General features: G+C 31.2%; 2 protein-coding genes across 2 annotated transcripts in view; both read right to left on the bottom strand.

The window, feature by feature from the left end:
* Nucleotides 1-79, bottom strand: part of LOC129914618 (putative nuclease HARBI1) — a 1,800-nt gene extending 1,721 nt beyond the window's left edge. Inside the window, exon 1 of the mRNA XM_055993952.1 lies at nt 1-79. This exon is cut by the window's left edge and continues 245 nt beyond it. The gene's annotated coding sequence lies outside the window, so the exon portion shown is untranslated.
* Nucleotides 80-39,624: 39,545 nt separating this feature from the next.
* On the bottom strand, nt 39,625-138,682 carry LOC129914890 (uncharacterized). Its single transcript, XM_055994338.1, has 5 exons — nt 138,341-138,682; nt 136,978-138,276; nt 43,366-44,064; nt 41,470-41,892; nt 39,625-39,722 (listed from the first exon to the last, which is right to left on the bottom strand). Exons 1-5 carry the CDS (start codon nt 138,666-138,668, stop codon nt 39,625-39,627), a joined length of 2,847 nt encoding a protein of 948 aa, XP_055850313.1. The 5' UTR covers nt 138,669-138,682.
* Nucleotides 138,683-144,179: the final 5,497 nt, after the last annotated feature.

Genomic DNA, 144,179 nt, shown 5'->3' with positions numbered 1-144,179 from the left:
TGACAATCACCTTACGCAGACCAATCTTTTGTAAAATGACTGTCAACAATCAAAAATCACCTTAGCCGATTCCACCCCAGGATTTTTTCCTGAATTTAAAGATTTAGTTTATTATAATGATATTTATTTCATTTTCTTTTTTATTTTTTCTTATTATTTTAAGTATTTTCTCTCTTACTTCTTCAAAATGAAACAAAACATTTCTGAGAGTGATTATACTCATCATCTCTTTTATTTATTTTTTTTTTTTTCACAAACAATGTGAAGTGAAATCTTATTGCCGTTCAAATTTTGTCAGTCATTAATACATTTTACTTCGAAAAAACACAAAGCGCCTTAAAAATGGAGCAAATTCAGATTTTTTATTTTTTATCAGAAAAAAGATTACCTACCAAATGCATATTTCTGAACCAAAATTGTTTTATATACATAGGTTCTTTTTCAATTAACGATAACCCTAAATCCAGGCACAAAAAAAATTCTTTTCTTTTTAAAATGGCTTCCATTTTCGTTTACGTTTTAAATACATTTTGAAAAAATTTGATTTTCTTGTATTATAAAAAAAAAATAAGACGCGTATTTAATTTCAATTCTTAGCCAGATAAAGTTATAATTTAGGTGCAAAAGAATTAGTTTTTAATTCAAATTTTTCTTATATTTCAATACTTTTCATTGTATTTTAATGTTTTGTATTTAAAAATAATACATTTCAATTTTTTGCATTTAAAATTAACAAAATAAATTATTAAAAAACTGTGTAATAAAATCGCGATATTAAAAACTAATAATAATTTTTGTTTTAAAAAATGCCTTATTTTAAAGGTTGTATTAAAAACTACGACAGAATTTTTAACCGTGTATGTGAACAAAAACATTTTATTTATTTATTTTTTTTTTTTTTCAATAATTTTGTTCCAAAATGGAATTAGTGGACAATAATTGAGCACCTTGTAGCTCGATTTTTTGAATATAGGCGAATTCAAACTTTAAAAAATCGCAAGTTTGTATCTAACTTGATTTTTTCATGTTTTTACAATCAAGTTTTTGGTTAAATAAGAAATATTAGTAATTACTGCTAATATTACCGACTTCCAAAAAGGAGGAGGTATTCAATTCGTCTATATTTTTTTGTGTTTTTTACCTCATAACTTTGGACGGAGTGAACCAATTTCCATAATTCTTTTTGTATTGAAAAGCTGGTGGCTGCAATGTGGTCCCATTTCAGTTATGGCCATAGGAACTATTAGAAAAACCATTAAACCCTGTTTTGATAAATGGAAGTCGGTTTTGTTTTTTTGATAAAAATGATTATTTCAATTTTAATCCTGAATTTAAAAAAATGGAGTGTCTTTCCTTTTGATGGAAGGACCTCAATTATCCATCCTTTAAGCGGTAGCAGCAAATTTCTGAAAATGGATGTTAATGTAAAAAAAAACAATAATGTTTGAATTTAGGCTTCAAACTTCAAAGGGATTTTAATATGTCAATAAAAAATAGTTTAATTGAAAGATTTACTTGCTACCTAAAGCAAATGAATACTAACTAATTGATATGTAGAGTATCCTAAGAAAATAAGAAAACTAGGCCTACTCTAAAATACGATTATCCTCCTTTTTTGAAGTTTATTAAATTTAAATTAAAAAAATTGGGACATAATCAGTTGTCGAGAGAAAGTATTCTCGGTGAAACACGTATTTCGATCGTTGAACCTTTTCAGTTTAAATTATCCCCAAAGAGAGTATTTTTCTTTCATTTCATTCGTTTTACAGGAATGAAGAAAAAAAACTTCAACCCCATTATTTTTTTTTTTTTTTTTTGAAAAGAAAACACACGACCTTTTAACTTTTTGAAGAAGCAAACTCTTGTTGAAAAATTCAATCTCACCATTCCCTTTACTACTGGCCATTGGCAAAATGCAATGCATAGTAGTTCCCTCTTTCAGGGGGAATTTGTGAAATTTTAAGTCCGTTCATCTCTACCCTATGGTTAACATATTTCTGAATTTTATGTTTAAGAGGAAAAAAAACTCTCCCTCACCCTCGATTTTAAAATAAAATAAAAAAAAAATAAAGCAAAAAAAAAACTCTTACACTGGCTTTATGCACAAAGTTACTTCATTCCGTTTGAAATTCGGAATTTATTTTGCCAAAGGACATCAAAGGGATACCAAATTAAAAGATTTTGATAATTCATAGTGCCAAACCCAGAAGGAATCCCTCCTCCTCTTAGTCTCTCGTTATGAAATGATTCTTCTTTCTTTTTATTCAAAGTGCACTGCACGAAAATACTTCCAACCATAGTTTTGTTTTTTTTTTTTGCTTTGGAAATAAAATGTTAACGCCCTTCATGTTGCACCCTCTTCTTTTTGGTTATCTTGGTAGTTGAATCAAAAGGGATGGCAGCAAAAGAAGGTAACCACTAAAAAACTTTTTTAAATGCAATGTTTTTTTTTCTGGTCTTCAAATGCGTAGGTACCGCGGGCAATAGTTCATCTTAAACAGTTTGACTTTCCTGAGAGCTTTATTGATAAAGAGATAAGAATATGGTTCAAGAAGATAAGTAGCAGAGACATTATCAAGGTGAGAAATAATACAAAAGTACGTACCTACATAAATTTGAAGAATTTTTCAAGATGAAATTCGCCATGAAAATTTGCAAATAAATTATAAGAAATAAAAAAGCAATAAAATAAAGTTATCAAGAAAGTTTTTAGTCTATACCAAACGATTCCGTTTCCATGTTAACTTAAGTGAAGCATTATTTTAAATAAAATTTAAAAAATAAATAAAAATTGTTGGTATCGTTTTTTAAATAAAAATATTTTTTTTATTCAAAACACGAAACACATCATTTTTCATGAAAAAAGCAAAAAAAAATCTTTTTTTTCTAACACCATTAAATAATTTATTTTTTTTAAAATGACCTATAAAAATATTATATCATCTGAAAGCTTATTATTTCACCTTTTATATAACGCTTTAATCATATTTCTACGATGCCTACAAAAAAAGTAAGAATTTCTTAAAGCCAACCATGTCGAAATTCCAAACTCAGATTACGGTACTTCCCACACTGGTGGTTGTTTATGGGGCAACAGATCTCCACTGGTGTTTTGAGGTTTTTCGCAAGTTTCTTAATTTAACATTGTGTAGCTTGTAGTAAATGTGCCCCTATGTGTGATATACCAAATGAAAGGCAATATTATCAGGATGCTCAATAAAGTTAAATCAAATTTGTATGTGCTCTAAATCAAAAGATATAACGTGTTTAGAAAAAGAATATATTTTTACCGTTATCTCAGGATTTTAAATATGAAATTCATTGAAATTTTGTACAAATATAGTTTATTTTATTATCTATCAACACTGTAATTTTATGTATCTACCCGAGTCGAACTTTATGTACGAATTTAGTACCCAAAGTACTTTATAGATATATCTATATATCTATATATATCTATATCTTATAGATATATCTATTAAAACAAAAAAGTTATAATCAATTGATTTTTCATGTCGCTTTTTCGTTTCATCTTGTTTCAAATCACTACGATACTAAAGAAGTTTTCACTTCAAAAAGGCTCATGGTTCATTCGTGTATTTCTACACTAAGATTTCAAAGTATGTACCTAAGTGAACAGCTGCACAATGAAGAGACGATACAGTAAAAATTCAGGCTTGATACATTCCTGCTCTATATATTGAACAGTCCTGGTTTTTGGTTTTTATGAGTTCACTTTATCAAGCGTCTACTGTAGAAGAAATATTTTTTGGACTTTCAAGACGAAAAATTGTCAAAGAAAAGAAAAATTTGTAACAGGCTGATTTTTGGTATACAGTTTTTAGACAAAAATTATGTTTTACAAAATTGTAGCTGTGGTTATTTAAAAAAAATTGTCATTTAAAGTTTTTTTTTTGTACCACTTACCGTTTAGAAATTAAAACATTTCAAACTATTCCATGTAATTTAATTAAAACAACAAATATAAAAATATCAAAAAAAAACATAAATAAAAGGCATGTTCACACTAGGCAGTTTTGATAAAAATAAAAATGATTTTTTTTTACGTCGGTATAAAAAAATATTAAAGATAGGACATGAGTTGGAAAATAAATAAACATGAGGAAAAAAGAATATGCAAATCTGTTTCTTAACAAGAATTTCAGGAACGATTAAAAGAATGATAAACTTTTTTGCACAATTTTTGAAGGTACCTTACCTACATATACTTTTTTTTACGGCGTAGGGGTATGAAAATTTACTTATTGAAAAGAAATGTCGAAGGTATTTTCAAGTCGAACCATCTAGTGCTCCTAATTCTTTGCCGCCGGGTACAAAGGGGTTAAGTCATAATTGATAGTTTGTCTGAAAATGTGAAGTTGAGCTAATCGATGAACTTTTGAGCATTGATCCTCTTGTTTTTATAGAAAAGAGTTGTTCTAAATTTATGTTTTTGATACCAAATAAAAGAGAAAAAAGAGGTTATTCTTATTTTATCGAAACCCGGAAAGTGCAATTTTGTGACTTAACCCCTTTGTACCCGGCGGCAAAGAATTGTGAACCAGTTTTGCTATGGTATGAACCTAAAGTAAATTTCTACGAGTGAGAAGCGAAGTATAACTTCAATCGCGTGTATACAAGTGTACAAACACTCTTTTTTTCTTAAAAAAAAAATCTATTTTTCCTAGGCTATTGCCATAGAACCATTTCTTGACAACTGACTTAAACAAATGTAAAATGTAACAAATGTAAAAATTAAGAAAACGATTTTTTTTTTTTGAAAAATCAAATTTTTTGAAAACGGGTTACCTCATGAATTTTTTCGAAATTTCGTTTTTATGTGTTGAAAAATATGCCGAAATATTATCTGGCCTTTGTAAGTCATTGTGTACAAATTACATTAAATGTTACTCTGTTGGGTTTCAAAAATGTGGAAAAAGAAATACACCTCATAACCGATTAAAAACTAAAGGGTGTTCCCGCATGAATTGCGTAAAAAAATTCAATATTAATCTGGTTTTTTATCATTTGTATCTCTATTAACCATTTTTCGAACTCCACATTAATACCAAATAAATATTTTCGATATATGTAAGTGATCATACCGTTGATAAAGAAATAAATTGAAATTTTATTTTATAATTATTTTTATTGAAACACCCTTTATATTCTCAGAAAAAAAAATAGATACTTCAATGTTCGAAATCGAATTGTTCTTCACCCATCCCACCTTCTAAATAATAAAAAAAAAAACCTTACACAATCTCACCATTGAGAAAAGTGATGGCACTTAACTTTTTACTACACACACTCCACCGTTAAAAGGCTTTAGTTGACTTTTCCATTGGGAAATTTTACGTCAAAACTAGGATAACATTTCCATGCACAGTAAAAGAGTATTGCAAAGTGAATTTTATTATTACATCTGAGGGTTAAAATATTTGAAAAGATAAGAACCCAAGGAATATGAGCAACCAGATGGGGCGAATCGAACCGACATACACCCCATGCCTATACCAACTATAAGATGCGTTTCCTTTATACCCTTGGTCTTTGTTTAACGTAGTCTGCTTGTTGCAAATAGAGTTTCAGCTGAAAGCAGCATCAGCAGCGTCACTCTTCAGGAAGTTCACAAATAGATGGATGGAATGTAATCATCTGCAGTCTGTGTTTGTCGGAAGTTATGAATTTGCTGGTTTTTTTTTTCGAATCCTTTTTTCAGTTTGTGTTCAAGTCCCTTGTGTACCCTCTAGTCTTTAAGTCAACACAACTTGCACGTAAGTTCCTTTATATGCGTGCATGTATAATGTTTGCAAGAAGTATCAACTCAGATGTATTCAATAGAACAAGGGTGACTTCTTATTAGAAGTAAAACAAAAAAAGCAAACAAAGTCATTTCCTAGAGAAAAAAGGGAATATTTTTCAATTTTACAAAATTTTATTCCAAATTGGTTAAATTTAAAAATTACTTTTAAAAAGTTTTAAAATTTTATTAAAACTCAAGGACTATCAAACGAGCTTCATCATACCTACGAGTACTCCTTCCTACTTGCATAAGTCTTGAACTTAGCAATGAAGAGTAGAAGATTGAAGAAGAAATAAGGGAGAATTATATAAGCTGGCTGGCAGAGAGAGAGAATTGGATATGTTTTTTTTTATGTTTTGCCTCATTTGATCCAAGGGCTATGCGCCAAAGAGTATAAAGCTACCTTAACGAAATTGAGGATATAAAAGCAATAAAAGTGCTTACTACAGGGACATTCACCTAATTGAAAATGCATTTCACGAAACATAAAATGCTCATAAAAAAAAAGAATGAGAGACTCTATAAAAAATGTTGAACTCAAATTCAAAAAGGCGAGGCGATGTACAGGTAGGTAAAGGTACTCGTGTTGTAGAATCGAAAAAGTTGAGGGTCGCTGATAGTATTAGCAGCGTCCATGGAAAACAAAAAACAAAATGAAAATAAACAAGATTCGCTGATGGAAGTCTATAAAATTACGAAAAAAAAGTGTAAAAAAAACCTCATCTTTAGGAATAATCTGCTACTCCTAACGCGTTTCTACCGGGAAGTACTCTAAATAGTAGAGTGAGGTGTACTTGGGTGTTGTTTTTATAACATTTATGTAATTTGCATAGGCAAGTTTGTTTTTTTGGGAAGGAAGCCATGTTAACATGAGCATCGTGATAAAACTTTTATGTTTAATGTTGTCCTAAAGTTGACTTTCATAAAATGGAAAAATAAAAAAAGCAAATGTTAAACATTTAAAAGGGAACTTGGTATTAAAAAAAAAAAAAAACTAAATTAAAACCTTAGATACAAGAAATAAATAATACAATGTCTTGAATGGGAGTCTTCAAGAATTGCATTTTTACGAGGGGTCTCTGAAGTTTATGTTGTCTTAATTAGAAAACAAAATACCTATATATTGAAAGCAGAGTTGTAAAAAAGCATTTTTTTTCCATTACAAATTTTTTAAAAAAATATTAGTTGCAAATAAAAAATGTTTGCATTAAAAAAAAATATTTATATTGCAACTGAAAAAAAATTGCATTAAAAAAAAAGAATTGCAACTGAAAAATATTTGCATTAATAGAAAATATTTATTGCAACTAAAAAAAAAAATTGCATAAAAAAAATGTTATTGTAGGTAACTGAAAATATTTGCATTGAAAAAAAAATGTGTGCATTAGATATTTTTTTTAAATATTCGTGGAGTTTCTTACAATTTTGGCTATTTGACCATACATTAGCAAAATGTCAAAATTGAAGAAATTCGGCGAATATTAAAAAAAAATATTTAATGCAACCATTTTTTTTTAATGCAAAAAATGTTTTATTTGCATTAAATTTTTTTTAATGCAAAATATTTTTATTTGCAATACAAATTTTATTTTAAATGCAAATATTTAAAGTTGCAATAAATATTTTTTTTTGTATGCAAAATGTTTTTCTTTGCATTAAATAAATTTTTTTTTTATGCAAATATTTTTCAGTTGCCAAAATTTTTTTTTTTTTACAAATATTTTTCAGTCGTAAATCGTAATAAATATTTTTTTTATACAATTTTTTTTTTAGTTGCAATAATTTTTTTTTTTTTTTTTTTGCAATTGATATTTTTACAACTCTGTTTTAAAGATACTCACTATAGAAAAATATATCACCGAAGACGTTTGGAACATCCTTAAGACAACAGAAATGGCTGACAAAGAATTTGGCCCAATACGTCTTTGATTCTAAAAAACCGTTTCTTTTTGTTTTTTTTTTTTTTCACTTCAGATTCTTTGATGTAGTAAGCTTAGAACAAGCTTTTAACTACAATCAGAGGCTCATCATAAGTGCATGTTAGTGGTTAGTAGACACAAAATACAACCTCCCACATGCACAATATAAAACAAAATAATTACGAACAAATTTACAAGTTATAAAATTATAAGTACAAAAAATCCAACATGTATAATTTATTTAAAACATTGATTAACAGTCACGATTGTGGAGCACTGGTTCGAAACAATGTTTTTAAACCCATTTTCGTCAAATAAAAGTCTAAGGATGAATGGTTCAAGTTAAAAAGTTTACTCATGCGACTAAGAGGCTCATTAATACCATAGTTTGTTCTATGAAAGTCGATATGCAAAGGTTTAAATCTTCGTAGGAGGTGAGATCCACCCGGATAATTTATACCAATACAAGCTAATAGATCAGGGGCGTCAATTTGGGAATTAATAAGCTGATGAAGAAAGATTAAATCATTATTTACACGTCTCTGTGCTAAAGTTTGTATCTGAAGAAGTTGAATGCGATGTTCATAAGGTGGCAAGTTGAAAGGGTCGGTCCAAGGAAGACCTTTTAGAGCGAAGCGTACAAAATTGTGTTGAATAGATTCGATTCGGTTTTTATGAACTTCATAAAAAGGACTCCATACTTGAGAAGCGTACTCAAGATGGGGTCGAACGTAGCAGTTGTACAAAGATAGAGTAACAAATGGATCATCAAATTCCTTTGCCCAACGTTTAATAAAACCAAGCATTGAGCTCGCTTTATTTACTATAAAATTGATGTGTTCAGTAAATCCTAAATTTGAACTAAATTGGACACCCAAGTCTTTGAAGCTAAATACTCGACATAGCTTATGTTGCAAGATGTAGTAATCAAAAATATTAATGACTCGTTTTCTCGAGAATGTAATTGTTTGGCATTTAGCTGGGTTAAGTGAAAGGCCATTTTTACCACACCAAACATTAAAACTGTTAATATCGCTTTGAAGAAGGATACGGTCATTGTCAGACTTAATTTCTTTAAAAATCTTCATATCATCAGCAAATATGAGAATATCACTTGAAGTTATGCACGAGATTACGTCGTTTATAGCTAAAATGAATAAAAATGGGCCTAGGTGACTTCCCTGAGGGACGCCAGAGTTGGCTATAAAAAGATCTGAAAGATAGTTTCTAAATTTGACCTGATAGGATCTTTGGTTAAGATAAGATTCTACCCAGGCAATAAAAATACGTGGAAAACCAAAAGCTTTTAATTTGAAGATTATTATTTTATGACTAAGTTGATCAAATGCCTTTGAAAAGTCAGTGTAAACGCAGTCAACTTCATTACCTTTTTCTAATGCATTTGAACATTTATTTAAGAAGCTAAGAAGATTAGTTGTAGTAGATCTTTTTCTTACAAAGCCATGCTGCTTTTCACTTATCAGATTTTTACTATAAAATGCTAGACTATCACAAACAACTTGCTCAAAAACCTTTGGAATGCAGGATAGTTTCGAAATAGGCCTATAATTCTTTATATCTGTCTTATCACCCTTCTTGAAAACAGGAGTGAGGAATGACTTTTTCCAGATGGAGGGAAATTTTCCTGACTTGATGGAAAGTTTGAATAAAAATGTTAGAGGCTGAACTAGGGAGTTTCTACAGTTTTTTAATACTATTGGTGGCACACCGTCTGGGCCAGCAGAACAATCATCATTTAAGGATGAAAGAAGGCCTAACACAGTACTTTGCAGTACAGGATATCCATCTGAGTTTTTCTTTGAGTTAACTAGGTTCCAAATTGACTTTGGATCTTTTCTTAGGGAATTTCCTTTCTCAATCATATAGTCGGTGTACAAATTTTTTGAATGAGTTTTGAATTCTTCAAATAGTTCAACGTAAGAAGCGTGATCAACTGGTGAAAGGGTTCTTAAAAAAAGTTTCCATGCTTTATTTCGTTTATTTCTTAGTATTTTTAGATCTTTTGTGTACCAAGGGTGACTAAAATTATTATTATTATTATTTGATTTTTTCATGGAAATGGAATTTACAAGGCAGCTGTTAAGGATGTTATAAAAATTTGTAACTGCTTCATCAATATTAGATAATGTAAGTATATTTTCTATCCCTGAACTAGATATGTTTTCAGAAAGCAACTCGAAATTTGCTTTTTTTAAATCAAGAGTATAAGAGCAATCAAAATCGTTACTGTTTTCAGTAATATGATTGCTCCAGTCAAAGAAGATATCCAAAGGTGGATGGTAACCGTCTATATTAGTGATACCAGTTCTAGACTCTAGAACAAGAGTACTAATAGCGTCAGAGGGAAATACTAAATCGAGAATTCGATTTTTATAGTTTTTAATACAGCTTATCTGCTGTAAGTCAGTATACAAAATTTTGTTTAATAAAGCAAGCTCATTTTGTGAAGATGTTAGTGAAGCTTCTTGATATGTTTCATCATCGGAAGGGACCCAATCAATGTGAGGTAAATTGAAGTCTCCTAAAAGTAATATGTTGCTATTGGAGCAAGACAGGTCAAGTACGTAATCTAAAGCCATCGAAAGCTCTGTATAAGAGGATGATGTACTTTTTGGAGGGATATATACATGTTCACATTTAAGCTATATATTTAATACTTTCACAGAATTCCAGTTAAGGAACAGAAAAAAGATGTTTATTACATGAAAAAATTTCTATATTGGCATGATCCTTAACCATATTCTTCTTAAAAATTTCTTTTCTTTTTGATTTAATAACTCTTTTGTCATAAATGTGTCAACCTATAATTGAAATTTCTTGTAAGCTTTGGCAAGTCATCTGATAGAGCTCTTTGGTAAATCGGATTCACACATTTCACAAGTAATTTCAATAGTTCCAAATAAACATATCTAGAGCCATAAATTGTAACGTTCGTCCGTTCGAAGTAAATGTGCAACCAACCAATTCGATCCCCTCGTTAGCCACATTCTGCAAATTAAAACGAATGGCCAAAGGATTGTTTTTCCTTTTCCTTTCTGATATTTTCCTTTTTTTTTTTGAATTTTTATTTTTTATTTATTTGTATATTTCCCAGTTGCATTCTTTGTTGTTTGGGATATTTTTCTAGAGATAAGCATACCAGTTTTAAAAGCAGCAAAAGTATAGTATGTAGTATACCACAGTATTGAAGCAAGAGAAACAACCAAATGACGACAACGCAATCTCATACAAAAGGATATTCCCTGTCACATTGATACAATGCATTGGGCAAAAGAATTCTGTATTTTTGTTTTTGTTTTCTTTTATTTTTTTTACCAATTCTTTGCCCGTTTGTATAAATATCGAGGAATTAAACGAAAATCTGGACATGGCTTTAGTGAAAGACCCATTCGCCAAGCGGTATTTTCTGCTGCTTGTTAATCCAAGCCTTAAACAGGGATGTCTTCGAAGGATTTATACGTTTTGGCATTTTTTCTCTGGTGTTTGCATTGGGATTCGTTTGTTTGCTTTTGAAAATTGTGCGATCCGACTTGGGAATGGTGGTATTTTTGTTTTGGCTGAGCGGGAAAAAAAATATTTGCACAAATTTTTTTTAAAACTGGAACTCAGAAATTCTGAATATCCTCTGATTTAACCAACGAACCACTCATTCTGGCCAAATGGCTGGCATAAGTTAAAGTTTGTTTTCTTTATTTTTATTTTTGTTTTTATTTTTTGTTTTTGGAGTCAGTTCGAAAAAGGGCCACGATAATCGGCTCAGTTTGGAAAATTATTGTAAATACCTTAGGGCGCAGTGGATACAAAAGAAATACAAACCACATGGCTCTATATATTGGATTGGTTTTCAACAAACAAGATCATTTGGGAATGGTTTAAATTGAAATTGGAACAACTTAACGTATAAACATAATTGGCACTAATTTTTTATGGCAATACATATAATTTAACTTACATGGAGGATGAACGTCCAACCTTGTAATGGTAATGCAATTTGTAGTTCGTGAATAGGAAAATGTAATTAAATATCTTGTATTCATTAGTCAGATTATTACACGAAGCCTCAAGAGTCGCGCCTCTTTTCAAAAATAATGAGTGCAAAAGAGAAAAAAGATGAAACAAAAAATTATGCGACCAGAGAATCGTGGGTCGAAATTCTGAGACTCTTTTTTGACGTTACTTTTTTCTTTTTTCAACATTCCCTGTCATTTCTGTTTGCTTTTTTGGTGCAATATCAACAACAAATTTTAAATCAAAAGAGAAATGTCAAATTTGAGCCAAGAAGAAAAGAGGCATCGTGTATTGTACGCGCCTCACAGAATGATTTTATCAAAAGAAAATTATAAAAAAGAGTCAAGCCTCTTGAGGCTTCTCGTAATAGCTGACTTATAGATAAGAAAAAGAATTTATTATTTAAATTCACGATTTTAAAATTTTTTATGTAGGTACTAAATTTTAATTTTTACATTTAAAATGAAATAAAAAACCCCTGAGGAAGCTTGAAAGAAACCGGCGAAACGTAGGGTAGCAAAACGATGAATTAGTGTTGCATTAATTGCTAGATCTTTAAAGCCCAAATAAAACATAAAGCTTTTAAAGTTCAATCACATCAAAAAAATTCACATACAAACAATTTGATGCCAAGGAATTTTTTTGGTGGAACGTTTAATCTTCTACAAGAATACATCTTACTTATTTGATATTAATGACTTTTCAGTGAATTAGAAAATTTCGACAAGTAAAAAAAAGTTTTTATAATTTTTTTTAACTTTGACCTCGAATATCTTTCAAATGGTTAGATAAATGAAAAAAAGTTTAAAAAGACCATTTTTGTGGAACAATCTGTTTCCCACAAGAATATGTCTTACTCGTTTGAGCATTATAGTTTTTCAATTAGTTACAAAATTAAGAACAAAAAACGAATTTTTAAATATTTTCTCGATTTTTGGACCTCAAATATCTTTAAAACGGTTAGATAAACAAAAAAAAGTGTACCCTTTTTGTAGAATATGTAAGGAAATTTGCTAAAAAGTCGTAAAAATAAACTTGGTCCAAAGGTGTTAAGTCAAGAAAAATCTTTGTTTACATTGATAACAAGGTTTAATTTATAAAAGAACGTTGGAAATATTAATGTAATTAATTAGATACCAAATGTGAAAATTATTTTTGAAATAATATAATACTGCAGCAAAATCGCTTTTCATTTTCTTTCTTCCTCTTGACTTAACGCATTAGGATCATTTTTTTATTTAAAAATTAAAAATGAATGCAAAAACATAGGAGTTACCATACAATTTTAAAAATTTTTTACCTAAACCCTTTGTACCGAATCATTTCTAACGGAAGGAGATACGCTAGAGCTATGGCGATAAAACCAAACGAAAGAGAAAAAAAAAACTGACTGAAGTCCAATAAAAATCCGAAAATCGTTTTTTTTTTACTTAACCCCTTTGTACCCGGCAGCAAAGAAATATAATACCTATATCGCAAGTAAAAACTTCTGGGTATTTGAAACCGAATAAGTTTTTGAGGATCGATCCTACAAATTTGGGTCGAATGCTTTTCCATCAGCATATCTCACTGTTGGAAATATGTATGAAAAACTACAACTAAAGCTGAAGTCTGACTATGAAGAAAATTCATATTAAAGTGAAATGAAGTTCACCATAAATTTAACTGAATTTAAGAGGACGGGATTTAAGGTAAGCAACATCTTACTTTAAGGTAGAGGAAACAAAAAAAAGTAGCAAAAATTGAACTTGGTGCTCTTTTATATCTCTGTGCAGTGGCGTATTGAGGGGGGGGGCTCAGGGGGCTCAAGCCCCCCCCCCCCCAAGCCTTCAAGATCATGTTATTATTTAGCTGAATTCATCATAATGTACATCATTAACTGAAACTTGTTCGTAAATCTTAAAGATTTAAATGCAGCTCAAATGCTCGAGCCCCCTCCAAAGTCTGAAACGGTTGTTGCTTCTGTTTGTTTCAATAAGAGTCTTAGCTGATGTTGAGGCTTGGCGTACATTTTTTTTGTGTTTTAGTCCAATTCGGAATTCTTCAGATTATTTTTTTAGTATTTTGACGTCAAATTACATCATCAACATAAAATTTTGCAAAATTGCTTATGCCACCTCAAAACTCCGTATTTGATCGTCTTAAGTATATCTACTTTTTGTCAAAAATAATATTTTTCTCAAAGATATTGGAAATAGAAATTTTTGATATTCCAAAATGATAGTGGTCAACATAATTATAGGTTGCGCTTCTGATTTGTATTAAAAAAAAAGAATTTCATTGAAAACAAGTTTTTGAAACTTTCAGGCTAGCATTTCACTTTTTGCGCATTCACTTGCCGAAAGTAAAATTAGGTGTTTTGCATTTTTTCACTCATTTTAGTTAATTTGGTATCATTTTCAATGAATCTAACTTAACTTAATTATATCGCCCATGCTCTGCATTTCACTTACATATTTGATTTGTCTCGCAAAATGTGTCTTCTTATTTTTTTTTTTTAATTTTTGCTTTTTTTCCAATAAAATATCATCCATGTTCAAAACAGCAGTAATTTCACTTTAGAAATAAAATAAAAATGGATGATCTTTCAGTTTGGACAGTTCTAAGCAATTTCGAAGTTTTCCAAATCGATCGAAATGAAATATATGATATTTCACTTCACGTGAAATTGGAAAGTGTTTCCAAATCAGTAAAATGCTACTATACCAGTTTCAGTATCGCAGCACAGCGCTTCACTCTCGATCAAAGATGAATAAAAAAGACAGACAACTTTTACATATAGGTAAATTTACCCTCTAAAAAATTTTTGAAAAATTTTCCAGCCCCCTCCAAATTTTTTTCTGGATACGCCACTGTCTCTGTGCTTTTCTTTTCAGACTCATTTCCAACATCATAGAACAACTTTCATTCAGAAAACTAAGAGCTATCCTATGATTTCAGATAATTTTGTTAAAACAAATAGAAATGGAAAACTTCAATTAGAGAAATTTTTCAAAGCCTATCTATCCCTGTTTTTTTTTATCTTGAAGTCCTTCTGTCGTTAACCTTTACATTATTAAAAAAAAAATCTATTGAATTATCTTTTTGAAAATGTAGTTGTTTGAAATCACTATAACCTTTTTTTTGCTTTTCATCACATAAATTAAACAAAACCATGTGTCACCCTAGATGGCATAATTAAATTCATTAAAAACCATTTCATTTCCTTTTCCCAAAAGAATTTATTTTGCATTCATGTCTTTGCATCGATGTCAGCCAAAAGAATATATAAGCCACTTTGTTGCCATGTATAATTTTTGGAAAGCATGTAAGATTTTTAACGAAATTCTTCGTTTTTCCAGTTAGCAATGGGTCACTGGGGCGTATGTGGAACATTTTTTTTTTAAACAAAAAATAATTTGTTAGAAAAATTTAAATTTTATTTCAGTTTCTTAGCACCCATGCATTATCAAGAACAGAAAAACTTTTTGCTCCAAAATAATGCAGTAATGGAGTTCTTTAAACAACAAAAAAACAAAGTGGCGTTTTGAGTTCTACACCATGCTATAAAAAATCACACTCAGCTGCCTTCCATTTTACATCTAGTTTCAACAAATGCGTTTAAAGTCCATGCTAAAGTTCCTTAATTGAATTGGACTTTTTGATTTTGGGAGGAACAAAAAAAGATTGACAAGAAAAATTGCTCCAAACTTTCGTCAAAGCTCAATCAAAACACTTTGGCAACCCTTAATAAAATGCATTTACTTTAAAATAAGTATATGTGTAAGTGTTTCTCTTTTAATTGCAAATTATAACAACAACCAACCAACCAACAAAAAGGAACAAACAAAAAAAAACTGAAAAAAAAATATATTCATATAAACATTTTTCTTTTTTTGAATTCGCCGCAATTTACAACCGTTCAAGAACCATCTATAGATACACTTATCTCACTCATTTTATTCTGTTTACAAAGCATCATTCCACATGGCTGCATCCTGCATGAGCCAACAAACCCTGTTTCCATCCATTTTATGATAATATCCAAATTAATTAACTTGGACTTCGGGACGATTTGCATTTTTATTACCAATTTTCTCGCTTTCCGTCTGTTCGACTCTTGCTTGTAGTTTGTTGTGTGTATGTGTGTGCCTTCCCTCCCCCCGCTCACCGTGTATTTCCCATGCCCTATAATGTCCATCGTGCGTCGTTGGGTAGTACAAGCAAAAATTTGAGTCCATAGGTATATATATTCATCTATAAAATATACACAACACGTATGAAAGGTCCTGAATGCAGGACTTTGTTTTTAATTTTGCATTATTATCAATTTTATTCATACATATTATATTTTATTTCATTTTTCCATAATTTTTTTTTCTCTGAAACAAAAATATATACAAAATTTCCTTGGAGCAGGAAACACATTAAGTCGCCGAAATTAATTACTGTTGACATGAGTTTCAATAATTTAATATAAATAAATAGTTGTAGAGTCCTCGGCGGCGTGCTAAATGGACAGAAAGTGTGAAATTATCATTATCGAACCTTAAACAGATAATGCACATATTTTTTGTCTGATTTTTTGACTTTTGAATAATATTTTTTTTTTTTTTTTTAGTTACCATTATATACAAACGTGAATATTAAAAATGGGTGTGGTGGAAGGAGAAGAGGGGTGAGGGTAGCAAGGTGTGACAGAGAAGCAATGAACCAGGCCTAAAACTTTAACACGCATGCAGGACACTCTTTGACAGGCAATGCTGATAATTTACGGGCTTTAAAATATGATTAATTGTAGTTGGGGGGGATAAACAATAAAAGGTTCTCTGATGGTGTAATGTGTTGTAATACATACATGCTTGCATAATAATGCACGAGAATGTTCTATCATTTATAAAAGATGGAGGTTAAATGTAAAGCTTTAAGAAATATATCTATCATCGCATCAGTACAATTTAATTAAAAGAAATATCATGTTCAATCAACCATCATTTCGATTTAACTAACTTAAATAAGCGTCTTAGGACCCCAAAAGTTTCAAAATTAAAATTTCTCTAACTTACAAAAAAATATATTCCAGTTTTCTGTAAATTGATAAATACCCTTCGCTTAAGAAACCAATGGAACGTAAAACCTTACATTATTAAATGAACACTTTAGGACCCTAAGAGTTGTAATATTCAAAATTCTCTGGGAATAAAACTATGAGTCCAAATTAAAAAAAAAACCGTTGTTGTGCTCTGTACATCGATACACTTTGCAAAGAATAAAAAAAAAAGTATAATTAAATAGCCAGTTTATGACCTAAGGAGTTGTAGAATTTCAAATTCTCTTCAAAACAAAACTACGTTATAAAAACTTAAAAAAAAAATAAATTGCTGTGTTTTCTGAGTCAATATCCTTCCCATAGAATACAAAAAGAACTCCAAAGACTTATAATCAAAAGAGTGCAATAGGACCCAAGGAGCTGTAAAATTTTAATTTTTTTAAAAAAACAAAACTACACTCAGTCACAAAAGTAAGTATACACCCCTAACTTTGTTTAACCAAGACCTCAAAAAATATATTTTAGGCTACCCCCTAGACTTGACGAGGTCAAACTCACTTGAAGGCATTGATTTTACTAGATTTTTTGCAACTTTTGGGCCGAATCTTTTCCACTCTTCCTAAAAGACTCGTTTCAGCTAATCCTTTGAATGCTTCCTTACTTTTCTAACCAAATGGTCTAACAGATGCTAAATAGTATTCAAATCGAGTGACTGGGGGACGTTTGGATCTGGTTTTGAAAGTTTTTGATCAAAAATTCACTCAAAAATACCGAGTTTTGCTTAGGGCCGTTACCTTTATTGAAGAAAATCAATCCATCTTAGCCTAATTATTCGACACTCTGGTGCAGGTTTGTCTATAAAATATCTAAAAAACAATACCCATCCATTGTTTCCTCAAGGAGACCAAGTAACCCACACCAAAAGCTATAAGCAAAAACCCCCATACCATAAACGAATCACTGCCGTTTTTACCAGTACCTTCCTTTCTTTTCGGATCTACTTCTTTTATCGGTTTTCTAGAAATATTGCCACATCCATAACTCATATAGATGTAAGACGAAGTGTACTGCTCAGATGGACCTGGTAAAATTTGGAGAAAGATACAAAAGTAACAAAATCCCATCAAAAAGATGGTACTGGTAAAAACGGCAGTGATTCGTTTATGGTATGGGGGTTTTTGCTTATAGCTTTTGGTGTGGGTTACTTGGTCTCCTTGAGGAAACAATGGATGGGTATTGTTTTTTAGATATTTTATAGATAAACCTGCACCAGAGTGTCGAATAATTAGGCTAAGATGGATTGATTTTCTTCAATAAAGGTAACGGCCCTAAGCAAAACTCGGTATTTTTGAGTGAATTTTTGATCAAAAACTTTCAAAACCAGATCCAAACGTCCCCCAGTCACTCGATTTCGATACTATTTAGCATCTGTTAGACCATTTAGTTAGAAAAGTAAGGAAGCATTCAAAGGATTAGCTGAAACGAGTCTTTTAGGAAGAGTGGAAAAGATTCGGCCCAAAAGTTGCAAAAAATCTAGTAAAATCAATGCCTTCAAGTGAGTTTGACCTCGTCAAGTCTAGGGGGTAGCCTAAAATATATTAATTCCAAAAAAATTTAGATATTTATACTTTTAACATCGATTTTCATAGTTTTTTCTTCTCTGTATACTTACTTTTGTAATGCGAAATTTTGTACTGTGTTTAATTTTTTGTCACTTTTTCATTTAGTATTGATTATTTGACAAATTTTTTTTTGTAAATATGTAGGCAATGATTAATGAAATAAAACCACATTTAAATTTTTTTCGAAAATGTGTTAGATTCTTTTTTTTGAGGTCTTGGTTAAACAAAGTTAGGGGTGTATACTTACTTTTGTGACTGAGTGTATGTGCCTAAAACTTCTAAAAATTTAAATTTTTGAATTTTGTCAAATATAATTGAAAATTTAAAAACTCATATTGTAAAATAAAAGTGTTAGGACCTTAAGAGTTCTAAAATACAAATCTCTTTAAAAAAATAAACTACTTTTTCAAAACTTGCAACACAAATACGTACGTATTTCATGTAACATTGATTAATCTTACGTTTTGTGAGTAATTAAAGTGTAAATTTGAATAAATAGGCCAAAATTGTAAACAATGATACAAATTTTTTTCGAATTCAAGCTTTTTTCATTTTTTGAATTTTACTAGAACATGTTCTATAGTATACTAATGTACAATTTTTTTTACACCATCAGAAAATAGACATTTTAACGAACGAAATGCCCACCGACTTTTTGAAAAAAGCTGATATTTTGACACGTGAATTTTCGATTGAAAATTAGGGTGTTTTTTTGGTATTACGTCAAAATAAGGTGAACAAATTAATATTTTAAATCAAATAAATTACAGTGTATTTGGAACATAATAAGGTAAGTTTTCACCAAATTTCGTAGAAAAATTTTTGTTTTTGAAAAAGATAAAAATAAAAAACCAAAAACTCGGTTTTTTGAATTTTTCACATAAATTTTGAGGTTATGTGAAAAAATTGTTGATACAAAAGTTGTAGACCTTTTTATTACCTACAACTTTGCCATACAACTTTTTTCTATAGGATTTGTAGTTTTGCCGGAAATCGAGATATACCATTTTTTACCACTAAAAACTCAACCCACCCACTTCCCGAACTCGGCTCGCCCGTAATTTATTTTTCCTTTAATTTTCATCATATTCACCTCCTTTTCCAATGGGTTTCATTCTACTATGATTTTTTTTGGTTTCAAAAATTATCGACCCTGGTCTAAAATATTTGAGCGGAATTAAAAATAAACAATTTTACTATGTAAACATTTTTGGACCCCAAGAGTTGCACAGTTAGAAATACACAAAAAAAAAAAAAAAAAAACAGATCTCAGTCGAATCCCTTTGCAAAAGAAATAATTCCAACTAAAAAAAACGTATTATTGTAAAAGAACATAAGGACCTCACAAATTTCAGGACTTCAAATTTATCTAAAGGCAAAACAAAAACAAAAACTTCTAAAAAAATGTTTTTTTTTATTCTATGAAGTAATACAATGCGCATTAAATACAATTTAAACGCATATTGTTGAATAAAAGGGCTACGACCCTAAGACTTGTAAAACTAGATATTGATAAAAAAAAATTGCAAATAAAACACAAGCACATGTTGTGGTCTGTACATTCATAAGAACTTTGTCAAGGATATAATTTGAACTAAAAAAAAAAAACATATCATTATTGGCACCCTAAGTACTAGGACCTTAGGAGTCATAAAATTCTTAACTTTTTCAAAACAAAACTATTGTGTTCTAAACTTAGAAGAATACTAGTCAGGGCTTTGTGAGTAAATACGCTTCGTAAATGACAATTGGAACTCAAAAAAATCATCATTCGCACCTTAAGACCCCAAGAACTGCAAAAGTTAAATCCTCTCTAAGAGCAGAACTACGTGTCCGAAATTTATAAAAAAAATTCATTTTTCTGCTCTGTTATTTTATATTCTTTAAGTACATTGGATACAATTTGAATTAAAAAATAACTAATCCTTGACAGATGATGAATCAAAAGTTTTGTCCATCACAAACCACTTTGCAATAATTTCACCAAATGTTTTATCCTTTCTCAATTCATCGTCACGTCGTGATTCGTTATTCCCCGATAAAAAAAAACTCTATTTTTAAATAAAGCATTTTATTTTATTGACATCAATTTGCTTGTCACCATTAAAAAGCATAAATTCACATTTTTTGTCGTCTTTAATCGAAACGAAAAAAAAAAAAAAATAACCTTTTGCGTTGACACACAATATCAATAGCAACTTTGTTGTCAATTCAATGATTTATCAAAGTTTTATTCGTTCAAAACTCACAAACAACAAGAAAACACAAGAAAAAAATAAATAAATATTATGACTGAACAAAAAACTGCTTCTTTTTTTTTTGTAGACTCAAAAAAAAAACCCTCGATAAAAAATCACATACTTAATTCACGCATCCAAAATAACATCGCAGCTCCCCCAAATTCCCATGATGACATCTGTCTAGAGTTTATACATAGGCATGGTTGAAGCCTTAAAAAATCATAACACCGCTATTGCTTCTGCAAGGATATCATCTATACAAATTCTATACCGCTCGGTGGCTTACGCATTTCTATAGTCGTCGTATAGTAATAGTCGCTGCCACCAAAGTGAAAAAAATACACATATGTGATCTGCTGGCTGCTATCGTTTTCCCACTTTTCAGGGTCATAAATCAACACGTGATATGAAAACCTAATGAAAAAGTGAGTCACAAATAAAAAACGAACAACCCGCATATAAAACTGACACATATTGAGATTTTCTCCTATTCCCTTTAGCCAAGCAGCCCACAGAAGTTCTTTTACACTTTTATATACACAGGCGTTTGGCACTCGCCCGCTGTTTTTTTTTTTTTTTTTTTCTTCTCCTGCCAAATATATCATCTCGCCGTGCGTTGTGCCGGTACCAACCAACTCGCGTTTGGAAAGGGCTGAACTTGGAGATATTTTTATAAGGCGCATAAATATTGAATAAGCTAAGATTATAAATTGTGTCGAATTACCTCGAAAATAAATATATTCTTCACTTTATTAAATTCCAAAAATGCTTCCAAAGAAGCCTTTTGATCTTTGAATTCCCCAGGTTATAACTTAACTTCAACAAACAAATGAAATTAAAATGGAAGGTTGAAGTAGCTTAAAAATTAACTCAGGGGACTATCAATTAGGAATCTCAGAGGGTACAGTTATATTCTAAAACCTTGAAATCACATAATGTATCTTATTGGAGAAGTGTGCTTTTTGGGATATATTCATAAAAAGAATCGAACAATATTTCTTGACGAAGGGAAAATCCATTTTGCCGATTGCATTGCACTAGAACTCCTATAAATCTGTTAAAGAATCTGCTACATCTTACGAAGCTTAACAACTCTTCAAGCCCCCGCCTTTTAGATTAAAAAAAAGGCACAGATTTTTTAAAGCCACAATTCAGATAAAATCATCATGGGTCTCGAAAAGAAAAAGACAAATATTTTCTCAAAAATGTTAACATCTTAAGCCTGAAAAAGACGATCAAGATAGTTCAATCAGTGATGTCAAGGCTGTAGCTAGGAGAAAGTTATATGAATGATTGCCTCGAATTTTGTTTTTTTAACTTTTCACACTGATTTTTGAACAAAAATAAGGTCTCTACTCTTAGTATGAAAACCCTCCATACTTACTTAGACCTTCGCTCATCGAGTAACACGGCAAAAATTTTCAGTGAGCAAAACACTAAACTAAAACGTGTTAAGCTGTTATAGACCGAGAGCCCAGAGCAGATTTTGGGAGTTTTTGGATAACCGAAAATGAGTCATATGTATGTGTAGGTAATAGCGTCCTGATGAAGAATTCGAAAGTCTGGCAGGTTTATTTCACGGCATTCTATGGTTTATGGGGAGTTGAAAAATGCATTTTTTCCGATTTTTGTGTCGAGTATATAACCACTTTAATTCATATAGAGCCGATAGAGGGCGATACCTTGATTGCAAAAAGTTCGGTCCCAGACGTTTTATTCGCGGCATTACCCCCACCAGACGTCCTTGAAGATTCGCGAAATGGCGATTTTCATACAAAAGTCAGAATATTATTTTTTGCAAGATATATAACCGTCTGGTGGTACCTATTAAAAAATCACCACTACCCCCTGATAGAAAATAAATTAGTGCCAGACGTTTTAACCACGGCATTACCCCCGCCAGACGTCCTTGAAGAGTCGCGAAATGACGATTTTCATACAAAAGTCAAAATATTATTTTTTGCAAGATATATAACCGTCTGGTGGTACCTATTAAAAAATCACCACTAACCCCTGATAGAAAATAAATTAGTGCCAGACGTTTTAACCACGGCATTACCCCGCCAGACGTCCTTGAAGAGTCGCGAAATGGCGATTTTCATACAAAAGTCAAAATATTATTTTTTGCAAGATATATAACCGTCTGGTGGTACCTATTAAAAAATCACCACTACCCCCTGATAGAAAATAAATTAGTGCCAGACGTTTTAACCACGGCATTACCCCCACCAGACGTCCTTGAAGAGTCCTGAAATAGCGATTTTCATACAAAAGTCAGAATATTATTTTTTGCAAGATATATAACCGTCTGGTGGTAACTATTAAAAAATCACAACGAACCCCTGATAGAAAATAAATTAGTGCCAGACGTTTTAACCACGGCATTACCCCCGCCAGACGTCCTTGAAGAGTCGCGAAATGGCGATTTTCATACAAAAGTCAAAATATTATTTTTTGCAAGATATATAACCGTCTGGTGGTACCTATTAAAAAATCACCACTACCCCCTGATAGAAAATAAATTAGTGCCAGACGTTTTAACCACGGCATTACCCCCACCAGACGTCCTTGAAGAGTCCTGAAATAGCGATTTTCATACAAAAGTCAGAATATTATTTTTTGCAAGATATATAACCGTCTGGTGGTACCTATTAAAAAATCACAACGAACCCCTGATAGAAAATAAATTAGTGCCAGACGTTTTAACCACGGCATTACCCCCGCCAGACGTCTTTTAAGAGTCGCGAAATGGCGATTTTCATACAAAAGTCAGAATATTATTTTTTGCAAGATATATAACCGTCTGGTGGTACCAATTAAAAAACACAACGAACCTCTGATAGAAAATAAATTAGTGCCAGACGTTTTAACCACGGCATTACCCCCACCAGACGTCCTTGAAGAGTCGCGAAATGGCGATTTTCATACAAAAGTCAAAATATTATTTTTTGCAAGATATATAACCGTCTGGTGGTACCAATTAAAAAATCACAACGAACCTCTGATAGAAAATAAATTAGTGCCAGACGTTTTAACCACGGCATTACCCCCGCCAGACGTCCTTGAAGAGTCGCGAAATGGCGATTTTCATACAAAAGTCAAAATATTATTTTTTGCAAGATATATAACCGTCTGGTGGTACCTATTAAAAAATCACCACTAACCCCTGATAGAAAATAAATTAGTGCCAGACGTTTTAACCACGGCATTACCCCCGCCAGACGTCCTTGAAAAGCCCCGAAATAACGACTTGTATGAAAATCGCTATTTCGCGACTCTTAAAAGACGTCTGGCTGGGGTAATGCCGTGGTTAAAACGTCTGGCACTAATTTATTTTCTATCAGGGGTTCGTTGTGATTTTTTAATAGGTACCACCAGACGGTTATATATCTTGCAAAAAATAATATTTTGACTTTTGTATGAAATTGTCATTTCGCGACTCTTCAAGGACGTCTGGCGGGGGTAATGCCGTGGTTAAAACGTCTGGCACTAATTTATTTTCTATCAGATGGTAGTGGTGATTTTTTAATAGGTACCACCAGACGGTTATATATCTTGCAAAAAATAATATTCTGACTTTTGTATGAAAATCGCCATTTCGCGAATCTTCAAGGACGTCTGGCGGGGGTAATGCCGCGAATAAAACGTCTGGAACCGAACTTTTTGCAATCAAGGTATCGCCCTCTATCGGCTCTATATGAATTAAAGTGGTTATATACTCGACACAAAAATCGGAAAAAATGCATTTTTCAACTCCCCATAAACCATAGAATGCCGTGAAATAAACCTGCCAGACTTTCGAATTCTTCATCAGGACGCTATTACCTACACATACTTATGACCAATTTTCGGTTATCCAAAAACTCCCAAAATGTGCTCTGGGCTCTTAGACTATTAGGATTTCCGCCCCATCCTAACAGTCTAGTTAAAGTAGTTATTTCATAAACATTGAAACAAGGTTGCCTTAAAAAAATTAAACAAATAATTTTAGGAAAAATGTATTGTTAATTTGTCAGATCAGTGGAGTTTTCAGGATAAACTTACCTGTTATGTATGGAACTACTACGATAGAAAAAAGTAACAAACATTTTCGTTTTTTGACGTAATAACGTCTTATAAATCGCTGAACCATGACAGCCACCACAAAAAATTGACTCCATTTTCTAACGTTACACTCTCGCATTTTCGCAGTGCGGCAAAAAATTTCAATTCAATATTAAAAATAAACTATTAGAGATACAAAAATCTTCTATAGCTTATTTGAAAGATAATAACCTAAAGCTTAATTCAAATGAAGGATTTTTAAAAATTCCTTCATTTAATAGGGTAAACAGGGGTAAAACGGAAAAATGAAATTTGGACTAAAATCTAAACGCGAAGTTGTAGAGAATTGATTTTGTTTTGCTATAGATAGATGAGATTAATTTAAGAATAATTGCATTTAAGAAAAAATTCTAAAAAAATTTGAAACTAAGCTATAACGTTTTGTTTGAATGTTGTACACGTGTTGGGGCTATGACAAAATGATGATTTTGGGTAAAGGAAACTTTTTTTTGACAATTAAAAAGATGCCAGGTGAATGATGAGGGAAAAAAAACTAGGGGTCTGATACGGATTTTTTTCCAACACTCTGCGTTTCGAAATATGAATTTTTGAAAAACGACTTGTTCTTAGGGGTATTTTTGTGCATACATGTGCAAAAAAGTGGAAACGTTTAGTGAGTTTTGACTGAATAACGGAAGAAACAAGTTTTTAAAAAACACGTTTTTTGACCGTTTTTAACCGAATTTCATCGTTTTTTATTTTTATCTTTTTTTTCTGTAATAGATACAGGAATAAAGTATATGGAGCAACAAAAGACCATGTCTACGACTATATATGTGCGAAGTTTCAATCATTTTCGTAAACACAATTTTGAGATAACGGTAAAATAAAATTTTAGAATTCAACATTTTATAACTTTTGACCAAGAGCAGATAGAAATTTTATTAAACTTTTATGAGCATCCTGATACAATTACCTTTCATTTGGTATATCACACATAACGGTAGACTAACTACAAGCTACACAATGTTAAATCAAGAAACTTGCGAAAAACCTCAAAACACCAGTGCACAGTGGTACCGGTTTCTAAGAAGGGCGGCCATAGGGGATTATAGTTAGGATAGCAACAAAATATACTTGAATATGTGTGAGAATATATTTTTTTAGCAATAAAAAATGAATTAATTTAAAAACAATTGTTTTATAAAGAAATCTTGTATATATTTAATAACAAAATGTACAAACAAATGATAAGTTATTTTTTTAAATTATTTATTTGGTTTTTTTTTTCAATTTCAGTCATAATTTTTATGTTACATTTCAGATTTAAAGCTTGCTTAATATCATATATTTTTATAAAAATATGTGCAAAAACTTAATGAAAACATAAAAACTCAAAAAAAAAAAAAAAATTTTTTTGAAAAAGTTTTAAATATGAGAAATATGGGTAAAATTGAAACAATGAGTGTAAAAGAGTCAGTCGTAGCCCGTCGCACTTATTCGCAGACAGATTCAATTGTTTAAGAAACTACACGTGCTAGAGAAAATTTATGTATATGAATCATGTATTTATATTGATGACAACATAGTTAAAAGTTTCGGTAAAGTGAGAAGAAAAACAAAAGTATGGAATTTGAACCTGTCCTTTTCTAGTCTGTTTTTTATTGAAAATTTTAAATAAAATAGAATTGTAAACTCTTTAAATAAAGTACATACCTTCAACTTTAAGTTCCATAACAAAAAAAAAACTTTAAAAATAATTTTAACCGAAAAATACACTTAAAAGTTTAAGTTGATTCGGGACCAAAAATAAAGCATTGAAATTAGACTTTTTTCGACAACTTTTCATGGTCGATATGAAAAGTTCCGTTATTTTCTCAAAATATCTGTTATGCTATCTTAAAGAATAGGCTTTTTATAACAAATATAACGAAAAATGACGTCATTATATTGACATCGATATTTCGGCCTATGGCCTACTACGGAACCACTGTGCAGTGGAGATCTGTTGTGTCCCGAACAGCCACCAGTGTGGGAAGTACCGTAATCTCAGTCTGGAAATTCGATATGGTTGACTTTAAAAAATTCTAACTTCTCTTGTAGGCATCTTTGAAATGAGATTGATACGTCATATGAAAGGTGAAATAATAAGCTTTCACATGTTATATATTTTGTATAGGTTGTCAAACAAAAAAATTGATTCCATAGGCTGAGAACATAAAAATAAATGTTCTTTTTTTGCTTTTTTAATGAAATTTGATCGAGTTCAAAAAATTTTAGCTCTTTTTGTAGATGTTTCATAGACCTGATCGATATATATATTTTGAGACAATAAGACAATAAGCTTTCAGATGGTATTTTTAGGTTGTTATTAAATTCATGTTTTCTTTGCTTTTTTTGATGAAAATGATTGTTTTCAATAAATTATTTTTATACTTTTTGCGCATTGTAAAAATTTAAAAATGGTTTTATTCTTAAGAAGAAATACTTGGCTTTTAAATTGCATAATTTTTTTTCTAAGATTTTAAAATAGAAAAATTAATATAATGAGAAAAAAAAAAGGTTTTTTTTTTAGCTTTTTCTTGTAAATTATGATTGTTTGAAATAAGTAAACGCTTCAATTGACTCATTTTAAACAAAAGCACACAACCTGTTTTCTGACGACGTTATCACGTAAAATCATCGTCCGTTAACCAACTTTACAGACAACTTCTTTTTTTGACAATAAAAGGAACTGAGCTAAGAAAAAAAAATTCAAAAATAGGGAATATAACTTAAAAATAGCACTAACAAATCTTAACTGATCTAAATCCAAGGTAAATTTTTGTTGTTAATTGTTTGAACGTTAAAAAATAAAAATTTAATATTTATTTATCAACCTCAAAATCTTCCCGCAAAAACTTTACTCTTGAAATTTCTAGCTGTACCTCGCAATGAATACAAAAAACCCATCAATCGACAATTTTCAAAAACAAAATTCTAAAAATTCCTTGTTATATAAGAAATTAAATGGCGTACTTCATCTGGAGATTATATTAATCAATTTAAAACGATGTTTTCGTAATTTTAAAAACATCTTTAAGTATTTTTTTTACATGGCTTAATTAGTGATAAAACTAAATTAAAACTATTCTTTTTTTATGAATGCAGTGCTATAATAAATTTAAACAACTTATAAATAATTTCAAGAATGCATATACAATTAATGAGAAATAAATTTATTCTAAATCAATACACTAAACACAAAATTCTAATTACGGTGCAGTCTGAATACTGTGAAGTAATTATTGCACAGGCTGTCCATTTTAAACACTACTAAATATTTTTTCCATGAAGTAAAATTCAATAAATTCACTCAAAAAGTAAAAAGTTAAAAAACGAACAATTTCAAATAATATTCGTTTATAGTTTTTCAGGCTAGAAAACTTACAAAAATTATACAGAAAGGTTTATTTATTTAAAACAAATGGAGGCAGATATTGGTGTTCTTGCGAACCAGATATTCACGCAACTAAGTTTTCATACCACCAAGACTTCACCGTTTAATGAAATGAATTACAATCTTATTTTAACAGTGTGAAAACGGATTCCAATTATTTTTGTTAGAAATCTTATTTTTTTAAGTAAATAGGATTTAAAAAGTGAAACATCTTGTTTTTAAATACCTTAATTTTCTCCGTATACAATATTATATTGTCGTCTATTACTTTAAGGAAGAGATTGGAGACATAATTTAAATAATGGTTTAATAATAGAACTAAATGTGGAAGACACTTTTAGTAAAGATCATTTTTTGTACACAAAATTATACAGTTTTGATAAAATAATGATGTCTTGTACCTACTACAGTTAAAATAAAATGTGCCTCGTATCAACAATTTTTTAAGCCACGTTGTTAGTTTTGCGTTTACATACTCCTGGGAATATATTTTATCCTCGGGAATTGAATATCAGCCCAATTTTTTTTCTTAAATGATTGTTTTAATAATGTATGTAATTGTCACCAATCAACTTTGACAAAGTCACTGCTTATGGAAATGCCGTCAACAAAAACTAAAAACTCTTCAACATTTGGACATCAAGCAGTTTCAAATGGTTCTGCAATATCAAACAAAACTCCGGTGATTTAAAGGATATTTACAGAATACCCGATTAGGAACAATGCACCCAAATAAATCACCATTAGACAAGTTTATTAGATTTGGCAGCAATTATGTATAAACAAAAAAAATTTTAGTACTAAGAATATTCAACGCTTTATCTACTTTTTTAATTCCAGACAAACATTAACTTCTTTATCTGCATTCAGGATAAAGAAACTATATCTGGAAGTATGGAGAATTCATCATTTTCCAAATAAAAAAAAAAACATTCAAATTTAGTTAAGCCTGTGTTTAGCCCATGAATGAATTTTCGAAACTGCTTCTGTAATATTTTCAAGGTGGATCCAATAACACAATGAACTAATTTAATGCTCATGAGTCATGAGTTATGACTATTAATATCGTCATTCAATACACCGAGTAGATAATGGAGCCTGAAATTTCTCAGAAACTCTGCCAAGGCCCTGGTTCCTCTTCTTAACTTAGTCAATTCAATCTGAGTAAATTATATTTTACTATTTCTTTAAACTCAAAACATTTACCTAAAAATAAAAAAATAAAACAAGACAAAAATATATTTAATATGCCAAGCAGGCTCATAGCCATAACCATTCATATACACAACTGTCTCCTTTTTAAGTAAGGAAGTGCAATAGAAGGACACTAAGTTTGCTAAAAAATAAAAAAAAAAAATATACAAAATATTGGTCCCTTTATATTTTTTTTTAAACTCTGTTAGGAAACATTCGCACTCTTGGTGTACGCTTCTATTTTTTTAAAGGTGAAATTTATGCACGTTACAAAGTCTGCTAAAAGAAAAGACACACTCACCCAAAAGAAAAAAAAAACGAATTAAATATTTTTTTTTACCAATTCCACACACAACGAATTCCATCCATTTTATAATTGAATCACGTACGACATTTTGTGTGTTTTCCCCCTAGGCAGAGGGATGCCTGAAGGTCCATACAATAGAACAGCGGTGTCTTACACAACTTTACTATATAGACTAGACATGCCTCTTTGTAGATATACCTACCTACAAACCTATTCTCATAGCGCGTTGAGAAATGCAGAATTGGATGTCTTGAGAGTAAGAAAAATTTCTTTCAAAGTAACGAGCTATACCCGGTGAATATGGGAAGAACAAAAAAAAATATATAAAAAGATAAAAATAAAAAAAAACTTCGAAGGTATATATTGCCACCGCAATAATATCGTAGATATTTTATCAGCATCATTCTTAGTAGACAAGCTTAATAAATCAGGACTTAAAATAATGGAGTGTCCTCGCGTATAGTGTGGCACGTTGCTTTTCTATTATGGTTTTCTTTTTCTTTTTTTTTTTTTTTTTTGCTTCAAGTCTCTTACAATTGTAGTGCATATTCATTTCGATTATAGTTTTGTATTTCATTTTTAGCAGAGAGGAATCTTTAGAGAATATGGAATGAGTCCTAAGAGTTTTTTTTTTTCAAACTACAGAAAATATTTTGAAAGAAGCGCATATAAAACACATAACTTCTCTTGTGGAAAAAAATACAGAGAAACGAAGCCTTTTCAATATTCTTAATTTGAAAAATAAATTGAAATGAATATTTTCCTATTAAAGCTTGAAAGGATATTTATAATTTGGGTTGAAATGATAATTTGTGTTATATTAGTTTTTTCTTCAATTCTCCATTGTCTCTAAATAATTTAAAAGTTAGCATCTTTTATTCAGTTTTATTATTAATTATGTTCGTTAGTTTCTTATATTTTATGATTAATGCTAAAATAAATTATTTGGTCACTGTGGCGTATGTGTAGCTTTTTTTTTTAAATAATTTGTTTTACCAAAGACACATTAGTTTTTCACATAAAATTCGTTAGTGAAGGGGTTTATAACGAATTTTCGAAAAAATTCGTCAACCCGTTTCCAAAAAAATGATTTTTCAAAAAAAAAAGTTTAAAATATTTATAAAAAATCCAAAAAAATTTGTATCCACACAAACATTTTAATCAAAATCGTTAAAATCGTTTTTGAAAAACTTTTCTATTTTAGTTTTATTCCAGGTACCGTTAGTTCTGTTAATAAAAAAAATTTGATTTCCCTTCTAAGAAATCACACAAAACTATTACATAAATCCCAAGTTTGAAAAAACCTCTTCATTGCGGGACAACCTTTTTAGATTTGCTTGTATTTTATAGATACTCTAAGGCAAATTTTTGATTCTTAAAAAAAAATCGAATTCGAGATAACAATCAGAAAAAGGGTTATTTTTGTGAATAACGGAATGGAATGGATAGGATATGGTAGAATTTTTTTAATTAAAAAAATATTTTCACTAACGTAATAAGCCATTTTCCATTTTCATGATGTCCAATAATGTCTATCTTTCTCTTAAATGAATATTTTTTACAAAAGCTCTAGTATAAGACTATGTAAAATATTTTTTAAAAAATCATTTTTGGATAATTTTTTTTTTTTTGAAAAATCAATTTTTTTTTTAAACGGACCAATGAATTTTGTTGTTTTTATGTGCCTCAAAATATTTCCTCTTTAAAGGCATACATTTGTTAATTTTATATTTCTTTTATTGAATTTTTTCTAAAATTGTTTACTATATTTAATTTTTTCAAATTAGTGAGGCGGCTTAGCATCTAAATCGTGCACTTTGTGATAAAAGCATGAAATTTATATCATGGGTATTACTCAATATTAGAGTTATTTTGAGATATTGGGCCACTTTGTATTCCATCCAGGAGCGTAGATACAAGAGATTTTCTGTGTTGCACCCGCATTTTTGCATATCATAGTATAGCTGATGAAACCTTTTTATTAATATAATACATGATTTCGAGGTAATTTTTAACGCCCGATCGAATAAAACCAACAGCAATATGCCTGGACCGTCATGTAAAAAGTTATTGCACTTTTTATAAATTGTCTTTTACTCAAACAGCAAGATTCAGAATATTACCAAGTACTCCTTGAAAAAAAGTGGTAGGTTGATAAAATTTAGTGTGGAGTTTTCTAAAACCATACAAAAAAATAATAAAATATGTCCATCAAAAAATTTCAGGTCAAAGGGTGTTTTTTTTTAGCGAGAAAGAACACTTTTGAAATGGTACCATTGCAACACATGGAAAATTTATGAATTTTTTTGAACCGCATATATATTTTATACATCGTATGAGAATCAAAAATAATCAAAAAATGAATTATATTTACCATGGAATGTTGAATTTTCATGCAAAACTTAAATTGCTTGCTTTTATTTTTTATTGAATTTTCATATAAATTAATGTTTTGAAGGAGTGAGGTGCAAAAGTAAAAGTATGAAAAATAATTGTGCAGTTTGTGATAAAAGGATCAAATTAATAGGATTGTTAGTACAATATGTAACCCTCATTTTAAGATATTGGGCCTTTTAATATTTCACCTATGAGGATGTACATGAGCCATCTAATAATCACAAATTTCACAAAACTTCATTTAAATTGCTTTCTGTGCATCGTTATAAACATCTTTAAAGGTAAAATATTAAGTGGCCCAATATCTTTAAATGAGGGTTACATATTGTACTAACAATCCTATTAATTTGATCCTTTTATCACAAACTGCACAATTATTTTTCATACTTTTACTTTTGCACCTCACTCCTTCAAAACATTAATTTATATGAAAATTCAATAAAAAATAAAAGCAAGCAATTTAAGTTTTGCATGAAAATTCAACATTCCATGGTAAATATAATTCATTTTTTGATTATTTTTGATTCTCATACGATGTATAAAATATATATGCGGTTCAAAAAAATGCAAAAATTTTCCATGTGCTGCAATGGTACCATTTCAAAAGTGTTCTTTCTCGCTAAAAAAAAACACCCTTTGACCTAAAATTTTTTGATGAACATATTTTATTATTTTTTTCTATGGTATATGAAACGTCCACACGAAATTTTATCAACCTACCACTTTTTTTCAAGGAGTACTTGATAATATTTTGACTCTTGCTCTTTGAGTAAAAGACAATTCATAAAGAGTCCAATAACTTTTTACATGATGGTCGAGACATTTTGGTATTGATTTTATTCGATCGGGCGTTAGAAAATACCTCGAAATCATGTATCATATTAATACAATATTTCATTGCCTATACTACGATATGCAACAAATCAAGTGCAACACAGAAAAAGTCTTGTATCTACCCTTCCGAATGGAATACAAGGTGGCCCAATATCTCAAAATAACTCTTAAATTTAGTACTACCAACGATGTTAATTTCATGCTTTTATCACAAAGTGCACGATTGAACTCTTTTTTAATGCTAAGCCGCCTCACTAAATACACAATTTATATAATTTAAAAATTTTTAATTCTGTAGCCCTTACAGAAAAATAGTAAAGTAAAAGTACACTAAACTATCATAGAAATGTGATGCTTTACAACTTTTATGATGAGTAAAACTTATGTTATTATGAATGCGACAAAAAGTAAAAAAAAAATTTATAATTTAATGAAATATCTTAAAATTATTGTTATTGAAAAAATGTGTATACCCACAAATATTATTTGTAACTTTGATCAAATAAATTTTTCCGTCAGTCAATAGTTTTTTAGATAAAGATTAATTCGTGTTTTTCCGTTGGATATTTCTGTTATAAGGTGGTCAAAAGTCAAAAAAGGTTTATCTTAACATTTAAAAGATTGTATGCTTTTGGATTACATACGAATATTTAAAATTGTGTAATTTCTCATTCATGAGTCATACAACAAAAAAATTGATGAAATGTTAGTTAAAATTAGCTCTGACACAATTTTTTAGAACACTTTATTTGTTTTAAACCTTCGATTTTTTTAAGACACAAGTTTTTGTGACTTTTGACCCCTTATTACAAGCTTAGCGAGTAGAGAAAATCATTTCGTAGAGTGTATGATGAATAACCTCAATATCAATCTGTATACCAAAAGATAGCTTGTTACTATTTTGATCCTTTCTTTGATATTTCTTTGTCTTTTCTTACTCCCTTTTTGAATTAATTTTCCCTAATGATGTATAATTTGTTCATTGCTTTGCTAATCTGCTTGAAGTTTCAATTTTCTTTTCGATTTAGCTATATTCTTAAAATTTTATAGTAAACTCTCAATGTACTTCTTTGCAGTTTAAATTCTATAGCAATTTTAAATAAATTTCTCTTAAAAACTATAGTGATTTTCTTCTTGGAAAAATATCCAACATCAAAACAATTCATATATTAAATTGGATTTTTATTTAAGACCAAAACGACAGTGTTTCTTTTTTTTTAAATTTCCTTCTAATATTCTACAATAATAGAGTCAACATCCTTAAATGCAAATGAGTTCTCAATTACCATATCTTAATAGAGTCAGGTGTTTTCCTTTAAATTTCGCTATCACAAACATCTCCCACCCAAAGACAACCTTTCCACTACACCAGGCCGTACAACTTGTAAAATTGCTCAATTCGAAACACATTTCCTCTAATCATTTCGACACTCAATTTAAAAATCCCCTTTGCCAATCTACTTGGTTTTTCTACAAAATTCTTCTGGCATAAAATTTAATTTCTTCCCTCAGTAGCTAAAAATAAAAAAAAAAATGAAAAAAAGAAGAAAGTAGGTATCTAAGCAGCCAAAGTCTATTTCGAAGGCAAACTATAATTTTTTGATCATTCAATTTGCGATAGCAGCTATCCCAAGAGTGCCTATAGCTACTCACTCTGGCTTCTTCTTTAACAACGTTCACCAGTCTCCGCCACCAGAAAAGAATAGTCATTCGCAGTGAGGCGCAAAAAATTCGATTTCGATGTTAGCAATAAAAGGAAACAACCCTACGTCCTTTTCTGGTTCGGCAAGCTGATGTATGGCTTGAGATCACGAAACACTCAAAACCTAAGTAGATACTCTTATATCCATTATACGTATCTTTATAGAATTTGATTGTGCGTTCCAATGGTTATCGACTTCAACTTTCGAATCAACAGTTCATACTTCCTTTATGGCGTTGGCTGGGCTGGTGTAAGTCCTGGAGAAGGGTGGTTATTTCTTTAACTCTTCGTTCTTCTAAATTTACTTGTATCTTTCTCTCCCACTCCATTGTTGAATTACAATGAAAGGCTAAACAATCAACCCCGAATCGCTAAACAGAATCAGAAATGATAAATTCTATGACTTCTTCACCCCACCTGCCACCTCAAGACTCACCTCAAACCTTAGACCTATAACGAAGAACTCAATCAGTGAGAGAACCCACGGTAATTGTTTTATGTGTGCGCCACTCATTGATATTACATTGAATTACTTTGTGATCTTAATGTAATGATAGCCCACCAAGGCACCAACTCCAACACTCATTTCGATTTCGAGGAAAACGAAACGCCGATAGATACAAGAGATACGACTACGATAGTTAGATAGATAGATAGACATTCACATTATTATTTGATTGAATTTATCCAAACGACTCATTAGGTGATGTGTTGGCTGATACACTCACAGATACAGAATATAGAATATTTGGAATCGATGAGTTATTTCCATTGGAATTGAATTGTTGATTCGGTTACCATATTATCCATTACGGAACGGAACAACTCTGCCGAACTGTTGATATTCGAAACGAGCGGATTGATTTATTTATTATTATTATTGTATTCCTCATATACTCGTACGGTTGGAACTTAATTTGGACAGTGTAATTATAATAATTGAGAATGTTTGAGTTTGAGTGCTAGATTTCAGGTAACCTCGAGGTCCTGTCATAAGGATGAGAAAGAAGGAAAACTGAAATTATTATGAATGTATTAATTGTTGTTAGAACACTTAATATTATTAGAATATTGCTTCAAGCAGCACTTGAGGTGAAAGGCTCTACTCTGGCAAATGAAAATGATTACTTATAAAATTATGAAAATATTGATAGCATGAAATAAAGCTTAATTATTTACTGAAAATTTAGTAGTACACTTAGGCATGGAATATTATATTTGATTAAAGTTTTGTTTTGAGACATTTATAATGTCTGATTCTATAGGAAAAAATGTTATTTTTTCGTTCTTTATATTCAATTTTTTACTTGCGATATAGGTACTATATATCAAGTAATGCATTCGTACAAAAAAAAAGTTGAAATAACATTTTTCCATGACATTACGATGATAGACAATGCCAAAAAAGTGGGTCCCGGAAGTCCGTCTGTCTGTCAGTCTGTCAGTCTGTCAGTCTGTCAGTCTGTCAGTCTGTCAGTCTGTCAGTCTGTCAGTCTGTCAGTCTGTCAGTCTGTCAGTCTGTCAGTCTGTCAGTCTGTCAGTCTGTCAGTCTGTCAGTCTGTCAGTCTGTCAGTCTGTCAGTCTGTCAGTCTGTCAGTCTGTCAGTCTGTCAGTCTGTCAGTCTGTCAGTCTGTCAGTCTGTCAGTCTGTCAGTCTGTCAGTCTGTCAGTCTGTCAGTCTGTCAGTCTGTCAGTCTGTCAGTCTGTCAGTCTGTCTGTCTGTCTGTATAAGGAACTAGAGCCTAAACGGATGGACCGATTGACTCCAAACTTGCTATGTAGCAGTTTTTGGAGGCTCTCCAGAGGGATTTTTGGAATTAATTTTTTTGGACCAAAAATAACGGTACCTGTCATACAAAAATTTCGGAAAAGTTTAATTTCACAAAAACGGCTCCAACGATTTTGTTAAAAAAATTCAAGTGTTAGTTTTTTAACAAGTTCTATCTTTCGAAGAAAAAAATTTTTTTTGAAAATCATTATTAACGGTACCTGCCATAGGACCGCTTTTTTCAAATCGAATTTTCTGCAAAACTACTTATTGTATTTCAACGAAATTTTTTATACAAAAGCTTGAACTAGAACACTATATTTATAATTTAATTTTTAATTATTATTTTAGTTTGCAAAAATATTTATTTTCAAATCCAACGATATATTTTTTTATGAAAATCGACTAAAAATTGGCTGAACTAAAACATTAACGATTTCAATCGTTGTTAAACAAAACTTATATTTTTTGTTTGTTAGAAAAAATGTTTGAATTTCTTGGTTGATCTAGTTTAAATGGTAAAACCTATATACTAGAAGGGTTTCACCACCTTAACTTTGTTCTTTGGAATGTACTATGTAAATTTTCTGCATTGTGCGTTTAGCAATACGGACGCCCTGTACGTATACAAAAGCATTTATATAATTTAAACATAAGCCAAAAATAAAATTTTGAAAAAAATAATTTTTGGATTTTTAAAAAAAATTTGAAAATTTTTTTTTGAAAAATCAATTTTTTGAAAACGGGATATTGAATTTTTTTGAAATTTTGTTTTTAGATGTTGATCAGTGATTTCTACAAAATGGCATACCAATTTTATTTTTAAACTTTTTTTTCAAAAAATTATTTATAAAAAATTAGTTTTTTAAAAAACGGCTCTAACGATTTTGAAAATTTTTTTTCTAAAAATGCACCTTTATATATCAAATAAAACTGCATACTTGTTTTGTGGGGCGATTTGATTTCAGATATTGTTTTATTTTTTTGAAAAATTAATTTTATTTTTTTTTGTTTTTTATATACCAACATTTCCCAAGTTTCTATATAAAAAGTCTTAAAAATTTAATCAACTTGAACTCTAAGAGCAAGTTCGTGCGACCCAGTCGTGCATTTTATTTTTTTTATTGAGTGCAAAGAATTTTTAAGATTTTCAAACTTTAAAAAATTTGTCTATACATTTTGGAAAAAAAAAACCATATTTTCGAACTTTTTGAACAAAAACCAAAAATGCAGTTTTGTTAAAATAACTAATAATAATACTAGTATAACTTTTCTGGATCACTTGAGCTGTTTAAGAGCAATGGATCAAAACACTTAAAAATAAATTTTAATCAAAGAAAAATTCAAAATTTGATTTTCTGATTGCATTTTAAAGATAGGTATGGCCATTTTTGTAATGATACAAAAATTCAACTCTATTTGTTACAATTATTCGAGTTTATGTCTAATAACTTGAAAAGTAAGCCGAATTTAAAAATATAATAAAAATGGTTGTAAAAATTGAATACTGCTAAAATGTGTTTAAATTGTTAATTTATTTAGCTTTCAGGTGCTGGTTCTTCTGTTCAGATTGGTCATTTATTACTCAAGAATTAATACTTAGCAGGTATACCTACGTGGAAAAACAATGACAAGGAATTTTGAAAAATCATATCTGGGAAACCTATATCCATTGTATTTTTTTTTTTAATTTGATTTCCGAGTCCCTGATGTCAGAGTACGTTAGAAAAATCAAAAATCATGTGTGCAATTCACACTTGGTAGAAGTGAAACCTTAAAAAATCTTTTTTCTTGAAAAAAAAAAATCGAAAAAATCAATCTTTTTTTGCTTCCATCACCTTAAAGTCGATTATTTTATATGACAACTTATAATAAATTTTATATAATCTGCTTATTATTTAAGCTTTAATATATATGATGTTTAAATCATATTTGTATATGACATCTAGAAAAAAGTTACAATTTTTTAAAGCCAATCATGTAGAAATTTCAAACTGAGATTACGGTCCTTCCAACACTGGTGGCTGGTAATCGGCAACAGATCTCCACACGTATTTTGAGGTATTTTTCAAGTTTCTTCAATTTAAGATTGAGTAAATTGTAGAGAATGTACCGTTATGTGTGATATATCAAATGAAAGGTTATATTATTAGCTTGCGTTATAAATTTAAATAAATTTAAATTTAATTAAATAATTTTTTTCCGCACTCATTATGTGCATTAGATCAAAAGATATAACGTGTCTAGAAAAAGAACATCTTTTCACCGTTATCTCACAATTTTAAATGTGAAATTAATTGAAATTTTGTACAATTATAGTTTATTTAATTTCCTATCTACAGTATAAATTTCATTCATGTATCTCTATTAAAACAAAAAAGTTATAATTAATTGATTTTTCCTGTGGCTTTTTCGTTTCATCTTGTGACTAAACCACTGCGATACTAAAGAAGTTTTCACTTCAAAAATAGTGGTATTGAGTGTAGTGATGGGAACAATCGAATGATTTGAACTATAATTCATTCCTTTCTAAATGTATTCATTTGAATAAAAGCTATCGAGTTAACTATGTATTAAATTAAAACTATCGAAAAAAAACTATCAAATATTCTAAGGATAATATAATATTCACTTTTTAATGGAAAACCAATTTTCTTTTTTTTTGTAATATTTTTAGGGCCATTTTTTTTTTCACTCGGAGTTGAACATAACTTGAGGACTTTTATCCTCAACTTCCGAATTCGGTTTTATTCACTCCAAGTTGACGTTTTCAACTTTCGATTTTAAACTCGAGAGTTGATCAACTTCCAGTTTTCTCAACTTCCCTAAAAAGTAGAAGTTTGCTTCAGATTTTTTTTTTAATTTTTTCTGTCAAAATTTTGTTGGCACTTATTGTGTTAACGAATTAATATTCCAAAAACATACAAAAATCGAAAAATTAATTACAAAATATGCTATTGATATGACAGATTCAAATTTTAATTTAAATAAATGACATATTTCATAAATATAGTGATCGTGGGTGCCGTGGTTGATTTAAAAAATGTATTTATTTGCTTTTCTTAAAATGATATTTTATTATTTCAATTTGTAATAAATATTGTAACTTCAACTTCTGACGATCAAAACACAACTGGTGTCAATAGGTATCTTAAAAGAGAAGCAAGCAGCAAGTTGTGGGCGAGAATGCATTGCAGCTAAAAGTGCTGCATTGCATTCTGCGAATTTAAAGATAGATAAGATTCTTATTAAAAGCATTCTTATGAGAAGCATAAGAATTAAGAATGTGCTGACTCTATTTAAAGGGTCCGGATGTGACTCCTCCCCCCATAGATTCAACGGTCTCCGTTGAACAAGGATTAATTTTTAATTCAATAGTATTGCTTGCTTTTCCTTTAGATTTACATTTAAAATATAATAAAATTGTAATTATAATTAACATAATTAATACAAAAGTTAAACTTGAAGTTACCTTGTGGTTATTTTCAACATATTTTATATATTTTCTATTTTCAATATTCCTTAAATTTAAATCAGATAATGTAAAGTTACTAAATATTTTACTTGTATTGGTTATAAAATGCGGTATTACAAAAGTTTCATAATAAGTTTTCTGTTTTACACTTATTTCGAATTCTTTTAATTTTACTGTACAGTTTTCAATACTAATAATATTGTGATTTTTAATGACAATTTTTTGATCAATGCAGTCTTGATCAATTTCAATGACTTCCAGATTTTTAGTTACAATGGTGTGTTCGTTAATTTTTGTTATTGAAGTTTCTTTGTTACTTTTATAGTTACAAACATTATTTTCATTTAAAAGATTTCTTATACATTTGTTCGGAAATGGAATTAAATTATTTTTTAAAAGATTTTCTGTATTTGAGAGGTAAATTTTCATCTCATTTATGATTACAAATGTTATATCAAATTCAATTTCCATTGAATCTAGGTTTGGAATAGGTATAATGGCTGAATTATAAAATTTTTCTTTGCAAAATATCGGAATTGATACAACGAATATTATAAGATTATTTTTCAATAGCACAGCAGTTTTTATAAGTGGTAACATTTCAATAGTTATGTTATAATCTCTCATTTCATCAATATTAAACATATCGTGTTCTAGTAAGTTTATTTTTGATAACAAAATATTGTCTTTAATTTTAGAGATTTCATTTTTTAAATTACATGAGTACATGTAAAGCTGTAGGATCAAAGAGTTTTTGTCCGTCTTAAAAAGAATGTCTTCTGTCAAAGTCGAAATGTTTTTATAAAATTGATTCATTTTCACATCGTTTTCTATGATATGCTTTCTGATGGTTTCAAAATTCTGAATCATATTATTATTTATTTCAACTTGCTTGTTCGTTTCGTCAGTTAATTGTTTCATATTCTTTTCTACATTTTCCATAAACGAATATATTTCCTTAGAGTCTTCACTGTCCATAGTTCCTGCTAACAATTTCATACCGTTACCCCAAATATTTATTAAACCTCGCTTTTGGCGTGTAGTTTTCATGTAGTTTCTAAAGCAATACAGTTCTTGTTTTATTGAAATTATTTCTTTTTCAATAATTGTCATTCCGATTTCCATTACTGAATTACTTGTTTTAAGGGATTTAAAGCTTGTTTCAATTGCTTCTGTCGCCTCTAAATATTTTGATATGTTTACAATGTGTAAAAACTTATTGTAATGATCAATTATTTTAGTTTCTTCGAATCTGACAATGGTATACCCATTGTCATTATGAATTGGGGTAATGTCAATTCGTTGTCCGCTGATTAGAGGAACTAACAGCATTAGAATTGCCAACGTCATCATTTTGTCTGTAATGATAATTTTGGAATTTAGTTTTGCGTTTGACTTGGTTCTTATAAGATTTTTTTGGATGTTTGTCAGATATCAAATGATTTCCTGCTTGTTTATAGTTTTTTATATTTATATACTTAGGATTTGACTTCCCTATTCTATTATTTCTAACGAATTCATTTTCAAAATTAGTAACAGTTTCTCTGTTTTCGTTCAACTTATTTATTTTATTTGTTTTATTTGCATGTAATAACTTAGACAATGAGGTAATTTCTTCCTCTGAAATAATATTGTTTATAAAGTCTATTGGCCTCATTTTCGTACTTGTATGAATTGTATTGTTGTATAAAACAACAGCTTTAAAAACTTTTTCATCAAGACTATCTTCGTTGCAAGGATCAGCATTAAACAGTCTTATGTGTTCATTAAATGTTGAATGCAAGCGTTCTATGTCAGCATTGCCAGTTTTCAAATAAGGAGTTGTGACATGAAGTTGAATGTCATATGAAGTTAAAAATTGTCTTATTGAAACTGTGTCTAGTTCGTTATCAGTAACGATAAGTTTTGGCTTTCCTAAATATTGCATGCGGGTTTTAAGTGCTTTTGTAATTGAAATCCATGTTCTGTCTTCTAAAAGGTCAGCCGTAGCATATTTGGTGAGTTTATCAATTGTTGTCAAATACATGACATTTCTCATAGGAAACCATATATCTACGTGAACAATATCGTTATGTCTTGTAGGGGTATCTGTTATATTAAATTTATGTTTTATAGGCATTCTGTCAAATTTAGCTGAGTTACATATGTTACAATTATTTATGAATTTTTGAATTTCTTTTTGAAGGTTGGGATAATAGTAGTTAGCTTTCATTTCTAAGAATATTTCGCTAATCCCCCTATGATTATTTTTCAAATGTTCATATTCAATGATTTTCAACAATTTTTCTTTATCGGTTAAATCTTCCAATACTTTACTAGTTTTCATTACTTTGAGATTTTTATTCTTTGAAAAATATTTTACGTAATTGTTTTGAAAAGTCAAAAACAATTCATTATCCTCACAAAATACAACTATTAAACCTTTTTCGGGTAATTGATTTCTCATTAATTCTAATAAATTGCTTTCAGAATTTATATACAACGTGGTTCGTATTTTCTTTTTAAAAATGATTTTTTTTGTCGTGGATTCCCTTATTGATTTTTTTAATACGAATTGGTATTTAAAAATATTCAGTGGTTTTTCAGTAATAGATATAAAATCGGCACTGTCAGTGTCTGCACTGTGCACGGTGTCAATTTCGTCATCAAAGATCTCGTTGAGATTTATTAAAACTTCATCTGCATTGTCGATCTTTTCATAGTTTATTCTGCTTAGCCCGTCGGCTACTACATTTTCTTTGCCTTTAATATACTCTATTATGAAGTCAAACTCATTTAATTTTATTTTCCAACGTTGTAATTTCATGTTGGGCTCTTTTAAGGAATTTAACCAAACTAATGGTTTGTGATCAGTTTTGACCACAAAACTTCTTCCATATAAGTAAGGCCTGAAATGTTTGGTTGCCCAAACAATGGCCAAAAGCTCTTTCTCTATTGTACTATATTTTTTTTCGTGATCATTCAGAGATCGACTTGCGAAACTTATAGCCTTATTATCTTGGGTTAAGACTGCCCCTAACGCATAGTTGCTGGCGTCTGTTACTAATGTGAACTTCTTTTTGAAGTCAGGGTGTACTAAAATTGGATCATTTTTAATTTGTTCTTTAAGCTTATGAAACGCAGCTATGAATTTTTTGTCTTTTTTATTGACTTTGGTATTCTTTTTCAAGTACTTAACAAGGTGATGAGCAACTTTAGAGTAATCTTTAATAAACCGTCTGTAATAACCTGTGATGCCAAGAAAACTTTTAATTTCTTTCTGATTACTCGGGAGTGGTATTTTGTCTATAGCTTCAACTTTTTTAGGATTAGTTTTAATGCCGTCAGGTGTAACCACGTGACCTAAAAATGCGGTTTCTTTTTTCATAAACTGACATTTATTCAATTGAATTTTTAGATTAGCCTCTCTTAATCGTTTCAAAATTTTGGATAGTGATTCCATGTGTTCTTCAATACTAGTTGAAAAAATCAAAATGTCATCCAGGTAAACAAGACAAATTTTGCCAATATATTCTTTTAATACATTGTTAATCAGTCTTTGAAATGTGGCAGGTGCATTACGCAATCCAAATGGCATACGAAGAAATTCGTAGTGACCATTGGATGTGGAAAACGCGGTCTTATGAATGTCGCTATGATGCATTTCAATTTGATGAAATCCCTTAGCGAGATCCAGCGTTGTAAAATACTGACATCGACCTAATTTATCAAATATCTCTTCGATATTTGGCATAGGCTGTCGGTCTTCTATTGTTATCTCATTTAGTTTTCGGTAATCGATAACTATGCGCCACTGTTTTTTACCTGAAAGGTCTTCTTTTTTGGGAACTACCCATATTGGACTATTGAAAGGACTATTAGACTCCCTTATTATACCCTGCTTAAGCATTTCTTCAATTTGTCTATCAACCTCATCTCTATGTACTTCCGGATAACGGTATAGTTTTGAATAAACTGGTAATTCATGTTTTGTATGTATGTGATGCTTTACTTCATTTGTAAACGATAAGTCATCATTTTCATTGTAAAATGTTCTTTTAAATTTCTTCAAAACACCGTAAAGTAAACCTTTCTCATGTTCACTTAAATGCTCGCTTTCAATAAATTCACCTATATTGTTATTGATTCCCACCTCATTATTAAAATTAATTTCTACTACATTTTCATTATTATATGCAAGATTGTCATAAATTTCTTCTTGTTTATCGAAATACAACTTAAGCACTGCTTTATTCAATATTAACTGCTGTTTAGGGTAATCTACAATTGCATTAAATCTTTTAAGAATATTATTACCTATTATTCCATCGTAGTTATTTTTGAGATCGTGTTCTAGAAACTCGCAAAAAACATCTTCGTTTTCATTGAATTCCTTGAAAACTGGAATTGAACACATTGTATTTAAAACAAAACTATCTCCGATCGATCTCACTGGTATGTGAACTTGTTTTTTCCATTTTGGATGACATATCTGAGGTTTAATGACACTGACTTCTGCGCCTGTATCAACAATAAAGTAAAGTTTTCTAATTTTAGTATTAATTATTATATAGGGAAGGTGTTTGGGCTCTCCATTAAAAAATTTCCCAATTCCATTGGTTCTGTAGATCGTGCACCACTGTTTTGTTGATTTCTACTTCTGTAGCCATTTCCTGTTCCCTGATTTTGGTTCAAATTGGAATTATTTCTGAAGGGGTTTCCATTTTGCTGGTTGACGTTAAAATTCTGATAATTTCTACTAGTACGCGTATTTCCTGACCCATAATTATCAAAAGGGTTTTGATGATTTCTATTTATGTTTCTGTAAGTATTTCCTGATACTTGGTTTTCGTTTAAGTTTTGATTATTCCTATTAATATTTCTATATGTGTTACCTGATTCCTGATTCTCATTAAAGTTTTGATTATTTCTGTTTCTAAACGTATTAGTACCTCTTTGGTATACAAAAGGGTTTTGATTGTTCCTACCTCTGTATGGATTTCCTGTTGATTGATTTTGATTCAAATTTAAATTATTTTTGATAACAGGACCAAGAATCGTATAACTTTGGTGACGCGCTTCTAGAATAATTTTGTAAGCGGCATCTAAGTTACTTGGGTTTCTACTAAAAATCAAAGTTTTAGTAGGCTCTGGAAGGTTTTCTCTAAAAACCTTCAGAGCTATCCTGTTTACCTCATCAGTTGTGTAGTTTGTGTCACCATGTGATAGAATACGAATATGTATTCTACTGGTAATTTTGTTTATTTCATAAAAATACTTTTCAATAGTAGAGTCTACTCTACACATTTTCAATTTGTCTATTAAGGTGAAACTATTTTCTTTTTCACCGAAATTCTCAAGCAAAATTTCTTTGATTCTTTTCCAGCTTTCTATCAAGCCGTGTCTTTGGAGAACTGGACGTGTGCGTCCAACGCATTTATTTTTAAGGAAACCTATTAGAACTTTTTTGTTGTTGTCGTCAAAGCTGTCAATCGTAGGAACTAAATAGTCAACCTGCTGTAGAAAGTCCACTAAATGGTTTTTGTCAGTTCCGTCAAAGTCTTGTATGTTCTTAATACAATTAAGAATTAAATTCATATTATCTACTGAATTAGCCATTTTTTTTTTTTTTTTTTTTTTTTTTTTTAACAAATCTTATAATAATGTGGAGAAAAAAAAATTTATGATTATATTTTGAATAATGAATAATTTTTGTTTATATGTATTAACAAAAACATACACTAAAAGACAATTTAAAAATTCACTGGAGTCATTTGATTTCAAAACAGCTTAGCTAGCTATATTATTTTTTTTCTTCTTGCACTATGTATCTCTGTCAATATTTAGATAGGGTTTGCTTTTTTGTCTTACAATTTTGGATTAGAAACTTTGTCGCCTTCTTTTTTAAATAGACCATTTATTTTATATGATCAGGTATTTATGAAATTCACTTATATTTCGTTATAAAATACTAAAATAAGAATTGTAACAACAAAAATTATAGTTCTGTTTTTTCACTTCATTTGGGAAAACACATTAATGAATTGCTCATCAAATTTTATACACTAGGTAGATGGCATAGACTTTTTTTTTTTATTTTATTTATTTTTCTTTCTTTTCAATTCTTTTTGGCACAGCTATGTTTAGTTAAAATATAGTGTTTAATAATAATAATCACCATTTCCTGCATTTTCAATCCTATTTCGTGTTGAATTACATCTTTTGAGCTCATCCATCGCTTGGCAATAATTCTTTGTCACTTCTTCAAATTGGGATTTCGATTTTGGGCACAAATTTTTGTTGTTGTTGTTTGAGTGTGGTTTTGTTGTTTTTCTTTATATTTTTTTTTTTGAAGTTTTACTTCTTTTCCGGCGGTGGACTGTGAAAATTTACTTTTTGACAAGAACTGTCAAAAGGATTAGCAAGTAGCGCCACCTAGCTCTATTACAAGTACCAATCTTAAATAACTTAGCAGCTACATGGGCATAATTATTGCGCACATTATAATAATTAATGTTCACACGGTAGAAAGTGAATTTCTGGCCAAAAGTCCAGTATACAAATCGCGCTTTACTAAATTTTATCTCTACAATTGTAAATCGGAAATGCAAACAATTTAAAGATGATAATTTCGTTCAATTTTCTCAATTATATTTAACAATTAGATATTTCTTTATTTTCTAAATGAATTCAAAATTTGTTTAAGTTTGTGCTATTTGGTGTGCTTTTTTGTTTTTCTATATAGAGTTTTGCTCAAAAAAACGAAATCGAGACATTTGAAATCAAGACAATTTACGCATTAAAAACAACAACAACAACTTTAATTGTATAAATATTTGAAAAATCCAGATCATTATCCAGATTTTACTATTATCTCGATGAAAACAGTAGTGCCAAGATACTTTATTTTTTGTTACACAATACCCAACTAAAATTTCAGCTTCGGTTAAGGTATTACAAAAGCTACATTTCAGCTTCTTTTAAACTTTAGTAAGGTTGTTGGGCATGGAAAAAGGAGAACGTTATACAAGTTTGAAACTCTTTAAGAAGTTTAAATGAAGCTTTACCGAAGCTGTGAGATTTGACAGATAGCTTCGGGAGAACTTGTATAGCTCTTTAATACATGTCTTATCGAAATTAAAAAAAAAAACAACTTCAAAAACAAAAAAGAATTCTTTTTTACTTTCGGCCATCCTAGTATATTCATTAATGAAATCAAAAACTTAATCAGTTCAAATATCAGAAATGTCAAAAAAAAATGTCTGAGCTAAGTTATTCAATGTCAAAACCAAAAAGTGTCCGAGCTAGATTATTCAATATCAAAACCAAAAATCAATTGCTAAACTTGGTAATTTCTGTAAAGCTTGTATAAATTCATTAAGCAGGCTTTTCCGACAACAATTTTTTTTTTCGTTTAAGTTTCTTTAACAGTATTTAAACAACTTATTAGAAGTTGTTAAACAAGTTCGAACTTCTATAAGAAATTAAATTCTGAAGCAAGCTCAATACAAGCTGTATAAAAAGTAGTATTAGTAGTAGAGATCTCAATTTATAGAAGCTGTTGTGCTAGTTGGGCCTAGCTCCTCAGATAAACTTTATAAAAATAAATTAATACTTAAATAAAAATCAACATAAATGCAACACAATTTAATTTCTTTTTATTTCTCCTCGTTTTATTTCCACTCCTTTTATATCCTCACTCACCTTTTATTTCTCCTCCACTTGCGTTTGTTGATGACAAACTTTACAGTAGTCTTACAGTGTACTTCTTCCCACACTTATAGGATCGAATACCACTTTCGGCTACTGATGAGAAACTTTACAGGAGTATTTCATTGCACTTCTCATAAGTTTAATAGGAGTAAAAAAGGGGGCCTTTTTGATGATAAACAGGGTTATATGAGTCTTTTAGGTGTGAAATTAGTCATGACGAGAAGCTTCTCACCATCGTTATAACATCGAAATAGTTAGTTAGGTGGCCGTCGGATGTGTGTTCCCATTATCAAAATACTATCCGATCAGACCAAATGGCAGCTAGTCTGTCCGGTAAGTTGGTCAATGTGAACCCCCCTATTATGGCATTTTTTTCATAAGTTGTCAAAAAAGAAAATGAGTGCGTTCAGCACATCAAAATCTGTGTGTTTGGGTATGTTTGATTTCCTCATTTTCGATTTCGATTATAAGGCCGTGTGTGAATTGGGTTAAATATTTAACCTCTGTTAAATTTTTGACACTATTGAGGTGAATAAAAAAATTTTCAGTTGTATAGCTTATTGTTTAATATTTTTCTCTGCCTCTTTCTACCATGATACTACTCCTTTTCAATAAAAAAAAAACATCTGCCAACAAAATTTAACCTGGTCCCAGAGCCCATTAAATTTTTAACAACTTAACATTTTTATTCACCACAATAGTGTCAAAAATTTAACAGAGGTTAAGTATTTAACCCAATTCAAAAACGGCCTAAATCTTGTTTTGGGGAGATTTAAAGGCTTGGCCACACCGGAGGGTATGCATTAGAGGTACGGGTAGCGGCAACGATATTTGTATGAAAAAAATTCCACATTAGAACGTTGATATGTCAGTTTGGAATTTTTTTCATACAAGTACCGTTACCTCTACCCGTACCGCTACCGCATACCCTCCGGTGTGGCCAAGCCTTAAAGGCTTGGCCACACCGGAGGGTACGCGGTAGCGGTACGGGTAGCGGCAACGATATTTGTATTAAAAAAATTCCACACCCGAACGTTGATGTGTCAGTTTGGAATTTTTTCCATACAAATACCCGTACCGTTACCTGTACCTCTACCGCGTACCCTCCGGTGTGGCCAAGCCTTAAGGCTTGGCCACACCGAAGGGTACATGCGGTAGCGGTACGGGTATTTGTATGAAAGAAATTCCACATCTGAACGTTGATGTGTCAGTTTGGAATTTTGTTCATACAAATACCCGTACCGCTACCGCATGTACCCTCCGGTGTGGCCAAGCCTTTAAGGCTTGGCCACACTGGAGGGTATGCGGTAGCGGTACGGGTAGCGGTGAGGGTACTTGTATGAAAAAAAATCCAAACTGACACATCAACGTTCAGGTGTGGAATTTTTTTCATACAAATATCGTTACCGCTACCCGTACCTCTACCGCATACCCTCCGGTGTGGCCAAGCCTTTATATTTGTATGGTAAATCAAGTGATTTACCCCCCTATTCTGGCAAACCTCACAAGTCACAAAAACCTCACAAGGTGATCATAACTCGATTTTGTAAGAATTTATTTCTCACAAACTTCTTACTAGCAAAAATCCAACTTGTGAGTTGTGACCTCCTTCAGAGCAGATCACAAATTCGAAAGTTTTTGTGACGCGAAAACCTCACAAAATCAAAATCAGCTCACCTTGTGAGGTCCTCATAACTTGTGAGGTTTGCCAGAATAGGGCCATTAGAGGCCGTAGGCAAATCACCCAATTTTTTAAGATTTTTTCGGAAAAATAAATTTTTTAACTCACCACAGCTGTAAACCAAAATCGAAAAAGTGAATACGGTGGCACTACGGTAGGGAAAAATTCCAAGCCGGAACAGTTCCACACGGGAAATTGTATGAAAAAAAATTCCAAACCGGTGATTTACGTCAACGTTCACGTGTGGAAAAATTCCAAGCTGGAACGGCGACGACCGACGTTTACATGAGAAACTTTTCCACACGTGAACTTTGACTTTCTGGTTTGGAATTTTTTCATACAACTATCCGTTCCCGTAGGTACGCATCTCTTTCTGGTGTCGTCATTCCATTACTACTATTTGCCAAAAGAGAAAAGTGCAAATTTACAAAGTCATTTTGTGACAAAATTTTAAACAAAGATGCAAAAAACATAAATTTGGTTTCAAAACCATTTTTATATTTTTCTTTAAACATAAAATGAAAAACAAAATACGCAGAAGTAATTCTTCACGTATGATAACCCTAGACGTTCTTCACGTGTGAACAGGCACAATAATGCACACAAAAATAATGCACATGTAGCTGCTGAGTTATCTACGCTATAGGAAAATGTCATTTTGACTTTTCCAGTAGTGTTTTTTTTTATTTGAATTTTGACATAAGATTCTTGTTTCTTGTAGTTTATTTGAAAGTACACACAAGTTGTTGTTGTTCACTCAAAACCTTCAATATAAATTGATTACATAGGCAGCTTCCCTGCAAGAATGAAAAGCCATACGGGTAATTCCATGAAAAAGTGGACACGAATTTTGAACAAATTATGCAGTCATTTTTACTTTTTTTATTAGAAAATTACTATTTATAAATAGCAACATAAAAATTCAGGGAGTTTAATAATCTTAAAGCATTTTTATAGCATAAGCTTGCCAGCAACAGAAGAATTTCACATGAAAATGACGGAAAAACAAGCAAACTGAAAATATGATGAGTCTAATAGTGACGATGACAATATCCCCTGGTGAGTGCTAAAATAAGTTAACATTTAAGCAAGCTTTGTTACACACTATTCGATTAAAACAAAACTTGAGTGAAAATGCATCTTTTTTTTACTTTTGGAACCACAAATCGCAGGTAACATGAGTTACCAAAATAATGTAACGTGAGTTACCTAAATATTTAAAAATTTTTAATTTAATCCTCGTCGCCAGTGATCGTGGGTGCCGTGGTTGATTTAAAAAATGTATTTATTTGCTTTTCTTAAAATGATATTTTATTATTTCAATTTGTAATAAATATTGTAACTTCAACTTCTGACGATCAAAACACAACTGGTGTCAATAGGTATCTTAAAAGAGAAGCAAGCAGCAAGTTGTGGGCGAGAATGCATTGCAGCTAAAAGTGCTGCATTGCATTCTGCGAATTTAAAGATAGATAAGATTCTTATTAAAAGCATTCTTATGAGAAGCATAAGAATTAAGAATGTGCTGACTCTATTTAAAGGGTCCGGATGTGACTATATCCCAGGGATATTTTTCAAACTTGAAGTTGACCAACTTTAGATCTTCAACTGAAGAGTTGAGAAAATAATTAGTGAATAAAAAGAAATTACAACTTGCGTTTGAACTCTCGAGTTAAAGTCAACTCTCAAGTTGGCAAACTCTAGAGTTTGCTTCAAATTGAGCAATAGTGAAAAAAATGGCCCTTTGGTATATAAAAACAAAAATAATTTAAAGATTTTCTTCTTTCTTACAAGATTTTTTTTGCTATAAAAGACACGGAGACAGCAATGACAACGAAAACTTAAACTTGAACTAGAACACTATATTTATAATTTAATTTTTAATTATTATTTTAGTTTGCAAAAATATTTATTTTCAAATCCAACGATATATTTTTTTATGAAAATCGACTAAAAATTGGCTGAACTAAAACATTAACGATTTCAATCGTTGTTAAACAAAACTTATATTTTTTGTTTGTTAGAAAAAATGTTTGAATTTCTTGGTTGATCTAGTTTAAATGGTAAAACCTATATACTAGAAGGGTTTCACCACCTTAACTTTGTTCTTTGGAATGTACTATGTAAATTTTCTGCATTGTGCGTTTAGCAATACGGACGCCCTGTACGTTTATTATTCGGCCTTATCACGTATTGCATCGTATCGTAAATTTTCTACGATTCCCTAATTAAACAATCACAAAATCCGATTGTGGTGACGATTTGTATATGCAATTTTCCATTACCGAAGGATTTCCTGATTATTTTGTTGGGAATCGTAGCAAATTGCCGATTATCTTTTTTTTTCGTTGTGGCTTTTGACTTAAACGCTTAGTTCCTCCAGACAATTTTCTGTAATTTTTATTGTAAGGTTATAATATAACTATTAACTGTTGATTTATTTATTATATGAAGATAAAATTAGAGAAGTACCTATTTAAAATATTGTTTCATAATTAAAATTCTCATAAGTACCAAAACCAATTCTTTTTCAGACTTAAAATTGTAAATATTATTTCTTGAAACTTATATAAATAACTTTTTTCCTGTTTTACATCCTAACAAGTGTTTTTTTTTTTTCAACGTAGGTATTATTATTTTGTCTTAATGACTCAACAAACTCCAAAAACTATATAAATAAGAATTCCAAACAAAAGTGTTAAATTATGATAACCCAACTCTATGGCTTTGCTTCGACTCTTCGACAAAAAAACTCCTCTGGCACAAGCACAAATATTACATATATATAAAGATACCTATCTTCTCACAAAAAAGATGATAAAGAAGCTCCATCAACATCTCTAACCAACTTAACTTGCTTGGTTTTTACCGGCTGCTACACTCTGATCCAGAGCTCTTCTATACAGAAGCTCTGGATGTTGGAGTAGAGTTCGAGTAAACTTTATCTACACTCAAAACCTATAAAAGAGAGTCGGGTTTATATAAGAAAAAGCAGTCCGAAGGAAACTCGTTCAAGTGTGCTCATAATTTTACTTAAAACTCATTATGAATTCCTTGAAATACGTGAATGTCCATTAGAAGAAGAACAAGAACAAGAAGAAGCAAGCTATGGCAATAGAATTTATTACCTCTACAAACTGCAATATGTTTGTACAGTATCATCTTTTTGGAACAAAGCAGTACTAAAGGTAGGTATAAAGAGAAAAAGGATTTAAAGTCTGAGAGAGATAGAAAGAAAGAGAAAAAGTGTGAAATGCACTCCGCCACCACTAACTTCTCAAATAGCAATTAGTTGGGATAAGTTAAGGTGAATGAGTCATAGCGCGTGGTTCAACAGCAGCTAAAACTCATCCTAGGATAATGGGTTTGCTATCCCGCTTAAAATTTTGCAGTCCCCTTGTGAATATGCGGGTTCTTCATTCAAATTACCGTGATGCAAAGCAAACACACTTTGGTTGCCAACTAGGTTGAGATTTTTTTTTAAAAAAGGTTATTTTAATTTGATTGACGAAAAGAGTTAGGTATACTCTTCATATTAATTTAAAAAATTGGATCTGTGAGGCGTTATGAGAATATTCTTTGACTATAACACATTTGTAAGACCGATAAAGTCGTTTCTTGTGCAAAACTCATTTGGAGCATGATAAACTTGACCTCTATACAATCACTTAAAAGCATCGACCAAAATCAGTTTGATGTTAATAAGATCTAAGGTAAAGCCAAAACTTAAATGGAATTTGTGAGTTAAAGACCATTAATGTCAACTTTTAATAATGCTATTTTAATAATTTGTCGGAATCAGCTTTTGATGTATAATTGCTATGAAATACTGACGGAAGTACAGGATTGTGTATTAACCACTTTTATTGCGTTTATCATTAATTTTGTTGCAGTTTTGTTGTTAATTATCTTTCTTTCTTCTACAGGTTCATAATTTTGTATAGATTATATGTAGATTAAAAAAAGTGAGGGTATTTCGGCTTTTAACTTTGTTTAGTCAGCTGAAAAGATCACTAGGAAACAAACTGAAAATGGCATTCTTTGCAAAATGGCTAGGATCTCTATCTAGCAGCTGGTTTTTAAATCTTTGGAGTCTTACTATATTTAAAAAAAAACTAATTTTTTATAAATAATTTATTGAAAAACAAAATTAATAATGTTTTTTTTTAGAAATTAGACTGCCCATCAACACATACGAATTTTCCAGACCGTTGTTTATCATTTTGTTGTTTAAAATATGTATTCATGCATGAAAAGGCATACAAATTCATACAATATTTTGGTTTTTGTTAAATTTTTTTGTATTTAATTTTTTTTTTTTTTTGTATTTTTATTTTACTTACTGAATCAAAATACAATACATTCGAAACAAATTTTTCCAGCAAAATTATAAAAACGCTTGTAATAAGAAAAAATTAAAAAAAAAAAAATAGTTTGAAACTACCCCCAAAGTGTGAAAAATTAAAATATCTAAGAAATTAGAGCTCCTAGAAAGGAACCAATGTGATTTTTAGGCTTAGTGATTGCAAATGCATTAAATTCAATACATTTTCTGAGCAATATTAACAAACAGTTAAAATAAGCATAACTTTAAAATTACTACGAATTTACCATAAAAATGTGGAATATTACAAAATATTTACAAAAATTGAGCTCCTAGAAATAAATGAATGTGATATTTAGGTTTACCGACATACATTAACAATCTAATCTAATCATTAAGTGTAATATACCTACCTACATTTTTCTGGAAAATTTTAATAAACGGTCAAAATAAGGAAAACTTAAAAATATGAAAAATTAAATATTTCAAAAACTAGAGCTGCTAGAAAGAAACCAATATAATATTTGATAAAATTCTAAATCTTTCAATAAAATTTTAAGAAGTTGTAAAATTTTGGCCAGTTTTATCATTAATCAATATCTTAAACCCTTAAAAAAAAACATTAGTGTACCATTTTCAAAAAGCTAATTGTTTTTCTCAGAAATAATTTTTGACTTATATGTATATATGTTTTTGTATTCAAAAATTAAATTGAAATTCAATCAGTGGCTTGAGATAAATTCAGAAATTAAAATAAACCGTTCTATGGCCGGTACCATAAAAAATGATTTTCGAACGTGCATAGAAACAAACATTTAAATTTGTTCATAAAAATCTTTTCAGCCGTTTTGAGAAAATTAAGTTTTTACAAAATTGGTAGGTTTATTGTAGGTAAGTAAGTAACATTATTTTTGGACCATGTCACCTTTCCAATGAAAACAAAACATTCGGACAATATAATATAATACACTACCATCGATTTTATATAGCTTTTTACGGCAGATTTTTACGATAGCAGATAAGAATATTTTTTTGTTTAATACTATTTCAATATTAGTTTTATAACTGGGACACACTGCTAGTATAGATATTAGCCCTGTTCCATTGGAGGTGGTAGTTTACGAATAGTAGATGTTTTGGTTAATTTAGTACTATCATCTACTCATGCTCTTCCTCCCGAGTAGATACGATTTGTATTGAATTCGTTGAAAGTGCGTTCCATTGAAAATCTATAGTAAAGTACTAGTAGTACTTGGCCACCTCCTAAAGAAACAGGGCTATTATAGTATGCTAAAAACCCTAATATCTATACTATGGTACTCGCCTTACACTATCAAGGTATTCCTGTGATATTTAAACATATTATAAAAACTTATAACATGGTATTCACGGGTATTAGAGTATTCGGGTTTAAGTATTTTTTTAAGTTTTAATTATATTATCTTATTTTTATCTCGTGAAAAAGAACTTGCTATTAACTGAGCTTAAAAAAAAATATTGCATGACTTTTGGCACCGAAGGCACCATATTCAATCTGATGTGATATTATATAGTCTTTAACCAGCAGACTTTCAAGGCGCTTCCTACGATACCTAATTTGTTAAATTACGATAAGTAGCTTAAAAGTTTTGATGAAATAGATGAACATAAATATGTAGTAAAATCAAAATGGAAAGCATTCCTTTGGTTCGAAAGTATGTATTTTCCTTTTCAGTCTTGTATCATAGTCGTTTAGAGCAGTTGTGATGATTTCATCCCTAACACATGTAGAAAAGTGCGCAAATCGCTGAAGAATTTGGCGGCAATTAGAGAATCTAAGGAACTCATATCAGAGGAATTCTTAGCAAGTGTTCTCGGATAAGTTTTCAGCATACCTCCTATGAGATCCAAATTTTCGGAAACTTCCTTTGATGAAGTCGAAGTAGTTCGAATAACTGAGAACACGATCGACCAGTTGCCTTCCTAGATCAGCATTCAACTTCTTTTCTCGCCTTTATGGCTCCTTGTGATAGGTAGAATGTAGTATCAGGTTGCTCTAATATCTTTTAAGTTTCTAATCGAGATCAGCTTACAATTTATATAACTTAAGATAGATGAAACCTGTTCTAGTGAAGACTGGAGCTTTCAGACTTCTACACCACCATGAAGATAATTATTTCAAGCATGAGTTCGTTTATTTTTACTTGTCTATTATTTGAAAAAGTATTCTAGTGTGTTTTGTTTTCAAAGCTTTGTAGCTTCAAAGCTGATGATAGAAACAGAAAAGTCATTTTTATCTGTATTCTACTAAAACTCGGATATAGTTTGTGCACATTGTTGAAAATCAAGACCAGTCGGCTTTTCAAACATTTGAAATGCAAAGTCAAGAGTACTTTAGAGAGTTTTATTTTTCTGTTAAACTATACAGTTGGCAATACTGTTAGCACTTATTGATGTTATTCTTTCACAAAGATCATACACCTGCAGCTAAAGCTCTGGCTAAAATTCAATGGCTCACATATGCATTTTACGGTAATAGTTTTCTGCGTAATTTGTTCACCTGGTGTGCGCTAGGTGAGTGTGGTGACAAGAACTGGGACACTCAGGCTAAAAACCATATACGAGAAGAGATGATGCAAACAACGGTGTTTTTGTGTTTACCCCCATCATATACGACGAGTATACATCGAGATGATACGGAACTCGAGGCTATACCATCGCACAGCACATGAGGAACAATAACGCACGTCCTGCCGAATGTGAATCGGTATGTTGCTATTAGAAACGAAGCGAAGGTCCATGCAGCGGATACACTGTGTATATTGCTGCTTTGGCTCTGTCATACACACAGTTTTTGGTGCCATTCAAATCACAAAATTTTCGCGTGTGTTTGAAAATTAATAGCACTCGAGGAGGTACTATTCCGCGTACGTTCCGTTCCTATATTGAAGTGCAGAGAGACAAGATACATATAGATAGATGCCGAGAAAAAGGAGAGGATTGGATGTGGGTTTTTGCTGCACGAAACTAAAAGCAATTACAATAAAAGTGGCCAAGCTATTTGGCGGTACTAAAAACAAAGCAAAGTTGAAAGGATTTACGAGGTGGTTTTATAGAGTTTCTCCAAGGATTTTCAGTTTTTTTTTTTCGTTTTGTTCGTTTTGTATTAGAAAAGCAAAGAAGTAGTCTTACCACAACGATGGCGACGAACGGAAACACAAATAACCCATTTTCGGCAATTTGGTGCGGATGATGCGGTTTGCTTGCAGTATCTGCGCTCGATTTCTATCTAAATCCCACTTTTTCGACAGTGGATTTTTGGTTTTTAGAGTTTTTTTGTTTTTAGAGTTTTTTGTTTTCTATTTCACTTTATGCCATTGGTTAGCAATATGTTGAATAAGTGTATTTTTTTTTTTTTTTTTCTGAAAAATAGTGTTATCTCTGATCTTTTAAGCTTGAACACTTGCATGTCCTTTTCCACAAAATATATATTAAGTTTGTTTGCATTCGATTTGCAACAATTGAAAAACTTTTGTTTTGGAGAAATCAAAAGACGCGAGTGTGGCAAATGGCACTTTTGGGCTACGTGGTAAACTTATCAATATCTGATTTCAATGATATTGTACTTTGAATGCCCTTTACGCGTGACATTTAAATGAATCTATTTTAGTGTTAAGGCTTCATGAAAAGGAAGATTTTATTTTAGTACGAGAAGTTATGAAAATATTATATTCTGATTCATATAAAACGCATGATTTTAATCTTGTGAAATCAAATATGACGAACAGATTTTTAAGGTTAACATTTTTTGCTATTACATTTTTTTCCTATTAGTACAGGTAAAATAGGCATTTATAAAAAAAAAATTGTTCCACTCATGAAACTTGACAAAAAGTTTGCTTTTGGGATAAGAACCAAGTACAAAAAAAGTCTATAAAAAAAAGTTGGGTGGAAGGGTGTTTTTTCGCGGACAAGAGGGAGGGGGTGAAGGTCAAAAATATACTGAAAAAAATTGTTTGTTGAATATCATCATATGACACATGTTTTCAAGGTATTTTTTGATGCTGAATCTAATGACATAAAAATAAAGTCAATACGATTGCTCAGGGTGCTTGTTTTTTGACCTCAACAGGTAAAATATAACCGAAACCCATGTGAAAAACATGCTACACTGACAAAATTTGGAATGAAGGTTTAAAATAAAACAGGGACAAAGGATTCATAAAGTTTTGAAAAATATTTTGGGTGAAAGGGTGTTTTTTTGATAGGTTAAGTTGTGTGTGAGAAAGGTATCATAACAGCTAACTTATATTTTATTAATTTTTAAAACTTGGTGAAATAGTTTTGGTTGGTATAAGAATTAAGAATCTATAAAAAGTAAAAAATTATTTTAAATGAAAGGGTGTTTTTTTTCAAGAAATGATGAAATTCGGAATTAGTACCACAAAAACTGGGGAAAAATTGTTACACCAATGAATAACATTTATTCATTTATAACAGAAAGCAAGAACTTAAAAAGTCTATACAAATATTTTAGGTTAAAGGGTGTTTTTTTTGGAAGATAGAGAAAAATCCGCGATAAGTCAATGGTATAAATGGTACCCTTACGAAATTCATTAAATATGTTCTCTTTCCCAATTGGGCGGGACCAATTGATAAGCATTTCATTATTGTTATTAGAATTACAAGGTTCTAAGCGCCCATTTTTCAAAAAATGAGTTATTGAGTAGGATTCGTATTTTCAAGCGCTATCGAATGAGAGTACTGACATGTACCATAACACTGTAGGCCAGTCATTATGTCGGAAAAAAACGGCTTAGAAATGCAAAATGACCGAGAAAGCAAAATTTCGGATATGTTGTAGGGGATGCTTAAAAAAGCTTAACTTGAAGTTTTCGACCAAGATTTCTTATGAGCTTTTTCCGCAATAACTTTTTTGACAATAACTTGGCTATCCTTTGAGATACGAAAATTTTACAGGGAGCTTTTTTGTAGCTTTTACCATGTTCTACAATTCATGCATACACATTTTTTGCGTATCATGAACCGTTTTCGAGATATCGATCAAAAAAGTCAAAAATTTGCGATATGCGATTTGTTTTTTGACATTATCTATTTTTTTTTTTTGATGAATATCACCACTGTTCAGACCTACATTTTGGTATTTTTTTTTTTTTTTTTTTTTTTTTTGACAAAAATTACGACCTCCGCAAAGTCGTTTAGTCCGCACCCACCGCCAAGCAAGCCGCCCGTTTGGTTGTAAAAAAAACAATCATTCATGTTTTTTTTAATGTTTATATTATTATATCAGTAACACATACATACAAATGTATGTACTTATTTAATAAATAATAAGAAGAAGATGGTAATGGTTTTTTTGTAACCCCCAATTTTGTAAATACAGTATACCGGCTTTTTGTGTTGATTGGGCATTTTGTAATTTGCTTCAATCTTTATATTATTTAGTTCATCAAAATTGCAATTAGATCAGTGCCAATAATTTTTGAAAATAAAAAAAATTATTAGCAGCATATTGGTGGTTGGAAAATTTAGGATAAATGGTGTATGAAAGGGGAAAAATGAATTGCCCACAAACAAATTGGTGGAAAAGGGTGGATGGGCGAAAAAGTGGGGTTGGTGTCAAAAATCGTGGTTTTTTTACGATTTGTGTCAAAAGTAGACCTTCTATTGAAAAAAGTTAAATGCAAAAGTTGTGGATAATAAAAGTGTCATAACTTTTACTGAAACCATTTTTTTTATATAATCTCAAAAATATTGAAAAAATGAAAAAAACACGATATTTTTATTTTTTACCAAAATGGTTTGATTTTAACAAATCTTGGTTAAAAATTACTTTGTTATGTTTTATATCTATGTTTTTTGAGCAAAAAGTTAATGTTTGGATTTTTGACGAATTCAATTTGAAAAAATAACTTATTTTTCAATCCAAAAAGTTTTTGATTTTTGAAAAGCTTGGAATGCAGTTACTTAGATTATTTTAAGATTTTATTTAAGATTGTATGGAAGAACTATACTTTTGATTTAGAAAATATTGAGAAAAATTGAAAAAAAAAAACGATTTTTAAGATCGATTTTTCCGTAAATGGCAGTAATATTGGCGAGAAATAATTTTCCATAGAAACCAAATTATACTTTTCTAATGGCCTTTGACCTTCTTAATTTCAAGCTAGCATTAGAATAGCTCTAACGTGCAAAGTTTTTGAGATATTGAATTTTGAACGTTCAAAACACTATTTTTGTGATGTATTGGCATGGTAATATCTCAAAGTGATGTGATAGAACTTTTCTGACTAAAGATTCGAGCTCAGCATACAAAAAATCATTAGAAAAATATACTTTGATTTCTAAAAAAAAAAACTTTTTGACTAGTGAAATCGAACAAGGCATTCACCCACCCCCTTTCCCCAATTAGTTTGTGGGCAATTTATTTTTCCGCTTTCATACACCATTTATCCTAAATTTTCCAACCACCAATATGCTGCTAATAATTTTTTTTATTTTCAAAAATTATTGATACTGATCTAATTGCAATTTTGATGAACTAAATAATATAAAGATTGAAGCAAAGTACAAAATGCCCAATCAACACAAAAAGCCGGTATACTGTATTTACAAAATTGGGGGTTACAAAAAACCATTACCATCTTCTTCTTATTATTTATTAAATAAGTACATACATTTGTATGTATGTGTTACTGATATAATAATATAAACATTAAAAAAAACATGAATGATTGTTTTTTTACAACCAAACGGGCGGCTTGCTTGGCGGTGGGTGCGGACTAAACGACTTTGCGGCCGGCTGGAAGTCGTAATTTTTGTCCAAAAAAAAATATAAAAATACGACATTGTAGGTCTGAATGTGGTCTACAAATTTTATGTTAATAATTTTTTTGATATTCATCACCCAAAAATAGATTATGTCAAAAAACAAATGGCATGTCCTGAATTTTTGACTTTTTTAATCGATATCTCGAAAACGGTTCATGATACACAAGAAATGTGTATGCATGAATTGTAGAACTCGTTAAAAGCTACAAAAAAGCTCCTTGTAAAATTTTCGCATCTCGTCAGATAGCCGAGTTATTGTCAAAAAAACAATTTTATCCTTTTTTTCAAAATGGCGGAAAAAGCTCATAGGAAATCTTGGTCTAAAACTTCAAGTTAAGCTTTTTTAAGCATCCTCTACAACATATCCAAAATTTAGCTTCCTCGGTCATTTTGCATTTCTAAGCCGTTTTTTCCGACACAATGACTGGCCTACAATGGTCAAGCTCGATATAGAAAATTATTATGTGCGGGCAGGGGTACAAATTTTGCCTTTGCAAAAATTATTCGTAATCTCACGAAGGGTCAATGGTCTCTGGATAAATCAGCTGTCTTGGACAGTACCGACACTGAGGTTTCATATAGACAATGCCGATGATTGTATATGTGCCCATGATTATGAAAGTGGACTAAGTCACTTTTTGCATTGTTTAAAGAAAAACTTTCATAATAATTTTCTTATAACGATTTAACTATGTTTCTTTTATAAAATCACTAGAGGAGCAATAAAGAAGTTTATTAACTGCAATTTCGCTTTCAAATAAACTTTATCCCTTAAATAATAATTATTTTAAGGCTAGATTTGAGGCCATTTTTAGGAGTGACTTAGTCCACTTTCATAATTAGGGCACATATGGTTAAACTCCTAACATACAAAAAAGTATAAATTGGTTTGGTAGGTATTGTAGGTATCTAGCTACGTGCGTTCTGTTCAAATATTGTTTTTTTTTTATGATTTGAAATATTTTTGTATTTGAAATAATATTTTTTTTAATGTAAAATAAATTTATTTGCAATAAAAATTTTATGTTCACTACAACTATTTTTCAGTTGCAATTTAATTTTTTTTTAATTTGCAATAATATTTTTTTGAAGTGAAAACTTCTTTAGTATCGTAGTGATTTGAAACAAGAGCCGTGTTTTATTGGTAACTTAGTACTTAGCTCAGTAAAATTTTGCACGGGAAACAACAACAAATAATTGCTAAGGATAGACAAAATTTTTTTATTTATTGGTTTCGAGAGAAAATTTTTTTATAAATTTATACATTTTTGCCCCTTCAACAATAAGGATTATTTGTAAAGAAATAAAAGTAATTAATAGATGTTGTTTACAGTATAAAATGTTTACTCAGTAAAATACTGAGTACCAATAAAACACGGCTAAGATGAAACGAAAACGCGACACGACTTCAACTTGTTATAACTTTTTTGTTTTAATAGATAGATGAATGAAATTTAAACTGTAGATAGGTAATTAAATAAATTATAATTGTACACAATTTCAATTAATTTCATATTCAAAATTTGGAGATAACGGTAAAAAGATGTTCTTTTCCAACACACGTTATATCTTTTGATCTAGTGCACATACAAATTTGATTTAACTTTAGTACGCATGCTGATAACATAACCTTTTATTTGATATATCACACATAACGTTAGTTTTTTAATATTCGTCGAATTTTTTACAATTAGGAAATTCGACGAACATTAAAAAATAAATATTTAATCTACACATTTTGCATTGAACTTTTTTTTCAATGCAGAAAATTTTGTATTTCCAATAAAATTTTATTTTCAATAATTTTATTTGCAATGAAAATTTTATTTTCAAGGCAAATTTTTTTTCATTAGCAATACATTTGTTTTTGAAGTGAAAACTTCTTTAGTATCGTAGTGATTTGAAACAAGATGAAACGAAAACGCGACACGACTTCAACTTGTTATAACTTTTTTGTTTTAATAGATAGATGAATGAAATTTTTACTGTAGATAGGTTATTAAATAAATTATAATTGTGCAAAATTTCAATTAATTTCATATTCAAAATTAGGAGATAACGGTAAAAAGATGTTGTTTTTCAACACATGTTATATCTTTTGATCTAGTGCACATACAAATTTGATTTAACATTAATACGCATGCTGATAACATAACCTTTTATTTAATATATCTCACATAAAGTTACGTGCTCTACAAGTTACACAATCTTAAATTGAAAAAAAATTTAAAAATACCTCAAAACACCTGTGGAGATCTGTTGGCGATGACCAGCTACCAGTGTAGGAAGTACCGTAATCTCAGTGTGGAAATTCGACATGGTTGACTTTATTGATTTAATAGCATGAGAACATAAAAATAAATGTTTTTTTTGCTTTTTGGATGAAATTTCATCGAGTTTCAAAAATTCTAGCTCTTTTTGTAGATGTCTCATAGACCTGATCGATATATATATTTTGAGCTGAGACAACAAGCTTTCAGATGATATAAAATTTATATAGGTTGTGATATAAAAAACATGGATTTGAAGGTGATAGAATAAAAATAGGTATAGATTTTTTCTATATTATTTTTTTTTTTTTGCAAGAAAAATGATTTTTTAAGGTTTCACTTCTACCACGTGTTAATTGCACACATGATTTTTTTTTTAATTGAAAATATTTTTAGTTGAAATAAATATTTTTCTTTTTTTTCAATGGAAATATTTTATCTGTTGCAATAAAAATTTTTTTCAATGCAAAAATATGTATATTTATTGAAAATAAAAAAAAAAAATGCATAAAAAAATATTTATTGCAACTGAAAAATACAGTTGCAATAAATATTTTTTTATGCATTTTTTTTTATTTTCAATAAATACACCTAATTTTTTTTTTAATTTTTTTTTTCATATTTTAATAATAAAAAAAAAACTTACCGAATTTTATTTTGAAAAAAAAAATATTTAAAAAAAGAAATTTAAATGTATGTACACTGTTCACTTCAAAGACTTGAAACAGAATGTTAAAAGTTCTTATTAAAGCAGGTCCGTGTGAAAAAAAATTGAATCAAGGGGCAATCTTACATGTCATTACGCTAACGATTTACAAAATTTCTATTTAAAAAGATGAAATTTACACTGTTATGGAGTCAAAAATACCGCTTTCAAAAATGGTCCAAGAAACCCATAAGTATATTTTTTTATGAGATTTTTGCTTTTTTTTAATAAGATAAATTTAAATATTTTTTGTTTGAAAAGTTTTTAAAAATGTTAGCGAATTTGTTGTCTCTATTCATATCTAAGATGGATTTATTTTGTAAAATGCTTTAATTTTAAAGGAGCCTTTAATAACCAAGTTTAAAAATTTTCAAGAGCCAAATTTTGATAAATAAAACAAAATTTTAAGGAGCGAATAAAGTTCGAATAAAATGCGAACGATAAGCCAGTTTGGTGATAAATAGTCGACTCTGGGCTAAATAACAAAGATTAAAGACAAACATTTTTTGAGCTTAAATAAATTAAATTCCTTGCCGCTTTAGAAAAAAAAATTTATTGAATTAAAATTATTAAATATTTCATAAAGAAAAATATACCTGCACTTATAGTTAACAATATGATTATAACTTTTATCTTAAATACCAATTAAATAATACAAACTTGTACACATTCATATTAATTTTTAAAATTACAATTTTCATGAAAACAATCTTCTTATCTCAACAACTTTTATTAAAATAAATAATTTCTTTAAAAACGCTTGAATTGTTGGGGGATTCTTGAACCCCCATCATCAGAACCCCTCCCACGTAACACGCCATTGTTCCTTATCTTATCTTTACTTCACCCACTTTCACATTGCAAATAGTTGTTGTTGCCTCATTTTGAAAGCATAATTGCATAATCATCATTGTGTACTAAAAATTAATTTTTATTTTGGTAGGTAGAGGTCGGTAGAAATTTGTGTGCGTTCTAAACATGGGTACAGTGATTCGTCCCTTTATGAAAAATAATTTTTGTTGTTTTAAGGAATAAATAATTTTTGTTATAGAAAAAATAATATCATTGCCATCCGGTAAAAATGTCATAGGTTAAGTCATAAATGATAAAAGTACAGAGTTTGTAAGAAAATGCATGAAAATCGATCCGTTTATTTTTATAGAAAAGAGTTGCTCTTAATTTATGTTTATTAATATTAAGAAATAACTCAGGTTATACTTATGCTATGCATAATATGGAGCATCTTAAAATCAAAGATTGTTGAATTTATAAAAAAAAATTGGATATTGTATACGTATCTATTTTATTTTCGTGAAGATTTGATAATTTTATTTATGTTTTAGTCTAGTTAATCTAAATGTTATTGTGTTATATTACGTAGGGTATGTTTATATAAGACCAGGGTTTTAAAAATATCAACATAAAAAAAATATATGTTGCAAATAAAAAAAAAAATTGGATTAAAAAAAAAAAACAACATTTTATTTTAAATATTTTTTTAGGCTTTAATTGGATCAAAACCAAAAGTCGTACCTATAAAAAGTAAAAAAAAAATACAAATTACAAAGTACAGAAAACAAAGATAATGGACAAATTTGCGGCCGTATAAAATGCATTTCTGCTTTTAACACTTTATATAAAATTTCTCAATACTGTAACCTTAAAGTGCCTTTAAAATGCAATATGCTGATGGCAGGGTTGTAAAAATATCAATTAAAAAAAATGCATTTGAGATTAAAAAAAATATTTATTGTAAATAAAAAAAACATTTCATTGAAAAAAAAATCTTTATTGCAACTAAAAAATATCTGCATTAAAAAAATCTGTATTGCAACTGAAAAATATTTGAGTTGAAAAAAAGTACTTGTTTTAAATAAAAATATTTTGCATTGAAAAAAATTTTTAATTGCAAATGAAAAAAAAAAATTGCATTGAAAATAAAATTTTTGAAAAATGTTTTGCATTGCAAAAATAAATGTTTTTATATATAAATTTTTACTTGGGATATAGGTACTATATATAAAGTTATGCATTCGTACAAAAAAAAAAAGTTGAGATATCATTTTTCTATGACATTACGATGGTAGAGAATTACAAAAAAGTGGGTCCCGGAAGTCCGTCTGTTTGTCTGTCTGTCAGTTGATTCGATTTCAACGAAACTTTTTGTGAAGAAGCATTTATATAACTTAAATATAAACCAATAATAAAATTTATAAAAAAATAATTTTAAGGTTTTTTTTAAAAAATTTTAAAATTTTTGTTTGAAATATCAAATTTTTGAAAACAGGGCATTGATTTTTTTTTTTTGAAATTTTGTTTTTAAATGTTGATTAGTGATTTCTACAAAATGGCATACCAATTTTATTTTTAAACTTTTTTCCCGAAAAATTACTTATAATAAATTAGTTTTTTAAAAAACGGCTCTCACGATTTTGAAAATTTTTTTTCTAAAAATGCATCTTAATATATCAATCATAACTGCAACAAAATTAAAACACCACACCCAGGGGCGGAGGGCTACTAGACAAAAATAAAAACATAATTAAATTAAACATTTAAATATTTCTCTGGGGGGAGGGGTCATATTTTCCTATAAAAAGGGCTACAACTACACAAATTATTCAGTCTGTCCGTGGTCGTCGACCAGTGCACATCGGTAAGCAGCTCCTGGAGATCGGTAAGTGATCGCATGTCACATGAGACATGTTGCATGTTGCATGTTACATGTTACATGTTGCATGTTTTAGTTGCATGTTACATGTTGCATGTTGCATGCAGCATATTGCATGTTACTTGTTGCATGTTACATGTTGCATGTTACATGTTGCATGTTACATGTTACATGTTGCATGTAACATGTTGCATGTTACATGTTGCATGTTGCATGTTGCATGTTGTATGTTGCATGTTGCATGTTGCATGTTGCAATTTTTGTTTGAAATATCAAATTTTTGAAAACAGGGCATTGATTTTTTTTTTTTGAAATTTTGTTTTTAAATGTTGATTAGTGATTTCTACAAAATGGCATACCAATTTTATTTTTAAACTTTTTTCCCGAAAAATTACTTATAATAAATTAGTTTTTTAAAAAACGGCTCTCACGATTTTGAAAATTTTTTTTCTAAAAATGCATCTTAATATATCAATCATAACTGCATACTTGTTTTGGAGGGCAAATTGATTTTTATTTTATTTTTTTTTTGTAATGATTTTTTTTTTGTACCCATAGGTGGTATAGTAGGTAACCTAGTATTTTCCAAATTTCTTTATAAAAAGTCTTAAAATTCAAGCAACTTGAACTCTAAGAGCAGGTTCGTGCGACCCAGTCGTTCATTTTATTTATTTTTATTTGCAATAAATTTTTACATGCATTTTTTGTTTAATTTACTATTTGTAGGTAAACAAAATTTCGCAGTAGATTTTGGAGTGAACACAGTGTCCCGTTTTGATCAACTTTTTTCATTGGGAACACCTGAGACTTACCTGAGAATTTTTCTTACTATGTCTGGGGTGCTAGCCGCCCATGGATTCTTGCTGTAAAGGCCTTAAGTAAATTAAATCGCAATTTTGTAATGAAAATTGAACAACAAATAATAAATGTAAATTTTTTTCGAATCAAAAAAACTGAGTAAAACAAATAGAAAATCTACTGACATACAAAAAACTCCATATTCACCTTTAGGGTTTTTTTCATTTTTTTTTTTTCAAGTGACTTGTGAACCCTCTAAAACTTCTTTGATCGATCGGAAAATTTTTTGCAGTTATTTAAGTTCCAAATGGCACCCATCCTGGCTATGTATTTAAAAAAGTAAGACCACTTTTTTTACTCCACCCTAGCGTACACATCATTGGGGCAGCAACATAAAATTTAATCTAAAAAAAAATATTACCTCAGAGGTCCCAAAGAAATAAATTTTTATTTTTTAAAGAAAAATAACATAATATCTTGAGGCCTCAAACAATATTACTTGAATAATCTTAGCGACCAACAAATGATAGGTACATCAGGGTGTCTAAAAAAAATGAAAGCGTATACGTACATTTTTGTCTGTTCCCCAGATATCAAAGGGTCCCCAAAATTAAGTCTTGCCCCGGAGCGGAGGCCCCGACAACTCAACGTACGCCCCTGAGGAGTATGTACATTAGTAAAACCATGGAAAATATGTTATTTGTCTCTTTTGATGAACAGTTTGTTTGTCATTTATCATTTATTACTCAAAATATATGTATACGCAAACGCTACACAGCGCTACACAACGCTTCACAACGCTACGCAACGCTACACAACGCTCCATAACGTGAAACAACGCGATACAAAGCGAACAACAAAATTAAAACACCACACCCAGGGGCGGAGGGCTACTAGACAAAAATAAAAACATAATTAAATTAAACATTTAAATATTTCTCTGGGGGGAGGGGTCATATTTTCCTATAAAAAGGGCTACACCACACACAAATTATTCAGTCTGTCCGTGGTCGTCGACCAGTGCACATCGGTAAGCAGCTCCTGGAGATCGGTAAGTGATCGCATGTCACAAGAGACATGTTGCATGTTGCATGTTGCATGCAGCATGTTGCATGTTACTTGTTACATGTTGCATGTTACATGTTACATGTTACATGTTGCATGTTACATGTTGCATGTTGCATGCTGCATGTTGCATGTAGCATGTAGCCTGTTGCATGTTACATGTTACATGTTACATGTTGCATGTTACATGTTACATGTTACATGTTGCATGTTGCATGTTGTATGTTGCATGTTGCATGTTGCATGTTGCGTGCTGCATGCTGCATGTTGCATGTTGCATGTTGCATGTAGCATGTAGCCTGTTGCATGCAGCATGTTGCATGTTGCGTGACACAACGCGACACAACGCGACACAACGCGACACAACGCGACACAAAGCGACACAAAGCGACACAAAGCGACACAACGCGACACAACGCGACACAAAGCGACACAAAGCGACACAAAGCGACACAAAGCGACACAATGCGACACAAAGCGACACAAAGCGACACAAAGCGACACAAAGCGACACAAAGCGACACAAAGCGACACAAAGCGACACAAAGCGACACAAAGCGACACAAAGCGACACAACGCGACACAACGCGACACAAAGTGACACAAAGCGACACAAAGCGACACAAAGCGACACAAAGCGACACAACGCGACACAACGCGACACAACGCGACACAAAGCGACACAAAGCGACACAATGCGACACAAAGCGACACAAAGCGACACAAAGCGACACAAAGCGACACAAAGCGACACAACGCGACACAAAGCGACACAAAGCGACACAAAGCGACACAAAGCGACACAAAGCGACACAAAGCGACACAAAGCGACACAAAGCGACACAATGCGACACAAAGCGACACAAAGCGACACAAAGCGACACAAAGCGACACAACGCGACACAAAGCGACACAAAGCGACACAAAGCGACACAAAGCGACACAAAGCGACACAAAGCGACACAACGCGACACAAAGCGACACAAAGCGACACAAAGCGACACAAAGCGACACAAAGCGACACAAAGCGACACAAAGCGACACAAAGCGACACAATGCGACACAATGCGACACAAAGCGACACAACGCGACACAAAGCGACACAAAGCGACACAAAACGACACAACGCGACACAAAGCGACACAAAGCGACACAAAGCGACACAAAGCGACACAAAGCGACACAACGCGACACAAAGCGACACAAAGCGACACAAAGCGACACAAAGCGACACAAAGCGACACAAAGGGACACAACGCGACACAAAGCGACACAACGCGACACAAAGCGACACAAAGCGACACAAAGCGACACAACGCGACACAAAGCGACACAAAGCGACACAAAGCGACACAAAGCGACACAAAGCGACACAAAGCGACACAAAGCGACACAACGCGACACAACGCGACACAAAGCGACACAAAGCGACACAAAGCGACACAAAGCGACACAAAGCGACACAAAGCGACACAACGCGACACAAAGCGACACAAAGCGACACAAAGCGACACAAAGCGACACAAAGCGACACAAAGCGACACAAAGCGACACAAAGCGACACAAAGCGACACAAAGCGTTGTGTCGCTTTGTGTCGCTTTGTGTCGCTTTGTGTCGCTTTGTGTCGCTTTTGTCGCTTTGTGTCGCTTTGTGTCGCTTTGTGTCGCTTTGTGTCGCTTTGTGTCGCGTTGTGTCGCTTTGTGTCGCTTTGTGTCGCTTTGTGTCGCTTTGTGTCGCTTTGTGTCGCGTTGTGTCGCGTTGTGTCGCTTTGTGTCGCTTTGTGTCGCTTTGTGTCGCTTTGTGTCGCTTTGTGTCGCTTTGTGTCGCTTTGTGTCGCTTTGTGTCGCTTTGTGTCGCGTTGTGTCGCTTTGTGTCGCTTTGTGTCGCTTTGTGTCGCATTGTGTCGCTTTGTGTCGCTTTGTGTCGCTTTGTGTCGCTTTGTGTCGCGTTGTGTCGCTTTGTGTCGCTTTGTGTCGCTTTGTGTCGCGTTGTGTCGCTTTGTGTCGCGTTGTGTCCCTTTGTGTCGCTTTGTGTCGCTTTGTGTCGCTTTGTGTCGCTTTGTGTCGCTTTGTGTCGCTTTGTGTCGCTTTGTGTCGCTTTGTGTCGCTTTGTGTCGCTTTGTGTCGCATTGTGTCGCTTTGTGTCGCTTTGTGTCGCATTGTGTCGCGTTGTGTCGCTTTGTGTCGCTTTGTGTCGCGTTGTGTCGCTTTGTGTCGCGTTGTGTCGCTTTGTGTCGCGTTGTGTCGCTTTGTGTCGCTTTGTGTCGCTTTGTGTCGCTTTGTGTCGCTTTGTGTCGCTTTGTGTCGCTTTGTGTCGCTTTTGTCGCTTTGTGTCGCGTTGTGTCGCTTTGTGTCGCTTTGTGTCGCTTTGTGTCGCTTTGTGTCGCTTTGTGTCGCTTTGTGTCGCTTTGTGTCGCGTTGTGTCGCTTTGTGTCGCTTTGTGTCGCTTTGTGTCGCGTTGTGTCGCTTTGTGTCGCTTTGTGTCGCGTTGTGTCGCTTTGTGTCGCTTTGTGTCGCTTTGTGTCGCGTTGTGTCGCTTTGTGTCGCGTTGTGTCGCTTTGTGTCGCTTTGTGTCGCTTTGTGTCGCGTTGTGTCGCTTTGTGTCGCATTGTGTCGCTTTGTGTCGCTTTGTGTCGCATTGTGTCGCGTTGTGTCGCGATGTGTCGCTTTGTGTCGCTTTGTGTCGCTTTGTGTCGCATTGTGTCGCATTGTGTCGCTTTGTGTCGCTTTGTGTCGCTTTGTGTCGCATTGTGTCGCTTTGTGTCGCTTTGTGTCGCGTTGTGTCGCTTTGTGTCGCGTTGTGTCGCTTTGTGTCGCTTTTTGTAGCGTTGTGTCGCGTTGTGTCGCGTTGTGACGCGTTGTGTCGCGTTGTGTCGCGTTGTGTCGCTTTGTGTCGCGTTGTGTCGCTTTGGGTCGCGTTGTGTCGCTTTGTGTCGCTTTTTGTCGCGTTGTGTCGCGTTGTGTCACGCAACATGCAACATGCTGCATGCAACATGCAACAGGCTACATGCAACATGCACCATGCAACATGCAACATGCACCATGCAACATGCAACATGCAACATGCAACATACAACATGCAACATGCAACATGCAACATGCAACATGCAATATGCTGCATGCTACATGCAACATGTCTCATGAGACATGCGATCACTTACCGATCTCCAGGAGCTGCTTACCGATGTGCACTGGTCGACGACCACGGACAGACTGAATAATTTGTGTGTGGTGTAGCCCTTTTTATAGGCAAATATGACCCCAGAGAAATATTTACAGCTGTGTTCAAAATAATAGTAGTGCCTGCAACAAAATAACATTTTTTATATTTACGGTGCTTCTACGGTTAAAAATTTAATTTCTTTGATGTCAAAGTTTGTAACGGTCAATAATTAATAAATGTATCGTAGTTTTAAAATGAAAAAGAAGGTGCCAAATAATTTGTCATTGACCTTTGGTTGTTCTTTCTAATTTGACCTGTTCAAAATAATAGTAGTTAAAGTTATTTTTGAAGAATTTAAAAGCGGTTTATAACTTAGAATATTTATTTTTGGTTTAAAAGTAAGTACTCATATAATTTGAACAATTTTTCAACCAAAAACGATTTGTTTCGGTTTTAATCTATTTAAAGTTCGAAGAGCAAAACACTGCAGTTCGGATAACGGAAACTTATGCGAAAGCAGCTTGAAGAAGGGAAAACCTACTTGGAAATTCAAGGTTATATTAGGATGCTCCCCTACAATGGTAGCCAATGCAATAAACTAAACGAAAGACCCGAAACGCGCGGTAGAAAAAGAAAAAAAGACCGTCGTAGACGACAGGCGTATTGCCCAGATGAGCAAAGTTGAGCCTTCTGCATCGTCGTTTCAAATCCAGAAGGCTTTAAGCCTGGATTGCAGTGCAGTGAACATTCGGAGGCGACTGTTAGAGACTAATTTGTACGCCTGAAGTCCACGAAAAGTTCCGCTGTTAACAAAGAAATATGTTAAAATACTAAAATTTTCGACCCTCCATGTTTAATTGTTTTCGTCGTATACTTTGGAACATATTCCGTATTGGGTGGACGTCGGACGTATTGTTGAGATCCAGTACCACCAAAGATAACAAATTTGCTCTCATCAGTAAACAATATGTTACGCCATTATTTCGCTGGCCAGTTTATGTGGTCTTTTACATCCTGGATACGCTTTTTAACATGTTTTTTTTGTCCTCGCGGAACTTTTCGTGGACTTCAAGCGTACAAATTAGTCTCTAACAGTCGCCTCCGAATGTTCACTGCACTGCAATCCAGTCTTAAAGCCTTCTGGATTTGAAACGACGATGCAGAAGGCTCAACTTTGCTCATCTGGGCAATACGCCTGTCGTCTACGACGGTCTTTTTTTCTTTTTCTACCGCGCGTTTCGGGTCTTTCGTTTAGTTTATTGCATTGGCTACCATTGTAGGGGAGCATCCTAATATAACCTTGAATTTCCAAGTAGGTTTTCCCTTCTTCAAGCTGCTTTCGCATAAGTTTCCGTTATCCGAACTGCAGTGTTTTGCTCTTCGAACTTTAAATAGATTAAAACCGAAACAAATCGTTTTTGGTTGAAAAATTGTTCAAATTATATGAGTACTTACTTTTAAACCAAAAATAAATATTCTAAGTTATAAACCGCTTTTAAATTCTTCAAAAATAACTTTAACTACTATTATTTTGAACAGGTCAAATTAGAAAGAACAACCAAAGGTCAATGACAAATTATTTGGCACCTTCTTTTTCATTTTAAAACTACGATACATTTATTAATTATTGACCGTTACAAACTTTGACATCAAAGAAATTAAATTTTTAACCGTAGAAGCACCGTAAATATAAAAAATGTTATTTTGTTGCAGGCACTACTATTATTTTGAACACAACTGTAAATGTTTAATTTAATTATGTTTTTGAAGTCGTGTCACGTTTTCGTTTCATCTTGTTTCAAATCACTACGATACTAAAGAAGTTTTCAATTTATCCTATTTTCAAAAAATGAAAAAAACCCTAAAGGTGAATATGGAGTTTTTTGTATGTCAGTAGATTTTCTATTTGTTTTACACAGTTTTTTTGATTTGATAATAATGATGTTATAAGCTTTAAAAGAAAATAAATTTACATTTCTACGTTCTACCTAGCTTTTATGTTATTGTGGGATGGCGTAGGGCTGTAAAAGTAACGACAAAATGAGTACCCGCATGTATACGTTACTTTTGATACTAGTACCCGCATCAATAATATCGTTACTCGTTACTTTCGTATGTTTCGCATTTTTCGTATATCTCGTATATTTCGTATGTTTCGTGTGTTTCGCATGTTTCGTTACTTTCGCATGCTTCGTATGTTTCGTACATTTCGTATATTTCATGTATTTGATACGTTTCGTATATTTGGTATTTAAAGTATTTTTCGTACGTTCGTTGGTAGGTATAAGGGTATACATCTTTTTTTTTTTTTGAAAGAACCAAAAACAATTTGTATAATCTAAGCTACATTTTAAGGCCATAAACATTAATTTAAGTTGCGGCGTTCTCATGTTATAAGAGTTTGAAGGTAGCTATACTGATTTTTTTTTCGATTTTTTTTAATCAAACGTGGAAACTTTTTTTATTTTTTTTCCTAATTTTTCGACAAAAAAATATGTAGGTACCTACATTAAATATTTTTTTTAAATATTTATTTGTCCAAGTTCTTACAATTTTGCATTGAATTTTTTTTAATGCAATATATTTTTTAATTTCGATAATTTTGTTTTGTTTTTGAACAGATATCCTGTAGGTTCTTGCTCTTCAGTTAAAAGCAATTTTTTATAACAAATTATGAGTTGTAGGTATGACTTTGGCATAGTAAAATTGAACTCTACAACAGAATTTGAGTATTTAATTGATTTAATTTATAAGATATATCATTAAATGTTACTTTTATTACATTTTCTTCACAAATATACAAGGCGTGTTTTTTCTACAACTCAGTAGCTACTCATTTTTTTATTTTATTCGAAAAACAATAAAAACAAATACTTACTTGTGTAATTTTTATTATTGTTTTGCGAATAAAATTAAAAATGAGTAGCAACTGAGTAATAGAAAAAACACGCCTACAGTTAAATTTCACAATTCATAAAATCGGAGAAGAAAAGAACACAGTCCTTTGTTCTGAAATTCCCCGGTGTGCACTCAGAAACAGAAAATCGAACTGATCTATTTTTGACAACCAATGTCAAAGGATACGGCGGATGAAAAAGTAGAAAGTTGGGCTACTTCTTCCGTCGAATCCGTCCGTCTCCGTCCGATCCGTCGCTTATGGGTCGCTTCCCATAAGAACGTGTGTATTTTATCGATCTGTCAGTTGAAAACTTCGACGGAACGGACGCAACGGATTCTATGGGTTGGGGTTCCCCAATAAGCATATTTCGTTTGATCCATTACTTATACTACTATTACTTGTATAGGTATAAAAAATTTCTAACATTTTTCAAAAAAAAAAAAATTGGTACGCCATTTTTAAGAAATAATTAATTTACACATAAGAGAAAAATTTCAAAATTTTTCAGCAACCCGTTTTCAAAAAATTAATTTAAAAAAAAAATTGAAATATATATTTGAAAATTTTCTAAAATTTTATTATAATCTTTAGCTAAAGGCTAATAACGGTACAAAAAATATTTTTGTTATTTTAAAAGTTGGCTCTTAGGTGTGGTACTACACACAAAAATTTTAATCAAAATCGTTAGAGCCGTTTTTGAAAAAATTAACTTTTTTATTTCCGTTATATGGCAGGTACCGTTAATTTTGGCCATAAAAAAAATGTCTATTTCCCCTCTAGGGAATCACCAAAAACTGCTAACTACCAAGTTTGAAGAAAATCACTTCACTCATTCAGGCTGTAGCTAGAGGTACATATATGTATACAGATAGACAGACAGACAGACAGAATTGCTGGACCCACTTTTTTGGCATTTTCCATCATCGTTATGTTATGTAAAATTGTTATCTCGAATTCGATTTATTTTTCGAATCCTAAACTTCCCTATTATAGTACCTATGCGCAAGTAAAAATCGACTTTTCAAAAAGAAAATTTTTGACAAAAAAATATTTCTTCCTGATGTGTAGTAAATTTTCTGGCAAAGATAACAAGATACTTTTCTTCAAAATCTATGGATAAATTATAGAGATTTGACCATTTTTGTAACGATCAACATTTTCGACTCATTTTGAGTTTTTTTCTATAACTTGAAAATCAAGCCGAATTTTAGAATTTTTATTAGGTAATTTTTTGTATAGATTAAATTTCCTTTCGACAAAATTTGAATTAAATAAATTTTTACTAAATAGTCTATTTTTATCCTCTGAGCATTTATATCTCGACATTCATTTGAAAAATCGATTTTTTAAAAATGTTTTGATACATTGCACTTAAACATCTGGAGTAACCCAGAAAAAAATATTCTAGTGTTTCTTGCTTATTTATTCAGCTTTTAGGAGCTGATTCTTCTGTTCGTTTATTACTCATGATATAACCCGAAAAAAAGATGGGGAAAGCAGCGGCAAAAAACTTTGAAAAATTGTATCTTAAAAAAAAAAAACTTATCCATCGTATTTTTTTTTGTAGTGATTTCCGAGTCCCTGAGGTCAAAGTAAGTAAGAAAACAATAGTGGCCAGTGGCGTACGTTGAGTCGTCGGGGCCCCGGGGCAAGACTAAATCTTGGGGCCCCTTTCATATTTGGGGGCCCGTTTGATACAAAAAAAGTACGTATACGCCATACATTTTTTTTTGTATGGCTTATACATTTTTAGGTTTATTTTAATGTTTTAATATGTTCGTAATGCACTTTGCCTAAAATGATATATTTAGAGACCCCTATAATAATTTTTTTTTTTTAACTTAGAATTGATAGTTCTTGGGGCCTCTGTTCTGAAGTAATATGTACATTAGGGCGTTCGTTATTTAGGTTTTTTCTCGGGAATCAAGTTCCTAAGTGGAAAAACTGTTTCTAAATAATAAAAAAAAAACCTCTAATTTTTTCAGATTTTTATTTTGACACTAGATGGCGCCCCAAGAGGGTTAAAGTTTTTTAACATTTGAAATAGGTATGGTATAGGTATTTTTTTAGATATAGACTTCAATCAAAATTTTTTGATGAGGTCCTTGTCTACGTTAGTGTCAAAATAAAAATCTGAAAAAATTAGAGGATTTTTTTTTATTATTTAGAAACAGTTTTTCCACTTAGGAACTTGATTCAAAAATAACGAACGCCCTAATGTACATGTACATGTACATATTTGATTTTCCATCATCAAACATAATTTTTTTTTATTGTTGGGCCCCTGAAAAATTCATTTTGGGGCCCTCAAAATTAAATATTTAGCGGCCCCTAAAATAAAAATTTTTGAAGCTTAGAATTGATAGTTCTTGGGGCCTCTGTTCTGAAGTAATAAATACATATTTGAGTTTCCATCATCAGACATATTTTTTTTTTATTTTGGGGCCCCTGAAAAACTAAAATTAAATATTAAGAGACCCCTAAAATAAAATTTTTTTAGCTTAGAATTGATAGTTCTTGGGGTCTCTGTTCTAAAGTACACATTTGATTTTCCATCATCAAACATAGTTTATTTCTTTTGGGGCCCCTGAAAAAAAATTTTTGGGGCCTCAAAATTATCAAAATTAAGTGCTTAGAGGCCCCTAAAATATAATATAATCTGATGTAATATTCGGTGGCATTCCGTTTGTGCATTTAGTTTTCTGCCCTGATGTATTTATGTTGGGGCAAAAAAAAAACAATTTTTTTTAACTTAATTTTTTTTTAAGTACTGAAGTAAAGGCATTTGGGGTCCCTGCAGGGCCCTGGCTTGAAGTTGTTTTTTGCTTTTTTGGGGCCCCTAATGTGTTATTTGTGGTTGCAAAGATTTTTCAAGTAATATTTTTTGGGGCCCTAAGATAAAATTATAATTTTTCTTTTAAAAAAGCAGTTTATTTCCTTTTGGAGCCCCTGGGGTAACCTTTTTATCAAATCAATATATATTATGTGGCTACATTATACATTACACTGAATGACATAATTTGTCTCCCTTGTATCCGAAGTGATTCAAACTCATTTTAATTTACTTCGTAACTCAATTAACAGTTTCCTTCTCTGCATTGTCTTCAGTGGGGGCCCTAAGGTCGGTCGGGGGCCCCGGGGCGTCGCCCCGCTTGCCCCAAGGGAGTGTACGCCCCTGATAGTGGGATTGAGTGTCCATTTTGGCTGTAAAGCAATGTTATTAATGAAGACATCCGCTCAATCGACTACAAATAAATAAATAAAAATCCTCTTTTTTTTATACTTTTATCTATACTCTTTACTCGCCCTGGCAACATGCTACAATTCTTGTACTTGGATTTTGCGTCTGAATTTTTAGTTATTTCCATATTTTGCATAATTACATTAAAATCTGTGCTTAGAAATACTACACTTTTTTCTAGAATTCTCAGTTCAACCAATTTTTTGCAAATTTTGTCCATAATGTTAATATGCAATGTTTAAATAATGTTACATTCTAAATATGTTCATTAATCATAAGTGTTTTAATTTCCTTGTAAAAAAAAAAATCAGAAAACTATTAAAGTTTTGTTTTAACTTTTGTTTTTGAAAGTTTTTTTTTCCTAATTCCTTATCTAATCTAACTCCCTTATTTTGTATAGGTACAAATATCTCTGTTCAGAAAAAAGAACAGCACGCTTGAGGTAAAGAACAATAATAAATTGTGCCTCAAAATATTTATTTTGTGGTATTTCGGGGGTTTTGAGCTTGGACCCTCCAAACCAATCGCTCAGTATTAAAGCTCACCAGGACGGGCGGCGGCGTTTGGCGTCCCCTTAGAAACCACTAACGGAGCTGTGCCAAAAGAAAATATATTTCATGGACCTTTAAATCACTCTTCTCAGATAAGTAATGTGTCCGCTTAATATCAATAGGAATGTCGACGTACTCTTGATTGGACTTTGTCGACGTCCCTAGCCTGTTCCTAATCTAAAAAAAATTTCTCTAATATTTTTATTTTTCAGGTACCTACCCTTAAATACAAATCGGCACCGCGTCTTTATGGAATCGTTTGTCGTCCTATGAGCGGAAGTCCCATGGGAACTACGAATAATGTAAGTCTATAAATTTTTTTTATGTGAAAGGGTGTTTTTTTTAGAAGTAAAGAAAATATGGGTTTGTTTGAAAAAGTGTGAAATACTAGAGTAATATTAGTGGTATACCCTATTGAAATTTAGCAATTATGTTACTTTAAAGATAAGAAACCAGAATCTTAAGTGTCTATAAAAATATCATTGTTAACAGGGTGTTTTTTTTAATTGAAAACAAAAATGATGGGTCACCCTAATGAAATTTGGTAAAAACATTGATTTTGGGATAGAAAGCAAGCTCAAGTAGCACAAAAGTCTAAAATACACCAAAATATTTGGAGTATTTTTTGCACTTTCGTGATATACATTTTGAATATAAAAAATATACCGTTTTCTCGTGTATAATAAACTCCACTGGTTAAAAAATTATACCGATTTTCGGTATATAAATAGCGCTAGTGGTATAAAAAATGATCTGATCGGTGAAAAATTATTCTTTTGAAATTGAAAAATATACAATAAATCTATGAATAAAATACACCATTTAATATATTCTGATTTAGAATTTTAACCAAAGTTTATTTTTTTTTACCCAAGACAGTTTGAAATGAAAATGAATTTTTATTCACTATCACAATAATAAGAAACTAATGATTAAATATGAATTTTAGTGCCTAATTTAAGAACGAAACACATTCCGTCTACTGATTTTAGATACTACCCCGTCTAAAAATCGAGCGCCTCAAAATTTTCAATGAATTAATGATTTTTTTTTTTCGATCCTACACCAAAGAGAGTGTACAAAATATACCGTTTTGGTTTATTTCAGAATCGAATAATTTTATGCACCATAAATGGTATATTATAAAAACAACTAAGTATCGGTGTATTTTTTGCACAGAATCTTAAAAAAATGTTGAAATTTTGTACAAAAAAGACAGTGGTATAATTTTTATACCACTTAATTTGACAAATACACCATATTTTTTGAATTTACTCAATTTTACACCAAAATTATTGAATTTACACCAATTTATACACCAGTGTGCTACTTGAGAGAATAAAGAGTTTTCATAAAAAAAATTTTGGTGAAAGAGTGTTTTTTTTCGAAGAGACAGTAAAATCTGTAATTGGTCCCAAAAAGCCAATGAATCGCGTAAAACGTGTAAGAACTTATTTATAAATGTTTAATTTGTCATCAAAACCATAAATAAAATGCACTTTACAGCAGTTTTTTTTAAAAATAAGCAGGATAAAGGATTTTGTTTTTCTTTTTATTTATTAACAGTGACCACAAATAAGAGGAAGATTTTGTTCGATTATTGAATGCAAGTGCTTATTTAGTTTCGATTTGGGTTTGTTGACACTTAGGCCTAAGTCTTAATTTAAATTATTTGCACGTTGGCCACGTGCACTGTGGCGTATACGTGTTCTATTTAGAATTTATTAGTTTAAAAACAAAATTGAAAAATAAAAACGAAACTTAAAACATTGTGTCAAGGTATTTGGTCATTTAATCAAAGTGAAAGGATGTTTTTTTCGAGAGATGTGAAAAAATAACTAAAATTGTAGTTTGGAGTAATCCAATAAGATTTAAGATCATTTTTCAAACAAGATTAAAGAGCATTTCAAACATTCAATAAAAATTGAAATGCAATTGTAATTATATAATTATAATAATTTATTATTCGACACATTTTTAAATATACAGTAAAGAACGGGTTTTAGGGGCAAAACCATTTGTTCAACCTTCAGCAATTGCAAATATCCTAGCTTCGTTTATACAATAAAAACCAAAAATTTAAAATATATTGTTTTTTTTTTTCTATACTAACATCGATTTTATACACATACAATATGTACCTACAATAGAACATGTGATTTTTAAATTTTTAAATAATTACATATTTCAAAATTCAAATGAAAATCTGTTGAAAATTTTCTGGCCATATAAACTAAAAAAATACATGTTGCAGTTGCCTGAATAATGAATTTAAAAAATCTATGGACTCAGATCCTAGGACATTTTTCAAGGTCAATATTTGTATGTTCTGCAACAAAAACACTAACAAGAAGCAATTAAGAATGATGAAATTTTTTCACTGCTGAAACTGAACTTTATATGCATTAAGTTCAACTTTTTATATGCTCATTCAATTCTGCGCTCAATGCGAAATAAAAAAAAAAAACACTTTTCATCAACAAACAAATTTGAATTATAACACTTGCAGAGATTACTTTTCTTTATATATGTATATCTAAGCTCCTTTCAATTCTACAAGTCTGACTATTTAACGACGACAAAGGCGACACAATATACCTAACTGGAACGAACGTGCAACAATGTCACAGAGTATAATATTCTTGCTTTCTTTATTTTCTTTTTAGTTGACACGTTTTAACACTTTCATTGAGTAAACGTTACGCTTTTCATGTGCAGGGCTTGCAAGTTGCAACATTCTTTCCAAACGACACGTTACACATACGAGTTCTTGGAATTCCTTAAAATTTGCGGTTTTATAGGTAAACTAAACTACTGAATGTCTGGAATTTTTTGGTGGGTGGATGGATAGAGTTGGTACCTCTACTACAAGGCTGAAATGTTGTCATGGGTTTATTTGTCTTCTTTTATGTAGATTATACTTACTTTGGAATTTTTAAGATTTTTTTTTCTCGTCCTGTGTTGAAACTTTGAAGGATACAATCATTTTTTTTTTTTTTTTCAAAAGTATTAGTGACAGTTTCAACTTGTTTAATGCAAAAACTAAAATAATGGTTGACTTTTCAGTAACTGACAAAACGTTTTTTTGTCTAAATTAACATTTCACTTAAACTATGGATTTTGTATTGAGTTGTTCCGCTAAACTTTATTGTACAGCATAATAAAGCTTTTAAGGTGACAACTTCAAATTATTCAAACAATTATTTCCCAGATGCAAAATCACTTTATTATTAATTTCTTTCCCAGGGAAATACATCGAAAAAGTTTAAAGATAAACATTTTGTCAAACAACAGGATTTTACCATTAAATCACCGAAAAACATACCCCGTATCAGTTCAATATTTTGTTAAATGTAAAATTGTACTTCTGGCCAATAGATGGTTGACTTAAGTGTCAGTCAATAAGTTTATCCTAGAAAACCATCTCTATATTAGATAGAAGAAAAGACTATCCAACCCCTTTCAAAGAAACAAAAAAACTTTGGTATACCTTCCAAGAGATTAACATCTTCCTAAAATTGGCCACAAAATAAACAAAAACATAATCATTATTCGTGTGATGCAAACAAACAACAAAAAAAAAAAGGACAACAAAAGTTCCATAGAATGTGTCGTGTGGTGTGGGCAGAAACCAGAAAGAGAATCCTTTGAAAACTCTCGAAAATTAATTGGAAAATAACTCAGGACACGACATTCAGTGAACTAATATACATATACGACCAATACAAACATACCATAGCTATACGAGTACATGTCAGCACTTTGGATTACAAAGTAGATTCCTCTATCTGCTTAAATGTCCCCATTTTTGGCTTAGAGAGGATATTAGGTGGATAATACTAAAAAAAAAAACGGGGTCGCATAATGTTAGATTGGTATGAGTGGATCGCTTAACCGCCAAACGGTTTATCCTGGTTTTCGGAAGCTCTTTTGCAAAAACCGCAAAACAAAATATGTAGAAAAACAAAAACAAAAAAACGAAATACTGTCCCTGCTGTATATATGCTTTTGGTTTTAGCGCACAGCGTGTTTTAGAGAGTCGTCTGGCTGAAATTAATTAATAAATTAGAAATGTTCATTAACTTTTCATATTTTCAAACGAACTAAACGAACGATGTGCTCGATGGGAGGATTCAGGACGATCATAATATAAACTAAAATTCTATACACGAATATAGTTGCATAGAATGGAAATGACTTTGTACCGCGTTATTGTTTGTGTTGGAGGTGTTGGTTGATTTTGTTTTGTTTTGCTGAGAATTACCGCCAACGACAATGTGCACTAATAAAATAGTCATTATTATTATATGAAATTAAAAGCTATGCATTAAGGGGATAATGCGTATCCATAGTCTTCGAGTTTATACCGTGTCGTGGTCAGAATTCAGCAACGAAATTAATTTAATATTATGAGGTATTTCCATATTATATATTTTACCTTTGGCTCAATAGTTAAAAAATGGTAACCAAGTAGCTTAGTTGTATAAACATGGCGCATTTGACGATATTTAAAAATTTGTAGGTATGATAATTTCTTTTAGTTTAATAAAAGTCAAAGTTCTTACTCTATTAAGCTAGTAAAGTAGCAACTAAAGCCACTTTTAGTATTTTAGTATTAGTAGATTTTACTATTAAGCTATGATCTGATAAGCTATAAGCATTTGTATAATTTAGCTATTTGACAATCTCAAACTGAACTAGCAGCTTCTGCCATCTTGGTTTGACAGTTTTGTTAACTTGGCCGCAAAAAGTGTGAAATTATTCCAAATTAACAGTAACCGCATAAATAAATAACGAATAAGAACCTCTTTTTACCACACAAAATAGAATACATTTCTGTATTCGATACCTAGGCCCAGGGCTACCTTCGCGCCTCTAAAGAGGAGTTTTTTCTCTTTTTGTCATCCAATCCACTTACTCTTCACTTTTTAAAAATTGTCCAAAAACTCCTCTTTGTTATATTTTGGTACCTACCTCTTTTTCGTCTTATTTTATTTGCACGTTTAGTTTTCTTGCGGTCAGTAAAGTTGACTTTAAATTTTTCCAATGTTTAATTTAACCAGCTAAAGTAAAGAATAAACCCTTCAAACCGGGCTTGCAAAAACAGGTGAAAACTGGAACTTGTTTTTTTTTTTAATTTTCTGAAAAATGACAAAAAGTGTTTTTATCCATTTTTGAAAGTCACTTTTCATTTAAAGTTATCCCAAACCAAAGACTTTGGACGACAAAAACGCTGTCGAGAGCTTTTTTCCATAGTTTCCACTACAGTGCTCTTTGGTTTGGTGTAACTGAAACTTTACACCTGAACGTCGACAACAAAAATCGTTGTTGGCAGAGTACAAAATTTTCACATCTGAACGTCGCACAGTGGGGCAGAATGCCTTAAAATGTGGTATTAAATCAACCGTAAGCGCTAGGAACCTGAAATTTTGTATATATGCTTCTGAGACCCTTACTAGGCCATATCTAATGCTATAATTGCCACGCCCACTAAAACGCCCACTTATTTGGGATCTAATAAAAATGTTAGTATTTTTCAGATTGAAAGGTTATTTTAAGGCTCAAGATACTTAATAATATATTAATTTCTTTTCTGACATAACTTTTATCCATGCTTTTATCCAACTTTACCCTTATTGTAGAGAAAATCTGATTTAAAAAAAATTTTTTTTTTTTTAATTTAAAGTTTTTATTTTCATCGACTTTTTTAAATTTAATTAAAAAAAACTAAAAAAAAATTATAAAATAAGTTTATTCATCACTTTCGTCATCAGATACGTTAGTTTCAACAAAAATGTTTGCTTCGGGAATGCTTGGGTTTCAATAGCGCAGGTGCTTCTGGGGGATAAGACAGCAATTTTTTTGGACGAGCACGTTTCTTTTCAGATTCTTCTGCCTTTTTAAAAACAATTGAGGTATTGAGCCAATTTTCGTTTGTTGCATTAAATCTTTGTTTGATTCTAGAAGCTTTGACCCACCGCGTTTTGAACTCGGATTTAAAATGCGAAAAAAGTCTATTGAATTCATTAACTTGGCTAATTTCGGTACTTTTTGTCATATTTAGAAGATATTTTTTTTTTAAATCCATCTGATCCTCAATCATAACACTCTCACATCTTTTCATAATTTCTACAAGTTGCGTTCTTGTAAAAAAAATTGAATTTGAAGAGATTCCTAAAGCAACGAAAAAAATAAAAAAAAAAAAAAGTTAAGGTTCAAAAGTTACGAAAATTCACATATCACAAAAAGGGTGTAAAACGAGCACGTTTTTTTTTGACGGAATCACAAAATAAACATCACAAACATTTTAAAATCACATAAAACACAACTCGATCCCACTCGGAACACATTTAAAAATCAATGGATTTCACAGAACCTCTAAAATAACCCTTTGAAAAAACTGATCACGGAACTTCACTAAAATTTTACATATATATTTACATATAACAAAAAAAAATTGTTTAAATAACTCTTACATACCCGAAGTTGAAGGCTGCATACTTAAATTTTTAATGAATCAACAAAAAAAATGAAAAACTTTTCTCAAAGATCACGATGAAAAATCGACAATTTCACTTCTGGCTCAGCTGACTACTAATTAAGCTTAAACAAAACTGTGTTGTGAAAAAACGGGAAGGACTAAACAAAAATTAAAATAATTTTTTTTAAAAATGGATATTACTCTATTAGAAAATATTAACAAATTAAGTTTATTTGCAATTTGGTTTTATTAATTATTGCCAGCTTTTGGGTCGATTTGCCCCATTGTGCGTCGACGAAAAAACGCTGTCGTCGTTAGTCTTGGGAGAGCCTTAACTCTCCAACTCTTAAATACAGATATATCCAGAATTGAATCTTATTTTCAGAATTTTTAGCGACTAAAAGTATATCAGCAATGTCGTTGTACTCTGTCATGTATTTTATTTTTTTTAAACCCATTTTCTTGAAATCCTTTTTTTTATCTTTTTTTAAAAAGGTTGCCCTGGCCTAGACAGGGTTATCTACATCACAGAACATCATATAACTTTTTTTGGCCAACACTAGCAATATGTATTTTAATTTTGGTTTTTAAACAAAAATAAATTTAAGGACAATTTTTCTTTCCAAAATTTGTCTGTCCAATTTTAAAAAATGACAATTTTGAAGAACACAATTTTCTAAAATAACCATCCCTTATAAAACCTTGAATACGGTACCAGCTCTCCCATTCTGCCAAGTTTCAAGATTTTACAATAATCATAAGTGGTGTATAATATTTGATATTAATGCAATTAAAATACTGTCAAAATTAAAATAGGAAAGTCTAATGAAAATCTAGTGTGAAGATTTTTAGATCTTAAGGTCTCTTAAAGCTGCAAACTTGGTTTTATAATATTTATATTGATTTTTCTTTTAAATTAGCTCGGTAATTTTTTACGACATTTCTCGTATGATTGTTTCTTGTTTGGATCCTAGACGTCGAGGGTAATGAAATTCAAAATTTATTTATTTTAAGGTTTAAGAATCTGTGCTTTTTTTTAAACGAAAATTAATATCTAAGTTTACAGTATTACTAGTGTGATACAAATACATATGTATAATGTTTTTTGATGTTCGGCCATTAACGTTAACATTAAAGTTTTGAAATTTGAAGTCGCTATCTTAATCGCAAAAGGGTGCTGATAACAGTTCAATATTTAGGTTTTTTACGTAGTCTTGATTTTTGTCCAGTTTTTTTGAAAAGTTTATATTTTATTTAAGTTTTAATTGTCTATATCAATATCGATCAGCACCCCCTTTTTTATAACATAGGAAACTGAAAATTCAATAGTATGGTACTAATAGGATGTGGAACCGAATTAGGTGGTGGCTCGACCACTTTTTGAAAATTTTATTTTTCCCATACAAGCGTGGACCACCTTAGTTTAAAACTATATTTATATAAGATTTTCAATGTCCGTTTTTTGTTGGAGTTCTGTTTTTTTTTTTTAACCAAAATGTTCTTAAAAATTTAAAATTCGAAAATTATATAGTTTTTCGCATATAAAAAAAAAACTTCTTCAAACAATTTACCATTAGAAAAAGTCCCTTCCCTTCTGAATTTCGGGTCACCAATCAAACTTTTAATTGATTGAAAATGATGTTGTGAGTATAAAAATTGTGGTTATTAACAAACCCCACAACTGAAAAGAAAACAATTTACGAAAACATAAATAAATTACAATTTTTAAATTGAAAATACTTACTTTACAATGAATTTTTAAATAGAAATGAACAAAATCGCATCATACAAAATCCCCCAATTTCTATTGATTTTTAATCCTGATGTTGGTAAATTTCTGTTGCCCTAAATAAGTAGGTAGAGATATACCTACAATCTTTATATATAAATGCACCGGAAAAAGTTTCTTCTTTAATGCAATTATTATGGGGCATCACACACATCACATTTCCACCTGCCAATCGGATTATTGTAATTCCAAGAACACAAAACTTTCGAATTACCAACGTTTGCAACTGCCACAAAAGTTTTCCTGTTCTCTGACCATTTTCTATATAACATAACTTGTATAAGGTACATAGATTTTGCTTCAGTTTAAGGTTTCCAAAATAAAAAAAAAAAGGGAAAAATTGAAAAACACGAGTTATCCATTGCACAAATACATACAAAAGTATACGAATACGAATACACTTTTTTGCAGCAGCAGAATACAGAATACCCCCAGAATCACCATCAGCAAAATGTGTTAGTCGAACTATTTAAGTCATAAATTAAAAAATAAAATATTCCATCCACCCAATCAATGGATGGAACACAAAAGCTGTCCATCAGCTCTTATCCGTGTGCCACATCGACATCTCTCACCTCATATCGTGCACCCAATTCAGCCCGACCGACGACGACAACGAACCAAATTCGGACTTCAGGCCCGGCGCGGTAGTGGGTGGTATATGTAAACTGCAACTTGATTTCATTTGGACCTCGCTCTTCCTCTTCCTCATTCTCTTTTCGGCATGAATACAGTTCACGATTTAAGTGAAATTCTAGATAACGAACAATCCTGCGCCCACAAAAAGATTGTTCGTGAAAAGTTTTTGTTCCCCCTCTCTCCAACCTGACCACCGAACGCCACCGCCCGCCATCGACATGGCCACCCGGCCACATGTGTAAAACCAGTGCCCTGACGAACACATCCTTTCAATGGGACGACAGGCGGACAGGCAAAGCTTGTATCGACGACCATCATACAAAAAAAAAAAAAAGAGTAGGTACCTCTTCAACGAACCGGGAAAATAAATCTCATCCCGGATGCTTCTCGATTTTTCCTCTCTGCATGAGCGAAGCCCCCTTGTTTTCAATTCATCTCTAACCAGGACGAAGGACAATCGCTACAATCCACTGCTGGTATTTGATTTTTTTTTTCTTTTTTTTTTTCGTTTCTGTCATGTTTTTGTTCGTTGTGTTTCCAAAAAGTTGTAAAATGAGAACTGCGGCTGCTGTTGATAGTTGTTGTTGCTAGAGACCTGCTAGGCAGCTAGGTGATATGAAAATCAAATTTTGGTCAAGAGAGAGAGAGAGAGACTTTAGTGTGTAAAGGCGGAGGAGTTAGAACGACGACGATGGAGATGGAGATGGTGATGAATCATTGGGGTGTTGAATTCCATATAGTACACACAAAAGAAGAATCGACCACAAGCTCCAGTTCAGCTCTAGCTCCATTGACCGTCGTCGTCGTCGTCGTTGACGGGACATTGAATCAATTCAGGCGAAATCAAGCCAGCCAGCGAGAGCGATCAGTTCGAAGAATAGAACAGTGGAGCGACGACATCACAATATGCAAACCGCAAAGACCACGACGACTTTCCACTCAGCCGAGACTCGAGATATTGTACCAAAGCATCATATATATACGTACGTACGTAGCCAATCATCAATGGGAAGCATTATCGTATACTTGGCTATATGCTATAGAACAACTGGACATCACCACCTCTATTCTATACCATGTTTCTATAGCGTAGGAGGAATGAGGCGAAAAATTAGAGGAACCAGCCACAGTTGCAATTTGTAGAAAATTACACAAACATGGTTAAAGTGGTGGATTGATTTTAATTAGCATACGCCTCAGTGGCAGGGTGTGTTTTGCATCTTCGTCCTTTTTGATTCTCCGACAAAATGCTATAGGAAATGGATGTAACACATAGTTTATATCGATGAATGTATAGTTTGAGTGGTTTTCCAGGAATTACTACAGGATCATAGTAGGGACCCAGTATAACAGACATTTCGAAATAAGAAGTTAATTAAATTTCTTAGAAACGGTTTTATGAGAGATTTTCAAAAAAATACTATCAAATTTTCCAGAAAATTTGAAAATGCAGTATAACCTTGGTGGAATAGTAGTCAATTTTTGTATCTTGAAATTTCAAGATTCTATTAAATGACCACTACTGTAGAACTAACATTCCAATCTCGTCTTCTATTCTCCATATAGTCTATACAACATGTTCACTTCATGTGTAATGTTGATATTGCATTTGGCATTGGGGAAGGCATTGGTAAAAAGTTTGAACATGCACAAAGGAAAAGAAAGGTGGTGATTGTTGTTCATCGGTAGAGAGGAATACCAAAACGCAATTGGTTTGTTAAGGATACAATATTTGTGTTTTCTTTTTTGTGGGTCCTTGAATTTTTTTGTGGAAATTTACCATATTCTTAATTTTTTAACTCTTACTGGAGAAGAAATCTTTTTTTGTTGCATTTATACACAAATATTCCTAAAAAAGACACTTCCGTACACTTTACCTTAAATGCAATTGTAGAAATTTTTTTCTGCACAAGTCTAATTCAAAAATTTAATAGGAACTAAATAATCTGAAATGTGTGAAAGGAGACTGGGCACTTTTGTATGGGACGTGGCCCATCGCACAGTGCGTTGACCAGTGGACAAAAATAAAAAAATCAAGTCTATTATATGATGAAAAACCGGTGCTTCACATGTAGGGCTTATATTCAACAATAATAAAACACAGTTTTTCACTGCTTAAATATAAGATTCAAAAAGATTAGTGGTGTTTTTCATGATATTTTGATTATTCAAGCTAAGGTTCAAATTGATGTTTATCATTTTTTTTTAAATGAAAACAAATGTTCTTGACTTTTTTTTTTTGTTAATTATCAAAATGATATACTGAAGATCAGGTGTGTATGTCAATTTGTTTTTGTAAAGTGAAATTAGTATTTAAAAAATATAACCAAAAAAAGTCTGTTTTTTGTGACTCAAAAACTAAATTTATATCAGACTGTAGCAAGCTGTAGCAGAATCTTGTATGCCACAAGGTTCCCTTATATTTCTACTTTCTTATCATGCTCACCTTTTTTGCTCATACTTGCTCATCTTCAAAATATTTACATTTTTGTAGACTGATTTTCAGTACTAAAAGTAAGAACTTTTTCGAAAAATTGGCTTAAATTGTAAAATTTTCAAACATAAAGGTGCTTTATGAGTTTGTTTTAAGAAAACAAAAAGCTGTGGATACTAAAGCGCCTTTTAAAATATTTTGTTGCAAAATATCGGGGAATTTAATTGCACTTTTGTCATTTTTTAATTTTCTCATTTTGCCTGCAGAGTTAGCTCTCATTCGATATTATTTAATTGTTTATTATTTTTTTTTGTGAAATTTATCATTACTTTGATGAAAGGTTTTCTTATTCAAAGAAACACAAATTTTTTATATTCTGATTTTTGTCCACATCCGCAATACACTCGACGCACTGTGCATCGGTGTAACAAATTGTGACATACATCAAATGAAAGGTCTCGATGAGTGTATTGTTTTTTAGTATGGGCACAAGTCTGTATCTCGTGCAGGGAAAGTGCAGTGATGCATTTTATGTTCAAAAATATGTGCAATAAAACTCAGAAAAGTATACATTTTGACTAGATGCTCGATTAAATTGTTTCAAAAACATTACATAACTGTGTTGGAAGTTCAATTGGGCTATTCCATCACCAGTTTTCACCCATGACTTAATAATTTTTCGGTTTTTTAACACTTTTGTATGGGACGTGGCTCATTGGTGTAACACATTGAGACACACATTAGATGAAAGATCTCAATGAGCGTGTTATTTTTTTGTATGGACAAAAGACTCTATCTCGTGCAGGGAAAGTGCAGTTATGCATTTTATGGTCAAAAATAAATGTAACACATTGAGACTTACATCAAATAAAAGGTACTGATGAGCGCATTATTCCTTTGAATGGACAAAAAACCTCTTTCTCGTGGAAGGTGGAGTGTTGCATTTTATGTTCAAAAATGTATTACAGCTTATTTTACATGTTTGTGTTTTTAGAACAAAAAAAGGTATGGTTTGGAGTTTAAATTCTTATAACTAAAAGTTTGATTTGCATTTTTGAAAAATTAGTCACAACCATCGTATATTTAAATTACTTTCAAACCAACAAGGTAGTTTCGCACACGACTTCAAAGTACAGAAAATCATATACTAACTCCAACATTTTTTGGTATTGCATTTCATAAATCCATAAAAACCGATAGATGCATTTTTTTTGAAAATTAGAGCAGTTGATTGATTAGTCCAACAAAACAAAGTTATTATAATGTTTTTGAATCAAGTCAATCGAGCATCTAGTCAAAATGTATGCTTTTTTGAGTTTTATTACATACATTTTTAAACATAAAATGCATCACTGCACTTTCCCTGCACGAGACACAGACTTTTGGCCATATAAAAAAAAAAATCATGTGTGCAATTAAAACGTGGTAGAAGTGAAACCTTAAAAAATCATTTCTCTTGCAAAAAAAAAAAAATAAAATAGAAAAAATCTACCTATTTTTATTCTATCACCTTCAAATCCATGTTTTTTATATGACAACCTATATAAATTTTATATTATCTGAAAGCTTGTTGTCTTAGCTCAAATTATATATATCGGTCAGGTAGAATTTTTTGAACTCGATCAATTTCCATAAAAAAAAAGCGAAAAAACACGTATTTTTATCTTCTCACGCTATTAAATGCATTTTTTACCTAACAACCTATAAAATTTTTTACACCATCTGAAAAAATTTTATACCATGTGAAAGCTTATTGTTTCACCTTGTATAATGATGTATAAATCTTATTTCAAAGATGTCTACAAGAGAAGTTGGAATTTTTTAACCATGTCGAATTTTTCAGACTGAGATTACGGTACTTCCTACACTGGTAGCTGGTCATCGCCAACAGGTCTCCACAGGTGTTTTGAGGTATTTTTAAATTTTCAATTTAAGATTGTGTAAATTGTAGAGCACGTAAAGTTATGTGTGATATATCAAATAAAAGGTTATGTTATCAGCGTATTAAAGTTAAATCAAATTTGTATGTGCACTAGATCAAAAGATATAACGTGTGTTGGAAAAGAACATCTTTTTACCGTTATCTCCGAATTTTGAATATGAAATTTTGTACAATTATAATTTATTTAATTACCTATATACAGTACAAATTTTATTCATCTATCTATTAAAACAAAAAAGTTATAAACAAGTTGAAGTCGTGTCGCGTTTTCGTTTCATCTTGTTTCAAATCACTACGATACTAAAGAAGTTTTCACTTCAAAAATAACAAACTAATCGAGACCTTTCATTTGAAGTATGTATCAATGTGTTACACCAATGAGTCACGTCCCATACAAAAGTGTTTTAAAAACCGAAAAATGCATTAAGACATGGGTGAAAACTGGTGATGGAATAGCCCAATTGATCTCCCAACGCAGTTATGTAATTTTTTAGAACCAAGTTAATCGAGCGTCTAGTCAAAATGTATACTTTTCTGAATTCTATTACATACATTTTTAGACATAAAATGCATCACTGCACTTTCCCTGCACGAGATACAGACTTGTGCCCATACAAAAAGATAGTACACTCATCGAGACCTTTCATTTGATGTATGTCTCAATGTGTTACACCAATGGGCCAAAATGCCCACTCTCCTTTGCAAATTGCAACAGGTTTTCTTGGAATCGAGTTTTAATCAGTAATCAGTACCTAACAAATCAGACCAGGCGATTATCTTCAAAAACTGCTATCAAAATCAAGGATTGAGTGATTTATTTTTTAAAGTTATTGTTTTATAATGCTGTGATTTTCTTGTTCTTACTTTAAGTTATTAGTGTAATATTCCGTTTGGTCCAGGAAGGCTGATTTTTTTAGTTATATGAGTACGCAACCGCAAACACCCAGTCTTGACTCATTCCTCAAAAATCTAATTTTCTTTGCCACTCAAGAACCACAGAGATTCTGAAAAAAATTAACAAAAGAAATATAAGGTTTACTTCAAACTTGTTAGTTAATTGAGCAATTGAGCTTCTTTATCAAAACTAACGGTACCTGCCATATAACCAAGAGAGAAAAGTAATTTTTTTTCAGTAACCTCTCAAAAGATTTTAATTAAAATTTATTTTTGTAATGCTGCAAAAAAATCCGTTTTTTTTTAAATAAAAAAAAATACTTTCTTAGATAGAACAGTTTTTTTTTCTGAATTTCTCGTAAACGACCAGGCCGATTTCAACGAAATTTTTTATACAAAAGCGTTAAAGCATTCAACATAAAAAATTTTACAGAATTTCCAAATATATTTCAATTTTTGTTTTTAATCAATATTTTAAAATAGGTTGATGAATTTTGTCGAAATTTCGTTACAAAGTGTTGTAATATTCTACAGGCCAATTTATCTTCTCAACAACCTTCAACATTCAACATTATCCCAGACATGCAGTTCGGCTTTCGGGAGAAGCACTCCACACTGCATCCGCTCATGAAGTTCCACCAAGACATCACCTCAGCTTTGAACAACCATCAAGTTACCGTCGCATGCTTTCTGGATGTCGAGAAAGCATTTGACAGCGTATGGATAGAAGCCCTTATCCATAAACTTCATTTACTAGGCTTCCCTGTAGCACTAATAAAAATCATTTTTTCTTTTCTTTCTTCTAGGAACTTCTTCGTACAAGTGGAGAATAGAAAATCAGCAATGAAGTACATTAGAGCTGGAGTTGCCCAAGGATCAAAACTTGGTCCCTTCCTCTATAGTATCCTGACATCGGACCAGCCGCTTGCAAGTGAGTGCGAGAACCTGCTTTACGCTGACGATTCGCTCACATACTACAAGGCCGTCTCGCCAACGATAGCTGCCAGGAAAGTTGAAGCTCACATTCGAAAACTGTATGAGTTCTACAGTAAATGGGGTATCCGGATCAACTCATCAAAATTGGAATTACTGTGCTTTAGACGAACAGGAGGACGAAGCATTCGGTCAGCTGCAAACTGTAGGAGCATCACACTTACACTACCTGATGGTACTAAATTGGCAGCCAAACGCAACGCGAAGTATTTAGGGATCAACTTTAACGAGCTCCTGAGGTTCAACCTTCACTCTAGGTCTGTCCTGAAAAAAGCCAACTACGCCTTCCATCGCCTTCACCCCCTGATGAAGAGAAGAAACGGATTAAGCCAACCAACGAAACTCCTGATCTACAAGCAGCTTCTTCGACCTGTCATCGCCTATAGCTTTCCGGTATGGTATACCATTTCCAAGACAGCCATGAAGGAACTTCAAATTTTTGAGAGGAAAATCCTGCACCGGACTTTACTTCGATCGACAGCGACAAAAATACTACAGCAACGAGCGACTTAAGAGAAAAACATCATGACGTTGGAAAAGTATCTGCTGCAATCTGCAAAGAAACTTGTCGGAAGCATCGCCAACCACCCCAATCAGCTGATGAGAAGCATGAGAACCCAACAACGACATCCCGAACCCAGATACCTTAGTGCTTTGGATATTCTGGATGAGCACATAATCCCAACCGACAACGAGGAAGTAGTTTACTTTTACGCCGATACGCAATCGGCCTACTACCGCGGCTAAATGCCATACCACCCAACCCACCATAATCAATACCACAACTGGACAACCGAGAAGGAACACCCCGAGGATAACCTAGTCAGTAGACTTGTAAAATTAAGCCTATTCATGTACTATATTTAAATATATTTTATCTTTTATCCATTGTATAAGGTTATGCCCCATATGTGCCAACAAATTTTATATCAATCAATGTATCTTATTAGAAATAAGTTAAGCTTAAGTCAATTGTATATAGTATGTTCAATAAAACAAAAGTGTTGTAATATTCTCTAAAAATGGTTTACCATTTTTTTTTAGGCAAAATGCACGAAAATTTTTATATACATATGTATGTAGGATGTAGGTATAAAAAATAATAAAAAAAAAAGCTTTCATAATTTTGTAAAGTTTTTCCTTTGAGCTTATTGCTGTGGGTTTTTTTTACAAATTTATATACTGGCTATAATATAATTATGTCCTTGTCGAATATTTAAAATGATGTCCCAGACGAATTAATTAAAATGTCGCCTTATCTAAAGAAGATGTTGGGATTCTAAATGCGATTATCAGGACTTCAAACCAGCAAGACTACACAGAGAAAAATATGACCCCCTAAAAACTAACAGATTGCCTTATTGTTTTACTGTCTATACATTTCATAAGGAAATCTTATTAAAGTCAACGATTAATAAGGTTTTTCTAAATAGATTTCTTATTATTTTTATAGAGAAAATCTTCTTAAAATTATGGCAGGTTGGTTCAGGTGGTAAGGTGTGCGACTCATGATTTAAAGGCCCCAGATCGATCCCCGGCCTGGTCGTCTTAAAACCCTACAAGTGCAGATTTTTAAACAATAAGGAAAACCCGATTGTTTTAATAAGATTTCCTTCTTGGATGAAAACTATAGAGAAATCTTATTGTTTTTTTTTCTATTTTATGTGGTCTATTTTTCTCTGTGTACCTATTCTAAAAAATTTTGTACGAACTAGATTCTATTTTAGATAGTTACAATTGAGGCAAATTTACAAAGAACTGATATTTATTCCACAACCGTCTTTCTATCAGATAGTAATCAAAAATTGTGCAGAAGAGTCAATATCTATTCGCCTTTTAATCCCGTTAAAAACAAAACTGAAGAAATGATTCGATTTCAACAAAGGCTAAGAAGCCATTATACATAGTTTTTGCTAAAAAAAGACAAGAATTTCAGGGTTCCACAATGTATTGTTTTTTATTTTAACTTATTGTTAAAAAATATTAAATTATTATAACAGTAGGAAGTTACATGCATATTTTCAAGCTATTACCTATAATAATAATTATAATTTTTTTTTTTTTTGACAATTCTTAATTATCGGGTCCACTGTTAGACGCCCCGGGAAAAAAACAGCGAATAAAATTAATACATATATCAAACTTCATTTAGGTAATAAAGAAATATTTTGGGAAATCATATCACCCCAAAAAAAATTTTTATGGAGATAGTGAAATTTTGTAGCTTTTAGGTTTTTTTTTTTTTTTGTTTGTTAGGGAAGGTCCATAGCGAGAGGTATGGTTAAATTGCTTTCCCAACTTCCTTCAGATATCTGTTAAAGACCTCTATTTTCAATATGTGGAAAAATAAAACTGTCCCACTTGTAGGTTTGAAATATGTAAATTTTATATAATAATCTGCTTCCCTTTTACCTGCCCATAGATGGTCCTTCTGGGGAAAAAGCTAAACGAACTTTTGTTAAATAAGTTAGGTATATGTAATATGTATTTAATATTTCATAGGGAAAATTTCTGTATCATTTACAGTTGACAAAACACTAAAAATGTTACATTTTTTTTGTGTTAGAAATCGACAATATCAAACATTTCCTGTTATCACAGACAAAAAGTATTATTGTATTTCCCTTTAAATTCGAAGAAATTAAACTTCATGCATGTTCACATTTTTCTCTTGAGCTTTATTCAAGTGAAAACGAATTGACCAGACATTTGACCCATCAATTGATACACCACAATTGTTATTCGTAAACTCATCCCAGTTCTTGATTTTCAACAACACATCGATCAACAAGTCAACCAACAACAATAATAAATTCTATGGACTATTTCCCGTTAATTCATTATAGCCCCTTGTCGTACAATCGAAGTCCTAAATCGCAAAAGGTATTCGTGCTCGAAACTGATAAGAGCCCCAATAACAAGGCAATTTGCCGCTGTTGTGGGTAAGCATTTTACCACTGTTTCCGAAGGACTTCATCGAGTTTCGAATCGAATCGAGTATAGTAGAGTCGACGAGTTTGCCAAGCAAAAGTGTGTGCGTGTGTATAAACAATACGATACTACTACAACGAACTACCTACATTGTATTAGTTTATTGTTTGTTTTTATCTGATTTTTATTATGAATCAGTCAGCAATATGAAATAATATCCTCGATTTGCCGTCCACATAATCATAAAATTTTAACAGGTGGTCAACTAAAACCGGAGGGGCCAAATGAAATTGTTTTTCGTTTTAACTTATATTTTATACCTATACGTCAGTGTATTTGTGTGTATGTTTGTGTGTGTGTGTTGATTTTTTGTTTATTAAATTGAATATTGCTAAGCGAGGCCAGCAACCAGCAACAGAGTGGAAATTTAAATGAAGGATATAGTGGATTATGTTGAATAAAATATTTTCTACATTTGCAGGTTAATTAAAAACATGAGAGAATTTCATTCCCGGCCATAAATGTGATTATAAGGAATTTCGTTGGTATTTTTTTTTGTGAGTGTTCCCATTTTGTGTGTATTTTTTTTTTTTTTTTCATTTTTATTTCAAAATTATTCATCAGTGAAAACGCACAACAGAATAAATTGTTGTTCTCAAAGAGTGGAATTTTATTCCATACTAATGGAACGAGTTGAATTTGTTATATTTTCTTTTTTTGGAAAAACCTCCAAGTTTATCTATATATACTATGTGTAGCTTAATTAAAACACATAAAACCCTAGGGGAGTAGCTATATATGTATAGAAAAGGTATATAATACTTTATAATTTATAATTTTGATTCCATTAAACGGTTGTTGTTTTGAATGTCCTTAAGGCATCGTTTCGTTATATATATTTGGCGAATGTGTACTTTGAAATAAATTTAAATTAAATTCAAAACTCCATAGCTTAATTTGTGAAGTAGAAATGCATTCATTTGTTCATTGATGCATATTATTTTGTCTAATTATCAAATTTGTTTGTTTTAGCTAATACATTCACAAATAGGTTAATGCGAATGAGTATCAAATATCCTTTATTTGACAATTTTTCAGGTTTTTAAAAACAAAAGATATTTAGCATAGTCCATAGCACAGCCACACAAAAAAAAAAATAAAAGTTCTGACCTGGGGTTGCGACTAGGTTTTTCATATAGTTTTTGGGTCGCTGGTCGTTTGGCCTATCATGTCAGGTTTTCGAGATAACCTCAAAAAATGTCACGAAAAAAAAATCTGATCTATATGTGCGAATATTTTAATCATATATTTTTTGGATCGCTGAATCCAGATTTGAAGTTAATTTTGCTCTATCTCGTCAGGTTTCTGAGATATCTTTAAAAAAAATGTCAAAACCAAAAAAACAAAATTTCTTATCTGGGGTTGCGACTAAGTTTTTCATATAGTTTTTGGGTTGCTAAAACCGAATCCGAAGTCTATTTTGCCGTAGGTTTTTGAGATATATCCTCAAAAGATGTCATAGCTATAAGAACTTTTTTTTTTTGATTTTAGACATTTTTTGAGGACATTTCAAAAACCTGACGTGATACGGCAAAATAGACTTCGGATTCGGTTTTAGCAACCCAAAAAATATATGAAAAACCTAGTCGCAACCCCAGATAAGAAATTTTGTTTTTATGGTTTTGACATTTTTTTGAGGATATATCCGAAACCTGACGTGATAGGGCGAAATTGACTTTGAATCTGGATTCATCGATCTAAAAACTATATGATTAACATATTCGCATATATAGATCAGAGACAATTTTTTTTGTTTTCGTGACATTTTTTGAGGTTATCTCGAAAACCTGACGTGATAGGGCAAAACGGACCTCGGATTCGGTTTCAGCGACCCAAAAAATATATGGAAAACCTAGTCGCAACCCCAGGTCAGAACTTTTATATTTTTTTGTGTGGCTGTGTAGTTAATCCAAATCTTTTTTAATAACATCAGTTTTGGTTCATTGTATTCGATGGTGAATTAAGTTTATTTTACCATAATAATTAAAAAATCTAATTATTATAGATTATTTCCGAACTTTCTGTTAAAACTGCAGAAATTAAACTTAATAAAATCATTTATTCTCTCCGTCCCCCCTAAAAAAAAAAGTAGTTTTTTTCAATGGTTGCGGTGACGTCTCTGCTAAAAGACTAAACTAAATACTTAATTTTAGCTGACACTCTTTTATTTCTAAAAATGCAAAAAATCACAAAAAAAAAACACTTTAGCCCAGGCGGGTGCGGGATGAGTAAGGGATTTAAATTAACTCGAAAAATATGGGTCATATAGAAAAATTTATTAAGGTAAAAGTTATACAAAATAAAATTTTCTACAGTTTTATCCATATCATTTTTGTCAAAAAGCAAAAATGGCCGAGTTAGGTATTCAATAAAACTTGTTTTTCCTTCAATCCAAGATGGCGGCTTTGGCTTAAGCTCGATTTTCCCGAAAAACTGGTTTTAAGCTCTCAGTGATCCACTCTACCGTCCTATGAAAAAAAAAATTATACGATCTAATTTTGACCATTTGAAATGTTTAATTCGACTGGGCTACTTCGTTTTCAGCCAAAGTGTATAATATTTGATCTTATATTCTATCTTAAAAATGTACTCAAATGTAGGAAGGGTTCAACTTTATCTGATAATTCAATCGATTTAAATATGTTTTTGGCAGCTTGAAATAAAGTTTTAGACTTTCGAGATATTGTAACGTTCCGGGAACGCTTTTCAGGTATAAAAGAAAATAATATAACATGGAAATGGAAATGAATACTTTTTTGTATACTATTTTTATTGTTAAATGAAAAAAATCTTTGATTTACGTAATGTAGCTTTGATTAAAAAAAAATGCCTGGAACTTTTGGAAAAAATTTAATGACATCTAAAAATATAATAAATCTATAGCTATACATTTTTCTGGAAATAAACAAAACCAAGTACGAGTATTTATATGTATAAACATAATTATTTTTTTTCTCCGCAACTCATAATGTATTTTCAGGTGAAACTAAGAAAAGCGTATATAATTTGATTTAATTTATTTTTTTAATTAAGCTTCTGACATTTTAAACTTAAAATTATTAAGAAATTTAAATTTCTTCATTACTTCAGCCAAAACAATAATATAATAATTATGAAGTTAGCCAAATGTATGCCCTAACAACTTAAGTTAATAAAAAATTAAACCCCTTCCAAATATTTGAAAATCAATACCCAGAAATTGCCACACGCACACATTGGAACAGTGAACATCGCAGCTCAGCGCCAGCCCTTAAATCCACATATAAACCTTATATCACGGTTCTATAATTGAAAATTAAGTGTCAATGGCGTCAAGAAACATTGCTTTCCAACCTTATTATAATTTTTATGTTCAAACATAAACCTACGTAATATATTGTAGGTACTCGTATAGATGTTTCATTATACTCACAACACTTATAAGCAAATATATGCGATACCCCAATTTAATTTAATTTATTTTCCAGGAATTATTATTCTTTGGTTGTTTGTTTTCTTGCGCTTCTGCTATCGAGGCGATATGAGAGTAGTATGAGAGAGAGACTCGAAGGATGATTATATGGCGATGGAGGCTTGAAGGCGATATAGAGGCAAAAAGGGAAAAAACGGAAGAGGAACTGACATCACCAAAACAACCCACAAAAAAATTATGCATTACGACTTTAGTGGCCATAAACATGTTTCGTTTGGGGCTTGCCTCCACAAGACCAATATCGAACCTTTCCAGCCGCAGAGAGCACAGAGCCCACCCAATATTCTACCGACTGAAACCCGGGACGGAGCTGGGTCATAAAACCTTCGATACTTTCGAAAGGATTAATTGGTATTTGCAATTAAGTTTGCCCATAAATTTCACCGTTGTACGCGACAATGAGGCAGCCTTGGCATCGCGATTGGGCCATCATCGGAGGTAGGGTTTTTTTTTTTTGGTTGTATTGTGCAAAGGCGTTTGTCCGCATTCGATAAAACCGAACTGCGATTTTTGTTTCCGTCCGTCCGTGCGTCGTCGTCGTGGGCTTCGGCGACTGTTGTCGTCCTCACTATAGCCATCGTCGTCGTCCTTTTTTTCACATTTCCCGTGTTGACTTTTCATTTGTGCTGGCTTAAAAGGAAGTAATTCCAATGTGGCATGACCCGAAGTGAGATGCCTTTTTGGCTTTAACATCCACTAGAGGGCTGTAGGCCCACCCCAAAGCTTGTGGCAGAAAAAAAAAGCGGAAAAAAAAATAAGTTTGTTCTCCTTCTGATAAAGTAGTCCTCGTCCATTTTAATCTGCGATTGCAAACAGAGAGCGAGTGTTCTGACGAGGGATGACCACTCGACCATTTTGGAGCAGTTCAATACGGTTTGGTTAAGGGATGATGATCTGGCGATGAAAGTGATGGGCTTTGTCATTGGTTAATGGTGGGGGGCCATCTGTGTGTGTTGTACGCGCGTTCCATGTTATTCACGCACGGGATTAAAGATTTATGTTACATATTTTACTTGGCAATAAATTTTGGGCTTTTTATTTTCCCAAAAAATAAATTTATTATTTTATATTCTGTGATAAATGGCATTTGAACGCAGCATATAGCTCGAATAAAGTAGTTTGAGAGATGTCGAGGTTTTATTCCAAAATATACAAAAAAAAAAAAAATAAACGAATTTATGCAGATAGTTTTTAATATTGTTGTGCAAAAAAATGCATTCAAAAATCTTCTGTATAATATCTACGTTTTTTTTAAAAATATTTCGTCTTATTTGGTTATTTAAGGACATTTTTTATGCGTTTGAAGAGTTTGACTCATTCATGCATTCAAAATGTATAAGAGAGCTTAAAATATACATAGAATAGGTAAATAAGATTTAGTTTTCAGAAAAGTATAATTTAAGGGCTCTGTATTGTCTGTTTCTAGTCATTTGCCAGTTTGTCAGCCGGTTAAGTCAAAATATAGTCACAAAATCAGATTTTTCGCGTAAAAATATTTGTATTGAAAAAATAATTTTTTAGACAAAACGCGTTAAAAAGTGTCTTTTCGATTTAATAGTAATGCATTCAAATACATTTTTTTATTGTAAAATACAGAGTCAAAACTAAGAGATTCGACAAAAATTATGGAATGTTACAATGAAATTATGAAAATCCGCCTCATAGGAACAGTTGAATACTTTTATTGATATCCTGTATGTATGTACATATGTCTGCAGACTTTTCCATTACTTAAAACCTTATAATTGTCATCCAGCGATAAGTTAAAAATTTTGCAAAAATTCTCGCAAATAGGTTTTAAATTTTTGACTTGGATTGAAAAGGTCATACGAAATCGAAAAAAAAACACGAAATATGGGATATACTATTTTTTTATTATAAAAACTGTCCTAATAGTCTATTTAATAGACCGGAGCTCCAGAGCAAAAATAGAACAAATTCGTTCAAGAGTTTTTATTGCTGATTATGATTCCCTGGCATAAAAGTTTTCAGTTTTTTTTTATTTAACTCGAAAACCAAGCCTAACCTTAAAATGGTTCAAAGACACTTTTCATAGGAAATTAAATTTTCTGTGGTTAAAACATTTTAAAAATTATTTTTGACTAAAATTCTAACCTAAAATCAAAGAAAAAAAAGTTTGAAAATTGAGAATTTTATTTTTTTACTTAATCAAGGGGTATTTTGTGTATATGAAGCCGGTACGTCCAAACATTGTACTAATAAAATAAAGTAGTGGTAAAATCCTTTGATATATGCAATTTTTAATTTTTTTTGTCAGGAAACGACTTAAATGTACCTTTTTAAAAATTACCACTTTTTCCATATTTTTGACTTTTTTTAGTTAAAAACAAGTTTTTAAAACTCGATAAAATCGTATTAATTGGTAACTTTTAGACTTTTAAAATAAACAGATTTCGAGGGATTGATTGAATATAAAAAGTATGAAAAACAAAAAATTTATTTGCATCCTAATGGCCTTGTGTGCAATTTTGTGTACCTATGTGCATTTTTATAAATACGGATCGCATGGATGGACGAACAGCCATTAGCTTTGGTCTGTTGCATAGAAGAACATTTAATACCAACTCTTTTACTGTTTTCAATGGCCTGAAAAAACAATTCTTATAAAATTGACGACCACCGAAAAGTTTCTCTTGAAAAACGAAAAAATACTCAAATGAGGCAAATTAGTAATAATCCAGTCAAATAAGGGTTTAACCTCGGAATGAATGTTAGTAGAAATTTTTTTTGCTCAATATCTTCCTTTTGCCATTCTATAACATATCTCAAAAGTCTAGAAAAATCTCATGTTCGCTTGTCGCGATTTCAAGGTCAAATCGCGAAATGGAGATTTTCAAAATTAGCAAAAATAGGCTATGGTATTATATACACATATGATACATGATTTCAAGGTATTTTTTAATGCTGATTCCAAAAAATCTAAAATCAAGACAATCTGACGTCTCTTTAAAAAGTTATATCTGTTTTTCTTCTGTCAACTCATATTATTATAACAGTTGCAAACTTACTGCCGACAAACCCTTAAAAGTTATGGTAGATGAACCAAATTTTGCATGAAGATTTTAGAATCCATCATTATTAAAAATCAAAACAATCCATTACAAAAAATATATATACCTACGAAATAATGGTATTTTTTGATGGAGCGGCAAATTTTAGGATATGCACTAAAGAAGATTCTTGTTCATCTGAGGAATAAGTGCTAATAGGCTAATTTTTTCATTTTAATCTTTGTTTGGATATTCTTTAACTACCCTCAAAAATCTAAAAAAATCTCATGTCCGCAAGTCCTAATTTTCTTGGTTTGAAAATAAGGTGCATATTTTAAAAAATTAATAAGAAAAGTTTAAATTTTTATATGTATACCAACATAAGCGACATGATTTAAAGGTATTTTTGAACACTTATTCCAACAAAACTCACAAACAAGTCAACCTGACCATCCCTGAAAAGTAATGCACCTTATTCATGTTGATCTGACACAAATATCTGAAGTGAAGTTTTTCAATCTTTTAAAATATGCACCTTATTTTCAAACCAAGAAAATTAGGACTTGCGGACATGAGATTTTTTTAGATTTTTGAGGGTAGTTAAAGAATATCCAAACAAAGATTAAAATGAAAAAATTAGCCTATTAGCACTTATTCCTCAGATGAACAAGAATCTTCTTTAGTGCATATCCTAAAATTTGCCGCTCCATCAAAAAATACCATTATTTCGTAGGTATATATATTTTTTGTAATGGATTGTTTTGATTTTTAATAATGATGGATTCTAAAATCTTCATGCAAAATTTGGTTCATCTACCATAACTTTTAAGGGTTTGTCGGCAGTAAGTTTGCAACTGTTATAATAATATGAGTTGACAGAAGAAAAACAGATATAACTTTTTAAAGAGACGTCAGATTGTCTTGATTTTAGATTTTTTGGAATCAGCATTAAAAAATACCTTGAAATCATGTATCATATGTGTATATAATACCATAGCCTATTTTTGCTAATTTTGAAAATCTCCATTTCGCGATTTGACCTTGAAATCGCGACAAGCGAACATGAGATTTTTCTAGACTTTTGAGATATGTTATAGAATGGCAAAAGGAAGATATTGAGCAAAAAAAATTTCTACTAACATTCATTCCGAGATTTACCCCTTTTTTCTCCTTATTTTACTGTATTATAAATCAAATCGCATTTTTCGCGGGACAAATTTTTAATGATTTTTTGGGATGATAGGTGATAGGACATCGGGAACATACGCCATCTTGGAAAAGAGGTCGGTGCCGTTTTTATTAAATAGCTCCATTTTTACTCATATAAACCAAAAATGTCCAAGGACAGACTTATTTACAATAAAATTATCTAAAAAATGATATACAAATTAATTGCGTGAGTTAATTGAATTCAATTTTATAGTCGGTCAAAGTCCGAGTTCTTCTCGCAAGGTTAGGACAAAATAACATTTTTTCAAATATCTGAAGAACTTTTGATTTGTTTGGGATTTTCTTCAAGAATGAATTATAGCACTTTTAATTATCTATAAAACGAGCCCTTTATCGTTTGTTACCATTACATTGTAGAAGCAACCAAACGTCGTTTAATTTTTTGTATTTGTAAACACTATTGTGAAAACGGAATTTCATTTAAAACTTGAAAAAAATCTGACATCTGTAAAAAATCCGATAAAAAAAAAAAAAAAAAAAAATTAAAATGGTGCTTAGCACATTTATCCTCTAATTTCAACGCTTAAATTTTATTTTTAATGAAGGTACATTCCTCAAAGTTTTAATATTCATATTATGTATTTCTTTTCTTATTAATTACTAAAATGGTTTTGAATTCCAAAAGAATATTTTAAATCGTTATTACATACATATATTATGTAGTCTCCTATATATTTTGTGTGTTTAAAATTTTAAATAAATTTAAAAAAAAACTTCAAATTCTCCAAAAATAGAAGAAAATTCATCATTTCATCGACCCTTTTTATATATAAATTGATTTTTGAAAAAAATAAAAAAAAAATGTAAATGTGGTCACTGCGGCGTATGTGTGACATTTTCTTCTAAGAAAACACAATTGATTAAAAAAATTCGATTGCTGATCAATTTTTTGAACCAATTTTTTTATAATGATCATTTCTGTTCATTTAAAATTGAGCATACAATATGTAAAAATCACAGAGGCAGTGTTGTATTCTTTATTTTCTAGTACATTTTGTATGTATGTACATATAATGTATGATTTAACGATAAAATCTTCAATAATAATGTATGATGGTATTAAGGATGATGTTGTAAGGTGAAAGAAATATTGTGGTCTAGTTTAAGTCACAATGGACTCAACAGTGACATGTACTTAAATACATATTGATATCTCGTTAATACATATCTGGTAATTAAAAAAAAACTTAATGATTTCAATAAATAAATAATTCATCGATCCTACTTAGTCATTCTTTATGAAAAGAACAATGCTCTAAATAAAATAAAAATAGCTATGAAATTTAATTTGCGTGCAATTTCTATATAAATGTATGTTCAACAAATTACAACAACAAAAGATACAAAAAAAGAGATTAAATTAATATATAATATTTTGTGGATACTCTTATTGAAAAACAATTTTAAGTCAACAGCTCTTTTATATGATTGTTCACTAGATCCCCAGCCGGCCTATTCAATTCCGATCCCTATTTCCCAAATCCAGCTCGCACCGAATCTACCCACATTTTGCAATTTTACAAACCTAATTTCATGAATATATTTATTTAATTGCCATAATCGCATTTGAAGAGAACAGCTTTTCTGTTTAAAGGTTCTAGGCCGAGAGAGCGGAGCGCGGCGCGGTACAGGATCCACCACCAATTTTGCCCACAAAAGCACTCCATTCGTATGCTAATTACTTGCATGTCATATCAATATTGGGACTTCCATTAAAGGGGATTCGCAAAACAAAAGCTCATAAAAACGAATACGTGCACGCAATTTGTTAAACATGAATCCGATATAATGAAAACAAAAAAAAAATTAAATTTATATAAAATAAAAAAACAACAAGGATATGAAAATTGATAAAAAAAATTATACTTCATCACCAATCGAGCTGAAATAGGATAATGCGTTGGTTATTTATATTTATGATTGTGCTGAACTTTTTACAATTTATTTGCAATGCACCGGATCCATTTGGGGAGGTAGTTTTTTTTTGCATTTTTTTTGTTTTGATTTGCTTAATTTGTCGTTTCAGAGGTTGGGAATAATTCTGCAGTTTTTACGCAATTATGGATATGGACGACTCGTCGTCCATTTTGAGGATTTAAAAAGATAGATAAATCTCACACATTGTTGTTGTTATTCGACACATTTTGTATATTTTTTCTCAGTCATTCCTATGACCAATAGCTATTTCAATTATATTACTTTCCATAAAAAAAAGAGATAAAGATCAATGGAACTAGTGGTATACACATATAAGCATACAAACTAGGTACAACGAAGTCAATAAGGATCAAGGCCTAATATCCCACATATTCCTGTGGACATGTAATTAGTAAGCAGGAATGAAAGAGCTTCAATTATTTGCTGAGTCCAAACGACTTAGGTGAGAATCGGTTTTTACTTCATGACAATTTGTCAGTTCTTTGCAGCACCTTTTCATCTACTTATACACCTTAAGGCTCCACGTGCAGGGTTCACAGGATCGGCAAATAAAATGCACGACTGGTTTGCAAATACCTACTTGGTTCTGTAGTAAAAGTTTTTAAGAATGTTAAAATTTTTATGGCATTCATGAAACAAAAATTTTAATTCAATTATTTCATTACCTTAACATATAAGATTTATAAAAAAGGATTAAAAACTGTTTTTAAAAATCTTTAAATCAATAAATTAATGTTAGAAGGTCATAATATGAACAGTTTTACCTAAATCAAAGATCGAACATCTTTTCTACATCAATTTAACTTAATTTTTAGCTTATATACAGTTTTGAAAATAATCTTTTTTATCAAAAAACAAAACCGACTTCCATGGATAAAAACTGAGTTTTATGGATTTTCTAAAAGTTCCTATGGCTATAACTGAACGAAATTGAATAGGACCACATTGCAGCCACCAGCTTTCCTATACAAAAAGAATAATCAAAATTGATTCACTCAGTCCAAAGTTATGAGGTAACAAACATTAAAACAAAAAAAATACAGGCGAATTGAATACCTCCTCCTCTTTGGAAGTCGGTAAAAAATAAGATTCTATAACCAAATATTTTGAATAAAAAAAGTTGGAAGTTTTTTCGTATTTCTTGTACTAATATGCTTCGGCCTACTAAATGTCATAACCTTTCATCAATTAATGGGCGTGCAAATGATTTTTGACGCTAATAATCACCAAAGCCACCACTGTGCTGTGAATGATAAATAGTCAAAGCGTACATGCCCGAAAGGTTTTTTAAATCTTCAGAGTGTTCATGACTTTCACTGATTGTGATACCTTCAGTTTTACTTCTTATTGGTTAAAAATAATAATTTACCAAATAATTATAAAAATAAAAAATATCATAGAAAAGGATTTTTTCCGTTTTTTTGAGAAATTTCGAAACACATTCGCGACCGGAAGCTCCCAAACAATTTTTTTCGGGTCACTTGGGTACTCGGGTACACTGTGCAGAGGGGTTTTTAGAAATAATTTTTAAGAACTAACAATAAGGGTACCTGCCATTTTTAAATTTTTTTCTAGATTGTTAAAAAATACATTTATTAATTTTAATATAAATTGAATATAAAATTTTGAAACAAATACATTTTTCGCCTTAGGTAGAAGCAAATTAATTTTTTTTTTTTTTCAAATCATACTTTGAAAATGGGAAATTGAAATTTTGGTTACAACAAAATGTTACCAAGAAGAAGAAGAACGGTTGTATAATACAAATTCTATATACTACTGAAATCTATAAAGTAGAAGAATAAGCACTATATTTAATTGGACTTGTTAAATTATTGATTTAATATAGCTTTTTATGGCCTTTAGTCCAAACAAAAAATTGGTGTTTCGTCCCGGTCGGTGGACCTCTATAAAAAGCTATATTAAAACAAAATGTTACCTATATCAATTTTTTTTTTTAATTTCTTTTTACAAAAATATTATCATACATTTTTTTCTACAATTGCATTATATCATATAAAAAAATCAAATTGCGAGCTCAAATTAATTTAAGGTGTTTTTTCCGTAGTCCAAGAGAAATATGTAATATGTATGTACCTATAGGGTAGAGTTGCCTAATTCCGGCCCTCTCCAGTAGCCGGCCACCTTTCAGAAAAATCCTTATAGGTAACTAGTGATTTCGTAGGATTTATTCCAAATTTTTGCTCTTATTCTGTTCTTTTAAGGGTCAATTTTTCAATAGTCAGTTAAACAGTCATTTAGTACTTATTCCTAAGGATAGAGAAAAAATCAATTTTTCAACAAGCAGATATAGCTTATTCCTTAGAATAAAACTATCTGCTTCTTTCAGAGACGAATAAAAATTATTCTAAGGAATAATCTCAACAAAAATATTGTGTCAGTTGTCAAAGCTGTTGTGAAAGAATTTTGACAAAAATACAGTGGAAAACAAGAAAACAAAAACAATCATGAATAAAAATGACGTTTAATTTTAAATATTTTTGAATTTTACAATTTTTTTTTGTTATTCTGTAGAATAAATTATTCTTGATTGAAAAAATCAATGTTTTTATCTGATTGTTTATGAGCCTAATAACTTTATTCGTCGAACAGTTAACTGACTGTTTATTAGAAGATTGAAAAATTGGCTCTAAATGTCTCTCCTAAAATTACAATAGCTATTCTTATTTTTCTTGTTATTCAGTTTTCTTAGAAATAAAAAATAAGTTTTTGTGAAGTGATCCAATCGGGTATGGTTGAAATGTTGTTTTTCTTATTAAATGTATATTATTCTTCAAAAAAAATAGGTTTTAAATGGGGAAAAGATGTAAATTTTGGTAATTTTAAGGAGGGCCGGAGATAGAACACAAAAAAAGCTTTGAAATTCAAGAGTTTCCTGTATTCGGCCCCCTTTTATTGATAAAAGTTTAAAAAATCGGGAAAAATAAATACAATTTTAAATCATTTGATGTTATAACTTATTAACAATTAAAATTGTTTCTAAATTCTTAAAACAAAAGAATTTAAATAAAAAACATTCAATTTATTTAAGCTTGACCTTATAAAGTCAGTGGCCGGAAATGGGTCACTAGATGGCCGAAAATAGGAAACAAAGGCCGGATTTATTAGAATCGGACTTTTTTATACAAAAACTTAAATAAAATATTTTTGGGAACTATTATTAACTAAGAATTATTTGAAAATGTTGATATTTAACGTTTCTGTGCTTTATTTTATGAGACAGAATCCTTAAGGGGCCGGCTACTGGCAACTCTACCCTATACCAAATTAATATTTAAAAACCATAGGTCGAACCAGTGGCGTACGTTGAGTCGCCGGGGCCCCGAGGCAAGACTAAAGTTTGGGCCCCTTTGATATTTGGGGGCCCCTTAGATACAAAAAAAAAAGTAAGTATACTCCATACATTTTTTTTGTATGGCTTATTTATTCTTAGGTTTATTTTAATGTTTTACACAGAGAAAAATAGACCACATAAAATAGAACAAAAACAATAAGATTTCTCTATGGTTTTCATCCAAGAAGGAAACCTTATTAAAACAATCGGGTTTTCCTTATTGTTTTAAAATCTGCAAAAAAATAAAAAAAACGATGACCAGGCTGGGAATCGAACTGGAGACTTCAAATCATTAGTCGCCAACCTTACCACCTGAACCAACCTGCCATGAAAATATTGATCGCGATTTTTGTTCTAGTGCTAAGTTGCAAAAAAACTAAACTTTTCAGTCAAATTTTAATAAGATTTTCTCTATAAAAATAATAAGAAATCTCCTTAAAAAAACCTTATTAATCGTTGATTTTAATAAGATTTCCTTATGAAATGTATGGACGGTAAAACAATATGGCAATCTGTTAGTTTTTAGCGGGTCATATTTTTCTCTGTGTAATATGTTCGTTATGCACTTTGCTATACTTACTTAAAATGTCTATCATAAAAGTAGTAAATACTTGAAATAGGGGCCCCAAAAATTAAATATTTAGAGACCTCTAAAATAAAAATTTGTTTAGCTTAGAATTAATAGTTCTTGGGGCCTCTGTTCTGAAGTAATATGTACACATCTGATTTTCTATCATCAAACATAGTTTATTTCTTTTGGTTTTGGGGCCTCAAAATTAAGTGCTTAGAGGCCCCTAAAATATTATTGGTATTGGGGCCTCTGTTCCGAAGTAATATTCGGAATGCAACCAATAACGTAATGTTTTTATTTTGGGCCCTGATGTATTTGTGTTGGGGCCCCTGAATTGATATTTAATTTTACATTTGATTGTTTTGAACCACTGAAGTAAAAGGTTTTGATGATCCTCAAATAATATTATTTGTCATGCCATCAAAAAATTTGATGAATATTTTTGGGCTCCTTAGTAATAGAGTTTGGGGCCCCCAATTAATATTTGATTGCCTTTCAACTAACGGGGCTCCTGAAAAATTATTTTTTGGGACCCTTCATATAATATTTTTGGAGCCCCGAATTCATATTTTTTTGGGGCTCCTAAAGTAATATTTAGTAATCCATCAACAAATGTAATTTAATTTAAAAAACTATTTTTTTTTTAAATTTAATTTTTTGGGGGCCCTGAAGTAAAGTCTTTTGGGGCCGTTGGCCTGAAGTTGTTTGCTTTTTTGGGGCCCATAATGTATTGACTTGAGTAATATTTGGTATGCCATTAACAAAACTTTTTTTTTCCTTTTTTAGGGCCTCTAATGTATTATTTGTGGTTGCAAAGATTTTTCAAGTAATATTTTTTGGGGCCCTAAGATTATTATAATTTTTCTTTGAAAAAAGCAGTTTATTTTGTTGGGGTAACCTTTTTTTTAAATCAATATAATATATTATCTGCATTGTCTCCAGTGGGGGCCCTGGATTCGGTCGGGGGCCCCGGGGCGCCGCCCCGCTTGCCCCAAGGGAGTGTACGCCCCTGGGTCGAACTACTGCATACGTACGTTAACGCATTGGGGCTTTATGTCTATATCATTTTCTTCTGATTAAATTGAGAGAGCAATAGTCAAAACGGTAACGAAAGTATGCCGTAGTTCGACCCCATCTTAAACTTTACTCAAGTAGCACAAAAGTCTAAAATACACCAAAATATTTGGAGTATTTTTTGCACTTTCGTGATATGCATTTTGAATATAAAAAATATACCATTTTCTCGTATATAATAAACTCCGCTGGTTAAAAAATTAAACCGATTTTGGTATATAAATAGAGCTAGTGGTATAAAAAATGAACTGGTTTTTGGTGAAAAATTATTCCTTTGAAATTGAAAAATACACAATAAATCTATGGATAAAATACACCATTTAAATTATTCTGATTTATAACTTGAACCAAAGTTTATTTTTTAACCTTAAATAGTTTGATGAATTAAAATGTACACTATTTCTTATGAAATAAATGAAAATAAATTATTCTCTATCCCAATACAATTAACTAATGATTAAATATGCCTAATTTAAGAACGAAACAAATTCCATCTACTGATTTTAGATACTACCCCGTCTAAAAATCGAGCGCCTCAAAAATTTCAATGAATTAATGATTTTTTTTTCGATTTTAAAAATCAGTTTTTCAAAAATAATAATTTTTTTGTTGTTTTTACATTTTTTTAGAAGCGTTCTCTTATTGTAATATAAACGAATCGAAAAAAGTAAGAATGCGGGATAATTAGGCCGATATACCTAGTACTATTATAGTAAAATAATTAATCGCTGTCTTCATTATTTAAATGGCGGCCATGGAAAAATATGACGTCTCCCACTTATGCAGTCTGGTGAATTTTTTGTCCACAGGGTGTACTTCCTACACCAAAGAGAGTGCACAAAATATACCGTTTCGGTTCATTTGAGAATCGAATAATTTTATGCACCAACAATGGTGTATTATAAAAACAATTGAATATCGGCGTATTTTTTGCACGGAATCTTAAAAGAAATGTTGAAATTTTGCACAGAAAAGATGATGGTATAATTTTTATACCATCTTTTTTGATAAATACACCATTTTATTCAAATTTCTCAATTTTACACAAAAATTAATGAATTTACACCAATTTATACACCAGTGTGCTACTTGAGTAAGAACAAGTTCGTCCGACTAAGTTGTTCATTGAATTACATTGAATACTGTAACAAATCTAGTCTGAAATTTTTTTTCAATCTTAGAAATATTTAAAAACAAATTTAAATACGTTACGAGATTACAAAGCAAAAAAAAAATTAAACGTATTTCACATTCGCACGAAAGTGGTAAGTAAAGTTTTCTATTAACAAATCAGGACATTTTCGATCCCCTCTGGATTCTTAAAATTATAATTTTTATTTTCTTAAAGAATAGCTTTATATAGAAGAAAAAGTCACAAGTATCTTTATTATAAAACTTAGAGTTAAATTGTCAAAGCACCACTTTTTTTATTTTTTTTGTATAAACTGACACAATTATAGACAATAACCTACCTAGCTGTACAGATTTGCCTTAAAATAGGGGAAAGTGGCCTAAAATGGCACCCCAAGGTAAAATGGCCCCCTGGCTAGAAATTGTAGAATCGAAAATATGAACGCGGTTCTTTAGTTTATCTTACAAAACCAACATATACGAAATTTCAGCAACTTCAAGCCATTATTTGAAATTTGACAGGTCAAACTGTCTCTATCCACCTCAAAAAGTACACTCGTTATAATTTTGTGAAATTTTTTTTGCAAAAAAAAGTATAAAAAACATTGTATTTTGGAAAAAGAAGTTAATGTATGTACGCATGAAGTATTTCTTATTATTTTACTGAAATAAGTTGGTTTAAAACGATTTTAAATTTGTTGGTGTAAAAATTAAATTGAAAAAACTCAAAATGGGCAAAATGGCCTACTTAGTGCTCGGGTAAAATGGCATACCTATTTCACATGCCATTTTAAATTTTTTTCACATTTTCATTTTTTAAAGTGAAAATAGTTGCTATTTATGAAGGATGTACAGAGAGGAAGTCCTGGACTGAGGAAAGCCCTTGATTCCGTCAAAAAACCTGGAAAAAAGCATCCAAAACATTCAAAGTTGCAAAAACTACAAAAACGAGACGAGCAACCAACATGAACTGGGTTTTAAATGACTGGATGAAAGATCTGGGGGGATTAAGCACCACTTGTTCCAAGAAAATGGAAAAGGAGCCCATTGACTCAATTTCGCATTTAAAATAACGTATGTTTGGACAGTGTGCCATTTTACCCTGGTAAATTTGATCAGACGTCTTGAAAATTAAAAAAATTAAATACTTTTTGGAACTTTTTTAACTCGCTAATGAAAAAAATGTGAGAGTAATATATTAAACTTTGAAAAGTATATAGCATTTAAGTTTGAATGCTACTGTTTTTCGAGATACAGGACATTTTCCTTAGGGGGGCCATTTTAGGCCACCTTCCCCTACATACCTAAATATCAACTTCATTCAACTTGTATAGTAAACCTATTCATGAAATATTGGTATTGTGTATAGACAATTCTACCTAAGTGACAGCATCACTAGTTATATGAACATGTACATTGCACACAATATGCACACTCTGGCCCGGATATGTCATGGAGTTTAAATTTTTTAGATATCCTAAGACAGTTAACAGTTATTCTTTATTTCTTCTTTTCGCTGCTGCCATTTTTGCAGTCTCTCATGTTCTTCAATTCCCCAAAGCCTTCGATTACAACACTTTCGGGATATACATCCACTTCGGATGGAAAAAATTCTATCCCATTCTACATGATGTGTGTGTGTGTGCGAATATGCAACATACTGGTACATTGTAAAAAAAAAAAAAAAGTACCAATAAACCAACCATACAGCATCTTCTTCGGAGGAGCATAGGTCTTCAATCTTGAAAGGATAGCTGGCTTCAGAAACTTGGAGAAGATGTGTGATAAATTGACAAGCGATACTATTTGTCAGCAGTCAACGTATTTGCATTTCATTTTTGTTGTTAACGCGAAAAACGCTGCTCCTCTGCTTGTTTTCGATTTCTATATACCCTCTCTGAGGAGTATAGCGAACATTGGCAGGAGCTGAAGATAGGAAGTAGGAACGAGTATACTAATGATACAAGAAGAGAGCATGGGGTTCATGTTTCAACAGAAAAGACAGACAAATAATGTTCACATCCTTTGTTTTGAAATTTGTTGAACGTTGTGTGTGATGACTTTGTCAATTTGTCCTGGGACACAACCCAAGGACGACGAATATATATTGCTAACGTCGTTGCCGTCGTCGTCATCGTCAGTTGGTTGCTTTCCCTGTTGCAAGAGCAATAAGGAGTTAAGTGCAACAATGGTCGATTTGGCATTTATTTCATAGAAATAGCCGGAACAGGTATTGCATTGCACTTTAGAAAACAAATGAAATGTACAGACCATCAACAATGGAATATTGTAATGTTCCAGAAGGTGAAAATTGAAATAAGTTTCAAGTAGGTACCGAACCGAAGGTATTCGAAAATCGATCTTTATTCTTATGATAAATGTACAAAAAGAGAGAAGAGTTGGGGTACAGTATAAGGGTGCTGGTTTTTATCGAGTCTAATAACAAAGAGGGTGAATTTATGGAAATGTACAGCAATATAGTTTTTCAATTCTCCAGAAGTAATATGTTCTTTCTGGATATATGTACATATATGTACACAAATGTAGAAAGTTCAATTTTGTCTTCACCTCCACATACCAACACACGTCAAGGACCATAACAAATTGCAATGTCATTAAGATAGATGTTCAAATTTAGCAAATATTGATATCGATATCGAAGGAAAATTTATATGGAATTTTAATTCTAGGAGACAGCATCTCAAACAGAACTGATGATGGATTGAATGGAATTACTAATAACAATTTTAATTTTTTTTTATGTTTATAAATTTACTAATATAATTTTACAAGCAAATTCTGAATGATTTCAAGGAGCTAATACGTGGGATCCAGTTATGACGCCATGTCCAACTTAAGACAGCCATAAGTAAATAGAATCAACAGCCCAGAGCGTAAAACTGTTGAAGGCATGTCTTTTGCATTAGAAGTCTGGGGTTCGAATCCTAAGAAACCAAATACTTTTTTTAATTTTTTTATTTGATGTGATAACTAGTGATGGGAACTATCGAATAAAAACTATCAAACTATAGATAGTTGTAAAATATTCATTCATTCGATAGTTTTAAAACATTCATTCATTCATTTAGTTACTATTTTCATTCGAATAGTTTTTTTTTATTCAATAGTTTTCTCATTCGAATAGTTTTCTGAAACGATAGTTTTTTCATTCAAATAGTTTTCTGAAACGATAGTTTTTTCATTCAAATAATTTCTTAAACGATAGTTTTTTCATTCAAACAGTTTTTTAAAACGATAGTTTTTTCACTCAAAAAGTTTTTCAAACGATAGTTTTCTCATTCGAATAATTTTCTGAAACGATAGTTTTTTCATTCAAATAGTTTTTTTATACGAGGAAAAATAAGTTACTTTTGTTTTTTTTTTCGCTTTTTTCATGAAAAATTATTGTTGTTTTCAATTTCAGATCTTAAAAAAAATTACTTCATTCATTAGAAAAAATATTAAGCTTTTTTTTTAACTTTTTCCATAAAAAAATTGAAAAAAGGATCAAAGAAAAATATACCTAGCTATGCATATTTTTTTGTAATAGATTACCTTCAAAAAAATTATTTCTTTTTTGGCTATGTGAAGTTGGCACCCCCAAATGCAAATTTTTTTTTCAAACCTATATGGTTCGATTGCCCAAGGTTAGCCCAGGATAGCCCAAGATTTTTTTTCGTTAGCCCACCCTTAGTTTTAAAATAATTATAACGGAATTATTTTTTTTCACCTCAAAAATCACAAAAAAAAACTTTTTTTTATTCTGTGAAAAAATTGTTGGTTTTGCACTGTGGTTCGATTGCCCAACGTTAGCCCAGGATAGCCCAACTTTTTTTTCTTGATTGCACTATTTTTTCAAAAGATACAACAAAAAACTTTTTTTCATATCAGAAACCGAAAAAATTTAAATTTTTTTTCCTGTGAAAAAATCCTTAGTTTAAAACCGTGGTTTGTTTGCCCAAGGTTAGCCCAGGATAGCCCAACTTTTATTTTTGCTATCGTAAGCTTAGTTTAAAAATTATAGAAGAATTAGTTTTTATTCACCACACCAAAAAAAAAAAGTACGTATACACCTCAGTGACCCTTTTTTAATTTATAATTAAGAACAATTAAATTCACTGTTGTTTGCTTTGCGCAATAAATGTTTTTAATTTGAATTAACATTTTTACTTGATTGAATGTAGTCCATATAACATTCCTGTTAAGAAGCTTAAGTTGACATTTAACATTAAAAGCCAAAACAAACGAATAATTTTTGAAGTCTCAAAATCAATTTTTTGTTTTGTTTGCCATATAAGTACCTAGAAAAGCTACATGCTTAGTAAAATATATCCAAACGTATTTCAAAAGTAACAACAAATATGAAATGGTGTAAAGTGATTGCTTTTTCAGAACACGAAAAAAAAACACTTTTTTCAAAGTAGGTATCAACTTCTTAAAAATCAAACATTTTTTTTTTTCAGTGTAAAATTTATCCTTTTTTCATTTTTCCTCAATTAACCATTCTAATTCCAACTAATTACATCACTTTTTTTCGTTAGCCCACCCTCAGTTTAAAAGTTATAACAAAAAACTTTTTTCAAAGTACCAACTTCTTAAAAATCAAACATTTTTTTTTCAGTGTAAAATTTATCCTTTTTTCATTTTTCCTCAATTAACCATTCTAATTCCAACTAATTACATCACTTTTTTTCGTTAGCCCACCCTCAGTTTAAAAGTTATAACAAAAAACTTTTTTCAAAGTACCAACTTCTTAAAAATCAAACATTTTTTTTTTCAGTGTAAAATTTATCCTTTTTTCATTTTTCCTTAATTAACCATTCTAATTCCAACTAATTACATCACTTTTTTTCGTTAGCCCACCCTCAGTTTAAAAGTTATAACAAAAAACTTTTTTCAAAGTACCAACTTCTTAAAAATCAAAAATTTTTTTTTTCAGTGTAAAATGTATCCTTTTTTCATTTTTCCTCAATTAACCATTCTAATTCCAACTAATTACATCACTTTTTTTCGTTAGCCCACCCTCAGTTTAAAAGTTATAACACAAAACTTTTTTCAAAGTACCAACTTCTTAAAAATCAAACATTTTTTTTTTTCAGTGTAAAATTTATCCTTTTTTCATTTTTCCTCAATTAACCATTCTAATTCCAACTAATTACATCACTTTTTTTCGTTAGCCCACCCTCAGTTTAAAAGTTATAACAAAAAACTTTTTTCAAAGTACCAACTTCTTAAAAATCAAACATTTTTTTTTCAGTGTAAAATTTATCCTTTTTTCATTTTTCCTCAATTAACCATTCTAATTCCAACTAATTACATCACTTTTTTTGTTAGCCCACCCTCAGTTTAAAAGTTATAACAAAAAACTTTTTTCAAAGTACCAACTTCTTAAAAATCAAACATTTTTTTTTCAGTGTAAAATTTATCCTTTTTTCATTTTTCCTCAATTAACCATTCTAATTCCAACTAATTACATCACTTTTTTTCGTTAGCCCACCGTCAGTTTAAAAGTTATAACAAAAAACTTTTTTCAAATTACAAACCTCTTAAAAATCAAAAAAAAAAATTTTCAGTGTAGCTCGAGTTCCTTATAATCTTCCAAAATACCCTCCGTTTAAGAAATATTCAAAAATCAATTTTTTTACAGCAACGTTCATACAAAATGTCAAACGGCAATAAGGTTTGTCCACCTCGTGAAATTAACAAAAAATATGTATTCGTTTGCTGGCCCTACGTTTACGAAATAATGCACTGAACAACAAAAGTTACGCATACACCTCAGTGTATATATGTATATAAAATATGTATCATCTAACAAAATAATAAAATGATGTACTAAACAATTTTGTTTTTTGAAAAAAATTAATTTTTGGGGATCTTTTTAAATATTCAGTCCATCACTGTTCAGTGCATTATTTCGTAAACGTAGGGCCAGCAAACGAATACATATTTTTACTTGCTCAATAGGGCAAGTATTGGTTTCGTGTAAAAAAAAAATTCGAGGTTTTAATCAAAACTAACTTTACGATGATGGAGAAGTCCGAAAAAGTGGTTTTCGTCATGACGTCCGTCGGTCTGTGCGTCGGTGCGTCGGTGCGTCGGTGCGTCGTCACAAAAAGCTGTACATGAAGCTGCAGCCTAAACGGGTTGAGGGATTTTCTTGAAATTTGGTACAGATGATTTTTTTGTAATTTCCAAGGTTGGTTTTTTTTGTTTTTTAATATCTCGCTTTAAACGTATACCTCCCATACAAAGTTTTGGAGTTATTGCAACTTTCTCGAAAACGGCTCTAACGATTTTGATTAAATTTAACATACGTAATGCTGTTTGCGGATAGTGAAAATATGACATTAACTCTTTTTTAAATCGCGGATGTCGGCTCTTCCCGTACATCTCAATAAAGTTATTGCAATTTTCTCGTAAATGACTCTAACGATTTCGATTAAATTTTACACAAGTAATGTTGTACGTAAATCTAACGTAACTGCATTTTTAGTTTTTCTCAAAAAATACGGATAATGGAAATATGACTTTACATTTTTTTATCTTTGATGTCGGCTCTTCCCGTACACCGTTAATGAGTTATTAAAATTTTCTAGACTAAATTTGACATACATAATGCTTTGAGTGATTTTAATATATGTAGCTAATTGCGTTTTTTGTTTTTGTCAAAAAATCACGAGTAACAAAAATATGGCGTAAGAAAAACTAAAAAAAAATAATTTCGTATTTTTGCATTTCTTATGAAATTCCTTAAAAAAATCAAATTTTAACTAATTCAAAATATTTTTTTTTTAAATCTTTGACATAAAAGCTACTTTTATCATAAGAGCAAGTATTTTTTTTATTTTTTTTTTGATTTTTAAGAGGTTTGTAATTTGAAAAAAGTTTTTTGTTATAACTTTTAAACTGACGGTGGGCTAACGAAAAAAAGTGATGTAATTAGTTGGAATTAGAATGGTTAATTGAGGAAAAATGAAAAAAGGATAAATTTTACACTGAAAAAAAAATGTTTGATTTTTAAGAAGTTGATACCTACTTTGAAAAAAGTGTTTTTTCGTGTTCTGAAAAAGCAATCACTTTACACCATTTCATATTTGTTGTTACTTTTGAAATACGTTTGGATATATTTTACTAAGCATGTAGCTTTTCTAGGTACTTATATGGCAAACAAAACAAAAAATTGATTTTGAGACTTCAAAAATTATTCGTTTGTTTTGGCTTTTAATGTTAAATGTCAACTTAAGCTTCTTAACAGGAATGTTATATGGACTACATTCAATCAAGTAAAAATGTTAATTCAAATTAAAAACATTTATTGCGCAAAGCAAACAACAGTGAATTTAATTGTTCTTAATTATAAATTAAAAAAGGGTCACTGAGGTGTATACGTACTTTTTTTTTTTGGTGTGGTGAATAAAAACTAATTCTTCTATAATTTTTAAACTAAGCTTACGATAGCAAAAATAAAAGTTGGGCTATCCTGGGCTAACCTTGGGCAAACAAACCACGGTTTTAAACTAAGGATTTTTTCACAGGAAAAAAAATTTAAATTTTTTCGGTTTCTGATATGAAAAAAAGTTTTTTGTTGTATCTTTTGAAAAAATAGTGCAATCAAGAAAAAAAAAGTTGGGCTATCCTGGGCTAACGTTGGGCAATCGAACCACAGTGCAAAACCAACAATTTTTTCACAGAATAAAAAAAAGTTTTTTTTTTGTGATTTTTGAGGTGAAAAAAAATAATTCCGTTATAATTTTAAAACTAAGGGTGGGCTAACGAAAAAAAATCTTGGGCTATCCTGGGCTAACCTTGGGCAATCGAACCATATAGGTTTGAAAAAAAAATTTGCATTTGGGGGTGCCAACATCACATAGCCTTCTTTTTTTCTACAAAACGTAGAGATATAAATAAAATCTAAATCTTTAGCTCAAATATCTTATAAGATATGAGATGGTTTTAATATCTCATAATTTTTATTTTACAAGAAAGGGTAGGTGAGGTGGTGGCAGTTATCAGAAAAATAATAAAAAAAATCGTAGCAATACATTTTGTGAGTTATGGGCATTCGAAAAAAAATCGAAGAAATGGTCACCCTGTGACGGTTTTTAATATGCCGTGACTACAAATCTGAAGTTTTCTCAATTTTTTCTTTTGCTACGGAACCTTAAATAATCCTGCTAACAAATGCATTTTAACCTAGCTGCATTAGTTTTAAAAGCAAATACCACTTTTTTGCTCAACTAAGTACTCAAACATTTTACATGACCCTAATTCAATGAACCGTTGTGTAAAAAAAAATGCACTACAATATTGCGGCAAGTTACCTTAAAAGTTGTTTGGACTGAAGTTTAAGAAAGATGTCAAAACCCATCAAACGTATAGCAAATATCATTATTTGGTTGACATTCTGCATCCGTATCGACACGCGACGACATTTTAAACAGGTTTGACCTTTTAACATTTTAATCGCTTCTTCAATACCAACTCTTTCCTACTTTGTGAAAATCCAAATCTAACTTCATTTCTTTGAAAGATATTTTACTTTTTCCACAAAACCAGTTATATCCTTAAAAAAAAAAAAAAAACAAGAAACAATTTTATCCCCAAGAACATGTGGACAAAAGTGCTTGTCGGACCTTCCAGGACGTGTGCTGCTTGCAACATTCCATTCTTCTTCTTCGTCCATTAATGGTTTCAATAAAACCTCTTACACAACAATCGTTTTCGCCATCCGCAAGTCCAGTCCAAGGTGTTGTTGTTGATCGAAACTAAATTGCAGCACTTTGTTGCCTCAGAAAAGAAACTCAAACGAGGAAACTCAACTGGACATCAGCCTAGTTCTGAAGAAAAAGAAGAAGTAAATTAAATTTACTCCATTTGCCAGTTGCCACACTTTGCAGATTTCTTGTTCGTTCCACCCCCACAGTCAAAGCCAAAACCAAACAAAAAAGGATTGTGCACGTCTTTCTAATATCGGTAAAATGGCCTTCAAAGATCCTTTTTTCAAAACACATATAATAATAGAAAGGTAGGTATACACTATAGCGAAACTGTCAAAGAAAAAGAAACAGGTAGCAAAAGTTGGTTTTAAAAGGTGCCAGTACCAGTGTCATGCCGCGTCGCTGGCCGCAGTGGCTTGTTGATTTGATTCCGAGAGTTTTTGTGTTCATTTTCTGAAAGTAAATGGAATCGTGTCGTACGTCGTCGTCGTTTGTGGTAGGTTGATGCACATCAAGGATACAACAACGGAAACGGACACAAAAAAAAAAAGTGTCACGTCCTTTCAGTTACAGTCACAAATAAAATTGAGCTTTTTATTGAGTTCTTTCAAATTGCATTTGTGGTGTGGGCTTACACGCTGACCACTACCGCCATCGTCACCATTCCACTTTTGCCTGCTAACCCAAATTAAGATATCTGTTTCGTTTGGTTTCGAAATACAAAATGACAGGGGGAGAATAAAATTTGAAAAAAAAAAAAAAATACAAAACGATTTCTTATCCCAATGGACAAAAATCGTAAACGACTACGATGATGACGACGACGACAAGCATATGGAGACCATGGACACGCTCGCCAGTGTATTGCTCTTGTTACAGATTTTATTGGGAAATTGGATAAGTCTGTGGCCAAAATCCACACCCTTCGTGTTGGTGGAAGGTGGTGGTGTAATGTTATTTTACAATATGTAGGGGAAAATGATATTTGCTGAAGCTATATGACCATATCAGACTTTGGTAATTGCTGGCGATTTCACTATTTGCGGTTTGAATTTAATTGTGATCAGATTCTGTGGATTGGTTTTGATAATTTGTTGTCCTAAAGGTGTATCGTTTGATAGAAAGAAATAAAAATAGGTACCTACATACAAAATGTACATGTTAAAGTATAAATATGAATATAATAAATAACAAATTATACCTATACCTACCTAAATAATTAAAAAGTGATGCATAAATTTGCGAAATTAATGTTAAATTAAACAATATCATTTTAATAAAACAAAAAAGTTAGTAGGCAGTTAGTAAATCTACGTATTTCCTGTAACATAGGACAAAACTGCAACACAATAGTTAACATTAAAAAAATATTAGCTAGCTTAATGTTTAAATGATTGTAAATTTTGTATTATTGGTTTGAACAAGTGTGTTGGAGGAATTTCGAACATGTTCAAAACCGCCCCCGAGCAGTTTGAATCAGATATTTTAAGTAGGTAAACTTGAATGTTCTTATAAAAAGGATAATGAAACTAGCATTTGTGGAAAAATTAAAGAAAATAAAATGGAAATGTAGGTATAACATTATTGAAGATTAAACAAAAAATGCCTGAATCCTTCAAGTTCTACTAGACTGATTTCGATGAGAACTCGATTACGTGGTATAAAAATTAAAGTCAAGCTGCCAGAGGCGTACGTTGAGTTGATATAGAAAAAGAACAAATTATAGCTCTGTTCACTGACGCTGTGCTGGACTGTTCTAGGCAGAAAAGTACAGCTTTTTGCTGTTCATTGAGGTTTTTTCTGTGCTGAACTGTTCTAATTACCTATTCATTGACAAATCTAGAGCAGTTTAGAACAGGATTTTCTGTTCTTGCTTTTGAGTCAGATCAGGTTAGAACAGATTCGTGAGAAGTGTCAAAATCAAAGCTGTCATTTTTTGTTTTTGTTTTGATTTAATTGTGCGAATATTTCTCGGGTGCTCGTGGTTTTTATAACTAATAAATAATTTTTAATTATATTTTTCACAGTAAAATTACAAAAAAATAGAAAAAATAAACGAAAAACGATAAACAAAAAATTCAAATTTACAATTTGTTTTTTTTTTTTTTTTTTTTTTCATTTTGACAAGTGACGTTTAAATGACTGTTCTAACTTGTTCTGACGTTTCTCACGAAACTGTGCTGTCCTGTTCTAATCTAGAAAAATCCTCGTTGAACATACTTTATAAAGAAAATAAGAACAAATAAAAAAGTACGTAGGTATACAGCCTACTTTTTACTTGCGATATAGGTACTATAGGGCAAGTTTAGGATTCGTAAAAAAAAATCAAGCTCGAGATAACAATTTTACATGACATGTCTGTCTGTCTGTCTGTCTGTCTGTCTGTCTGTCTGTCTGTCTGTCTGTCTGTCTGTCTGTCTGTCTGTCTGTCTGTCTGTCTGTCTGTCTGTCTGTCTGTCTGTCTGTCTGTCTGTCTGTCTGTCTGTCTGTCTGTCTGTCTGTCTGTCTGTCTGTCTGTCTGTCTGTCTGTCTGTCTGTCTGTCTGTCTGTCTGTCTGTCTGTCTGTCTGTCTGTCTGTCTGTCTGTCTGTCTGTCTGTCTGTCTGTCTGTCTGTCTGTCTGTCTGTCTGTCTGTCTGTCTGTCTGTCTGTCTGTCTGTCTGTCTGTCTGTCTGTCTGTCTGTCTGTCTGTCTGTCTGTCTGTCTGTCTGTCTGTCTGTCTGTCTGTCTGTCTGTCTGTCTGTCTGTCTGTCTGTCTGTCTGTCTGTCTGTCTGTCTGTCTGTCTGTCTGTCTGTCTGTCTGTCTGTCTGTCTGTCTGTCTGTCTGTCTGTCTGTCTGTCTGTCTGTCTGTCTGTCTGTCTGTCTGTCTGTCTGTCTGTCTGTCTGTCTGTCTGTCTGTCTGTCTGTCTGTCTGTCTGTCTGTCTGTCTGTCTGTCTGTCTGTCTGTCTGTCTGTCTGTCTGTCTGTCTGTCTGTCTGTCTGTCTGTCTGTCTGTCTGTCTGTCTGTCTGTCTGTCTGTCTGTCTGTCTGTCTGTCTGTCTGTCTGTCTGTCTGTCTGTCTGTCTGTCTGTCTGTCTGTCTGTCTGTCTGTCTGTCTGTCTGTCTGTCTGTCTGTCTGTAAGAACCTCGAGCTACAGCCTAAACTACTGGAGCTATTTTCTTCAAACTTGGTAGTTAACAGTTTTTGGTGATTCCCTAGAGGAGAAATTGAAATTTTTTTTTTAGGACCAAAACTAACGGTACCTGTCATGTAACGGAAATACAAAAGTTAATTTTTTTCAAAAACGACTCTAACGATTTTGATTAAATTTTGTGTGTGTAGTAAAGCACATAGAAGCTTTCTTTGGAAATAAAAAAAATATTTTTTCTACAGTTATTAACTGTACCTGCCATAGAACGGATTTTTTGAATTATGAATTTCTCGTAAAAATTTTCTCGACCAAAATTTTTATACAGAAAAGTTTAAGCAATTATTTTTTAAAAAAAAATTTTAATTTTTCAAAAAACACATTTTTGGATTTTTAAAAAATATTTCAAAATTTTTTTTTGAAAATTCAATTTTTTGAAAACTGGTCGGTGAAAAATTTTGAAATTCCGTTTTTAGGTATAAATTAATTATTTCTTCGAAATGGAATACCAAGTTTTTTTTTGAAAAATGAAAATTTTTATATATAAAAAATTATTTTTTAAAAAAACCGCTCTAACGATTTTCGATCTCTTTTGTAAGAGATCATATAAAACGGTATTTAATTATTTATAAAATCAGATTTTATTTTTTTTGCACCACTAACGAAATTCCGTGAAAATATCAAATTTTTAATTTTCCTTTATTTTTATGAATGAAAAGCTTTAACATTAGACTAACTTTTACCATAAGAGCAAGTACGTGCGACCCCAGTCGTGCAATTTATTTTTATGGGACCCCTGATGTATCATTTGTTGGTCGCTAAGATTATTTACGCAACACTTTTTGTGGCAAATAATATATAGGTAATTTTTTTTCAAAAAACTGATTTATTTTTTTGCGATCCCTGAGGTATGTGACTGGCTACCAATATAATTTGTCTCTCTTGTATCCGAAGTAATTCATGTCAAATAACTTATCTTTTTGCTGCGTTAAGTAAGTTGCCAACTCTGCATTGTTTCCAGTCGAGGCCCTGGCATGGCACCGCCCCGCTTGCCCCAAAGGTGTGTACGCCCCTGCAAGCTGCCTACACCAATTAACGCTCCTGGTATATGAAGAACATCCGCTTTGTTAACATTTGCATTTAATGTCTAGAAAAATAGGTTGATCACAAAATAAATCTATTTTACTCTTGGAAGCATAAAAGGTATGAACATGAATATCATTTTTCGAAGTTATGTTTTAAATTAATTTTTCTTGTTTTTCTTTTCAACTAATAAATGTGAAATAACTATATTTTAAATTTTAAGGTTATTTTTTTCTGAGTTTTTATTATTTTTTGGTTTCTTGAATATGATATAATAATCAATTTTGAGTATGTGTATGTTCTTAGTAAAAAATTAATAAAAAGCTATGTTTTATCTATTCATTACAACGAAAGTAATACTTCTGTGCAAAAGTGCACCTTCCATGTTCAAACCTGCCCCACTTTTGAACATAAGAGTTATATTGGTTAAACATCAAAATTTTACATATATCAATATTTCGTCTAACTATCCAAATGTTATTTGAAATCGAAGTTCAATGTTAATGTTTATTGTTAGTAAACTTTATAGATCAAGAAAACGAACATATTTCGTTCAAGAAGTTGCGAAAGCAAAAATTCTTCAAATGTGTCCCATCCCTATAATTCTAAGTAGGCTAAAATTGATTTGGCAAGTTTTGACCCTCCAATGCCCCTCCCCAGGGTCCGGACAACTAAAGTATTGTGTAGTCATCTGCGATACATATATGTACAAATTTTCATTTCGATACGATAGGTAATTGGAAGTAGGCTAAAATTGATTTGGGTCTTTCGACCCCTCAATGCACCTCCCCAGGGTCCGGACCAATAAAATATTGTGTAGTCATCTGCGATACATATATGTACAAATTTTCATTTCGATACGATAATTGGAAGTAGGCTAAAATTGATTTGGAGTCTTTCGACCCCTCAATGCACCTCCCCAGGGTCCGGACCAATAAAGTATTGTGTAGTCATCTGCAATACAAAGTTTCATTCCGATGCGATAATTGGAAGTAGGCTAAAATTGATTTGGAGTCTTTCGACCCCTCAATGCACCTCCCCAGGGTCCGGACCAATAAAATATTGTGTAGTCATCTGCGATACATATATGTACAAATTTTCATTTCGATACGATAATTGGAAGTAGGCTAAAATTGATTTGGAGTCTTTCGACCCCTCAATGCACCTCCCCAGGGTCCTGAACAGTAAAATATTGTGTAGTCATCTGCGATACATATATGTACAAATTTTCATTTCGATACGATAATTGGAAGTAGGCTAAAATTGATTTGGGTCTTTCGACCCCTCAATGCACCTCTTCAGGGTCCGGACCAATAAAATATTGTGTAGTCATCTGCGATACATATATGTACAAATTTTCATTTCGATACGATAATTGGAAGTAGGCTAAAATTGATTTGGAGTCTTTCGACCCCTCAATGCACCTCCCCAGGGTCCGGCCCAATAAAATATTGTGTAGTCATCTGCGATACATATATGTACAAATTTTCATTTCGATACGATAATTGGAAGTAGGCTAAAATTGATTTGGGTCTTTCGACCCCTCAATGCACCTCCCCAGGGTCCGGACCAATAAAATATTGTGTAGTCATCTGCGATACATATATGTACAAATTTTCATTTCAATACGATAATTGGAAGTAGGCTAAAATTGATTTGGAGTCTTTCGACCCCTCAATGCACCTCCCCAGGGTCCGGACCAGTAAAATATTGTGTAGTCATCTGCGATACATATATGTACAAATTTTCATTTCGATACGATAATTGGAAGTAGGCTAAAATTGATTTGGGTCTTTCGACCCCTCAATGCACCTCCCCAGGCTCCGGACAGCTAAAATATTGTGTAGTCACCTGCGATACATATAAGTACAAAATTTCTTTTCGATACTGTAACTAGAAGTAGGCTAAAATTGATCTGGGTCTTTCGACCCCTCAATGCACCTCCCCAGGGTCCGGACCAATAAAATATTGTGTAGTCATCTGCGATACATATATGTACAAATTTTCATTTCGATACGATAATTGGAAGTAGGCTAAAATTGATTTGGGTCTTTCGACCCCTCAATGCACCTCCCCAGGGTCCGGACCAATAAAATATTGTGTAGTCATCTGCGATACATATATGTACAAATTTTCATTTCGATACGATAATTGGAAGTAGGCTAAAATTGATTTGGAGTCTTTCGACCCCTCAATGCACCTCCCCAGGGTCCGGACCAGTAAAATATTGTGTAGTCATCTGCGATACATATATGTACAAATTTTCATTTCGATACGATAATTGGAAGTAGGCTAAAATTGATTTGGGTCTTTCGACCCCTCAATGCACCTCCCCAGGCTCCGGACAGCTAAAATATTGTGTAGTCACCTGCGATACATATAAGTACAAAATTTCTTTTCGATACTGTAACTAGAAGTAGGCTAAAATTGATCTGGGTCTTTCGACCCCTCAATGCACCTCCCCAGGGTCCGGACCAATAAAATATTGTGTAGTCATCTGCGATACATATAAGTACAAAGTTTCATTTCGATACTGTAACTAGAAGTAGGCTAAAATTGATTTGGCGTCTTTCGACCCTTCAATGCACCTCCCCAGGGTCCGGACAGCTAAAATATTGTGAAGTCATCTGAGCTACATATTTGAACAAATTTTCATTTCGATACGATAATTGGAAGAAGGCTAAGATTGATTTGGGGTGTTTTGACCCCTCTATGCACCTCCCCAGGGTCCGGGCCAATAAAATATGGTATAGTCATCTGAGCTGGATATATGTACAAAGTTTCATTTCGATACGATAATTGGAAGTAGGCTAAAATTCATTTGGGATGTTTCGACGTCACTTTTGCAAAGAGTGACGCACATCGCTTTTTAAAAAAACTGACGCGCGTCACTTTTCAAAAACTGACGGGCGTCACTTTTTGAGAAATTGACGCGGGAGTCATTTTATGATAAATTGACGCGAGCGTCATTTTTTGAGCAAATGACGCGGGAGTCATTTTATGATAAATTGACGCGAGCGTCATTTTATAAAAAAATGACGCAGGCGTCATTTTATGAGAAAATGACGCAGGCGTCATTTTTTGAGCAAATGACGCGGGCGTCATTTTATGATAAATTGACGCGAGCGTCATTTTATAAGAAAATGACGCAGGCGTCATTTTATGAGAAAATGACGCAGGCGTCATTTTTTGAGCAAATGACGCGGGCGTCATTTTATGATAAATTGACGCGGGCATCGCTTTTCAAAAAACTGACGCGCGTCACTTTTCAAAAACTGACGGGCGTCACTTTTTGAGAAATTGACGCGGGCGTCATTTTTTGAGAAAATGACGCGGGCGTCATTTTTTGAGCAAATGACGCGGGAGTCATTTTATGATAAATTGACGCGAGCGTCATTTTATAAGAAAATGACGCAGGCGTCATTTTATGAGAAAATGACGCAGGCGTCATTTTTTGAGCAAATGACGCGGGCGTCATTTTATGATAAATTGACGCGGGCGTCATTTTGTGATGAGAAAATGACGCGGGCGTCATTTTGTGATAAATTGACGCGGGCGTCATTTTATGAGAAAATGACGCGGGCGTCATTTTTTGAGCAAATGACGCAGGCGTCATTTTATGATAAATTGACGCGAGCGTCATTTTATAAGAAAATGGCGCGGGCGTCATTTTGTAAGAAAATGACGCGGGCGTCATTTTTTGAGCAAATGACGCAGGCGTCATTTTTTGAGCAAATGACGCAGGCGTCATTTTTTGAGCAAATGACGCGGGCGTCATTTTGTGATGAGAAAATGACGCGGGCGTCATTTTGTGATAAATTGACGCGGGCGTCATTTTATAAGAAAATGACGCAGGCGTCATTTTATGAGAAAATGACGCGGGCGTCATTTTTTGAGCAAATGACGCGGGAGTCATTTTATGATAAATTGACGCGAGCGTCATTTTATAAGAAAATGACGCAGGCGTCATTTTATGAGAAAATGACGCAGGCGTCATTTTTTGAGCAAATGACGCGGGCGTCATTTTATGATAAATTGACGCGAGCGTCATTTTATAAGAAAATGACGCGGGCGTCATTTTGTAAGAAAATGACGCGGGCGTCATTTTTTGAGCAAATGACGCAGGCGTCATTTTTTGAGCAAATGACGCAGGCGTCATTTTTTGAGCAAATGACGCAGGCGTCATTTTTTGAGCAATTGACGCGGGCGTCATTTTTTGAGCAATTGACGCGGGCGTCATTTTGTGATGAGAAAATGACGCGGGCGTCATTTTGTGATAAATTGACGCGGGCGTCATTTTATAAGAAAATGACGCAGGCGTCATTTTATGAGAAAATGACGCGGGCGTCATTTTTTGAGCAAATGACGCAGGCGTCATTTTATGATAAATTGACGCGAGCGTCATTTTATAAGAAATTGACGCGAGCGTCATTTTGTGATAGATTGACGCGAGCGTCATTTTATAAGAAAATGACGCAGGCGTCATTTTTTGAGAAAATGACGCAGGCGTCATTTTTTGAGCAAATGACGCGGGCGTCATTTTATGATAAATTGACTCGGGAGTCATTTTGTGATAAATTGACGCGGGCGTCATTTTATGAGAAAATGACGCAGGCGTCATTTTATGAGAAAATGACGCAGGCGTCATTTTGTGATAAATTGACACGGGCGTCATTTTATAAGAAAATGACGCGGGCGTCATTTTATGAGAAAATGACGCGAGCGTCATTTTGTGATAGATTGACGCGAGCGTCATTTTATAAGAAAATGACGCGGTCGTCATTTTATAAGAAAATGACGCTCAAAAAATGACGCCTGCGTCATTTTCTCATAAAATGACGCCTGCGTCATTTTCTCATAAAATGACGCCTGCGTCATTTACTCATAAAATGACGCCCGCGTCAATTTATCACAAAATGACGCCCGAGTCAATTTATCATAAAATGACGCCCGCGTCATTTGCTCAAAAAATGACGCCTGCGTCATTTTCTTATAAAATGACGCTCGCGTCATTTGCTCAAAAAATGACGCCCGCGTCATTTGCTCAAAAATGACGCCTGCGTCATTTGCTCAAAAAATGACGCCCGCGTCATTTTCTTACAAAATGACGCTCGCGTCAATTTATCATAAAATGACGCCTGCGTCATTTGCTCAAAAAATGACGCCCGCGTCATTTTCTCATAAAATGACGCCTGCGTCATTTTCTTATAAAATGACGCCAGCGTCAATTTATCACAAAATGACGCCCGCGTCATTTTCTCATCACAAAATGACGCCCGCGTCAATTTATCATAAAATGACGCCCGCGTCATTTGCTCAAAAAATGACGCCTGCGTCATTTTCTCATAAAATGACGCCTGCGTCATTTTCTTATAAAATGACGCTCGCGTCAATTTATCATAAAATGACGCTCGCGTCAATTTATCATAAAATGACTCCCGCGTCATTTGCTCAAAAAATGACGCCCGCGTCATTTTCTCATAAAATGACGCCTGCGTCATTTTCTTATAAAATGACGACCGCGTCATTTTCTTATAAAATGACGCTCGCGTCAATCTATCACAAAATGACGCCCGCGTCAATTTATCACAAAATGACGCCCGCGTCATTTTCTCATCACAAAATGACGCCCGCGTCAATTTATCATAAAATGACGCCCGCGTCATTTGCTCAAAAAATGACGCCTGCGTCATTTTCTCATAAAATGACGCCTGCGTCATTTTCTTATAAAATGACGCTCGCGTCAATTTATCATAAAATGACGCTCGCGTCAATTTATCATAAAATGACTCCAGCGTCATTTGCTCAAAAAATGACGCCCGCGTCATTTTCTCATAAAATGACGCCTGCGTCATTTTCTTATAAAATGACGACCGCGTCATTTTCTTATAAAATGACGCTCGCGTCAATCTATCACAAAATGACGCCCGCGTCAATTTATCACAAAATGACGCCCGCGTCATTTTCTCATCACAAAATGACGCCCGCGTCAATTTATCATAAAATGACGCCCGCGTCAATTTCTCAAAAAGTGACGCCCGTCAGTTTTTGAAAAGTGACGCGCGTCAGTTTTTTGAAAAGCGATGTGCGTCACTCTTTGCAAAAGTGACGTCGAAACATCCCAAATGAATTTTAGCCTACTTCCAATTATCGTATCGAAATGAAACTTTGTACATATATCCAGCTCAGATGACTATACCATATTTTATGGGTCCGGACCCTATTTTTCTAGACATAAAATGCAAATGTTAACAAAGCGGATGTTCTTCATATACCAGGAGCGTTAATTGGTGTAGGCAGCTTGCAGGGGCGTGCACACCTTTGGGGCAAGCGGGGCGGTGCCATGCCAGGGCCTCGACTGGAAACAATGCAGAGTTGGCAACTTAAAGATAAGTTATTTGACATGAATTACTTCGGATACAAGAGAGACAAATTATATTGGTAGCCAGTCACATACCTCAGGGATCGCAAAAAAATAAATCAGTTTTTTGAAAAAAAATTACCTATGTATATATTATTTGCCACAAAAAGTGTTGCGTAAATAATCTTAGCGACCAACAAATGATACATCAGGGGTCCCATAAAAAAAAGTAGGCTGTATACCTACGTACTTTTTTATTTGTTCTTATTTTCTATATAATTTGTTCTTTTTCTATATCAACTCAACGTACGCCTCTGGCAGCTTGACTTTAATTTTTATACCACGTAATCGAGTTCTCATCGAAATCAGTCTAGTAGAACTTGAAGGATTCAGGCATTTTTTGTTTAATCTTCAATAATGTTATACCTAGGTTCTTTAATAAGCAAACGTTATTGCATTGCAAAATTAAACTCATAGAAGCTTAAGCTTTAAGATTGACTGGATAACTCAGTGATTTAAAGATCTAAAAAACCAAAAAAACTTCTATGAAAGATGTGTGGCAATACAGTCGCATTACAGGTAGTGATGGGAACTATCGAATGATTTGAACTATCGATAGTTAATAACTGAATGATTTTAACTATCGAATAGTTCATTCATTCATTCATTTATTCATTCGAATAAAAACTATCGAATAAAACTATCGAATAAAAACTATCGAATAAAAACTATCGAAAAAAAACTATCGAAAAAAAAAATGAATAAAAGGTTAATGGAGAGAAAAAAATTTTTTTAAACTGATTACATTCAAAAAATTTATTATGGTAAATATTTTTTGTTTAAATAATAAGCTTTCAGACGCTTTATAATTTATAGTAGATTGACATATAAAAATATATATAAAATGTTGTTCGAGGAAAAATAATTTTTTTTTTGCTTTTATCATGAAAAATTAGTGCTTTCAAAAATTCATTATTATACTTTATTATGCTTTATAATGTATATTCAGAAAGAATATTGGGCTAAAGGATAGTATAAACTTTTCCATAAAGAAAATTGACAAAATGACAAAAGAAAAAGCTGTCAGTTTTTTTTTTCGCTTATTTTGTAAAATGATTACCTCCAAAAAATTATTTATTTTTTTCTAGAAAACGTACAGATATAAATAAAGTCTAAATCCTTAGCTTAAATATCTTACTAAGAGTTGGTATTATTATCTTATTTTAATACAAGAAGTTGGCAAAAAATTAATTTTTTAATCATTTTTTCCCCATGTAAAATTATCCTCCGTAAACCGACTTTACAAACAACCAAAGTTCTTTATTTAAGTTCTAGGGGCATTAAAAAAAAAATTGTATAAAAATTATCTTAAAAACCAAAAAAAACTTCTATGAAAGATGTGTGGCAATACAGTCGCATTACAGGTAGTGATGGGAACTATCGAATGATTTGAACTATCGAAAGTTAATAACTGAATGATTTTAACTATCGAATAGTTCATTCATTCATTCATTCATTTATTCATTCGAATAAAAACTATCGAATAAAACTATCGAATAAAAACTATCGAATAAAAACTATCGAAAAAAAAAATGAATAAAAGGTTAATGGAGAGAAAAAAATTTGTTTTTAAACTGATTACATTAAAAAAAATTTAGCTCTTTTTGTTTCCTACGTACAGAGATGATTATGGTGAATATTTTTTGTTTAAATAATAAGCTTTCAGACGCTTTATAATTTATAGCAGATTGACATATAAAAATATATATAAAATGTTGTTCGAGGAAAAATATTTTTTTTTTTTGCTTTTATCATGAAAAATTAGTGCTTTCAAAAATTCATTATTATACTTTATTATGCTTTATAATGTATACTTGAATAAAATTATTTTATTCTTCAGAAAGAATATTGGGCTAAAGGATAGTATAAGTTTTTTGTAAACTTTTCCATAAAGAAAATTTACAAAATGACAAAAGAAAAAGCTGTCAGTTTTTTTTCGCTTATTTTGTAAAATGATTACCTCCAAAAAATTATTTATTTTTTTCTAGAAAACGTACAGATATAAATAAAGTCTAAATCCTTAGCTTAAATATCTTACTAAGAGTTGGTATTATTTTCTTATTTTAATGCAAGAAGTTGGCAAAAAAATAATTTTTTAACCATTTTTTTCCCATGTAAAATTATCCTATGTAAACCAACTTAACAAACAACCAAAGTTCTTTATTTAAGTTCTAGAGACATTAAAAAAAATTGTATAAAAATTATCTTAAAAACCAAAAAAACCTCTATGAAAGATGTGTGGCAATACAGTCGCATTACAGATAGTGATGGGAACTATCGAATGATTTGAACTATCGATAGTTAGTAACTGAATGATATTAACTATCGTTCATTCATAAATTCATTTATTCATTCGAATAAAAACTATCGAATAAAAACTATCGAAAAAAAACTATCGTATAAAAAAACTATCGTTTAAGAAAACTATTCCAATGAAAAAACTATCGTTCAAGAAAACTATTCGAATGAGAAAACTATCGTATAAAAAAAACTATTTGAATGAAAAAACTATCGAATAAAAAACTATTGAATGAAAAAACTATTCGAATGAAAATAGTAACTAAATGAATGATTTAAAACTATCGAATGAATGAATATTTTACAACTATCGATAGTTTGATAGTTTTTATTCAAAAGTTCCCATCAGTAATTACAGGGTTGTGTATTCGATACCCAGAAAACATCTGAAAAAGAAATTTTTGGTTAATAAGTAACCAAAACTTTGATACAGAATGCCTTACCTACATATATATTTTATTTATTTATTTATATAATAAATTAATAAATAAATACATACCTATGTATTTTATTTTTTTCTATTTTTTTTTAAGTTTTTATTTATTTATTTATCTTGTGTTTTTGTATTATTTTAAAAATAAGCAAAATATTTAATTCTTAATCGAAGGGATTTTGATTTTCTGCTTCTGAAAAGACGAAGATTTTGTTCAATTTGTGTGCCAATGTTTGTTTAATTTCAATAAAGGTATGTTTGTTAGTATCTGGACCAAAGCTGTAATTTTCATTACTTCCACGTTGTCCCCATGCACTGTGGCGTTGTAACCGCATAAAAAGCAATTTCTTTTATAAGCGTATACATCAGTAAAATTTGGCTCTACGGCTTTATTTGCCATACAAATAAAGATCCAATAAACTTTTTTTTAATTTTTCTTGTGAGAAAGTATTTTTTTATGGAAACGTGATTATTTGCTTCTAGTCCCGAAATACCTTCACCTGCGAAATTCACTGCAAGTGTTGCAGTTGGTATGATAACCAAGAACCAAAAGGGTTTATAAGCATTGTACATTGTACAAATATCCGAGGTTAAAATGGTTTTTTTTTTTATTTTTTAACCTCTTTTTTTTTCCTAGATGCATATTTTCTTAGATTCAGGATTGAGGATATAAAATACGCTTAAATCATGTTCTGCTTGAATCGCTACGATATTAAATTTAAAAATACGAAATCCAACTTTTCGTTCTTCTCAAATGAACACCCTGTTTACTTGTATAGTTAAATAAAACCTTTTGGTTCTGAATTCTCTCATTTCCAAAATGTTCACACATTTTTCCACCAAAAAAAAAAAAAATTGAAACGCACCTTTCCAAATAAATTATTATAGAATACATAGAAATATAATTTCCAAATCGGTTAAGTCATTTACGAGAAATAGAGGTCCCGAAAACGGTTTTATGACTGTCTGACAAAAGCCATCTATATTTTTATTCAATGATACTATCATACAGTTAATTCTTATTCTTTGAACAATAGTTTAAAATTTTTAACAGTGTAGAAATAATTTATCCTCTTTTTTCATTTGTTTTGCGTATTTCAGTTGATTAAACACACATTTTTGACATTTTTTGTGATTGTAAATATTTACCAAGAAACTGAAAAATATTGGCAAAGGTTAAATTTGAACTAAATATTATGAAACAAAAATAAGAAATCTTGTGCTTTTTTTAATTTTGGGTTCCATAATCAAAGAAACCTTACTTTTCCTATTAAAATCGTTAGGAATATAATACATTATTCTATTCAAATAAACTATTTCAGAAAAAAAAATAAAGTTTACCTACAAAAGTAAACAAGAGTACACATTTCTTACATGTAAACAAATCAGTTGAATGTTTTCAACAAACATATTTGTTTTAAAAATTTAAATTCATTGTTACAATATAATTGTTAATTAAATATTAACAAGTGCGTATGAAAAACAAATAATAAACAAAAATTACAATTTGAATGAAATGCACGAATTGGTCGTAAGTTCTTGCTCTAAAGTAGAAGCTATCTAGCATATGTAACTAAATATAAAAATAATTGTATTTGAATTTTATAATAATTGTATAAGAAATGTGAAAGCAATAATTATTGTTTTTATATTTGCTTTAAAAAGCGTTTTTTTCTTGTACCTATGTACTTGTAACAAAGAATTGTTGTTAAAATAAAATTTTAAAGATCACAAATTATTTTAAAAAAATAACGCATTTTTTTATAAACATTTTTTAAGTTTTAACTGACACAAAAAAAATGAGAGTCATTAACTCAGTGTGAAATTATCAGAAAGTCGACAAAAATTAAAAAAAATATTTAATGCACACATTTTACATTGATTTTTTTTTTTTTTTTCAATGTAGAAAATTTTGTATTTGCAATAGGTATTTACAATTTTTTTTAATACAAAATATTTTTATTTGCAATATAAATTTTATTTTCAATGCAAACTTTTTTCAATTGCAATAACATATTTTTTTAATACAATTTTTATTTTGCATTAAAAATTTTTTTTTGAATGCAAATATTTTTGAGTTGAAATAAATTTTTTTTTAAATTCAAATATTTTTTAGTTGCAATTAATATTTTTTGTATGCAAATTTTTTTCAGTTGCAATAAATATATTATTTTTTAGTTTTAATTTCTACTTTACGAACAACACTCAGAATTTTACCAATTACGCTTTGAAAATATGTAGAATGATCAAATTTTTTTACGGACCCGTCCGGACGTTTCATTTACCTACCATAGAAAAAAAAAATAATAAAAATACGCGAATCTATAGATACAATTTTGCCCTAATATGTGTTATTTTTAGTAACAAAGAACACTTGTGGAAATTGTACTATTGTGTCACATGGAAAATTTGTGTTACTAAAAAAAACACCCTTTAACGCAAAATATTTCAGTGTTGAAAAAAAATGAAATTGAAGTCCAAAATTAAGCTTTTTAACTCAAAAACTTGAACGACGCGACGATGGAAGCAATGTTCAAGGAATAATTGCTCTCTTCAAGAAGCTCAATGAAGCTAAGCTTAAAAATAGTTTGAAACCTTTTGGTAGCATTTGAATCAGGAAATATTCGGGGAAGACCCTAAAAATTATTTTCAGAAGAGTCAATAAAGACGAAAAAACGAAGATTTGCAAATCTTTTAGCCTTAAGCCACTAAAGTCGTCGTGATTGGGGGTGGATTTGATTGACCCTATTTTGTATTGTTGAACTCACCTAGATACAAATTCGTAAGTTTTACTCAAACGGTGCAAGACGTTTTAAGGATATAAATACCTAATCATATACCTACAAAAGTGCGATACATTTTGTAATTTTTTTTTTTTTTTGTAAAGTCAACTTAGTACAAACTACGAACTGTGGTATAAATAAAATTTGTCTAATTTAAGCTTCGATAGCGGCCTTTGTATGGCTTCTCTAAGCTCTTTCTTTTGGTTTGTTTGCTACATTTATTGCTTGTGTTTCGTTGTTAGCCCCTGATTTTTAACATCCCCTATTCAAGAAAAGATTTTCAAGAAAAAAAAATGTTCTCATTAAACATCATCAAAAGACAGCTTCTTCTTCTTGTCTCTTCTATCTTTGTCAATTTTTCTAAATAAAAAAAAAAGTTAACTCAATTTTATTTGATTAATTTATTAACATATAAAAAATATAAATAATATAAACTTTCATTAAACGTTTTTTTCTTATATTAAATCTTACAGCCTCCATCTAACATGCCTTTCATTGCAACCTTATCGACTTTGATACATATAGTCCTAGGCAAGTCTTCCACAATTTTAAAATACCTCACTATGTGCAATAGGTCTTTGGTAAGGTTTTTTCTAATGTAATCTCTTAAATCATTTTCAAGATTAATTATATTAAAACTGTTTTTAAAAACAACAAAAATAGTTCCACAATCTTCTTCAGGATTCTCTAAACTGGGTTTCCCAACCAAAGCTGATGTACGAACTCCTTCAAATTTATTAACTATATTTTCAATATCACTTGGTAAAAGTATCTTTCCATTAGCATAACGTAAAACATACTTTTTCCGAGTAAAAGCATGCAGAATATTTTCCGAATCAACCATTCCCAAGTCTTCCGAGTTCAGCCAACCTCCATCAATGAAGGCATTTTCATTTGCCTTTTGATTTTTTAAATAACCCAAAAATGGCGCTGTTGATTTGAAACACATTTTCCCAATTTCATTTGGTCCAAGAGAATTTTTATTATTACCAATTATTTTCACCATGCAACCTTTTCTCAAAACGCCTCCATTCACATTTTGTCTATTGGCCAATTCTGATAAAGCTACTCCACCTACCAGCTCGGTCATTCCGTAACATCTTCCAATTTTGCAATTTGGATTTATCTTAGCTAGATCTCTTTCAATTGCTTCTGGAGTATTTTCACCACCAAGCTTAATCCATTTTAATGAACTTAAGCTTGATGGGTCTTGAGACCGTTCTGCAGCTTCCAATACACTTATCAAAAACTGAGGAACATCGAAGTAATGAGTGACTTTATGGGTGTCAATTATTTCCTTAACAAATTCACCTGAAAGATCGTTAGGTGGAATTGAACTGTAAACTTTTTTGACGTCAAGGAACGCTGGATGCATCATACCGGAAATCTGACAAGACCAACGGATCTCACTTAGAATCATAATTACACTTCCTGGCTGTACTTGCCATCGACCATAGACACTTTCTCTCATAATGGTGTGCGAATGAATTACAATTTTTGGCAGATCTGTGGAACCTGATGTAAAACACAAGATCGCTGGTTGAGTATTTGGATCTTCAATGTGAGGAACTTGGAAGTTTTCAATGTCGACTTTTGGTTTGAAGAGTAAGTTATCAACAGACCGTTGTTGTTCCTTTCCATCTAAGGTGAGGATATGTTTCAGTTTTGGAAGACTGAGAACTTTAAGAGCTTTGAAGACCATAGACTTGAATTTATCTTCATAAATTATCACATCTGGATCGAGCAGTTCCAAATATTGAGGTATAAATTCTAAAATTAAAAAAAAAGACACATAGTTACGTCACTATTCACTTTTTCACACAAAAACCCTTACCTTCTTCGAGATAAGTTTCAAAAAAACATAATGGCGCCCCAATTGTGTAGCAGGCAAATGTAAGGGGTGTAATTTTTAAGTTCATCATAGTGAAAAACACAACTGTGTGATTCTTTTTCACACCCAGGTTTAATAAATTTTGAGCAACCGTAATAGTCTGTTCGCGAATTTGTCTAAACGTTACATGTGTACCACTATCATGATGTATTTCGTAGATTTTCTCGGGATCACTTTGCTTGAGTTTTTCCAAAATATCTGCACCAAGACCTGAAATCTTCACATCCAGTTTAGGGGCTCGCCAAATCTTCTCCGACTCAATATACTCCATTTTTTTTATTGAGAAATTATAATTTCAACAAAATTTAACGTTTTTACTCTGAAAAATTATATTCAAATGAATTGATTATTTATCAGCAAATGGTTTTAAATGCAGTTTTTTTTTTGTACAAATCAATCTAATGCCAACCGAAAATATTTACACAAGTGTTTATTATTTAACAATTCACGCGCTTGCTGGTGTTGTTTTAAGCCAATGAGTGATAAATAAGTCAAAAATTGTAGAATGGTAGATCTAATTGCCCCTATTCGAAAGCATTAAATATATTTTAGTGTTAAATTTTTTACTTTGAATTGTTGGGAAAAACATAAAAATGCATGGGTACGATAGTAATAGCGTTATCTGTCAATAAATTGCACTTAATTTTTTTTTTAAATATCTGTTTCAATTTCAGTCTTTATTTCCTTACGATAGTATATTAGCGTTATCTGTCAAGAATTTGCAATTGATTTTTTTAATGTTAAATTTTCCAGAGGAGCTACACTCTTTTTCAATTTTATTCTTTGTTAATTACATACTTCATTTATGTTGATTGGATTTTTATAAAGTGAACAGATTCTTAGGTTCATTTAGTTAGTTCGTTTTATATCGGAACAACAAAACAAAAATTAAATAAAATGCACGACTGGGTCGCACGAACTTGCTCTTGGAGTTAAAGTTGCTTAAATTTTTAAGACTTTTTATATAGAAATTTAGAAAAAAAAAAAAAAAACCGGTATATGACAAGTACCGTTATTTTTGGTCCAAAAAAATTAATTCCAAAAACCCCTCTGGAGAGTCGCCAAATAACGCTACATACCAAGTTTGACATTAATCGGTCCACCCGTTTAGGCTGTAGGTTCTTATACAGACAGACAGACAGACAGACTGACAGACAGACAGACAGACAGACGGACTTCCGGGACCCACTTTTTTGGCATTGTCTACCATCGTAATGTCATGGAAAAATGTTATCTCAACTTTTTTAACTTGCGATATAGGTACTATATATCAAGTTATGCATTCGTAAAAAAAAAAAAGTTGAGGTAACATTTTTCCATGACATTACGATGGTAGATGCCAAAAAAGTGGGTCCCGGAAGTCCGTCTGTCTGTCTGTCTGTCTGTCAGTCTGTCTGTCTGTCTGTCTGTATAAGGAGCTACAGCCTAAACGGATGGACCGATTAATGTCAAACTTGGTATGTAGCGTTATTTGGCGACTCTCCAGAGGGGTTTTTGGAATTAATTTTTTTGGACCAAAAATAACGGTACTTGTCATATACCGGTTTTAGTAAAATTGAAATATCTCAAAAACGGCTCTAACGATTTTGTTTAAAAAATTCAAATGTTACTTTTAAGCTAAGGTCTATCTTTCAATAAAAAAATTTTTTTTTGAGAATCATTATTAACGGTACCTGCCATAGAACCGTTTTTTTCAAATCCGATTATCTCCGAAACTGCTTATTCGATTTCAACGAAACTTTTTGTGAAGAAGCATTTATATAATTTAAATATAAGCCAAAAATTAGATTTTGAAAAAAATAATTTTTGGATTTTTAAAAAAATTTTGAAAATTTTTTTTTGAAAAATCAAATTTTCGAAAACGGGACATTGAATTTTTTTTGAAATTTTGTTTTTAGATGTTGATTAGTGATTTCTAAAGAATGGCGTACCAATTTTATTTTAAAACTTTTTTTCCAAAAAATTATTTATAAAAAATTAGTTTTTTAAAAAACGGCTCTAACGATTTTGAAATTTTTTTTTCTAAAAATGCATCTTAATATATCAATCAAAACTGCATACTTGTTTTGGAGGGCAATTTAATTTCAGATTTTATTTTATTTTTTTTTTAAACGAATTTTATTTTTTTTCCAAATTTCTATATAAAAAGTCTTAAAAATTTAAGCAACTTTAACTCTAAGAGCAAGTTCGTGCGACCCAGTCGTGCATTTTATTTTTTGTACGAATGCATAACTTGATATATACATAGTACCTATATCGCAAGTAAAAATAGACTGGGAAAACTTGGTAAAAACCTTGTTACTCGAAAGTGACAATTTTTAGAATTCAATATTGGATTCCAATCGTTTTCGATTGGACGTCCAGAAGCGTCCGGAAGCATTTAGAAGTCTTCTGAAACTGTTTTATTGGCATGAAAATTACAGCCAAAACGCTTCTCAGAAGAGAAATTCTCTTCTCGATTTCAAATCGGAATTCACTCAAGAAGCACTAATACATGAATATTTTAAAGTCAAATTAATCACTCAATCAATGTTTTTTTTTTTTTATTTTTTTAAATAAATTATTGTTTTCTGAAATAAATGTTTTAATTCATTTTCAAACTTACTTAAAATATTTTGGAAACTAACTTCCCCAATAATTTGCTGCACATTACCGTTTTTGAAAAATTTATAAGATTTCGTTTGAAAGAAAAAAAAAAAATAATATAAATATTTGACATTTTAAATTTAATAGAAAAACACACAAACACAAAAAAAACAGAATTGAGTGGAAGCGATTTGACCTGTTCCATTCGATTTCAGAATGAGTGAATCCTTGATTGAAACCAATCGAAAACGACAAAAGTAAAAAAGTTTTAAGACCAAGAAATAAAAAGCGTTTGTCAAATAAAATATATTAAACACTCGAAGTTGAAAATTAGTAAAAAAAAAAAGGATAAAAACACGGGTATACACCGAAAAAAAAACCAATATCAATTTAACATTTTTTAAATATCAAATTAACATTTTTAATTATCAGCCAAAAATGCTCTATAAAATGTGTTTTATGATATTTAAAATGTTAAAACAACATTTTTATTATCAGGATGATATTTAAATGTCACATTTTGGAAATTTTTTTTTGATATTTTATTATCATTTTTTCATATCAATTTCTCATTAGAAATTATTGAAAAATATTAAATAAAAAATTCTTAATGTGTACTAATTTAAAGGCGCTTTGTGTTTTTTCGAAGTTAAATGTATGAATAACTGATAAAATTTGATCGGCAATAAGATTTTACTTCACATAGTTTGGGAGAAAATAACAAAACAATTATATCACCTATAATAGAAAAAATAATATTACCACTATTTGTAAAGAATATTCACTTTCAGTAATGTTTTGAAAAAAGAAAGAAAATAGGTTTCATTATAATAAACTAAAACGTAAAATCTAGTCAACATTGATATTTTAATTGTCAAAGTGAAATTTTCACTATCCACTTAAACTTAAAAAAATGTTAAAATGATATTTTAATTGTCAAAGTGAAATTTTCACTATCCACCTTAAATTAAAAAATTTTAAAAATGATATGATAAAATATCAAAATTGATATTTTAATTGTTGGACGACTTTTGTCACTCAAAAATGTTAATTTGATATTATCAAATTTTTTTTCGGTGTACTTTTAAACGTTCCGTTCACACTCAAATCTTATTTTTTTTTAGCTGATTCTCTTAGTAATTAGATGAAAATGTATTCATAAATAATATTGATACATCATTTGAGGAAAAAAAATTAGATACGCAATATATTTTAAAACAAGAAACACTCAAATTTTGCTATTATTTTTAGCCTTATAAGGTTTTAGGCACTACCGCCATTTGCCGCCATTGTCTCGTTGTTTCCACCGGATAGTGTAGTTTTTAAGCAAGAATTTCGTGCAAAGATCTCATCCGGAACCGTCCGGAACCGTCCGGATTCGTCTTCTAGAACCATTTGAAGTTGAAATTACATGTTTTTAAAACCTGACTTGACTGTTTTTTTTTTTTTTTTAATTTATGTAGGTATAATATTTTATTTTATTTTTTACAGACATACCTATTATATTTGAAAAAAATTTACTGTGTAAAAAAAATACGACTGGGTCGTACGTAGTTGTTCTTATGTTAAAAGTTGCTTGGAATACTTATTAAGTGTCAGCTTTTTAAAAATTCATAAATGATTTTCAAAAAATTAAACTTAAAACACAATATAAAATTTATTTTAAAGTTACAAAAACATCCGTTTAAATAGTTTTGACCTCCAAACGAAGTATGCATTTTAATTTCTTATACATATAACAAGGAATTTTTAGAAAAAAAAAATATAAAATCGTTAAAGTCGTTTATAAAAAAATATTTTTTTTTTTACATACAAAATTTCCAGCATTTTTCAAAAAAATGTTTGGTATGTATGCAATTAAAAAGTAAATATTAATTGACATACATATAAGCCAAATGTTTAATATTTCATCGTTACTTTTTTAAAAAAAATTATTTTTCCAAACAAATTTTGAACTTTTATTTTAAAATCCAATAATGTTATTTTTACAACAAGTTTCTTTAAAATTGGATGTGTTGTTTGTGAGAAAATCAGAAATCTAGAAAACATAGTTCTATGAAGATTAGGCACCGTTAATAACGGACCAACAAACATTTTTTTATTTAAAAAAGTACGACTTTATTTGACAAATTACATGTATTTTTTTGAACAAAATTGTTAGAGCCGTTTTTGAGAAAAAATAACGTTTTCTATTTTAGTAGCATTAATTTTGGCCCTTAAAAAATTTTGACATTGACCTAAAGCACGTTTTAAAAACATATTATTATCAACAAAAGGTCATCACCATAAACATATTAGTTTATTTTGTTTCAAGCTTTTCAATGGTACCATTGACATTCATGTATTACAATTACATCCTGATCGATTATCGTTTTTATAGAACACAGTGTGGTTCCATTTTTTTTTGTTCCTAAGTGTATATTTTTTAAGAGTCAACGTAAAGGAATTTTTCTAAATTTTTTTTGGCCGTTATACCATTGCAAACATTTTTGTCAATTTTTAACCGATTTTCTTAATGATTTTTATAAAATCATTATTAATGGTAGATACCTGTCATAAATGAGGTTTTCTCCCAAACTAATAATTTCATTTCAAGTTTTTTACATAAATGCATTTATATAATTTTAATATAAGCCAAAAATAAAATTTGGAAAAAATTAATTTTTAGATAATAATAAAAATATGTATAGGTAGGTATTTAATATTTTTTAAAAAACGAATTATCAAAAACGGGGCATTATTTTTTTTTTATTTTGATTTTAGGCATTGATTAATAATTATTATAATAATTGCTATAAAATACCATAACAACTTTTTTTCAAAAAATTTTATTTATAAAAAAATTGTTTTTTAGAAAGCGATTTTGACTTTTGTTTTTTTTAATGCATATTTATGAAAGAAATTAAATCGAATTTTTTATATATGTAAATGCATTTGTATAGGTATATTATAACCTACCAAAAATCACGTTTTCTTCCAAACTAATAATTCAATTTCAAATTTCTTATATAAATGCATTCATATAATTTTTATATAAGCCAAACATAAAATTTTGAAAAAAATAAAAAAGAATTAATTAAATATTTTTGAAAAATCGAATTTTCGAAAACGCGACATTAAATTCTTTTTTTAATTTTGGTTTTAGGCATTGATTAATAATTGCTATAAAATAGCATAACAACTTTTTTTTCAAAAA

The sequence above is a fragment of the Episyrphus balteatus genome, chromosome 3, assembly GCF_945859705.1.
Source record: "Episyrphus balteatus chromosome 3, idEpiBalt1.1, whole genome shotgun sequence".
Lineage (NCBI taxonomy): Eukaryota > Metazoa > Arthropoda > Insecta > Diptera > Syrphidae > Episyrphus > Episyrphus balteatus.
The sequence above is the reverse complement of the archived record's forward strand: the minus strand, read 5'-3'. Positions and strand labels throughout refer to the sequence as shown.

Excerpts from the sequence above, each read along its gene's own strand:
- LOC129914890 (XM_055994338.1), bottom strand. The coding sequence starts at position 138,668 with ATGGAGTATATTGAGTCGGAGAAGATTTGGCGAGCCCCTAAACTGGAT. Across the intron at positions 138,277-138,340 it reads TGAAACTTATCTCGAAGAAG|AATTTATACCTCAATATTTG; the intron begins GTAAGGGTTTTT and ends TTTTAATTTTAG. Across the intron at positions 44,065-136,977 it reads AGGCATGTTAGATGGAGGCT|ATTACCCTAAACAGCAGTTA; the intron begins GTAAGATTTAAT and ends ATGCAATTGTAG.